The sequence below is a fragment of the Podarcis raffonei genome, chromosome 5 (genome assembly GCF_027172205.1).
Source record: "Podarcis raffonei isolate rPodRaf1 chromosome 5, rPodRaf1.pri, whole genome shotgun sequence".
NCBI lineage: Eukaryota > Metazoa > Chordata > Lepidosauria > Squamata > Lacertidae > Podarcis > Podarcis raffonei.
Genome location: NC_070606.1, coordinates 93,950,954 through 94,094,724, shown reverse-complemented (window position 1 = coordinate 94,094,724; position 143,771 = coordinate 93,950,954). Strand labels below are relative to the sequence as shown.

At 48.9% G+C, this 143,771-nt stretch overlaps 1 protein-coding gene across 2 annotated transcripts; it reads right to left on the bottom strand.

The window, feature by feature from the left end:
- Positions 1 to 26,257: 26,257 nt before the first annotated feature.
- EPHB3 (EPH receptor B3) lies at positions 26,258 to 108,719 on the bottom strand. Of its 2 annotated transcripts, none has more exons than XM_053390680.1 (16): positions 108,474 to 108,719; positions 73,547 to 73,611; positions 69,028 to 69,700; positions 39,622 to 39,777; positions 38,441 to 38,776; positions 36,007 to 36,131; positions 34,604 to 34,772; positions 34,382 to 34,487; positions 32,855 to 32,907; positions 31,743 to 31,865; positions 31,367 to 31,614; positions 30,800 to 31,015; positions 30,169 to 30,333; positions 29,889 to 30,082; positions 29,405 to 29,560; positions 26,258 to 26,553 (listed from the first exon to the last, which is right to left on the bottom strand). In XM_053390680.1, the coding sequence occupies exons 1-16, from the start codon at positions 108,559 to 108,561 to the stop codon at positions 26,445 to 26,447; spliced, it is 2,982 nt and encodes a 993-aa protein (XP_053246655.1). In that variant the 5' UTR covers positions 108,562 to 108,719; the 3' UTR covers positions 26,258 to 26,444. The 2 variants fall into 2 exon arrangements, with proteins under 2 accessions (XP_053246655.1, XP_053246656.1); XM_053390681.1 differs by having other exon boundaries at positions 30,169 to 30,318.
- Positions 108,720 to 143,771: the final 35,052 nt, after the last annotated feature.

Here is a 143,771-nt window from a genome sequence, read left to right as displayed (position 1 = left end):
CCAGAAGAGAAAGAAGGAAGCTAATGGGTTTTTTTCCTCTCTTCTTCTTCTTTCAAAGCCCCAACCCAGAACTTCTCTAACATGCTTGAAGAGGCAGAACCGCACAGGGACAATGTAAAAAGATAAAAGGCAGACTCTCTCTCCAAACGAACCCCCATAGTGTGAAGGAGGGCAGAAGAGATGCCAGGATTTTATTTTTAAAAAATAAAAAGCAGTCTGATTGGAAAGCAGAAAAGGATGTAGAAGCCAAGCAGGTATCTGTCGCCCCGTATAAATCCATCTTTGAAGGCTGATAACAAGAGTTATAAAATGATGGCAGTTATTGATAAGTGATTATCAGTGGGCTTAACTAGCCAATGGCAAAATAGAATCCCAAGGCACCAGTGCTTGCCACTGATTGCAGGCTTGGGAGGAGATCCAGCAGCAAAACCCGTCTTTGAGTTTCACATGCACAGAGGAGGGCCAAGGTTTTCAGCCCTGCCTGCCTCTCGGAGGTGACTGTAGGGCAAGCAGGGACTCAAAGGTGGTGGTGTCCTTCTTACCGCCATGACACTTGGTAGTTGCATTGAGTTGCTGTCATGTGCCTAGCCCTGAATGATGGAAGCTCCAGAGTCTGGAGAAGCTGTTGCGTTCAGATCTTCCTTGTTGGTTTCCCATGGGCATCTGGTTGGTCAACTCTGAGAACAGGATCCCAGGCTAGATGGGCTTTGGCCAGATCCAGCAGGCCTTCTCTGTTTTGGGTGCTGTCATTATTAATTCATTTAATTTATATCCAGCCTTTCCTCCAAGCTTAACATCTATGTGTCAACATGGATGTTTCGATGTTGGTTAGAGCATGATGCTGATAACACCAAGACTGCAGGTTCAGTCCCCGTATGGGACAGCTGCAGATTCCTGCATTGCAGAAGTTTGGACCAGATGATCCTCAGAGTCCCTTCCAACTCAACAATTCTATGATTTCATTCCCACAACAACCCTGTGAGGTAGGTTAGGTCAAAAGCCAGCGATTGGTCCAAGGTCACACTTCATGGCTGCATGGCAAGTTGAACCTTGGCCTCCCAGGTCGTTGTCCAACGCTCTAACCATTACACCACACAGCTTTCTTAAACCTATGCTGCCCAGTATTCCCAGATGGTCTCCCATCCAAGTACTAGCCTCACTGACTTCATGTGAAATCAAGTGATGTGTTCAAGTGCTCCAGGGAACAACCTTAGCATGAGAAGGGGGCATTGCACATTCATCTCTTTATTCATCAGTGAACATGGTCGGGTATGAAACAGTCTGGGGGTTCAGCGGAGGAGGAGCCTGGTCACTTCTCACTGCAACTGGCTGCTTCCATTGAAGTGAGTCCACATATTCAGAAGATATAGCTTCTATACTGTGGTGCACATAAGAATGGAGGGTTCTCTCTCACCTGATTCCCCAAATTGGGAAGGTTCCAATCTATTCAGTTTGTTAGTGCTCCATAGGGTTCTCTCACCCAGTGAGTTAATGCCTAATGTAAGACTTCTCCAGAGTAGGGAGGGGGGGAAATCATAGATTTGGAAAGGACCACAAGGGTCATTAAGTCCAACCCAAGCACTGCTGGAATCTTTTGCCCAACATGGAGTTCAAACTCACAACCTTGAGAGTCACAGTCTCACACTCTACTGACTGAGCTAACTGAGTCTCAAACTTGTCCATCCAGACATGGTTGGACTCCAGCAACTATCAGCCAGCATAGCCAGCGGTCCACAATGATGTGAGTTGTAGTTCAGCCACATCTGGAGGGCAGCAGTTTCCTCAACCTTGCCCTAGAAGCATCCTGGGACACAGGTTGCTTTCTTGGCCACGGCAGTGCATCACACCCGGCCAGATGTTTTCAGGGAGAGAGCATGTGCAGTGAAGCAGAAGCCGCTTTTCCTGTTGCATGTCTCCATACAGATGCAGCATGCCTCTGGATATCAGAAGTGGCTGATGTTGTGGGCTCCCCACCAGCACACATCAGCCAATAACCACCCCTTTCCCAGCTGGGAAAATGTTTGGATGCATAAACCCCAAAGGACTGACCCACCCACATGCTTCTGAGACTCACCCACATTTTGCAGCGCTGTGACATTGAACTGCGGGGAAATGTATGTGTGCATGTGCAGTGGGGACCTATGTCACACCGATGAACAGGGCAACTGGCTTTTTCCAGGGAGCAAACCCCACCTGGAGAAATGTAAAGCCACTTCTATAGGGGCAACCGTTACCTTTGCTCTAGCCACAAGCTATCTGCACTGTCAGCTTCCTGGTCCCAGGTAGAAGGGAGGGCTGTTTTGAAAGCTACCACTTTGTTTAAAAGAGCAGGCAAATAAACAAAGGATGTTTTCCCACATTTCTGAGTTGGCGTTAAAGCACTTCAGTGAGGATGTGAATAGGTTCCTCACATCAATTGGGAGCAGGAAGTACTCCAGGTAATTGTCTGGTCCTTGAGGTGATCAAAGTGTAAACAAAACAATTACATTGAGGAATCTAAACATCTTCCTTCCCTTTTCTGTTCTCCTTTCCTCGCTGCTGGAGACCCTGAAGAGAAGCAGGCTCTTGTCAGGTAATTAAAACTGGAGGGATTGTCCTTGGCTGAGGTGTCAAAGAGGAAGTCCTCAACAGAGTGTGAAAGAGCTCATTCCCGTCTCCTCGGTTTAAGGGATGGAGTGCAAACAAATAAATGACTGGGACTCTTCTGTTGTCCCCAAAATCTTTTATTCACCCCATTGCCTTTAATGCCTGAGATGCCACGCTGGAAAACTCAGGTTGTGTGTGTGCAATTGGGCAAGGAGGGGATGGAATGTGGGGGTTTTTTATGACTCTCTCTTATAGAATCATAGAGGACAAGGGTGGCACTGTGGGTTAAACCACACAGCCTAGGGCTTGCTGATCAGGACGGGGTGAGCTCCCATTGCTCGGTCCCTGCTCCTGCCAACCTAGCAGTTCAAAAGCACGTCAAAGTGCAAGTAGATAAATAGGTACCGCTCTGGCGGAAAGGTAAATGGCATTTCCGTGCGCTGCTCTGGTTCGCCAGAAGCAGCTTAGTCATGCTGGCCACATGACCCGGAAGCTGTATGCCGGCTTCCTTGGCCAGTAAAGCGAGATGAGCGCCGCAACCCCAGAGTTGTCCGCGACTGGACCTAACGGTCAGGGGTCCCTTTACCTTTTACTTATAGAATCACAGAACTGTAGAAGTCAGAAGGTACCCCGGGGTCATCTAGTCCAACCCCCCAGCAATGCAGGAATCAGAGCTAAACCCTCCATGACAGATGGCGCTCCAACCTGTGCTTATAAAAACCTCCGCTCTTGGAAGATGTGATAAATAAAAAAGGATCAGACAAATGTGTGGAAGATAAGACTATCCATAGGCGTCTTCACAGATCATACTTTCACACAAATGCTTGTAGATATGTAGAGAAAGCTTGCACCTGTGTAGAGTGTAATGTGTGAACAATCCCAATGGCTATGAGCCTTGATGATTATGGTCCTGCTGGACTAGCTGGGCCGTTGGCCCAATCCTGAAGGGCTCTTAGCTGCCGATCATCCAAAAACTGTCAGAATTTGATGTTTCGAAAACGGACCCCACAAGGTGGGAGGAAGCTGCGGCGGGAGGGCTAATGATGGAGTGACAGTGTCAGGTGGGGAAAGGGGTTGAGCGCGTCTCCCTTTGTTGCATCTCTGCTTGAAAACTGGCCCCTCCTAATTGAATCTTTTCAAAAACAAAAACAGGAAAAGGTTTCATGGCACAAGTTTTTGTGTAGGTTGTAGTTAAAGTTTGAATTTAGATTATAACAGTGTAAACACTTTTGAGGTAATAATTAGGAAGGGAGGAAGGGAGGAAGATATGAACATCTTCAGAGGAGACCTTAAGACAGAAACCAGGGGATTTGGTTTAACAAGGAACCTTAAGCCTGATTCTGTGTAGGGAAAGGGCTTGTGTCCATGTAACACTCTTAAGAAACTGCTGCTAAGTATCCTTGTTTTGCATTTCCAAGTCTTAGTAAGCGTGGTGGGGAACAAGCAAGCAGGAAGGAAGAACACCAGAGGCATGTGTGAGCCTAAAAGCTGAGGTGAGAAGCCTTCAGTTGGATGAAACAAATGGAAACCCAAACAGCTCCATGCAAGTCAACAAGTAGTCCTGGAACACTTGAAAAATAAAATAAAGTCATCACACAGCAAAACTGGCCCTTGATGTGAGGAGAACAATCCAAACTCATAGCTGAGGAATGCCGTTGTGGGCGCACTCAGGTTTGCACAGGTGCACAGTGGTGATGACGCCAAACGTGGGGGGGCAGGAGGGGGCGAGTACACACTCTGCCCGTCTGGCTCCGTAGAGCGTGTGCCAAACATGCAAGCAGCCCTCTTTTCTGAAGTGGTTTCTCGTCTACTCAGGGTGGCGAAGAGGCAGATTAAGACACTCCAGTAAAGGATTACTCAGGTTTTGTTTAACAATCCCAAGGACTCTTGGGCTAACCCCTTTTTCAACTCGCGCCTGAGGATGCCGGAACCATGATTCAAGACTGATGCATTGGCAGCGAACCTTCTTGCCCTCCTGGGGGGCTGCCAGGGACATTCTCAGCTCCAAACCATGTTCTGATGAGGGACATGTCCTCTGCGCATGAGGTGGGAGGCGTGGCTCGCTTGGCGGAGCGCACACTCAACTCAGCACACATGACTGAATCACAGAATTGTAGAGTCGGAAGAGACCCCGAGGGTCGTCCAGTCTAACCCCCTGCAATGCAGGAATCTTTTGTCCAGCGTGGGGCTCAAACCCACGACCCTGAGATTAAGAGCCTCATGCTCTACCAACTGAGCTATCCCAATAGCCTGAGCCTGGTTCGCCCCATCTGCAGTGGAAAAGATGTCAAGGTGCAGGTTGCAGGCACACAATAACATCCAAAGCTACCTTCAACCAAGGAAGGCTTTTGGTCCATCTCACTTAACTCTGCCCACACTTACCGGCAGCCGCTCTGCAGGATTTTCAGACAGGATACTTATCAGCCCTTCCGGGAGATCGGTGGTGGCTGAAGGAGCAGACAGAGCAGAAGGCAGGGAGGTGGAGGCAGAACCAATGGATTAAAATCTAGTACCTTCTGAATGCCAAGCAGATGTTCTGCTGCTGAGCTAAGGTTATTTATCATCATCATATTATTATTGTTGCTGTTTTTATTGTTTAAAAGAGATTAGAACTGAATAACAAACAAAACACAGACCCACTGGCCATCTGTCAACAATTCTGTTGCATATTGGAGGTGCCCCCACGCGGAAGGCACTTTCCCTTATTTTGTTTGGTGGGAGCAGTCAGAGGAGGACCTCTGAAGATCTCAAATGCTCCGGCAGATACAACTGTGTGGACAAGCTCTCAAAGCAGAGAACTCAACTGACGGGGCTGCATTTTCAGCGACCTTATAAATGCTCTGATTTCAGCTTGCATTCTCCACCCTCACCCTCCGGGTTTGATCGCAGAACAGCCATTTTGGGTGAATGGAGCTGCTTTCAAATGCTTCCCGGGGTTTCATTATGATCAACTGCCTTCCCCACTTTCCAAATCTGTAAGAAAAGATCTCAGAATGGCCTCCCTCCAGTACTCAACAGGGCAAACCTTTTCTTTTAATGCTTTTTTACTGCTCACCCCAACACCGTCTTTGTACCCAATAAATCTGCAGACCTGGCTGAGAAACTAAAAAGAGAGAGGCCAATTCTATTAAAGGCACATCAGTAATTTGTTCCTGCCAGTCAGAAAAGACTCGTTTCTGTACGTTGCAAATGGTTTTTGTGTGTGAATCCCAGGAAGATTTAAAACTCTATTCTTGGATATATTCAAGATCAGATAGTAGAAAAACATGGAATTTAATAGCATTTTTCCCCAGGCTACTTTTTATACCGCATCATAGAGACATTGTCCAGGGGTGGACAGGCTTCAGGCTTACATTAGAACCTAAGAAGAACCTGTTGGATCACACCAATGGCCCATCTGGTCTGGCATCTTGTTCTCACAGTGACCAACCAGATTCCCTAATGGGATGTCCACAAGCAAGACCTGAGCAGAAGAGAACTCTCCTCTACTGTGCAGTGACGTAGCATGGGGGGGGGGTGGCCCACAGGGGCGGTTACCTTGGGTGCAAAATTGTTAGCGGTGCAACATTTCAACACCCAGTGCTGCCTCAATACAGCTGTGCCCTTCCATCACTGGGCTCCATTGAAAACGGCTTCTCCATGCAACAATGGAGCGACTCTTCTTATTTCTGCATTTGCGATCTCCTGGGTGATGGGGATGCCGTTAGGCAGTTGAATGTGCATGCATACTTTGGCCATTTCCCTCCCTCCCACCCTCTCCATGCAGCCCCGGGCATTGGCAACCCACGCTACAGCACTGCTCATGTGGCTTCCACCGACTGGTGTTGGCAAGCCTTGTTGCCTCCAGCTGTGGAGGCAGAGCAGAGCCATCAAGGCTAGCAGGATCAGTCTCTTTCAGAGAAACTCCTAGATGATTCTCAGGGAGGGCTCTTCAAGGAGAAGACCTGTAATGAGGGTCAAGCGTTGCTGAAAAACAGATTGCTTGCCCACTACTCAGGGTTGTCCCTGGGGTGTCCCTGGGGTGTGGGTCTGTTCATGTGATGAGAGCTCTGTGCTTGGGGGTACCGGTGCCTGACAGACAATCTGGTGAGCCCTGCTGCTTCCTGCCCTTCTGCTGAGGCTTTTCACCTCTTCCCTTCCTAGAGCAAAGCATAGAGAAAGGAGGTGGTGGCCCAAAAACAGCTGCAAAAGAAACAATTCAAGTGGGAAGGGGTGGGGAAAAGAGAGGAGCCTCCATCGCTGCCATCAGGATAGAGTATGTACAGCACAAGGGATGGCAGAGGCAGGGTGGGAAGATTAAGTGTGTGTGTGTTTTGAGGGTGCCGGCTGGGGCTGATAGAAGTTGCAGTCCAAAGCAGCTGGAGGGCACCAGCTTGGCAAAGGCTGCAGCGCAGAACACAAAGTGCGACCTGAAAGCGTGACCCCTGGGAAACTCTGGCTTATGACAATAGTTCCACAGTTCGTACAACGAGTGATCTGGTGAGAAATAGCGGAATAATGCCCCCCACACACACACACTAGTAACCATAAAACAGGCACTAGGGAGAGGTTGCTTTTGCACATAACTGGAGGAATGGGACAACTCCTTCCCGTCCCCAAATATTATGATCAGTCAGGCCGGGGGAGCGCGAGTCTTTTCCCAAATGGAAATTTAATTGGGCGCATCTCCATCCTGCAGATTCTTATTTTAGGCTTTCCAAAAGCCTTTAAAAGCCGCAAGGCCAGTGATAAATAAAGTCATGTGTGGCGTCTCCATCTGTTGCCAAGATGAGCTCTCCTTGTGCAAGCAATAACCAAACAGGGTGGCAGGCGGGTGGGGGGAGAAGGGTCTGACCTTTCTAACAGAGATTTGGTGTGAGGCCTGGGTGGCTTCGGAAGAAGAAATGGGAAGAGGGAAACAATCCGAAATGTCCTCTGAGCCTGTGACTGGGGACTTACTCACCTTCTGCACTGCCACACTGCTCAACTATCCTGATTTGAACCCCAGAATTACATCCTGGCTTCTGATTGGATCCTTGAATGTCCCGGGTTTTGGTCTGGTGCTCTGAAGTGAGTCAGCTAGCTCATTCCAGGGCACTGGACCAAAAGATGCTCAATTTTTGGTCTTGCGCTCACAGGCAAATGAGGGCCAGAAAAAAACTAGCATTCTTATTTTGATCAGCAGGATGTTGTAGGATATGCCCTTCTGTTTTGAGGCACGGGTCCATGCTTTAAAGCTCAACTTTTTTTTTACTTTCCTGCAAAAACCCACTCTTTAAATCTGAAGTGCAACAAACAGCAGTTTGGGTTTCCCATGGATTGCCATTTGCTCCAATTCTGCTTGAAAGAGCAGGTTTTCATGGGGATAGCTCTGGAGCAAGAGAGAGAGCGCTTGGACGCAGAGCTTTACAGTATGCACCATGTCTGGAAAGCGTGGAAGAAAGGTAAATTTGGATAAGCACTGAATGGGATGCTGGGGCAGAAGGCTCAGAGGTCATGGATGCTCTGTGGGAGATGCCATGGCAATGTAAGAAACTCGAGTGAAAATCAAAGCCACGGTGGAGTCGGGCCTCAGGTGGTAGAAGAAGGAATGGCTTCTCCTCTCCAGCAATGTCCAGCCTTGGCAAGCTTTTGACGGGAGGCTAGGAGAAGCCAGCTCTGTTGGACTGCTCCCTCCATCAGCTGTCTCTTAGCAATAGCCACTCCACCAGGCTGCAGCAGAGCAAGCATTGCAGTAAAATAAACTTGTGTGAAGAAAGGGCTCTGCCATACATTAAAAGAGTCCACTGCAGGAGGGTGACCTCTGATACCAGACAGAAACACCAGGCTCTTCCCTCGCTCATTTAGCCTCATAGTGACCCTGTGACATAGATTATTTGATGAGACACAGTGACTGACCCCAGGTCACCTGATAAGTGGTCACTTTGCTTCCTGGCTGAGCACGGATTTGAACTCAGGTCTCCCAGGTCCTTGTATGACCCTCTAACCACTACACCATACCTCTATGTCTTTGTCCACCCTCTCCATCTCTCTGCCCATATCCTGACACATCCCTGCCTGTGACCTTTGCTCAAACGGTTCAGCAATCCTTGCCAGCCGCAACTCTGCACTTTCTCTCTTATTGCCCCCTCGTGATTAGAATTCCCTCTTCAAGCACCTGTTGCCTTAAAAATTAATTACTACAGATACAAAAATTACAGATGCAAATACATATGCAAAACCATGCAAGATTTAATCTTCTTCAACAAAGAGAAGTGCAAAATTGTAAAAGCACAGAGTTAAAGAAAAATGGGTAATTACCATAATGCTGTCACAATGTTCCTGATAGGATCTGCAGTTCAGCATTGCCCTGCATTTTATGACACTTGCACACCATAAAAGGACTCCATGGGTGTGCACGCACCATACGCAGCACATTCAAAGCACATTCGCTTCCCCACAAAGAACCTTGGGAATTGTAGTTCACCCGCCCAGTGCTACAGTTCCCAGCACCCTTAGCAAAGGACAGTTCCAAAGGTTATTTGGGAACGTGCTTTGGCTGAGCTTTCGAGGTATGGTCTGTGCACGCAGACCATCTCTGAACCAAAAAATGTATCTATCTCCTACCTTTATGGTTCAGGACCTCAATGTCTTCTGGAATGGGTCTCCTGATATGAACCTATCCAGACCCTTAGGTCTTCATTTTAGGCCTTCAGCAGAGGCTTGGGGGATGATTACAAGGGAAAGGGCCCTTTCAGGGCCTTCCTCAGTGAAGTCTGCTTGGCACCTTCATTGGCATCTTTTTGGTAGCAGGTAAAAATGTACCTTTCCCTCCAAGCTTTCGGTGGATGTTGATGGTGTTATTTGCTGTTAGTTTTGCTGCTGAAGCACTCTGCTAGTTATATTGCGAAGGTTGCTTTACATGCATGTGTATTTTAACCCAATTGCATGTACTTTTGTGTAAATGTGTTTTATTTTATGTTACAATGTGTTGTTGTTGTTGTTGTTGTTGTTGTTGTTGTTGTTGTTGTTGTTGTTTTTACTTATGCTGATGCTCTCAAATATGCTGCACATTGCTTGGAGATGGAGAACAAGTGACTAACAAGTTCAGCAATGAACTAACTACAGTAATATGTAGAGCACACATTTAGCAGATGGTGAGTAGCTAACCAGTACACCTACTTGAGTCTGTTGTTCGGGTGCTAATTGTTGGACAAGGGTCACATAAAGACCTCTGCTGCTCTTCTCCTCTTAGGGTCCTTAAACCAGAATTGACCAGGCAACATTTTAAGCTGAGGATGTCTTCGAATATAGGGTTGTCCTCTACCATGCCTTCAAATGGAAGGCTGTCCTGTACATAGTAGGTCATCTTCCCCCCTTCCCAATACCCCCCCCCAATATAACAACAATAACTGTGTTAACTCCATTCTAGTTAGAGAATACAATTTCCACCAAAAACATTACATTGCCTTTGTAGTTTCGTTTCAAGGATTTTCTTGAGACATTAACGGTGACTATCCAAGGACAAATTTGAGTGGTTGGTGGGAGAGAATGGTTATCTACTTCCTTTGCACAGTGGTGTAGCGTGGGGCCAGGGGGGCTGTGGCCCTGGGCACAAATTTATGAGGGGGAGCAACCAGGTGCCCCTATGACAGGCTCCATCACTGAGGCCAGAGCCATGGGAAGGCAAGCCATGCCAGGGTTGGGCCTTTGGGGCTGGGGAGGCAGTGGTGCCTCTTTCTCCTGGTGGCTGGCAAAGGGACATCTGCCCATGCCCCCTCCCCGGGCCAGCCAAGAGGGAGGGAGGAGGAGGGCAGTGGTGCCCACTGAGGAGAGAGGGCGGAAGAGGAAAGTTAGAAAGTGCTTCCAGAGCCATGGGCACTGCCCAGAGCACATTGCTGCAAGGACAGGAGGGTGAGGCAACACAGCAACAATCCTTCATGTTTCTCTGCCTTATATCTGCTCCCAAGTTGGGACTCGTTTGCAAGGAGAGATTCCCTTGATTAAGTGCTGGCCAGCGAAGGGACCAACCGTTGCCTGGTCCACCAGGGGGCACAACACTTGCCCTGCCCCGGGTGCCAGCAACCCATGCTACGTCCCTGCTTACATATGAAAAAAAAAAAGGAGAATGGGTTTCTACAAATCTATCTCCCTTTGGAACACCTTTAGCTGCCCTACTAAGACCAGTTATTCACTTTGTTCAAAGGCAGTCTATCTTGGAGTGTTGGATTCCGGGGTAAACTATCAGGGACCTCCTCACTGTGAGCACCTGGAGGCATCTATTGGAGAGCTTGCTGAAAGGTTGGTCCGATTGTGGGAAGCCCTTCAGATCCCCTTCCAGATGTTGTTGATCAAGGTGGGGGTCTTGTGTTTTTCCTCCTGCCTCTGCTTGCAGTTGCTTGCCCTCCTTCCCTGGACTCAGATGTTTTGGGTTTGGCTCCCTCCCCCCAACCCGCCTCCTGCTCTTTCAAACCCCTGCTCCCCCATCTCATCTCCTGGGTTGGGGTGTTTGCAAGGCCAACTCCTGATTCTTTCCAGCTGTGCTCGGCCTAAGCGGCTGACACAGTTCCTGAAGACTCTCCCTGCTAAGAAACAGGAATGTCAGCCAAGAGTTAGCAGCGAGTGCACGGAGAAAGCCAAAACCCCTCCGCCAATTAATCCCAAATCTTCCTCTTCTTGTCAGGGGGAAGAGACTGCAGGGAGAGGTACGTGTTTGCGTTCCCAGCTAAGACCTGGTCTCTCAGGAACCAGAGGCCAGTTCGGCCAAAGCACACAGTGTGGGAACTGGGAACGGCTGAGCTCGATGCTCTTCCCAAACCAGAGGGGAAAGCTACCTCAGGTCAAGGAAAGCCCTGTTTATTCTCTGGACGGACACCTGTGTTGATAGAAGGAGTCCAGGCAGGATGGGAGGGTCTCTTCCCACTGGCTGCTTTCTCTTGAAAATGGTCAAGGTCTCTATCTAACGCCAAAGGCAAATGGTCTTTCCAAACCATCACTAGAGACAAATGCAAGGAAGGACATCACACAGCCTCCAATTTTGGGCTCTGTCTTGAGGGCAACAAAAGTGGAGCTTCGGATCATCTATGGCTCATACCCTCCTGGTGTCCTGATTTCCAGTCCTGGAATTAAGGAAGTCACCCTAGCTTCTGATTTGATCCCGGAGTGTCCCTGTTTCCCCCACCAGTGCTGCTGCCACCGAGCTCAGGGAGGAGGATGAGCTGACATTTGTCCTGAGTGGCTGTAGTGGTGCAGGAGGATCCCATTGCCACTGCCGACCTTCTCCCTTGGGCAGCTCATAGCAGGGAGGAGGAGGAGGAGGAGGAGGAGGAGGAGGAGAGGCTGCTGCCGCTGAGGCCCAGCCCTGTGTGATGTGCTATCTCTGTGATGCACGCAAGAGCGGGACCACCCTGGGCAAGAAGAAAGGGGGAGGGGAGGGAGCGCAAGGAGTTATTATTATTATTAGTAGTAGTAGTAGTAGTAGTAGTATTTTAAACTGCTTTGTGTGGCTGCATCTAATCTGTCCCTTTTCTAAAATTTATTTATTGGCATATATTTTCATTTCATTTCATTCAGCTAATTCTCCCCTGGCCTCCTCGCTGGCCCAAGTAGGACCAATTCAGCCAGCTAGCTCTGGGGATTATCTAATTGATTTTTGATTTTTGAATTTTATTGTTAATCATGTTTTTATACTGTATTTTATGCTGCTTTTACAATTAAGTGTTTTAAATTGGTTGTTAGCTGCCCTGAGCCCGGTTTTTGAAGCGGGAAGGGCCGGGCATAAATAAAAAATTATTATTATTATTATTATTATTATTGTAAATCTACCAAAGCAGGATTAAGGGTTTTTCTCAGAAGGGTGGAGGGCTTGCGTGCTACATCCCATTGGTGTAGTAGTGGGGGCACTTGCCCTTCTTCTGATAGGTAATAAGAGGTAATAATAGGTAATGCTTTGGGGGGGGGGAATGACACATTAAATGGAGGGCCAAGGAGGGTCAATCGGGGTGGGGATGAGAAATGCCCCTATTTTCATCTGAGGAATGTTGGATGGTATGACGGCAAAGGTGTTCGCTGGGTACAGATCTTTGGGTAGCCCAAACAGCCGCATGCGTACAGAAGAAAGAGGTGTCATCAGGGGTAAAAGAACTCCAAAGTCTGCAGATGTACAAAACTCAAAAGAAACTATGAAAAACACACACACACAGCAGCTGAATGGGAATGGAAAATGAAGCAATGAAATGGAATATCTGGGAAGAAGACAGGGCTAAGAAAGCAGAATGATGTGCGGACGTTCCAGTATAAACCCGCAAGACAATGCACTATTATTGCATCAATGGCACCTTGCAGAACAGCCCTGCAAACAAGCACCCATCTGGAGGGGCCCAAACTGCTTGTTCATCTGTGCTCTGTGGCTTTCGTGCAGCGCCTAGTGCGCGGCACCGACTCATCTCAGCGCACATGGAAACGGCCCGAGCCGAACTTCCGGCGACGGGACTGTTAACAGCGACGCTGGTCTTTCTGCTTGCTAATCACTTGGCGCAGCCTTTTCGGGATGCAACGCGCTTGAGAACCTTATCTCTGGCGCGGCGCCTGAGCCAGCCAGCCCTGCAAAGGTGGTTTGGGGAGGAAGGACCAGCCGAACCGGTTGCCAGTGACCCAGTTCCAGGCTGTCTGCTCCCACAGCAGAAGAAGTCAGGGCGCAGGAGATCTGGGGCTGAGCCAAATTGCCAGCAGGTGGGTTGGGTGGCTCAAGCTCACTTATTCTGAGCCGTGGCGCAGAAGGTCTCATTATGGATGAAAGCAGGCCAGGTGGTGTGACCCACAAGATGCCTTGGGGGGCAGCGTTGGCCTCAGGCAGTTCCCATGCTCCTCATGGCAGAGGGTGGAAAGTATGTCAGTGGAGAGCTGCTCTTGAAGAAGACAACAACAACCCGAGTGGCAAAACAAACAAACAACCCCTCGCTGGATTAGAGAAAACAGCACCCAAGTAGCTTAGAGGCCTTGAGGAACATGTTCAAACAGCCCCAGCTGTTGCTGCTGCCCTTGCCAGCTGCCGGAGGCCCATTTAACCATGTGGTGTCCAAATTATGAGAGGCAGAAGTCTGCTCTTTGGAGGCACGTTGGATATTGTAGATGTGATTCCCAGCAACTGGGAACATAGCCGTCATGGCCACTGGCCATTGATGGTCCTCTTCTCCATTCAAGTTGGTGGCCATCACTGCCTCATGTGGGAGTGAGTTCCATAATCTAACTGTGTGCTTCATGAAGAAGTCCTTCCTTTTGATTATCCTAAATCTTCCAACATTGGGTGTCCCCATGTTCTAGTTTTATGAAAGAGACTTTCTTCAGGACAGATAAAAAGACAGGATGCTGGACTAGATGGGCCACTGGCCAGATCCAGCAGACAATTCTGATTTTCCTATGTTATTGTGCCTGCGGGATAGCACAGTCGGTAGAGCAAGAGGCTCTTAATCTCAAGGTCGTGGGTTCGAGACCCACCTTGAGCAAAAAGATACAGTGGTACCTCGGGTTAAGAACTTAATTTGTTCTGGAGGCCTGTTCTTAACCTGAAACTGTTCTTAACCCGAGGTACTATTTTTGGGTTAGTGGAGTCCGTAACCTGAAGTGTATGTAACCTGAAGCATCTGTAACCCGAGGTACCACTGTACCTGCATTGCAGGTAGGGGCTGGACTAGATGACTCTTGTGGTCCCTTCCAGCTATGATTCTACTCTCCACACTGTGCCCCCTTTGATAGACTGGTTGACTTATCTGCATTCCCCCAATCCCTGGGCTATTTTAAACAGAACAAGTTCCCAGACCTCATAGATGGGGGGTAGTCACTGGCAAAGGGGGCAGTTTCTGTGTTCTGTAAGCTACAGCTGAAACGAATGTGCGGCCAGGTTTCGGACAGGGCAGTGCGACGCAGGAGAAGAGGAAATCGCTCCATGACAAATCCTCCAACATCAAACCTACGGGCACCAATGTATACTACAAATCTAGAGGGTTTCAGTTCAAATGTAGAGGTGAGGGAGTAGCATTCACAACGGCAGATGTTTCTTCGATGTGTAAACGAATGACAATAATTCAGGGTGACTGTCAAGCCGCTAATTACTGAATGTCAGCATGTTAAGACATCCTCGCAAGCCTGCCAACTCTGCTGCTGACAGTTGTTCTCCTACTGCGCCACAAGGCAGGGGGAATGGAAAGACGGGAGCCTGCCTTTGGCTGCCCGCTCTGCCGCTGAAAGCTGAGGTCCTATGGAAGCCGCAGGGATGCAAAATATGCAGAATTGTAGAGCAGGGAGGGACCCCTGGGGTCATCTAGTCCCTCCCCCTGCAGGGCAGGAATCTCAATGTTTACTATCTCAGATTCAATCCCTGGCATCTCCAGGCAGGGCTGGTAGAGAAAACTTTCTCAAACTCTGGAGAGTCACTGCTAGTAACTGAAGGAAACATGGGGTTAGACAGACGAGTGGTCTGACTCAGGAGAAGGCTAAGAAGGAGAAGTTAAGAACATAAGAAGAGCCAGTGCTGGTTTTGACCTATAAAACCTTTTTTTTAAAAAATAAAAAATTATTGAGCAAATTTAACAAATCAAATTATGAATCCATATAACCAGTTACATCCCCCCTTCCCTCCCTCTGCTGCCCTCCAAAGACTTCCGTCCCCTCCCCTCTCTGATTTGTTTATACATATTATTCTCCGCATGTTGTAAAGTTGTACATATCACTGCCTTATCTGTCATATGTTTTACCAATAAATTTGTGGGTGTTTATTCAAAACTTGCTAAGGAGTCCAAATCCTTTTGTTGTCTTTTTAAATAGTTTGTAAACAATTCCCATTCTTCCTTAATGTCACGATTGTCCTTCTCACACAGTTTATGTGTTAACTTTGCCAACTCCGCATAACTCAGGTTTTGACCTATAAAACCTTAAATATTTCAGGACCGCAATACCTTAAGGACCACCTCGGACTTTACCCAGAGAGCCCTTCTTCGTGTGCCTCCTCTGCGAGAGGTCCAGAGTGCAGAAACATGTGGCATGCTCTCCCCAGGGAGGTTTGCTTGGCACCATCATTACATACCTTTAGGCGCCAGGCAAAAACATTTCTCGATAACTAGGCCTTTGGCGTTTAAGTATCTGTGGCCTTTTAGAGGTCCAACTTTCTGTCTCCTGGCCTGCGCATAGTTCCCATAACTGTTTTTGAAAGACTCTGTGCTGCGAGGAGGGACAGGGGCTATCAATGTCTTTGGAGCCCCACCTTTTGAGATTCTCTCTTTCTTTTTCCAGCAGCTCCCGAGAGAGCTTTGCAGAAACTCAAACAATCCCATCCTTTGTTTTCCCCTCCTTAAGCCCTAAACAGGAGATTAAGGGGGAAACCAGCAGCACTAATAACTCCTTTGCTGGGGGGTGAAGAAAAAGGGAGAGCAAGCAGAGAAAGTGAGTGAACATGGATCCCTTGGAGACGGGGCCTAGAGGGAAACAAACACATCCCAATCTCTTCTCTCACATCACCTCTCTGTCTCCTCTTCTCCAGGTTAAACGTACCCAACTCCCTTAACCGTTTCTCGGTAGGCTTGCGTTTCCAAACACAGTTCTGTGCTGCACACACACACATAACTTCTGCTGAATCCAGGCTACTGTTGTCAGTTCCGGTGCTTAGCTATGGAGCAAAATAATACAGAAACAAGTGCCTCTGATCACGTGAAAAGGATCTAGGGGTCTTAGTAGACCACAAGCTTAACATGAGTCAACAGTGTGAGGCGCAGCAAAAAAGAGTCAACGCTGTTCTAGGCTGCATCAACAGAAGTCTAGTGTCCAGGTCAAGGGAAGTCATGGTACCACTCTATTCTGCCTTGGTCGGACCACACCTGGAATACTGTGTCCAATTCTGGGCACCAAGATTTAAAGAAGGATATTGACGAGCTGGAAAGTGCGCAGAGGAGGGCAACCAAGATGATCAAGGGTCAGGAAACCAAGCCGTATGAGGAATGGTTGAAGGAGCTGGGTATATTTAGCCTGGAAAAGAGGAGGCTGAGAGGAAGTATGATGACCATCTTCAATATCTGACCATCTTCAAATATTTCAAGGGCCGTCACGTGGAAGAGGGAGCAAGATTGTTTTCTCCTGCTCTGGAGGGTAGGACTCAAGAAAGGAGATTCATTGGGAAGAACTTTGTGACAGTCAGAGATGTTTGATAGTAGAAAGGACTGCAGGGGGTTAGACTAGATGACCCCCAGGGTCCCTTCCATCTCTATATTTCTACGATTCTATGTTTCCTTAGCCACCAAGCACCCATGCTCCAATCAGCCAACTGCCAGGACAACTGACATTTTGACACGTCAGAGGCACGAACCTCCAGGATGCAGTTCACCTCACCCCAAGTTTCCCTGGAGAAATCTTTCCCCTGTACATCTATCAGATTCAAGTCCTCTCCCACCCCTCTGTTTCAATAAACACACACTTGCTCCAGAGCTCCGCAAATTTCTTAAATAATTTAATTGAAAAAAGCATTTCTTTAAAAAATATTTCTACAAATGCAACTGCACCTTTTCTTTTGTCCCCCCCCCTTCTTCAACATTAAATACATCTCAATATATATACTTAGATATATATATATGTATATGTATATGTACCTATATATAAAAGTTGCAGATACAGTACACGAGAACCAGCAAGGGTGCGACACCTCTGCACAGACAACTTCCAATAGTCACTGAAGCCAAACTCGGTGCAAGCCAAGCTATTGCAGCTGGTGGGGGCAGTGAGGAGGGCAGAACCATCTTGGGATGGGGAGAGGGGAGGAGGGGAGGGCAGTGAGCAGGTGGCCTGCAAAAAGCGTGTGAGAGCCCTCATAATGCAACAGGAGCAGCGCACGAGTAGACGGCACAGGCCAGCTCACCTGCTGACCTCCATCCCTGTCCACTGCACCTTGGAGGGCTGCAGGTAAGCCTCTGATAGTATCAGTCAGGGATCCACGGGTACTACAAGTATCCTGGTTGGATGCCTATCCTGAGAAGTAACAGGAAGCGGAAATAGGTGCTGGCGAGACAAATGGAAGGATCAGGTGTTAACAAGGCACACCCCTTGCCCGCTGTAATAAAAACCTGATTTTAGCACCAATCTGCAAAATGGATAGTGACCTTGTGCTGCATTGCCTCTTATGTTTTTTGCTATTAAGAAATAATGTACATGAGAGAGAAGGAAAAATTTGGCCTTGGAGAATTACCAAAGATGGAAATGAGGCACGATAAAATGATAGTGGCAAAACGTTGCGGGAGGTGCATGGAGCGGCTGGAAAGTTGTGCCGCTAAGTATTAAAGTAGCTCCTTTTGCTCCCATCCCTCCCCCAAGTTTCCGAGACTCTTAGCAAAAAATTAAAAATGAAGCCCTTGCATGTCTCTGCAGTCCAGGAGGGTTTGACACTTGCGTTCCTTTTCTTTTTAAAGCAAAGCAACCAAACCACTTTCCGTGACTCACAGCGTTGTTGCTTGATTGTCACAATGTGGAGTTTCCCCATCTTTTCCTCCTGTGTCTCAGGTTACCAAAAACAAAATCCAGGCTGCCCCCAGAGACCCATGCCACATAGATTCCTGCCTTGGATGTTCTCAGAAGCCCTTAGAGAGAGAACTACTTAAGGGAGAACCAGCACAAGAGTAGCTGCCTGTGGAAGAGGCGTCTGAAAGACAGACAAGAGGAGATGGAGGAGGGAAAGCCGGCAGGCAACTTGGGATGCCTCAGAGGCAGCGGAAGAAGGGACACCAGAACATATATACTGAGTCACGACTGGTCCATCAAACTCAGTATTGTCAACACTGGCTGGCAGCAGCTTTCTCCAGGGTTTCAGGAAGGGGTTCTCTCCCAGTCCAATCCAGAGGTGTTGCCAGGACTTGAACCCTGGACATTCTGCATGCAAGGCAGCTGCTCTAGCTTTGAGCTACGGCCCTTTCCCAAGGCCAAAGGGGAAACTCAGTTTACTCTGCCATGTAGCAGTTGCCAGAGACAGGATGAGGCTACTTCCGAGGTTTATTATCACTTTTATATATTATTTATACCCCACCTTTTCCCCAACAGGGACTCAAGGCGGCTTACAGATAAAATAAGAACAGCTAAGCAGATTTGGGACTGAAGATCTGGGATCAGTCAACGTGGAAGGAAGCACCGGCAGGCTCACGCAAGCAGCCCTTTGACTCAGGAGCAATTGATGGGCAGGCTTAGACAGCAGTGCTTCCTCAAGGGAGGAAATGAGGTTATTGGCACTCTGTCTCACCCTGACACCAAACCAAGGCTGTGCTCCAGCACTGGAGTGGGAAACCCATTTTTGTCAGGGTGGGGTGGATGGCCTACAGCAGAATCAGAACAGGCAGGAACTGTCCCCCTTGCTCCTTCATTTTCTGCCAGCTTCTCTCTCTCTGCCACCCGCTTCTCTGCCTTCCTTGCTGCTCGCATGAAATTAGACTGAGGGCTGACCATCCCCGCTCCAGGAGCTGAGGCACACCACAAACTGAGATGCCCAGCGGCTCGGCAAAGCACCAAATAAAGGCACCATGTGGAGGAAAGAGGTGGGGACAGGAAGCCCAGAAGAACCTGCAGAAGTTCAGATGTTTAATATCCATGGGGAAAACTCCCACTGGCCTTAGCCAGGACATTTAAAGCCCTATGATTGAAATCAGCTTAGCACATGGATGGAGACCCTGTAGTCCTCCAGACTTAACCAAATGACAACCCCCAGCATCCCTGACCATTGGCTCTTTGGCTGGCGTGGATGGGAACCAGAGTCCAACAACATCTTAAGGACTACAAGTTCCCCATCCCTGGCCTAGAACTTGCTGAACTCCCACTCTGGGGCCTGCAAGTTATATTTGGTTTATGCAACCAGAATATCCCTGGAGAACTGCCCAAGCGAAGCCCTCACCTTCCTGCGTTGAGACAAAGCCACGTTCTCAGGGGGCTTCAGTGTTTCCCCATCACACTCTCTTCTTCTCTGCCCTTTCTCAAACTTTCCTTTGCAAGCACAAGGACTAGGGGGTATTATTCCTGAGCTGTGGTTTGTTCAAGGGATACGCGAAGGAACATGACGCATGCAAGCTTCTGTATTAATGGAAGATGCTGTCGATGGGTCTTTGCAAGATGGGCAGGCATGAGAGAGAACAGAAGGGGTAAAATGTGTGTCACATGCTTGCCTCTTCTATCTCAGGTAGAGCTGAAAGTTGTCTGCTTCAGGTAGTCAAGTTTGCAAATTCCTGACCTCAGAAACGGGGGTGGAGGGCTGGCTCAGGAAGTGTTGATGCCTGAGGTGGAATGGTGGTATTGCTGGTGCACAAAAATCTGTTTGTTGTGACAGAGTTCAAGCCAAAGGTTCAGGTTGCAATCCCCATACATCATCTTAACACACAAGAAACCAGCATTATAACCTAAAATCGGCACACTTTATGGAACAGAGAGTGAAGGCACAGCTACAAGACCATTTCAAGAACTTTGTGCTTCAGTGTTAAGATAGGCTCCCCACCTTTTTCATGCAAGCAGAAGACAGGGTCCCATATTCTGGGAAGAGGAAAGCATTAGTTGTTTAAAAAGATCATATTCTACACCCAGGTAACCCACATTCCTGCACGGTTCTGTGACCTGATGCACACATTTGCTTTTATTCTATAGCACAGATAATGCTTCTCCTAATCATTCGTAGACAAGGCCTGCCCTAAAAAAATTGAAGAGTAGAAGCCCTTGCCTGACTTCTGAGGTTTTTGAATGGCACAAACCTTCTGCTAGCAAGTCCACCTCCACAGCCTTGAGGATTAGAAACTAAACAACAACAAATGCAAAACAAAACAAACAGAAATGCAGGCTGTTGAATTCAACACGATTCCAAATTACAATGTTTGTGCAACGGCAGAAAATAAGAGTCTGGTCTATAGCTCTCTCTCCCTCTCTCTCCCTGGGAGCAAGAGAAAGAAGGTATCTTTAATAAAGAAAACATGTTCACTAAACCATACAATGAAAAACAGGTACGCAAGTTGTGTGCGAGTTTCACTCTTCTTGGTAACTATGCCTGCATGCCAAGAGTGGAGACCTCCAGATGTTGTTGGACTCCAACTCCCATCAGCCCATCCTGCACAGCACATGGTCAGGGATGATGGGAGTTGTAGTCCAACACCAATTGGAGGACCACAGGTTTCTCCATCCCGGCTGTATGCGGATGTCTTAGTTTCATTTTAAGGTCCCTGCCCTATATAGCAAACCATACTGTTAAGAATAGGGTAGAGAACATCTTTGCGATTCTTGAACCTTTCCTTGAAGGGGGACTCATTGTTGTGGCAGCAGGTCTTTGTCCAGCGGGCCATTTTGCAAGATGGAGGGACTGATGGGGAAACCATGTCACAGACCTAGGCAATGGCAGGACTTGCCAGGCAGTTGCCACTGGCTTGTCCACACTTCTCCTTGTCGTGCTTGCCACCCGCGACCCTTCTGAATATGGCTGCATTTACACACGAAAAATCCTATGCGCGTGTGCCAAAAGGGAACAACCGCTTCTCAGATAAGCTCTGAGAACCGATCACACATTTCTGAACTATGTACATAGGACTAACTTCCTGCATGTAAGACATAATGTACAGTAATTTGGACAGGCTGTTCCCACACACAGGCATGAAGAAGCATGATAGACCAGATCGGCATTGTCTATGCTGACCCTTGAAGGCAGAGGCCAATGTCTTGTGGTTGCCTAGCAACAGCAAAGTGCTTCCTTCTAGGCCTTATGACTCACCAAGCTGAACAGGGCCTACCTACTATATATAGTTGCCAGGAATTTGATAACTCTTGCCTTCCATCTTTTTGCCTTATCGAGGGTCTAGTAGGTTGGTTGCAATATATGGCTGCACAGCATTTAGTGTGTCTCAAACTAATAGGGGCCTGCTTCCTTCTGTCCCTAGCAAAGTAAGAGGCTGGACCTGAGGTGGAGACAAAGGAGTCCACGTGGCAAGGTGGCAAAGATATTGTAGGAGAAAACCAAGACAAGCTTTTCCCAAACAAACCTCAAGGAAGTTTTGCCTCCATGTTGGATTTAAGGAAATGAGGAACCAGGCCCAAAGTGGAAGAAATTGTGGGCAAGGAAGACCTGTTGCTAAGTAGCCCTGAGCTCCCCAAGGATGGGCCATGATGTTCCTCAAGTTATCTTCAAGCCACTTAACCATCCTTCTTCAGGCGAGTTTCCCAAACTTAAATCTCCAGCTGTCTTTGGACTACATCTCCCATCATCACTAGCTAGCAGGACCAGTGGTGAGCGATGAGAGTCCATAAACAGCTGGAGATCCGTTTGAGAAAGCCTGTTCTTCAGGGAGGCCGTACCCAGAAAGGAGGTTGTAAAAGGTTGGGGGGGGGAGATATTGTTTCAAAGCTGGGCTGGGTCCCGGAAAACTGTGGTGATGGAAGGAATCCTAGAGACTCCAGTGAGGAGACAAGATTATGAGCAGGCTTAATTGGCTAATTAGTGGAAAATTAAAAACAGGGCTGCATCTGGAAACTACACAAAGCATACTCAAGCTCCACTGAAGCATGTTTAGGTCGGCAAGTATGTGCACTCGTGGTGCCAGAGGCACCTCAGCTTTCATTTTTCAAAAGGGCCACTAGTCTTCCTGGCTGCAGAAAAGCGTTTGCAAATGGGCATCGTCTGCTGATGAAGGCTCAGATGGCAGCAGGAAGCCTTTCAGAGACCAGGAGATGGCACTTTGATGATCTTTAGCTGGACCCCATGAATCTTCCTCCTAATCACCTAAGTGCTTCTGCTATCCCTGCAGGACTCTGCATCGTTATATCAGAGCACAGCAAAGGGTATTTGCATACGAAGAAGGGCGGGGAGATGCAAACCTGTAACTTCTGCCTTCTGATTTTGGTGGAGTCATGGCCAGCTTTAAAGTGGAGGTTGCCTTCCTTCCCCACAGGGGGGAAAAATGGGTGGGGAGGGCTTGAGTGGAAAGTCCAGCAGCCCCTACAGGACCGTCTCTTTCTGCCGAATGGGTAGTCTAAGGCAGGTTGATCAGAATGAACCAAAACACAGCCAAGCAATGTGAACTAAATGCAGATTATTAGGGTAATGTTAGGGTTGCCATACGTCTGGAATTTCCTGGATACAGCCTGAAAACTGCAGTCGGAAGCAGTTTCTGGCTGAAAATCACTAAAATATCCAGGAAAATCTGGATGTATGGCAAGCCGTGTTGGCAGTGCTGTTTTGGGTGGTTTTCCTTAAAAAATAGCTCAATAACTTCTGGGTGGGTTTTTTTTTTTTTTTTTTGGCAACCCTAGGTAATGTGTGTGGTAAAAATGCATCTTAGTGGATATAGCAGACAAAAATACATATTAGGGAAAGATGGTTGGCAAAAATGTGCCTGTTAAGGAAACATTGCATAGGGGGGGAAATGTGCTTATTGGGAGAAATTTGCACTGAAATCCTGCTGATGAATTCTCATGAGGATTTTCGTTTTTAAGAGAATGCAAAACCAATGCAAACCAATGAAGAAATGTGGAGATCTGCGAAACTGAAATGACCATCCCTGCTGCGGAGGCTGTGGATTGTTCTGGATGTGCTCTAGTTGTTAACTTCAGCCCTCTCTCACTGACACGCTCAAGTAGTGAGCTCCCTAGTCACACTGGCTGCCTTTTCCAGGAAAGAGAATAGCCACTCAGAGAACAGCTCTGGGCGACTGATGAGCCTGCTCTCTTTCCAGAAGGCCTGACGAAAAAGGTTATATAGCCTGCTCTGAGTTGCTTGGGAGACAAACGTAAGGCTCCATCCTTGTTCCGAGTTACTTGTTGGGGGGGGGGGAGAAACGGGAGGCAAAGCAAATTTCCCTGCTATAAATTTGCAATTGTGCCTGTTTCCCAAGGAAAAGAGAGCGGGAATTAAGCTGCCTCGTCCAAAGCAAAAAGGTGCAGTAATGGCCAAATTTGGCCCTCCAGCAGTTTTGGGACTACAATTCCCATCATCCTTGATCACTGGTCCTGTTAGCTAGGGATGATGGGAGTTGTAGTCCCAAAACAGCTGGAGGGCTGAGTTTGGCCATCACTGGGTTACAGCTTTGGAGAAGCATCCTGAAGAAAGAGAGAGTGGAGTGGGGGAAAAGGAATTAGACTCATCACCTTTGCAAAACAAACAAGCTCTGGAAGCACACTTTGGGTGAGCTCTGGTGAATCTCTGCTTCCTACAGGATTAGGTGGGCAAACCGAAAGGAGTCGCTCTCTTCATAGAATCATGTAGTTGGAAGGGATTCTGGGGGACATCTGGTCAGTGCTGGAGCTTCACGCTCCTGCACGGGTGGGGGGGCGGAGAGCAGGTGGGGGTGTTGCACACCGCCTGCAGGGGCGTGCCGTGAATCCTGGGGGTGGGGAAGCCACGATGGCACCTTGGGGATCGCGCTGCTGGCGGCGGTGCACTCCCCCCGCACTCCTCTTCCTCCGCCAGTGCATCTGGTCCAATGCCCTGCAATGAAGGTACGGGAGAAGAAGGAACAGCCATTGGCAAGCCACCTGCCACTGGTCTCCTCTCAAGGCTACGTTTTGGTGGGAGAATGTTCAGAAACTGCAAGAGTGAAGTGTGTGCCTCTGCGTATGGGTGTGAGTGCACATTTACCTGACAATGCATCTATGGGATGGCCTCCTCCAACTCAAAGGGGTATGGAAATTGTGAGAATGGGCTTGTATCTCAAGGGCAACCTCCCTCACTCCTCAACTGTTGGGCCCCCTTCTCCACAGGAAGCCATGGGGGGAATTGCAAAGGGACCCTCCCATCAGTTTTTTCCCCCAAGCCAAGAAGGATGTTGCTGCACTGGAGGCCTCTGATGGAGGCGGGATATTAGATTCTATTAGCTAAGCTATGCTGTCAACCATCGCGCTCAAGGTCCTTTCTGTATCTTAAGGTTTTGCAGCAAACAGCCAGGAAATGAAGCAGCGAAGAAGCATTTTGGGCAGGGATTGGGGGACACACACACACACACCCTATGAGCGCTCATGAGGATGCTGAGCTATGACTCCCATCATCCCTGGCCATTGGTGGGGCCACTTGTGGGATTCCAAAAACGTGGGGGGCCACTCCAACGAGTACAGGTCTGTTTTTAGCTTTCACAGTTTCTACCCAAGGTCGTCCTTGTACAAAGGAGAATGGGGCAGTGACAAGAGAGATTTGGGCCTCGCCTTGCAGCCACAACAGCTCCCATTCCTACCCAGAGCGCCCTCCTCTGTGTTTGCTCCTTGCAGTCCAGAGCAGATGAGGTTCACCCCTTTCCCCTGCCCGCCCTCTGCCCTCGCTACCTCCAGGTCCAAAACCAGGGACCACTGTGGCTGGGCAAAGCTGCGCAGGAAGAAGAGAGGCATTGTGGAGACAATGGTAAGCTGGACACACACGCACAAAGCAACTCTGTGATACCAGCAGGGTGGGAGGAGGTGGGGCCGCACTCTGCAGTTGCCTCTGCCACCCCACTTGCAAGGTCCTCCCAACGTCTCATTGCTTGTAGCCTGCGGCTGGAAGGAAAGCGTTGCCTGCTTCCTTCTGGAGGCAAAGGGAGGAAGAAAAACTCTGTAATAGAGGAAGGTAGGAAGGGCAGGTGCCTGGCATTTTGTGTGTGTTGCGGTTTCTGTACAGTGGAGAAAGGGAGAGGGGAGAGAGGGAGGGATCGATCGAAGGAAACTCAAGTAAAATTGTTATTGCCTTTATTCGGCCCATGCCTTCTTGCACGGTCCAGACGGCCAGTACACGCACTCGTACACATGCAAGCTCGCCACCTCCGCGAGGGAGCCTCCTGCCCCTCGGCTCAGGGCTGCAGAGGCTTTTGGAAGAAAGCAAAACAAAACGGGGGGCGATGGGTGGGTGGGAAATAGAGGGAAGTGTTCCAGTCTTTTTGGCAGCGATCATAGCGTGTGTCAAGAAAAGGATCCGCAGAGATGGGCGTGCGGCTGACAGGGCCTGCTCCTTCCTGCATAAAACATGAGGTGGGGAGGAAGTCGTGGCGGGGGGGGGGTGGAGTGGGGGGGGTGTCTGAGATTGCCAGGCTCCTCTGCGCCGCTTAGCCTCCCCTTTCTCTCGAATCCTGCTGCCTTTCAACGTCCGCCTGTCCGTGTGATCTCTGTGCAAACTCGCGCTGACGGGTCTCTGGAAACACCCAAGGCTGCGATTGCAAGACGCGGAGCCGGGTCGCCCAACTCCTTTGTGTAGAAAACTCACCGGCGCTGCCACCGGCTTTGTAGTTCCAGCGTTCAGGGTCCCAAATGGACCGGCTGCCATCTCTCCCTGCAGACGCCCCCTGCCGGCCCCGGGGAGCAGAGCTGGCCCTGGCGCAATCATCTCTGGGCGTGCGGGGAAAACGCCCAGCTGGATGCCCCTTTCCTGGGGAGGAGAGCGGCTCTGGCAGGTGCCTTTTCCATTTGTTTGTTGGCTGGGGATTCCTTTTCCTCTTGGGCAGCGTGGAGTTGGAGGAATCTTCCGCAGCGAGGGCTGAGATGCCCAAAGGACAACGATGGCACCATTGGAGGGCAGTGGGGGGAGAGCCTCAGTGAGAGAGGAGAGCTGGTGCCTCCATCCCCGCCCCATCCATAATGCGCCTTCAATATGAAGACTCCGCGTTGCTGGCACGCCATTGCGAGCACGCAACAGCGAAATAAAAAAAGGGGAAAAGGGGGGAAAGAAGAAAAGGCAGGGTTTCCTTCAGGCCTCTCCCCCCGCGTGCCACGTCCGTCCCGCCAGAGGTCTGTTGACAAGCCAATAGGCTCCACGCAAAAATATGGGGGTGGAGGATTGTGGGGTGGAGAGAGAACGACACCTCTCCCCGCCCCACACTCAGGAAGCTGGGCAGCACCACAAACTAGAATCCCAGGGAGGTTCCCCCGTCGGGTCCATTCCAAGCCAGAGTCCTCAGCCGTCAAACCTGAACTGGCAACGTCTGGTTCATTTGTAACCTCATGTCCTGTATGCTGCTCAGGATCTTCTTCTGGTGTCCTGCTAGCGTCACTCCTATCCTGAGCAAGTCCCTGGAAAGACACAGGGAGCAAAGGAGTTAGCAACGCACGGAAAGGGGAACTCAGCTTTTGGGGGGTGTCAGTAAGCGCAGGAAAGGGAGTAAGTGCAGCTGACCCATGGAACTCCCTGCCACCAGATGCATCAATGGGAGGGCTGGTGGAGAGCAGTGTGTTTTTGCTCAGAGGCGTGAGTTGCGTTCAGATCTCTCCCTGGCCACGAACTCACTAGGTGCCCTCCAAAATGATGCAACGTGGAGGGTAATAATAATGACCTATATTAAAACACTGTGGTCAGAATCGCTAACACACAAGGTGATCAGTGTTCTCAAATGCAATACAATTTTTAAGGCAGAAGTTCCACTCTGCAATTGTAAATCTTTGTCCTGATGGATCCACTGCGCTGGATGGAAACGACTCTATTTTTAGTGGTGTGAACTTACTTCCATTTTATGAATTGACTTTTTCAGCCACAGTCCTGCCCACCCCCTTCAGATGACCTTCCTCCTCTCCACTTGACACTTGGGTAGGACTGTGGTTAGTGTCCCTGGACCTTAAGAATACAGAGTCCATGTTTAAGCAGCCAGCTGGGGATTTTTTATTTATTTTTTTGCTGGGTGGGGAGGTTCTGTGAACAGTCCACACATAGAGGACACCTCCCTGCCCTGGACAGGACCATTCCTGAGCAGCGGTGCCATCAAAGAAGGTCTCTGGGTCAGGCGTCCAGAGGCCCCCACCTAGCAGAACAGAAAGGCGATGCAGCGGGGCTGGCTTGGCACATTCCGGAGAGAGTGACTCAATGTACATGGCCCTCTGCAGAACCCACCCCCACCCCTGCAATAAGACATTTAAATCCAGAGCACCACTGTTCTCAAGCGAAGGAACGGGGGGATTCTGAGCCCCTGGCCTAACAAAGGGCCAATTCAAAGTCTTTCTTTGCTTTTTTTTGGCAGTGCTGAAGTCAGTACAAGAGGATTGACTTGATGGAATGCATGTCCCATGAAGGTCTCAGCAAATACTCAAGTGCCGGCTCGCCACATTTGGCAGCAACAAGGATCTTTCGACTAGGGGCTGGCACCAGGAGATGGCGAGTTGTGACCCCGGACGATGAATCGTCTACAAAAGACTGTCATCTCCCCACCCACCCACCCCTGCCCGGTAGGGTGGTGAGAATTTCATTCCACAGTCCAAATGCAAGGAATGAAGAGAAGCTCTCTGGACACAGAAGACAGCATGATGGAGGTCAGGTGTGGATGATCAAAACCCAAAAATGTTGAAGGGAAATGTAGGGTTAGGCAAAGGCTCTACCTGGGGCAACACTCACATTTAAAGGAGTCGCGACTTCCCCGAAAGAATCCTGGGAAGTGTAGTTTGTTAAGGTCATTGAGGGTTGCTAGGAGGCCCCTGTTCCTCTCACAGGACTACAATTCCCAGAGTTCCCTGTGCAGAAGGACTGCCTGTTAAACCACTCTGGGAATTGTGGTTCTGGGAAGTGAACGGGGTTTTTCTAACTGTTCTCAGAACCCTTTAAAAACTCCTGGAATTCTTTTAGGGGAAGCCCTGGCTGTTTAAAGGGGTCTTACGGTGCTTTAAATATATGGTGTGAATGTGGCCATAGTCCAGTGTCGGACAGTGGCCAGGCAGTTACTGGCGCTTAAAAGCTGCAAACACAGGGTACAAAATAAATTGGACAATTCCGGGAGTCTAATGTCAAAAGTGGAGCCAGATTTTCAGAGCGCAAGGGAGTGGGCTTCAGAGCCCCACACTGTCTCCACCCTTGCATAGGACTGGAAGAGCAATGTGTAATAAACAGACATATTAAAATGGGCATGATTTTGAGAGGTCACAGAATCAAGGAGCTGGGAGGGGTCTTAGAGACCACATAGTCCCTGGCAGGAGGCTATCATGCTTCTGCAGGCCCAGCAAAGGAGAGACCACGCCCGCTTCCCAAGGTTGTCAGTCCCCTTCTTAAGGTGCCATAACCATTGGGGTGTTTCTCCTAAAGTTTCACCCAAATCCACTTCCTTGCCATTTCCCACCCCTGGAAAGATGTCTGTTTCCCATGATGCAGAGCTTTTAAAGAGGAGAAGAATACTCAGCCTACTGCAAGAACTTTAGTCGAGTGCAGTCCGCTTTTGAATTTTTTATTATTATTATTATTATTATTATTATTATTATTATTATTATTATTATTATATACAGTGCTACCTCTGGATGCGAATGGGATCCGTTCCAGAGCCCTGTACGCACCCTGAAGCGAACGCAACCCGTGTCTGCGTGAGTCGCGATTCACCGCATCTGTGCATGCGCGTGACGTCATTTTGAGCACCTGTGCATGTGCGGGCGGCGAAACCTGGAAGTAACACGTTCCGTTACTTCCGGGTCACCGCAGAGCGCAACCCGAAAATGCTCAACCCGGAGCTACTTTAACCCGAGGTATGACTGTAGTTGACTCCTTGCTGTCCACCAATGTGTCTCACACAAACCACGGCTGCATATTCAGGGACGTTTAACAGCTCCGTCCTCTGTGTTCAGGGGCCCTGGGTAGGCACTCTCTTGCTTAACAGCATCAAGAAATCTCAACTGTATACCGTGTCCAGCACACTCTGAACACATCCTAGCCAAAAGCAGGCGTTAGGTTGCCCACCACAAATGAACCAGGGAACTGCAAGCCCATCTCTGTTCCCCTGTGGCTTGTAGCATCCCTGGTGAGGATGCTCCAGTCATCACCTGGCCCCCGGCCCCAGGTGACATAATGTGCCAATCTCGGCCTTCCCCTGCAACGTTGTCTGGCTTAACCGGAAACAGCCTGGTCTCCTGGGGCTGCTGCATGCTTTGCCCCGCCGCCCCGCCCCCTCGTACTTACTCGGCTGTCATTTGGGCGACCAGGTCAAAGGAGGCGAATCCGGCGTTGACGAAGTTCTCCTTGTACCGCCCCATTTTGATGGCGTCGAGCCAGTCACCCACAGTGGTGAAGGTGGTGTAATCCGGAACGGTGCGGTCCAGGAGGGGCTGGGAAACGCTGCGAAGGATGAGAGAGCCCAGAGGTCAGGCAAGGCTCAGGAGGGGGAGAGCGGGCTGCGTGTAGGGCTGAGCCGCAGGGGGGCAGTCCTGGCAGTCCTGTGGCGCGTGAGGAGGCTAAAGGCGGCTGTGAGCTTCCCTGTCCACCCTCTTTGCTCGTCGCTCCAGCCCCGGTTGCTGCCCGACTCCAGCCCCCAAGGCCATAGATAGATATATCCGAGGTTTGCTTATTTATTTTTCCTCCATGAGAGCTAGAAACTTGGCACAGTTAGTCCAGACACAGCAGGTTGCCTGTGCTTGGAGAGGGTGAGGGGGCGAACGGCACTGACCCAGATTGCACGCTGGCGATGACCTTCAGGCTGGCCGCGTTGCGGATCAGCTTGTCGAGCGTGTTCACGATCTGCGAGAACTTGGGCCGGAGGTTGCGGTCGCGTACCCAGCAGTCCAGCATGAGCTGGTGCAGCGCCGTGGGGCAGTCCATGGGCGGTGGAAGGCGGTAGTCTTGCTCCACAGCGTTGATCACCTAGTGAGAAACAGGCAAGGGGTCACGTAGGGGCGCTTTTGCTCCTGCACCCCTCCTTCTCCTACACGGGAGGAGGCCGTACTTACATCCTGGTTGGACATATCCCAGTAAGGTCTTTCGCCGTAGGACATCACCTCCCACATGACGATCCCGTAGCTCCACACGTCGCTGGCAGACGTGAACTTGCGGTAGGCGATGGCTTCCGGGGCCGTCCACCGGATCGGGATCTTGCCGCCCTGTGGGAAGAGACACTTGACACCGTTAATTAGCGCCAACCCCTCCAGGAGGGAGATGGGGTCAGCCTGATTATGCTGGTTATGCTGGGCTAATGAGAGTTGTATTCCAATTTATTTATTTTTAAACTGTAATGCATCAGGCTCTCCCAAGTTTACAGACAAAGGGTCTCTACCTGGAGACACCATTGGGATTGAACCTGGAAGCCAAGCAGCGGCTCTAACCACTGGGCTATGGTCTCTCCCCAAAGCTGTGGACCTCCCACTAGTTCTTCCCTTGGCATATTTTTTTGCGCTCTTCTTAATTCTAGTTCTGGCCTCATCGGGGTAACTCTTCTTTCCCCGCAGGGTTTCCTTGTAGCGTGCATGTGACCCTAGATATCTCTGGGTGGAGAGACCAGTCCTTGGACAGGGCTTCTGCAACCTTCTCTGCCAGGCCTCTGAGAGGGGAGGGACAGGGCATGGCGGCGAGGGTGTCACATACCAGTGAGCTGGTGTAGGTGGGGTCCGCGGGGTCATCCTCCAAGAAGCGCGAGAGCCCAAAGTCGGACACTTTGCACACCAGGTTGCTGTTGACCAAGATGTTGCGGGCTGCCAGGTCCCGGTGCACGTAGTTCATCTCGGACAGGTACTTCATGCCAGCAGCGATGCCGCGAAGCATGCCAACCAGCTGGATCACCGTGAACTGCCCGTCATTCAGCTGTTGGTGGAACAAGCAGAGAGGGGTCAGAAAGAATTGCTCAGGTTTGAAAAGATCAGCTCTCCATGTGCACCCGCCCTGTGGAACGGTAGTGACACCCTTCAGATGTCAAAGAGATAAACAACTACCAAACTTTTAGAAGACATCTGAAGGCAGCCCTGTTTAGGGAAGCTTTCAATGTTTAATAAACTATTGTATTTTAATATTCTGTTGAAAGCTGCCCAGAGTGGCTGGGGAAGGGGTATGAATAAATTATTATTATTATTATTATTATTATTATTATTATTATTATTATTATCTGCTTGAAAAGAGCCCAGGAAGCTCTTGCCAAGACCAGGGAGTCCTGCTCACCCGCAGGAAGGAGTCGAGGGCACAGTTCTCCATGAACTCCGTGACTATCATGACGGGTCGGCTCTTGGTGACCACCCCCTCCAGGTGAATGATGTTTGGGTGGTCAAACTGCCCCATGATGCTGGCTTCACTCAGGAAGTCTCGCCTCTGCCGGTCCGTGTAGCCCACTTTCAGTGTTTTGATGGCCACAAAGATCTCCCTCCTGCCCGGAAGCTTGAGGCGACCACGGCAGACTTCTCCGAATTCACCTGCGGGAGGTCAAGACGGTCACATGACGGAAGTGAGTGGCCACACCCACCGAGAGCACGGTCAGACCCCCGCCCCCTCCTCTTCCCTCGGTGGAAGGGAGGAGCTGGGCTGCCATCAGGTGACTTGCCTGCTCCAATCACCTCCTCAATTTTCACGCACGAAATGTCGATTTCCTTGGCAAACTCCCGGACGGCTTCATTGGGGTCCTCATAAGTGAAAGGGTCGATATAAACCTTCATCCCTGGAGTGACTGCAAGGACAGAGAAGCGATGGATAAGGACACATGCTTTTATCACAATAGATACACATATCTGGGGCTCATTTAAGTTTGACTCGCCTAGGTTCTTGATTATCCCTGAGATTAAAGGTAAAGGTAAAGGTACCCCTGCCCGTACGGGCCAGTCTTGACAGACTCTAGGGTTGTGCACTCATCTCACTCTATAGGCCGGGAGCCAGCGCTGTCCGCAGACATTTCTGGGTCACGTGGCCAGCATGACAAGCTGCATCTGGCGAGCCAGCGCAGCACACGGAATGCCGTTTACCTTCCCGCTGGTAAGCGGTCCCTATTTATCTACTTGCACCCGGGGGTGCTTTCGAACTGCTAGGTTGGCAGGCGCTGGGACCGAACGACGGGAGCGCACCCCACCGCGGGGATTCGAACCGCCGACCATGTGATCAGCAAGTCCTAGGCGCTGAGATTAGAATCATATAATTATAGAATTGTGGAGTTGGAAGGGACCAAGAGGGTCATCTAGTCCAACCCCCTGCAAGGCGGGATTCTTTTTGCCCAATGTAGGTCTAGTGGCAAATTATGCAATTATTTTTCTTTTTAAACTAAAAAGGCGGTTTTTACATGCCTTCAATTCAGTGACACCCGTAAAGGAAAATCCTGTTCTGAATACTATGGACAGTTTTTCCTTATTACAATGAGGGCTGGAAACTTGTAATCTCTTTTGTCAAAACAGAATGCAAAGGTTCTTGGGGTTGGAAGAATGCCGCCAGGAATTGCCATAAGGAAGCACAGTTGTGAGGATACATGATCCTCACCGCTATGTACCACCTTTCCATGGGAGAAAGAGGATGAAGAGGTTTACATGCAGCTGCAACAAGGGTGACTGCCTCCTTTGGGGCTGCTGAGCACACACAGGCATGCAGGCATCTCTGGGAAATAAATGCAAGCTTGAGAAAGCAGAACCCACAAAAACAATGTGCTCATGCCACCCCTGGCTTGCTACTCACTGTATTGCTGCAGCTTCTCCGTATACTCCGAGTCTGTGTTGTTTTGTTGCTTCCTGCCCAAAGAGAAAAGAAGGCATCAAACAGTCTGCAACATTACCCGCCTCCTGGTCATCTTTCCACCAAAACCTGGGCACTGGAACACTGAACACCATTGCACACAGAGAGCCGAATTCTACACCCATCCTCTTGGTCTGTTATCCATGCACAGGTAATAGCTGGATCCCCAATCAGCCCTGGGGATACCATGAAGGCAGGGTGCTATAAAGGGCTTCTGTGCTTAAGTTGTATTCATTGCACCTCTAACCGAAGGGCCACAGTCTGCACTTTCCGCATTCTGTTTCCCTCTGACCTCGCAGCTTATAATTCCCCTTCGCCTCCGTGGATATACAGATATCTATACAGACATGGACAACTGAGAATTGCACACCATGCATCTGATGAAGTGGAATCAAGTCCACGAAAGTTGGTGAGATGGGGGAACCTGCGGTTCTTCTAGAAGCCGTCAAACTGCAACGACTATCGACCCTAACCAGCATGATCCCTGCAGTGTTAGAAACTCATATACAGTGGAACCTCGACTTACATACGCCTCGTCTCGCAGACGTTCCAAGTTGCATTCACGGCAAACCCAGAAGTAAACACTGGGTTTGCCACGATTCGCACATGCGGCTTCTGCCACCTGCGCGTGTGCAGAAGCGCACTACCACCGAATGCGCACATGCACAAGATGCCTCTTCTAGCATCCCGTTTTGACCAGCGGATGGACCTCCGGAATGGATGATGTCCGTAAGTAGAGGTTCCACTGTATATATATAAGGTGATCACCAAATAGCACCTTAAGCCATGGTTGAGGTCGCTACAATGGAATGTCTAGGCACCTCCCCCCACCCCTGATGAGATCTTTAGTGTTGTTGGTTTCATTTCTATACCACTTTATATTTTAAAGAACAAATCTCAAAGCAGTTTACAATACATCAAAGCATCAAATAAAACAATCCAGAATAAAGCAAATGCAAGCTTCGGGGAAAATACTTCAAATCTTTCCATAAGTGACGTTTTGCTTTGCCCATCTGCCAACCTGGCATTCAGAGATCTCCATGCAGTCGCAATGGGACTCGCACCAGTCGCAAAATGCGCCTTGCGACTGGCTAATTTCTAGCACTGGATCCATGCTCAGGGACAATGCGAAATGGGAGTCCAACAACTTCTAGAAAGGCGAAGTCTCCCTGTCCCCAACTTAAGTCATAATCAATCAGTCTTGGAGGTGCCGCAAGACTTTTGCTTGTTCATGCAAGCCAGGGATAGCCAACGTGGTGCCCTCCGGACCCTGTGGATTACCACCCCTGACCACTGGCCATGCTGGGAGTTGAGTGTCTAGCAACATCTGGAGGAATGGGGGCCATAGTCCAAAACATCTGGACAGCACCACAAATTGGCTACCACCAATATAGGCAGATCCAATCCTTGACAGAATGAATAGTCACGCCCCTCCCTGGAGCCCAGGCTCTCCCTCGTCCCTGCCAGTACCTGAAGCAGACAATGGCTATCACCACGACCGCGATCACGAAGACGAGGCCTGCGGTAGCCGAGCCCACGATAAGAGGCAGCTCCTGGAAGCTCTTGCTACTGGAGCCTGTTAGGAGAGGAAGAAGAGGGAGGAAGAGTGTTGGAAGGTGGGAGAGGAGAAGGAAGGGGTGCTTGGATGGCAGAAGCCTGTGGGGAAGGGAGGGGAAGGTGAAGAGCTCATACCATCCTCCACTGGTGTCCGAAACTCCATGGGGAGGCTGTACATCCCATAGCCAGCCACCGTGCGAGCCCGGACCTGCACCATGTAGGCAGAGTTGGACTTCAGCCCTTCCAAGCGCACGTTGTTCTTCTGGCTGGTGACAGTGTTGGCGATGCCGTCGCTCTGCTCCTGCTGCAGGGAAAAATAAAAGGGGCATCTCAGGGTCACATCCAACCCTTCCGGCATCTCAGGGTCACATCCAACCCTTCCCCGACTTGGATGGTTTTAAAAGAGGAGTAGACATGGAGGAACGCCAGTCAAAGACTACTAGCCCTGATGGCTGTCTTCTGCTTCCACAGTTGGAGGCAACCATGCTTCTGAAGACCAGTCACTGGAAACAGCAGGAGGGGAGAGTTGCTCTTGCGCTCGAATCCTGCTTGCTGGTTTCCCACAGGCATCTGGTTGGCCACTGTGAGAACAGGATGCTGGACTAGATGGGCCATTGGCCTGATCCAACAAGCTCTTCTTATGTTCCTAACGCCTAGAGGGCCAAAGGTTCCCCACACCTGCTTTAGGCATCTCTACAAGAAGGGACAGGGCGCGGGTGGCACTGTGGGTTAAACCACAGAGCCTAGGACTTGCCAATCAGAAGGTTGGCAGTTCGAATCCCCGCGACGGGGTGAGCTCCTGTTGCTCGGTCCCTGCTCCTGCCAACCTAGCAGTTCAAAAGCATGTCAAAGTGCAAGTAGGTAAATAGGTACTGCTCGGGCGGGAAGGTAAATGGCGTTTCCGTGCGCTGCTCTGGTTCACCAGAAGCGGCTTAGTCATGCTGGCCACAAGACCCGGAAGCTGTAAGCCGGCTCCCTCGGCCGATAAAGCGAGATGAGCACCGCAACCCCAGAGCCGGCCACTACTATACCTAATGGTTAGGGGTCCCTTTACCTTTTACCTTTATAAGAAAGGGACATGCAGAGCAAAGGCATTCAAGGTCACCCCAGAATTCTGCTTTGCACAACTTTCTAGTGGTTTTCTCTAGAGTAAAGAAAGGCAGCCTGGGAAGGCCGTGCATTAATAAGATAAATAACCTGCATTCTCTGCTCCTTATCATAGCTAATCGTCATTATTTGTTGCTGCTGTTATTAACCGTTGCTCTGTACAGCACCTCTCGTTGCTAAAGTGTTTAGTTATATATGGAATATAATCCAGCACCCTCCAGATGCTGCTGTTCCCCACCTTGCAGACAGGGCAGCGGCACAAATGGTGAGATTTGAACGGAGGTCTTCCTGTTTGGCTGGCTCACCGGCTTGGCTACCGCAGTAGAATTCAGCACACTACCTAATTCCCCTCTCAGCGGGAAAAGAAGTGTGCCGAGTGTTTGTCAAGCTGAAGTGTGCCCCTCCCGTCCCTGCCAGAGGATTAGCTTTACCTTCTCAAAGTACTTTATCTCGTAGTCCAGGATGATCCCATTGGGCTGTTTTGGAGGCTCCCAGGAAAGAGTCATGCTGCTTCCCGTGCTGCCGTGCAGGTGCATTGTGGGAACTGCTGAAGGAGCTGTGGAGGGGGGTGAGAAGAAGCATCAGCCTCCCTCCTTATCAGCAGAAATAACACTGATTCGGCTCCCTTGACAGACAACTTGAGGGATGAACATGTGAGTCGCTGAGGTCCTCAATGCAGCACCCAAAGACACCTTGGTGCCTCTGTCCCCCCCCCCCATATTTCTCTTGGGGTCCATCAGGGCTCCCCATCACTCCTGATTTTCAAAATGCTTTTCACAAAGATTGTTATTGTCTCTTTCTCTTTTTAAGAAGCCAGCAGCAGCTGGGCTGGCAGGAAAGAGAAGTGCAGGCTTCCAGCTTCCTTTCCTTTCTCTAGGACAGCGGTTCTCAACCTGTGGGTCCCCAGATGTTGTTGGACTACAACTCCCATCATCCCTGAGCTCTGGCCTTGCTAGCTAGGGGTGATGGGAGTTGTAGCTCAACAACATCTGGGGACCCACAGGTTGAGAAAGGCTGCTCTAGGATCTTCTGGGCCTGATTTGGGTGCTCAAAGGAAAGAAAGCAGCCTGGTCTTCCAGCTCCCATCCAAAACATTCAAGTAAGGGGGGGGAAAGGCAAACCTGCAGGTGCTTTGTAAGTTTGAGGAATAGCCATTTCCTTGGGTGCATTATTGTTTCTGAAGATGGGGGCCACCCTGGTGCTTTTGGGGTGCTTTCCCTGTATTTTGGGCAGCTGTGTTTTTTTGGAAGCCAGGGGTTCACCTGCAATTTTCTTGTTAGGTTGTGTGTGTTTGCGCTGCCTGTTTTGGGGGTGAATTTTGCCTGTCTATTTCACCTGTGTTTTGCTTGTTTTGTGGGGTTACATGTCGGTGTTTTGCAAGTCTGAGAATCACCAGTATTTCTTATGTGAATTGTTTTCTCCAGCATGAATGTTAGATTTTCCAAATGTGTTCCTTGGCCCCAAAAAGGGTGGGGCTCCTTGGCCAGATTTCTACTGCCATTTTCTAAGATTTCCAGGACTCAAATAAAGCTGGAGGCACAACGAAGCATTCGCAAGACCACTAAAAATGGCTCAAATCCACTGGAGAGCCAACTGGCGTTCCATTCGCTGTGTTAAACAGGTCACTGTGAAAGGCATGATAGGCGCCAACGTGTCTGCTAAGCCACTGGAATGCAGGACCTGAGCTGGAAGATCCAGTCCATCATCCAGAATGGAAACCCTTTTCGCTTCCTCTATTGCATATCCCTACAGTAGCAGCCTTCTGGAAAGGTCGGTAGCCCTTCATCAAGCTCCACCAGCAATTTCCCACTGGTCACATCGGAACAGCTGTCTTTGGGGCAACATGGAATGATGCCCACTATCAGGGCCGGCTCAAGACATTTTGGCACCTGAGGCAAACCACAAAATGGTGCCGCCTTGCCAAGGAAGAAGATGGGAGTGAATATCTACGCCATGAGCAAGCGGGGGTGGGATGAAGATCAACATTGGTAACAGAGGGTGGGAGGAGAGCAGCAGTGCCTTCTATTCACCGAGACGCCGCTGTGGAGGCAGCATTTGGGGAGAGGGTTGCTGAGGAGACAGCAGGTCTAGCAGAAGCAGTGAGCAATGTGTTCTTGGATACCAGATCTGCCATCCCTGGGGGTTTTTCTGCCTGTGGCACTTGCTTCACCTTGTCTCATGGGCTAGCTGGCCCTGGCCATCCTGACTCCACAACAGGAGCCCCCAATCTCTGGAGGTCAGTGGACCCACATTTGTATTTCTGAATGAGTGTTGGAGCCACTCATCTGGACACTTCCCTTCTGCATATCACTCTCCCCTTGTCCCAAGAGACAGGAGAGAAAGAGTGTGTGCTCTCCCATGAGATCTGGGTAAAATCCAGCTCCAGGAGAATCAGTCTGAGCCTGGAAAAGGGCATAGAGATGGAAGAAGAAGTCGGAAAGAACATCTCTCTTCCAAACTTCCTCCTTCAGCTCTAGAAAGGTGTCTGGAAGTCTGGAAGGCCGTCGCACTGGCTCATTTCATCGGAGGGGAAATGTGTACAAACTCATTAAAAGCAAACAAACCTCGGGCAAGATTTTAGAAATAAAGGACGTAGTTACCATAAGGCTCCCTCCTGATTCTTTAAGCAAGAACCACCAACACCATTTATGTTCTCTAGAACAGCAACCTTAAATCCTTGGCTAGATGCACAATCAGACGCCCAACACACTTACAGGAATTCATGGCAGCTCCAGGACTCCAAGTTCAAGGCCTGTTTGGCATGAAAGGGCCTCAATCCCAGAGGTTCCTGCTCCACCGCTGGCTCGGCAGAGATTGCCAGGGAGAGCCTAGGCAGCTGCCCTCCCTTTCCCATGAAGCACTCACCTGCCTGGTTGGTGGTGATGTTGACAGAGGCAAACTGGGGGTTCTGGAGGCTCTTGCTGGAGACCCCGTTGACGGCCTGGATCTCGAAGGTGTACTGCGTGTGAGCCATGAGGTTGCTGATGTAAATGTGCCTCTCGGTCAGGCCGAGTTGGCGGGGGACAAACTCCACGTTGTCGTCACAGCGCATGCACAGCCGGCGCTCCACGCTGCACTTCTTGCAGATGACGTTGTAGAGCAGGTCGTCCCGGCCCCCAGAGTCGCGGGGCTCACTCCACTCCAGCACCAGGGATGTTTCGTTCACATTGGATATAACGTTGCGCGGGGCCGACGGGACACCTGCCATGGGATCAAAAGAGGCTCAAGGCCCCGAAAGAATCCCCAAAACCTTACCCTCAAAGCTGGGCTTTCCCCAGAGCCTTTCGCCACCCCCTCTCCAAAAATAAAATAAAATGTTGCTCAGCATTTACACAAAGGCACATGAGTCTTTGACGAGTTTTGCATACAAGTTTCTCTAGTCATCTTTACAACCACCTTGTATTGGAGGAAGCAGAGGTAACGCTTTTAGGTGTGGCGGTTTGAGTGGGTACAATGCAAATGTACCCTTTTCTCTCCCGAACCAAGCTCTGAAAAAAGAAGACTGGTTCTGCAAGTCTGCAGCATGGTTTAGTCTGATCCAGGGTAAAGCTGGCTGCAGAGGGCACCGATTGGCTAGTACCTGTGACATCAGAAACCACTGGCTGGGTAGAGCGGAGGTTCCTGGCAGGAAGGTTGCCATTGCTCATGAGGAGGGAGATGGGGAAGGAAATTGGTGTGGGGCAGAAGCACAGGATTGGTTCTGCCAGTGCGTTTACACCATGCCAACCTCCCGGCTACCTTTCCTTCCTGTAAGCAACAGCATCCCAAAGCTAGCGTAGAGGCTTCACCCCACCCCAAAAGCCATTTCTGTGTGGCGTCACCAGCATTCCTCTTCTCCCATCTTCCCAATTCCCCAAGCAGCTTTGCAAAACTTTTGTAAACTGTTAGTTTCGTCAACAAAGCAATGGGCGGAAGTATAGATGCATTCATGTGCTATCTTAGAGGATCATCTCACTGGCCTTGGTACCCTCAAGCTAGAATGGAATAATAAGCCCAAAATAAACACATTTTGAAGTGGAACCGAAACGGCAGAAGGGCAGACTTACTGGTGCAGGCACTGTCGGGTGGATCGGTGTCTGACCGGAAATAGTTGTTCTGGCACATGCAGAGAGTAGCTGCCCCGGAGCTTGTCCGACTGTTGGGAGGGCAAGGGGTGCACCGACTTTCCCCCTGCTTTGACTTGAAGGTGCCCGGTCCACAGGCTAGAAAGGGGGTGGGGAGGAGAGAGAGGAGGTCTCAGTTACTGGCACACAACAAGAGATCCAATTTAGCCCCATTACACGCAAACACAGAGCTGGTACACATACGCAAAAAACCAAATTGCTTCATATTTCAGCCTACTTTTTTGTTGCAACACCTCACCCAAACGAATGCCCTCGCCAGGCTGGGCAATAACAAGCAAATCCTAAAATTAACAATCACTGTGGCATGTTGGCCACAGCATGGAGCGATGGCTTGCATATTATTAATCATTATTATTGTCATCCCAGGACAGGCTGCAACAACATGAAAACACAAGGCTGGGATCAGTTAAAGCAATTTATATGCAGAAGAATATGGTGTTGTGAGACACAGACAAGCACACCCTGATCTTTATCTAGATAAATGAACCATCACAGAGCAAACTCTGGTGGCGCAAATTCTGGGTTGCCTGCAGCACCTGAAGTCAGGTTCCTAATGGTGGCTGGAAAAGGGCCTTGGTGGTGATGGTGGCGGCCTGTATCTTCCTCTTACCTTTTTAGCTGCGATCTGAATCACAGTCCTAATGGTGGCAACAATTGAAACTCTACTGCTGGGTACCATCCTCCCCACCCCCCAAGTGAGAACATGAAGACCTTGCCCTCGTTCTGAACTAGCTTTGGCCACAGCCAAATCTAACTGGCTACGTAGCGTCATAGTAAAGCCAAATCAGAGCGAGGGCAGTGCTTTCTGTCCACAGCATCATCCCAGCTAGGAGAACCAATGGTGAACGATACTGGGAGTTGCGGTCCAACAACATCTAGAGAGCCACAGGTTCCCCATCTCTGTTTTAGGCTCTCCTGCCTAGCATTCAAGGCTGCTCCATTCCCCTCGCCCACAGATCTCCCAGAGTCCCCTTCCTTCTTCCTTTTATTTCCAATCACTTCCGATGTCTATGAATGGAGGACGGTGTTGATGTGGATGAAGATGCCAGCTCCGAGACAGGTTCAATGAGGGAGGGCTGTGGCCCTGGGCAAAGTTTGCTTCTCTCTCTCTCATTCTTTCAGATCCAAGTTTCCTGCCGCTTAAATGGGAGCTAGGAAACAGCCTACCTCACAGGCATGTGTGAACCCAAAACGGGGGGGGGGGGGGAATTGCAAAGCACTTTCCAAATTTACATTGTCAGCAGGCCAACCTAACCAAGCTCTTTCTCTTCCACAGTGATTTGAACAGTACAGTGGTAGCTCGGGTTAAGTACTTAATTCGTTCTGGAGGTCCGTTCTTAACCTGAAACAGTTCTTAACCTGAAGCACCACTTTAGCTAATGGGGCCTCCTGCTGCCAGAGCACGATTTCTGTTCTCATCCTGAAGCAAAGTTCTTAACCTGAAGCATTATTTCTGGATTAGCGGAGTCTGTAACCTGAAGCGTATGTAACCTGAGGTAACACTGTATTGCATTTTTTTTAATAAACCACCAACTCGGAGGGAGAAATCCATGGCAGTGTACAATAAAAACATTAAAATGTCATAAAGTAATAATTCGACTTGGTGGGCGGCTTATGGTGGAATCTGTGCCCTGAGGGCTTTGGAACTCCCCCCAGGCCATGTGGGAACATTTCCCCCCATCTTTTCTTCCCAGAGCCCCAGAGGCGGTGCTGCCAGGAGGCTCCTGCCTGCTGAGTTTTCCCCCACGTCTTCTCAAACTACCGCAGGAATCCCGGGAGAAGAGCGAGAAGCATCTCGCTCTGGGATTCCTGCTGACCTCGGAGCTGCCTCCGTGGACCAGACTGACAGTTGCTGAGCCGTCGGGTTGCGAGAGCCAAGACATTTTTTCCTTTCCACCCTCCAATCCCCGGGGGCCTGGAACAACCGACCACGTCCCAGGCCGTCTTTGCCTGGAGGGCTGACTGAGCCGTTTTCCACACAGCTCCATTCTTTCCTCTCTCCTGCTCCTGGATTTGGTATTTATTATTGATTATGGTTATTATTACTACTTCAAATAAATACAGGGAAGAAAGAAAAATATGCAAGAGATGGCGAGAACGGGGGAAAAAAGGAGAGGGACAGGCCAAAAACACGAACCTTTTGATCTAATAACTTCATGGCTGCCAGCTTTGATTGATTCCCAGCCATACGCACCAGCTTCTAGCAACTGAAGCAGTTTCAGGCCCCCCATTTTTAAAAATATATATACATATTTTTAGTGAGCCAGGCCCCCTCAATGTTCAGATGGTGTTCAGTTCTGTCCCCTGGCTCCTCACAACGTCACATGTGACATCATGAAATTGCACTGGGGCCCCTCAATCAACTTGATTGGGGAAACCCACCCAGATGGATAGGGTATAAATAAATTATTATTATTATTATTATCATCATCATCATCATCATCATCATCATCATCATCATCATCATCATCATCATAGAAGGGAGTTGGAAGGGACCATGAGCACCATCTAGTCCAACCCCCTGCAATACAGGAATACGCAGCTGCCCCATGCAGGAATCGAACCTGCGACCTTGGCGTTATCAGCATTGCGCTCTAACCAACCAAGCTATCCACATGGCTCCTCTGTTCTCAACAAAAAACATTGAATGCAGGTTAAAAAATTGGTCCCAATGAATCAATGGAACTGAGACTGGAGAACAAATGGTCATTGCAGAAAGAGGCTCCCCGTGATATACGTACACACACACAGAGAGAGAGAGTCCCAGATTTGAAATGCACAGAGCTGATCAGAAAACGAGTTGCCAGAATCCTGGACTGCACATCCAAGGGGAGAAGAGAGGACTGGAGTCTTTATTTGATGCTTTCCAACCCACCCAACGCCACATCTAAAACAATTTCATTGATGGAGTGAACTAGCACACCCGGCTAGATCTGAGATAAAAACAGCCGAGTTTGGGATTTTGGAAATGTTTCTGAGTGCATGGGAGTGAATTCACTGCCTTGTTTTACCTTCGGTAGTGAAGGCTGGTGGACACTGAACCAGACCACCAGTCCAACACACACAGTACTGCCTTTTTATTAGTATTAGTAGTATACTGCCCTTTACCCACAGATCTCAGGGCAGCTCTCAACATAAAATTTCAATATAAAAAACACAAAATACATAACAAAAATATGCCTTCCCTATCTGGCACCAGCTCCTAGTTTGGTTCATATCAAAATAGGAAGTACCTGGGTACTTTATTAAATACTGGGGACAGGGAAAGGAAAGTTATTGTTGACGGAAAGAGGTGCAGGGTGGGAAGATGAGAGCTGCAAGGACTAAGCCTTCCCTCTCCCCAAGATGGGCTCATTCTCCCCTTGAGTCTATTTGCAGGCTCTCCCTCTCTGCCGCCCTGAGGACGAGATGCTTTCCCCTTGTTTTCCTAAACGTTTAAGCTTCTGCAAAGATGCAGCAGATCCTGCGCTGCAAGTTCCGATTTCAAAACCTGTCGTGCTTTTAAGTGCAGGCTTCCCAGACTCCCATCCTGTGGCCAGAGCAAAAAATCCAACCCACCCAGGGCAGGACATGAGTACACAGCAGTAAACAGGAGGGGCGGAGGAATCCTCCCCACGCGTGGTCAGGCTCAGGGGCCCAGCCCTAGTGCGCCGACCCCGGCAATGATTGCCGAGGCAAAGCCCTCTTCATCCTGCCTAACCACAGAGAAGTGCCACAGGAATTTGGAGTGCGACAGGAAACTGCCAGGACTGCACCGAAACCGGAGTGGGTGGAATCCAGAGGCAGCAAACGCCGTCCTTGCCCTCTTGCCAAGCTCAAATCAGATGAATAATTTCCATATCCCCCTACCCTGCCAGATTTCTGGCAAATATTTAACAGAGCCTTTTGACTTTTCCACGTTCCCTTTCCAGTTGTTTGGTGAGGAAGGAAGGAAAGTGATTAGACCCACAATCCATCATCTCTTCCCAGGCTCCCCTAGACCTCAGCCCCGCTCTAGCTTCGAGGTGCATGAATCCTATTTCAATGAATAACATTGTAAGACCCCAGGCTCTATGTGCAACCTCCTCGCTTCAGAAATTTATGCCTGCAGCATCGCACCATCCTGTAGTGGCCTGTGCTGCTATCATGTATCTTGCATTTTCATGCCTGGATAGCTCAGTTGGTTAGAGCGTGGCTCTGATAATGCCAAGGTTGCAGGTTCAATCCCCGAATGGGACACCTGCATATTCCTGCATCGCGGAGGGTTGGACTAGATGTTCCTCAGAATCCCTTCCAACTTTACAATTCTGTCATTTCATGATTCTGTAGATCTGAGATCTACAGATGAAGGGCGGTATACAAACAATGACAACAACAACCATCTTGGCTAGTCTGTGCTAGAGAGGTATCCCTTTCTAGAGTTGCACCTTATTAACCCGGGGCTGGGCCCGAATCCCGGAAACGTCTTAATGTGTCAACTTGTATTTGTTTATTTCTTCTTGCTTCCGGGGCACATGATGTCTGCTGAATGTGAGGAAAAGCATTCATGGCATTGACTCACCCTGGATGTGCAAATCGTGGCTTTTCGCCGCATGGTTATTACCCCATTGCAGCTACTACATCTCCCAAAGTGGGTTAGCCAATTACGGCGCAGTAAATGTGGGACAACCTTCAATCTGGAGGAAACAGGGAATTCTTCGTCACAGTGGTGTGGCTGTCAAGGTGCCTTCCTTCCAGATCTGGGCTCCACTGCCCCGAGAAGCCGTGGGCTGAGAGGGTCCCCAGAGCATATGATGGCCTCACGGCATCCAGAGGACCTCAGCACCAAAACACCCCTTTCCGGAAGCCCATTGGTTTCTCTTGACCTTGAAAAGATGCTGGCCCAGACCTTCTGGATCAGGTCTGGGATCTGCTTGGGCAACAACCAATGCTGACCTTGTCTCCTCTGACCGTCTGCCCAACTTCCCTCAGGCTCTGTTCCCAGCCATCCGTGTTTCCTTCTTCCCACCTTGCTGGCATTCCAGACTATTTACAGCCCAGGCTGTCAGCAATAATTAACTTCTGGAATCCATTGCCACAAGATGCAGTCAAGGCCCTGGTGGCTCAGCCGGCTTTTTTTTTTAATTTAAAGGATTAGGCAAATTGATGGAGGGCCGTTATGAGTCACAACAATGGAAGAGCCAGCTGCGAGCCAATGGCCAACTGGAGTAGCCAACCAGAGGCTTGTGGGAAAACTGTAGGCAGGCTCAGAGCACAAGAGAGCTCTCCCACCTGTGGTTTCTACCAACTGGTATTCCGTTGCTGCTTCCAACCGTGGAGGCAGGACATAGTAATCATGGCTTGGAACCATCCATAGCCTTGCCCTTCGTGTTATCTTCTTTTGAAGTCATCCAAGAGGATGGCAATCTCTGCCTCCTGTAGGATAAGGTTACCAGACATCCCCGTTTCCCAGATTAACAAATCAGTTCCCTGACAAAATCCATCTATTTAGTAGGAAGTTGAGAAGTGTCCCCGGATTCATTGAAAAAAATCTGGTAACCTTACTGTAGGAGCGAGTTCCATACTTTAAACTATGCACTGTGTAAAGAAGGACTTTCTAGCTGGGAATGGAACTTCGATGCTCAAAGGCCTTTTGATCACCAGACCAGAAGCCAGAGGATGGGGAAGGCTCTCTCTCTCTCTCCACCAGTTCCCAACTGGCCACTACTGGAGACTGTGTGCACTGGGAGGCAACGGGTCTTTGAAATGAAACAGGAAGGCAATGCTTATGTTTTTAATGCCAGGGTGATTCAGCATTAAAAGACTAACTGAATTGGGCTTAAGAGTGCTGCCAATGTGTTCCTGAGGACAGTATATAATAGAATAATAGAAGTTGGGAGGGTCATCTAGCCCAATCCCTTGCAATGCAGGAATATCAACTAAGGCATCTATGACAGATGGCCATCTAACCTCTGCTTAAAAAAACTCCAATGAAGGAGACTCCACAGATCTTATTGTCAGACAGTACTTCCTGATGCTTAGTCAGAATCTCTTTTATTGTAACTTGAAGCAATTGGTTTGGGTCCTACCCTCTGGATCAGGAAAAAAACCCCAAGCTTGTTGCATCTTCCATGTGACAGCTCTTGAGATATCTGAAGATCATACCTCCTCTCAGTCTCCTCTTTTCCAGGCTAAACATACGCAGCCCCTTAAACCATTCATCATAAGGCTTGGTTTCCAGACCCTTGATCATCTTGGTTGCCATCCTCTGCACACCTTCCAGCTTGTCAACACCCTTCTTTAACTCATGCTGCCCAGAACTGGACACAGTATTCCAGGTGTGGTCTGACCAGGGCAGAATAGAGTGCTACTCTTACTTCCCTTGATCTGGACACTAGACTTCTGTAGATGCAGCCTAGAATAGCATTGGCTTTCTTTGCTGCTGCTGCGTCACATTGTGGACTCATGTTTAACTTTTGGTCTACTAGGACTCCTAGATCTTTTTCACATGTGCTACTGGTACTGTGCTACTGTGAGCCAGTGCTACTGTGAGCCAGTGTGGTGCAGTGGTTAAGAGCGGTAGTCTCGTAATCTGGGAAACCGGGTTCGCGTCTTCGCTCCTCCACATGCAGCTGCTGGGTGACCTTGGGCAAGTCACACTTCTTTGAAGTCTTTCAGCCCCACTCACCTCACAGAGTGTTTGTTGTGGGGGAGGAAGGGAAAGGAGAATGTTTCACTCCTTAAAGGGAGTGAAAGGCGGGATATCAAATCCAAACTCCTCTTCTTCTTCTTCTTCTTCTTCTTCTTCTTCTTCTTCTTCTACTACTACTACTGGTAAGCCAGGTGTCCCCCATCGTATATCTGTGTAGTTTTTCCCCTATTGAAATTCATTTTGTTAATTTGGGCCCAGTTTTCAAGTCTGTTGAAGTCATTCTGAATCCAGATTCCGCCTTCTGAAGCATTAGCCACCCCTCCCAGTTTGGTGTCATCTGCAAGTTGGATGGACACCCCCTCAATTCCTCCGCCCAAGTCATTTATAAAGACGTTGAACAACAATGGGCCCAGGCAGAACCCCACAGCACCCCACTTGTCACTTTTTCCCATAAGACTTGGCGAGCCAAGTAAATCCTTGCCAGAGCCTTAATACCCAACACAATGTTCTCCAGATGCTGTAGGAATCCAAGTTCCATTGGCTCCAGCCAGCATAGCCAATGATGAAGGATTATGGGAGTTGTAGTACAACAACATCTGCAGGGCACCACACTGGCCACCCTGGAGCTAAAGGGCAATGAAAATAACTTGATGATGGCACATAAACTAACAAACCACACCCTTTCCTCATTTTCAGTTCATCTGCTTAATGGCTTTGGCCCGGTTTCAGCTAAACACTTGCCCACGGGTAAAATGGATCCATCCTGGGGACCCAGAAGGTCCACAGATAATTATATTCTGCCCTCTCAGTTCCCAAATCATCACCAAGTACTTAAAATTTTGGTACAGTTTGCACATTTTCTAATGAACCTGCGAGGGGGTGGGTTCTCCAGAATTCAGAATATTTTGATAAGCAGTTCTGGGTTTACTGGGAATTCAAAAGAAGAAGATGTGCCACAGGAGTCATCTGTGAGGAGCTGACGTTGCTCCATGAAACCAATGGCTGTTGTAAACAGAGTGGGGGCACAATCAGTCACGGGACAGTGGTGGTAGATGAGACCCTTTTGTTTCCACAATAAAACCAAGAGAAGGAAACGATATTACATTCCTGGAAGCACCAGTGTTTCCACAGATTTTATATGACAGACTCTACACATGAACCTGTGCTTTCCAATTTTTAATGTTAGAAATTTCAATAAATATGTTTTGAAGGGGAACATTGACAGAAACCAGCTTCACTATCACCAGCCAAGGCTACAGGTGTCCTGCCTGATTCGTTTTGCTGAGCTGTTGCTTTTTGCTACAAATCTCTCCCTCTCTTTTTGGGTGTGTGTGTGTGTGTGTGTTCCTCAGTACCTTCTCTAAGCAAAACAATTTGCACATGCATTTTATTAAACTGCTTGCAGTTTTGGCAGAAACTGCCTCTGTGTTCTCTTCATATAAGGAGCTGCCTTAATCTTGAGCCAGACCCACCTAGCGGACCTGCAGCTTCCTCCTCCAAATGGCCACGATTCGCCCCAGCTGGGGTCTTGGCCTCCCCAAATCCTAGCACACTGGAAACACTGAAAAATGAATGTGGAACATCACGCCTGCTCAGTTGGCGGAGAATGAGAACTTTAATCTCAGGGTTGTGGGTTCGCATTTATGCAAGGCAAGAGAGGCATTTCACACACAGGCTCAGTTATCAGTACAACACCCCTGCAAAGTAGGCTAGCATTTCCACTCCCTTACGAGAGACTAATGGCTTACTAGCACCCCCTGCCTTCGCCTCCCATTCCCCGAGAGACTAGGCACACACCCCCCGCCATCCCTCCTTGCTTCGCTCACCGGCAGATGACACCAAGTGCCCCTTCTGACTGCAGCCTGTCAGCCCTGTGGGCGACACCCAGCAGAAGCCCCCCCCACCGTGCGGGCAGCCCCCTAGCCCCCAACCCCTCAAAGCCGCTGCCTGCTCCGTTGGTTGGAACAAGGCGTCTTGTGTGACCCTCTTTTCTGGGGGGTTGATAAATGCCAGGAGGCCACAGCTGTGAGTAGCTGGATCCAAACCCTCAAACAGACTTCCATTCACATCATAATCAACCCCTTTGTTGCAGGCATGGCTGCAAGGATGGGGAGGAGGGAAAGGCTCTATATCTCTCCCCCCCAAAAAAAGATTCAAAGTAGATGAATTAATCACAGGCTTTGGGGGCATACGGCTGGTTCCATCACTTTTTTTTTTGTAAGAAGGATTCACAACAGCCGTTCCAAGCTGAGGTAGAATTGTTTTTCAGGCTCAATCGGTACAGCATGAGACTCTTGATCCCAGGGTTATGGGTTCAAGCCCCATGTTGGTCAAAAGGTTCCTGTATTGTAGGGGGTTGGACTAAATGACCCTCAGGGTCCCATCCAACTCTACAAGTCTGTGATTCTAGGTGTGATATTATCTTGCAGCCCTGCTCACGGTGAAGAGGTCAGGAGTGCTTTGGCTCCCCAGGTAAGCCTTATAGCAGTGCTGCAGTTAACGACAGCTAATGACAACCAGAGTTGCCTCAGGATCATTTCAAAGCCATGCTTAGAGCAGGAATGGGGGACCTTATACAGCTTGGGGGCCACATGGAAAGGGTGGGTGGGGCAAGAGGAAAAAGCAGGCAGAGCAAAAAGCCGGTTGGAGGATGGATGGCGGCTAATGGATTGAGGTTGAATCCTGACAAAACAGAAGTACTGTTCTCGGGGGACAGGGGGTGGGTGGGTGTGGGGGACTCCCTGGTCCTGAATGGGGTAACTGTGCCCCCCGAAGGATCAGGTGCGCAGCCTGGGAGTCATTTTGGACTCACAGCTGTCCATGGAGGCACAGGTCAATTCTGTGTCCAGGGCAGCTGTTTACCAGCTCCACCTGGTATGCAGGATGAGACCCTACCTGCCCACGGACTGTCTCGCCAGAGTGGTGCATGCTCTGGTTATCTCCCGCTTGGACTACTGCAATGTGCTCTATGTGGGGCTACCTTTGAAGGTGACCCAGAAACTACAACTAATCCAGAATGCGGCAGCTAGACTGGTGACTGGGAGTGGCTGCCGAGACCACATAACACTGGTCCTGAAAGACCTACATTGGCTCCCAGTACATTTCCGAGCACAATTCAAAGTGTTGGTGTTGACCTTTAAAGCCCTAAATGGCCTCGGCCCAGTATACCTGAAAGAGCGTCTCCACCCCCATCATTCTGCCAGGACGCTGAGATCCAGCACCGAGGGCCTTCTGGCGGTTTCTTCACTGTGAGAAGCCAAATTACAGGGAACCAGGCAGAGGGCCTTCTCGGTAGTGGCGCCCGCCCTGTGGAACGCCCTCCCACCAGATGTCAAAGAGATAAATAACTACCTGACATTCAAAAGACATCTGAAGGCAGCCCTGTTCAGGGAAGTTTTTAATGTGTGACATTTTAGTGAATTTTTGGTCTTCGTTGGAAGCCGCGCAGAGTGGCTGGGGAAACCCAGCCAGATGGGCGGGGTACAAATAATAAATTATTATTATTATTATTATTATTATTATTATTATTATTATTATTATTATTATTCATCTCTGTGCAGTATGCTAGCTTCTATGCCTCCCTCTCTCCCCCAGGTATTCTTCAGCCAAGCAAGCAAGAGGCATTATCAGAGTTCAAGGAGCCAGACAAAAAACATTCAAGGAGGGTGCAAAGCAGGGCTGGTAGTTTATTATTATTATTATTATTAGTAGTAGTAGTAGTAGTAGTAGTAGTAGTAGTAGTAGTAGTTGATTTTATTTATATTTTGATTTTTTCTAAAAAGCTTATTTTAAATTCTACTTTTGTTATCTATCTATCTAATCTATATATCATCTATATCTATCAAATTGTAAACCTCTTAGAGCTTTTATTTACAATTAAGCAGCATACAACAACTTCTCTTAACAGAAATTAAAATTAACAAGGCAAAGGGAAGAGTCCCGGGGGGGGGGGGGGAAGAGGCCTGGAAGGGCTGCCTTTGCTCCCTGGATGGAAGGTTCCCCAACCCTCCTGAGGAGGGAAGGCTGGCCAGCCATAATTCAAGCTCGCCACTCAGCCATAAGCCCACCTTGGGCCAGTCACCAACCCTTAGCCTAACCTACCTCGCATGGTTGTTGTGATAATGAAATGGGGAGGAGAACCATATACACCACCTTGAGCTCCCGGGAAGATAAAGCTGGTGTATAAATGTAATAAATAATAATAAGAGTCTGTAACCGGCAGAGAGAGTCAGCTATATTAACAAGCATGGCCAACCTTGCACCTGCACCATCCCTGGAGAGCGCTGTCCAAAGGAAGCCAAACCAAACCAAGCACATTACAGTGCCTTAGACTTCCACATAGTGCACAGACAGGGAACTGGTGGTCCTGCAGATGTTCCTGGGACGCCGGCTCCCAACAGCTCCAGCCAGCACATCTGGGAGGGCCACCATCCCTGATACAGCAGACACGGAGACAATATTCCACGCACGGAGCGGCCGCGCCAGGAAAGAGGGAGCCAATCCATTAGAATGCTTTGCTAATGCTGCAATTCTCTGGAAAAATCCCACCGGATGACCTAAGTGTTTTATTAGCAAATGTTCCTCGCTGATACGAACCCCTTTCCGCCCATCTCCCAAGTCCCCTGCTGAGTAAGAAATCTGGAACATGAAGCATCCAAACAGCAATGTGCGCTCAGCCGCGAACCGAAGGGACCTGGCCTCTGCAAAGGAAGAGGTCCATCTAAGCAGCGCATGAGCCAAGCGCTGGGAGATGAAACCCACAGCTCAGGATATTTCACTCATTGCTGCAATCCTCATAGGGCTGTCTCAGCACAGAGGCAGCTCTCTTAAGGCTGCCTTGCCCAACCAGTTACCCCGAGAAAGCCACTCCCTGGATTGCTTCAGCCTTCAGCTCGTTTTGATCAAAGAGCGATGGGATGAGCTGGCCTGATCTCAAGGCAGGGCCCTCGGAGGTTGGCTTCTGAGGCCCAGGCCTGGTTCTCTCTTAGGCGGAAAGTCTCCCTGCAGCTTCAGGCAGCCCAGAGATGCTAAAAGGATGGAGAACTCCTCATCCGCATGCAACACACACACAAATCCCAGAACGGAGAAAATGAATGTGCTGGGGACTCCCATTCCTCCTTGCTTCTTAAGGCACTTGGGTAAGAAGCAACGATCAACTTAGAGCTGAGGATGAAGAACCCGAGGACTACAGTTGGCTATGCTGCTAGATGGGAACTGAAGTCCCAACAACACCTGACTAGTAGGGCTGGGCGATAGCAGCTTTTCAACCTCGTGATGTATCACCAGCTGAACATCATGATATAGTAAGGTAAAGGTAAAGGGACCCCTGACCCTTAGGTCCAGTCGTGGCTGACTCTGGGGTTGCGGCGCTCATCCCGCTTTATTGGCCGAGGGAGCTGGCGTACAGCTTCCGGGTCATGTGGCCAGCATGACTAAGCCGCTTCTGGCGAACCAGAGCAGCGCACGGAAACGCTGTTTACCTTCCCACCAGAGTGGTACCTATTTATCTACTTGCACGTTGACATGCTTTCAAACTGCTAGGTTGGCAGGAGCAGGGACAGAGCAACGGGAGCTCACCCCGTCGCAGGGATTTGAACCGCTGACTATACTATGATATAGTAGGGTTGCCTTATTTGAACAACTTTTGGGCCAAGATTGTTGAGCTATTTTTATGGAAATTTGACATCCAAGGATTTGCCAAAAAAACACTTCTGACGTGGATTGCCATAAACCTGGGAGGGACGAGTTGCATCAGCCTAGGCCCCGTGAGGCGCTACAGGACTCTAGCCCTCAAACCAGTCCAGGGCGACATATCGGTAAATCACCCAGGCCTACTGACAAGCTACAGGTTCCCACATCCCTTGTTCACAGCATCAGTGTGTATATATTGCCTGAGATGTGGCACTGCAACCCACAATGGTAGTAACTGCTAATGGAGTGTTCTCAGTTGACTCTTCCCATAGGACCATGCTGAGCTTTTGTTGATAAATCTGTTTGTTTACCAGAGGCCCAAAGATGGCGTTTGCCTTCCTGGGGTTATAAATTAACCCTTGCCCAGCTGTCAAGTACATTCATGGAAGTGCAGGTTCTCGTTGGTCCAGTTTTGTCAAAGAGTGGTAAATCTGTGTGTGGGCTCTAGTCAGCAGGTTCAGGGTCACCTGGCAGAATGCTCCACCTCCCCCCCCCCCCCAAAAAAAGATGTCAAGGAGATGACTGGCAGCTTTGCCTTCTCGCTCTTCTCCCTGACTGATTGGTTTTCTGCATGCAGGGGATTTGTGTGCACAGAGGAGCAGTCAACTGTATGTAATCTCTATCTGCCCTACTGCTGGCTGCTCAGCTGAACAGGGAGAATATTATTATGCATCAAAGGTCCCCCCCCCTACCCCTAAGTAGAGCTGAGCTTGGACATGACTGCTGTTTGGGAAAAGCAAGTTCTGCATGTAACTGTAAGTTCAGGGTTGCAAACACCCACCTAGTCACTTGTGTTAAGTCTTTCTCCAGGCAATGAGAGGTGCTTTGATAAAATCTGGGTTCCTTCCCTTTATCCCAAAACAGATATATAATAATAATAATAATAATAATAATAATAATAATAATAATAATTTATTTGTACCCCGCCCATCTGGCTGGGTTTCCCCAACCACTCTGGGCGGCTTCCAACAAGGCTTAAAAATATATCAAAATGTCACACATTAAAAACTTCCCTGAACAGGCAGATATACAGGCAGGCAGGGAATGTTTGCTGCAGATTTGCTTGCAGGCTCTGGTTCCTATGTGCCTTGCAGCAGACAACCCTACTAGGAGCCATGGAGAGCTGGACACCTTAGGAGGGGTGATGCTGGGTGGAGATAAGGGGCAGCAGAGTTGGAGATAGAGAGGTCCGATCTAAGGCACACACTCCAGTGGGAAGTTCTGGTGCGCAAACTTCATTGAAACGAACGAGAGCTGCACTTTCTCTCTCGTACAGCTTCTGTTATTTCCCCCGTGAGGTAGGAACAGGAGAATTTTACTAGTGGGTTGAGCAGTGTATTTATCCACAGGGAAGTACCACTTGGGTCGAGTGCCAAAGTGTTTGGGGCTAGCTCTGCCTTGCAGAGGAGGAGGGGGGTGTAGAATCAAAGCCTCAACCCAGAGAGGAAAGATTGCTATCTTCCAGGGAGCTGGAAGCTGATGTGAAACAGCCTTATTTTCTTGGGCAGCCTCCCTGCCCCTGAAGCAGAGGCCAGGAAAACAAGATAAGTCTCACGCAGCTGAACGCGGCTTGGGCTTCCCAAATGGCACTAACCAAGGATCTACTGGGGGAAAGGAATGTCTCCAGCTTCAGCACGTATTTTCCCAAACAGTTGTGTCAACGCTCTCCACCCGGAGAGGCGGGCTGGAGAGCATGGCCCGTCCATCTGGTGGCTAGAATGGGCTCCAAAACTTTTTGGCAGTCAAGACTTCCCTGCTGGGGTATGACACCTGCCCTGCATCGCTTTGAACCGAAATAGACTGACCTTTGGGGCCTCCCCTCGAAACCCACAAAACAGCCTTATACATATTTATGGGCTGAGCCCCGTCCAAGAAGCAGACACCCTTTCGCCACGAATGTTCCAAGTTGCACAGCCTGGTTTGTTTTCAGGCTGCAGAGCACACACGCCAAAGTTTCGCCTATGAACTGAACAGCAAAGTGTGAAGGTGACTAGATCTGTGCTGTGAGTGGTTTTTTAAAAATTTACTTATAATCGGTGTTTGAGACCTTGTACTTGGCTATTCATCTCCTGGGCACTTTCTCAAGTGAACAATGCAGGTGTGATTTTCCTGATTCTGCTAACCACCCATTTCCATGTTCTGGGATCAATCAACTATTAAGAAAGAGGATCTCAGCTGCAGCAGAGCTAGGGAAGGCCTAGTTAGGAACAAGGAGAGCTGTTCTCATCCTGGGGGAAAACTGGGCAATTAGATGGACCAAGGATTGGTGGGTGGGGAACCTGTGCTCCTGCAGATGTTTATATTTATTGCACAATATTTATAGACTGTTCCTCATATGAAATCCCAGAGATAAAATGCCACTAAAAATACTACGGAATGATCATAAGATGAGCCTGTTGGCCAATTGCCCATCTAGTCTAGCATCCTGTTCTCACAGTGGCTAACCATATGCTGGTGGAAAACAGGTCCTTAAAATGACTGGCTCATCTTAAAAGCTGAAACCGTGGAAAGGTGCCTGTCGACACAAAGTGGAATTCCCCATCAGCCCCAACCAATATGGCCAGTGGTGAGGGATGATGGGAGATGTAGTCCAGTAACATGTGGAGGGCCACAGGTGCCACCATTCCTGATTTACAGAATCTTTAGCTCAGCTGGTAGATCTCAGGGCTGTGGGTTCAGGCCCCGCGGTGGGCAAAAGATTTTGTCATGGTCCGTTCCAACCCTACAATTATCTATGATTCTATGTTAAGTGCCCGTCGCCAGCTGTTATAATGACGCTGGGCTCTAACAGCAGAGGAAGAGACCTCCTTGCCAACACCAGCACAGTGCCAGCCAGCTTGCCTGTGATTCCGCTAACTCGGCTGCGTTTGTTTTATTGTGACAGAATGTGTGGGTGAGCCAGGGCTGTCCCAGTTTGTGCTCAGCAGCGCCCAATTCCATCTGGATGACCTGCCCACGCAGTGATGCAACGTTGCCAGGCAGGCCTATTGGCAAGAGTGGACCTGGCTGTGCGCAGCTGACGGAGGCCCCGCAACATCTGGCAGCATGGCCTGCCCCGAGGTGCAGGTGTTCAAAAGTAAAAATACAACAACTTAATGTCGTACCTGCAGGCCGACAGCTACCTGTCTGCGCCTGGCTTTTCTCAGGATGTTTCCATGCAGACATGATTGACAATGTACAACCCTAGAAGGCTGCCTTAGATGTTGCCTAACATTGACATCAGAACACAAGAGAATCCTGCTGGATCAGGCCTGTGACCTATCTTGTCCGGCCTCCTGCTCTCGCAGGTGCCAACTCGATGCCCGTGGAAAACCTGCAATCAGGATTTGAGCAGAAAAACACACTCCTCTCCTGTGACTTCCAGAAACGGGTCTTCAGAAGGTCTACTGTCTACAGCTGTGGAGGCAGACCATAGCCCTGATGGCTAGTACCCATCGACAGTCCTCTCCTAGGTCAGCATTGCCCACACTGAGTGGCCGTAGCTCTCCAAGAGTCTCTCTCAGCTCTGCTTGGACTGAAGCTGGGTCATTCTGAATGCAAAGCAGCTGTTCTACCACTGAGCTACTGCCCTTGAGACACCCATCCTCTGCCATCGTTATTGTACTGGGATCCAGTATGCTGAGATTTCAAAGAAAGTGGGAAGAGAAGGGAATACCTTGAGAAAAAAGCACTTCCTCCATCTCTAGTTGTCTGCAAATTGCAGGTCCCTTGATTAAAGGCAAATATTTGTTCTCTGACCTTTTTGCATTGTGCAAGAGTTCTGTAACATACTATGTGCAAGGAGATAAAGAACTACACAACTTTTAAAAGACATCTGAAGGCTGCATCAGGAAGTTTATAATGCTTGATATTTTATTATGTATTTATATTTTGCTGGAAGCTGTCCAGAGTTGTCCTTGTTGTTGTTGCTATTTTTTATTATTAATTATCATCATCATTATTATTAACCAGAAATGAAAAAAACAGCTGTGTACAACTGCAAGAACTTCAGGAACAAGGCTCCTATTGAGTCCAGAACACCCACCGGCAGATGCAATTGCCACAGCTCCTCTGTACAACCCATTGCAGAATATATTAGCCTTACTTGCTCTGAACACCATCTCATGCAGAAAGCAGCAATCAGCTCGTACTCTTGCACATGTTCTAGACGTCAGCTGCAAGAGTGAAGCGGGTCCCTCAACTATCAGAAAGCAACACAGGTTTGGTTTTTATTTATTGGATTTCTATCTTGCCCTTGCTCCCAAAGGAGCCCCCGAGGCCAGATCATTCCAGTCTATTTAACGAGGTTGCAGCAGGCCAAGAGATAGCCGCTTCAACACCTCTGAATCAGAGCACCTACCGAGTGAAAGCCCACGGAAATGGTTATTCTTCGAGTGTCATCTCAAAAAGGGAGCACTGAAAACAAAAGAAATTGCCACATCTTGCGGTGAACTGAGCTCTCCTTGATCCCCACGTTGCATGCCTAGTGTTGACCCAACCCAACTTGCTCAGGCAACCTGACGGGACCCACAGCACACGGTGGTCTGGCTTGGGGAAGAAACCTCTCTTGCAAAATCTAGACCTTGCCCATGTGACTAAGGGCCAACAAGGGTGGGAGCTTGGCTTCTTTCAAAAACACACACACACAACCACCCTGAAATCGCACACAAAAGTGACTCACATATGGCTCGTCGTTACCGCACAGAACACTTGGCAGGGAGAGGCAGGAGTTATCCAAAGCCCTGAGCAATCCCTGAAGTGCAAGCTCGGCCAAAATGTCGGGGTCCCCTCCTTCCAGCTGGGAGGAGCATATCCCAAGAGTTCAGGCTGTTTCATCTGCCACATCATTAGCAAAGCTCTTTGCCCTAGCCAGCTCAAACCTCTCTCCTGCACCCCCATCCCGAAGAAGAAGAAGAAGAAGAAGAAGAAGAAGAAGAAGAAGAAGAAGAAACCCACCCCCGTTTTAAATTTTTTTTGGTTCCAGTTACCAATAAGACAAGAATAATATCTGGGATGCCATCCCGTTTTATGGGCCTGGCCAGCTTTCCAGCCAACGCACCATCGTTTTGTATGCCTCAGCAGTGCCTTTTCCAAATCCTCCAGGACTTCTCTCCCAGCACGGAGGGGAGAGAGAGAGAGCGAGTCCTGGAGATAAATTGAAGCCATCACATCCCTTTGTCCAGAAACCATGCAATTTCGTTAAAGGCAGCAATCAGGTTCGACTGGCAAAAAGCTGTGCTTTATGAACCCTCCAATCCTTCTCCCCTAAGTGCTTGCAGATGGTGTGGAGATGTGTGGCTGAGGTGGCACCTCTCATTCTAAGCTGCTGTTCTGGGTCCCCCCCTCTTCCAAGGTGCTTTTGATTTGTGGAGGCATTATCCCGTAGGTTGAAGAGTCTAATTCAGTTCCATAGTGGATTCCCCCCCCCTTTTTTTCCCTCGAGAGAGAAAGGAAGGACTTGAGGAGCGGAGCTGAGTGTTTGGAGGAACTGGAGAACTGAATTGAGGTCGAGAAGGCAGTCAATTGACACCGTCGTTTTGCCAGAACCAAATCCAAAGGCACCCCTCTAAAAAAATTCACTTAAAACACAAGCCAGGCCCAAATTGCCCTCATTTTAAGCCCCACACGAGGTTTTCACTACGGATAGTTATTTGCCTCTCGCTGCCTCAGAAACCCAAAAACATTGCAAAGGGCTTAATTAGAAATGGGCTTTCGGCGGGGCCCAGCCCCAGAGCCTGGGTTCAACGCCAGGAGGCTCAGCCCAGGCTGAGGCAGAACTGACAACAGCACATCTTCTGAGCATGTAATTTCCAAACCTTGTGAAATCCCAGGAGGCCATTGCTGGTGTTTTGTTTAGGGTAGGGCTGTTCCTACAAGATCCACAGATCCCCAAGAGCACAGCCCTGAGTGCCAAAGACCCATGGGTGTGTAATAAACACGAGAAAGCCACACATAATAAATAATTATCTGGAGCAAGGACGATGAGAAGAACGTGAAACAGGGGGATATGGGGGTGAGTAGGGAGGGAGCTGAGTCACCGGAGATCAAACCCCTTCATCCCGGCAGAGGTCAGCTTGAAAGGTTTTGCACAGTTTCCGAAAAAGTCAACAAAGCAGGATTCAGATGGATGAGTGTAGATAAGGCAGTCCAAAAGACCATCAATCTTTCTCTCTCACATGCATGCAAGGAATACAATTGGTTACGGGGTCTTTGCGCCTTGACCTGCGTCCAGTCAATATGGCCTTTGTTTTCTGAAATAACATTTTTACTCCAACCTTCCTCCAAGGAGCTGGGGGGGGGGGCGATTGGCCTACTCCTCCCCCACCTTTTATCCTCCTGAAAAGGCTGTGAGGTAGGTTAGGTGGGGGAAGAGAGAGAGAGAGAGAGAGAGAGAGAGAGAGAGAGAGAGAGAGAGAAAGAAAGAAAGAAAGAAGAGAGAGAGACCCCAATTCGAATCCATGGGGCTTCAGCCAAGCCCCATCACTTGTGGGTATTAAACTGGCGTTGTAGAGCTACCTCTTTACCACTGCCTTTAGCAGCTAATTTGATCTGAGTTGCACCACTCCCCCAGTTTTCACCCAATTTTGATTATTTTGCATTATGCCGGATTTGGGTTGGACCTCTTGGCTTTCAGTAAATGTTTTGAGGCTTTTTTGGGTGGGTGTGATGAAACCATTTGCGTAGTCTGCCCTACCCACTGCCCCCACCATGCCCTCTTGGCTGCCCACTTTCTCCCCCCCCTTCCACTTTGCCGGGCCCACCTGCCCCCATTAATAAACTGCCCCACTTTCCCCCACCAGCACTTGCTTCCCAGGCCTAGTAGAGAACACCAAAGTCTGGGCCAGGCACCATTTGTATGTGGAGAGCTCCCCTATGTTGCTCTCACGAGAACTCTCACAGAGGTCAGGTCCAAAATACAGAGACTGGCACACAGTCAGCCACTGATCTGCCAATAATTACGATTATTAAAAGGCTGCACATGGGAACCTGTGGATTACAGCCAGAGCAAAATCTCACCAAAATTCCTCCTCTCGGTTACAGACAGCTGCAGTGCCAAGTTTTGCTTGCCCCGGGATTTTTTCCCTAGCTGGAAACATTGATACCTGCTGCTCTTTTTCTCCACCCACATCTCATCTCTTTCTCGGAGGGCGGCGGAGGCTGCAACGCAGAACCTTGGCAAATGTCGGGAGTGAGGCTCCACCTGCCTCTGAATCTTCCTCCACCTTGCTCCAGGTGTCCCACATCATTCCTCCCAACCCAGGCCAGCATCCCAGCCTGAGTCTCAAATGGGTAGTTTTGATTACAGATTCTTTTGCAGCTCTGCCATCTTTGCTTGTACTCCCCCCGGTTTTATTTTTATTTTTAATAGCATTTTAAAGTATATGTTCTCGGTCCTGCTCTCACCAGTTAATTTTTGCACGCATCCTTGAACACTGATTAGTATTTTCCTTCTATCCTAATCCCTTCTGGCTCCTTCGTCTCTTCTAGTTCTTAAGGACAAAACAAAAACCATCAAAACTTTAAAATCCTCCACTCTGAGTTCTGTAGTTTTGCATTCATTAAACTTAGGTTTTTAGATAGCAGGCCGGCAAATGGGGAGCAGCCATTGTCTCCTGCCCATTGTACAACTCCTACACCTTTAAGGGACGCTGTCAGAGGGCTGCAACCTGCTGTTTGTTCTTATCACCTGTGCTGAGCCAGAATTATCTCCCAAGCGAGCAAGTTCTTTTAAATTAACCAAATTGTATATAACCAATTTCTGTCTGCTATCTCAGTAGCAGTATCTCAGTAATCTCAGACCTATTTGGAAAAACTGGTGTGTTTGGGAAAGCATGGTAGTAAACCAAAATTTTCAGCGCTAGCGAGTTCTGAATGCTTACTTGCAAGGTTGCATTATTTTAGGCGCTGCTCCCCCACCACACCTAATATCAAGCACATGCCTCATTAGGCGTATTTTACTTTTGCATTCCAAAGTCATATTTGCATGAATTAGTCACGTTTGATACACAGCATGCAATGCGCGTCAACCCGTCAACTAAATAAAACTTTGAGAGCACTTAGCTTAGTAATTTCCAAGCTGTGAGCCAAGCCACACCAACAGGCCACAAGGGAGAACTGCTTGCAGTCGGTGACAATTTTTCTAAAAAAATAAACGCTCCAGTGAGCGCAAGCACGCTCACCCAGCCAGCCCCATAGAAGAAGTAGCCTAATGTGTCTCTGCATGGCTCAATTCTTCAGCTTTAGTTCCTTCTCAATTACCCACCAGGAGGAGGCTAATTCTGGCCCATCTCTGCTTCTGGTGTGCTTGGTGCATCTGATCTATCCAGTAGGTAATTTTGCCCCATTTCTGCACCTGGTGAGTTTGGAGCAAACACAGAATTACCTGCTCAAGGAAGAGGCTACTTGTGGTCTTTCTGCACGCCCCAGGCCTGCTTCTTTTCAATCAGGCAAAAAGACTCATACAGAAACACAGAACGATTAATTCCTCCAAGGAACACATTTCAGTGGACTTTAGAAGCAAATCCGTTCGCTTGCAGGAGTAAATGGTAAGGCAACGAGCAGACGTTTTGGAATCTGGCTACTTCAGGTACTTGCCTTGCTACCTGACAACCCCGCTTCCCCAATCATCCCATAGTTGCCCACACCAGTAAAAAAAAAGGGGGGGGTTATACATCTTCAGACATCATCTGTCATGATACTGTGTTCGCCCGGTGATTAAAAAGGTTTGCACAAATGAACCCAGTGGAGAGAGCCTTACGTGGAGGTGAAGGGGAGCCTGGAAAAACCACTTCTGCTTGCTTTCTACCTCGATAAAAGCCCCATTGACGGCCACGGGCAGGAAGCACAAACATAAACCGTCCACATTCGGTGCATTATCTTCCTTGGTATGATTTATTTAACATTTAACATTTATATGGCATCAAGGCATGCACACAACACAGGCCCACACACTATGGAAACATCAACACTGAAGCCTTATCGCGGCGGTAATGAGACGGCAATGATTTCGGAAGGCACAGAGGCCAGGAAAGCTCTCTGGAAGTGCACATCCAGTTTAAACAGCTCTGTCTTGTACCACGCTCACGTGGAACAAAGGCAAATGAGGGTTGGGGAAGGGTGGAAAACTTCTGTAAATGCACACACAGGCCATTTAGCGATTAGCTTATATACCTGAGTTCCTAACAGGGACTGGGGGTGAGGGGAGTTGTATAATCTAACACATATCCAAGAGGGCGCCAGGTTTTATGGATTGATGGATTCAAGCAAGGCTAGGGAACTTCAGGCTGAGAGACTGAGTGTGGCCCTCCAAGCCTTTAATTGGCCCTTGGGACTCTGCACCCAGGCCAGGAGGGTAGAGAGGACCATGGAAGTGTGCACAGAAGCTAGCCTACGCAAAATTCATGTCGCTGCACCCATTTATGCCTCAGATTTCAAACATTTCTGGCATGTGGCCCCCTGAAACCTGTGCAGAAAGGAATACGGCCCCTGGTCTCAAAAGGGTTCCCCAACCCTGCAGGACAAGTCAGACCACAGTTATCTGTAGGCGCTGACAGCCACCTCCATCTCCCATCTGAGGGTCTGTCTCTCCGGTTCCCTCACCTGAAGAACCAAGCCGGGTCCCAGAGGGAAAGCCTTGTGCTAATTAAATAAATGCAAACGAGGCTTGAATGGTGCCAGCACCAGCTCTCCATGCCCAGGTGGCTCCATTGGGCACCAAAGAGCAAAATCCTCCGTCCGCTTGGGAGTGGGATTTCCAGTTACATATTGTTAACAGTTCAGAATGCAGGATCAGGGAAGATGAAAGAGATGCGGGAGATCTTCAAAAGACCAGGAAGTTTAGAAAGGAGTGGAGAAGACCTTGCTGTAAATCCATCTGAGCTGCAATTCAGTTTTATTGTTATTTACTGTGAGGCAGGAGCAACCCCTCTCAGAACTGCCGGCTGAGAGAGAGGAGGGGAGAAGGGAGAATGGCCAAAACCATAAACCTCCCCTCAAGGACTGGGAACAAAGCCTGGGCCAGTCCATAGCCTTCATAATCCCTGCAAATCACAGGGGTCTAGGATGCAAATGCCATTTTCTTCAGCATCTTCCACAGCACACCTGGCTAGGCCTCAGCCTAAAGTTACCGGTCCAAGCATAAAAGTCCCTGATACAGCCGATTGGCTGCTGTTCGCTGTGGAGCGTGCACTTGGTGGCAAACCTGGGTTTTTGAGTGTCTGTGTAACGTGTAAAATAATAACAGGCAATTCATTTCAACACAGAAATAGAAGTTTGAAACTAGTATGTGTATGATGCATGGGGAACTTCTGGCCATCCAAATTTGCTGAATTGCAACTCCTCTCAGCCCTGGCCACGTTTGCTGGGGATGATGCAAGTTGTGCGCAGGAACATTTGGAAAGCCATGGGTTTCCCAAGTCTCACACCTTGGAAGCTGCAGCAAATCAAACCCTCACAACCAGCTTTAACTGCCACAGGTTAACTATAAGTGAAGTAAAAGTTGTCAGAATTCTCTATGGGAAGCAGCCAGGATTATGCCTTTTCCATGCAGAACATTGTGGGGCACAGTGCCTTTCTTGCAAAGATAGCCTTCTGAACAAGGCCAGAGAGGCGTTCCATGGGTGGGGAGGAAAGGGGGTTGGACTAGATGGCGCTCGTGATCCCTTCCAACTCTACAATCTATGATTTTAACTGGTACTCATAAGAATTCTGCCTCCAACAGTGGTGGCAGAATATAGACACTATGGATTGTAGCCACCGATCGCCTGATCTGTCCCATGAGAATTTGTCTGATCCTCTTTCGAAGCCACCCAAAAGGGTTTGAACCCAGGACTCGACAGTTCTGGGTGCTAAGCACACACATTACTCCCCCAGAGACTCCCCAGAAAGCTCAGCAGTCATGGGACTCAGGATCAGCAACTGTCTGAAGAACCGGAAGCAGAGAATGGGAACAAATGGGCAGGGCGCTCCAACTCCCATTTCACCCACTTTCTGCTTCCTGAGCCTCTCCGTCTCCCGTCCCCCAGGCTCAGCACCCGGTTTTAAAGACAGCCTGCCATTCTCCCTTCAGCCCCTCTGCTTCTGGGTGCCTCACCCCTCAAGCCCCCTCTCCCTTCCAATGTGCTTCCCTGCCCACCCCGCTTTCTGCTAACAGAGCAACAACCCCTCTTTTCCGAGAACCAGTCAGAAGGCTTTCCAAGCCAAGCTGGCGTTTTAACTTACTTGACAGAAGCTGCGGTGTTTATTAACGTTCTATCGCTGATAGCTTTTCTGTGGGCAGAAAAAAACCCAAAGCTGCTGACTCCAGGAAGCATGCTATGCACACACCGTTTGCTCAGATGTGGCAACTGAAACCTGCGACTCCACAGTATCATAGCCTGGGGTATTTCATTCTTAACCACACAACACTTCTGCATCTTCTCCTGTCCCCTGACTTCAGTGCTATTTAAGGAGAGGCTTGTCAGTGGCCAAGTACCTGGCTGCATCTGGCTAGAGAGAACTGCCTCCCGATTGCCAGGCAGGACAGATTTTGCGCACAGGAATACAGTCATACCTCGGGTTACAGCTGCTTCAGGTTGCGTTTTTTTGGGTTATGGACTGCCGAAAGCCAGAAGTACCGGAACGGGCTACTTCCGGGTTTTGGTGGTCGCGCATGGACAGAAGCGCTAAATTGCACTTTGCGCATGCGCAGAAGCGCTGAATCACAACCCCCGCATGCGCAGACACGGGTTGTGAACACTGCGGGTTGCAAACGTGCATCCCGCACGGATCACGTTCGCAGCCCGAGTGTCCGCTGTAGTTTGCTCTCCCTGCATACAGTGGTGCCTCGCAAGACGAAAAGAATCCGTTCCGCGAGTCTCTTCGCCTTGCGGTTTTTTCGTCTTGCGAAGCAAGCCCATTAGCGGCTTAGCGGATTAGTGCTATTAGCAGCTTAGCGGGCTTAGCGGATCAGCTGATAAGCGGCTTAGCGGCTTAGCTGATAAGCGGCTTAGCGGCTTGGGGAAAAATGGGGGGGGGGGAACCCCGCAGACATTTTCGTCTTGCGAAGCAAGCCCATAGGAAATTCGTTTTGCGAAGCACCTCCAAAACGGAAAACCCTTTCGTCTAGCGGGTTTTCCGTCTTGCGAGGCATTCGTCTTGCGGGGCACCACTGTACTTGCAGTGGCAAGCGAAGGGGTGGGGTTGGTGGCCCTCCCCATGCTACTGACCTCCAACTCACACCATCCCCAGCCAGCCTGCAAGGGTCAGGGCTAATGGAAGTTGCAAGTCCACCACCTGGAGGACCACAGGGACGGTCCATTTGGAGTTAAGGGTACTGCACCAGACAATGCTTTCCTTCAGCCTACCTTACAGGGCTGTTGTAAAGGAGACAGGATTGCCATGTACAGTGAACTGATCCTGTTGGAGGAATCTCTTTTATAATAATGAATGGCAAAGTTAACTATCTGGGGTAGTACTCCATCCAGTAGGGCTGTGCGATTTATTCTTCGCAGCGCTGAATTAAAAACCACTGATATTTTACGGTGTGCGGCTAAGAAGACCGCTGGTATCCTCTCCCCCAGGAGTGAACGTTAGGCTTGCGAATTACGATTTCACACGCAAGCCTTTTATGGGAGGATTTTTCGGGACTGCATATAAGCAGAAGATTCCCGAATCCCTCTCTTAAAAGAGAGTGGGAAGGAAGCGTGAGTGGAGAGTCAGGTCTATTTCATATTTGCCCAAGGAATATGTGAAAATTTTCAAAGTCCCATCACAACTTACAGGAAATCTGGCAAACTTCAAGGCCCTGCAAATCCTTAAAATCTGTTTCCATTTACGGACATGAAACCTTCATATGGAAGATCTCCAGCTTTAAAGGCACAAGAAGACACACACATGTACACGCATCTCTCTCTTTTTTTCTTTTTCTGTTAAATTGCCCAGCGCACAAAGTAGCAAATGAAGATTTGTACTGGATCTGCGCCAAGAACCTGCCTAGATGATGAACTGGATATCGTAGCAAAGTCTACACCTGTCAAAACTTTAGCAGGCGTCCAAAAGGGGCTGAGAGCATGCTGCTGAATCGTTTCTTGCCTTGTCCGACAAAATGGCTGAACACAGCAAGGCAAGATGGCAGAACGCATGGACCCGAACTTGGAAATACTGGTATGGGTGGTAATATCTGCCTGGGGCAGGGCCACAAGATCCCTAAGATACAGGGAGGTAGAAAACAGGAGCAAAAGTCAGACAAACCGTAGGGAAGATAGCTTGGCCTGTTTTGATCAATCAGACAAAAATGTTAAGACCCAGGCACAGAGCTGTGGGTGGTGCCACCAAACCAGCCAGATTTTTACTCACCAGTAAAAAAATAACATCACAGCAACTAGTATTATGGTGCTTTTACCCATCTCACAACCAGCAACTTGCTTTGTAGTTTCAAATATTCACACATTTTACACCAACGGTGGGTAACCCTTTCCCTGCCAAAGGTCCACGTTGCCTTGGGATTAATAATATATGTTAGGGGTCTCATACCAGCAGCAAGCAGGGATGGAGTCTGAAGTGGGTAAGGACACCCTCACCCCACCATCTCCTTGCCTCGCACCCCATTTCCCACCTTACTTGCCACCTGCATGACATTATGGCTGCAAGATACATGGGCCACAGATTGCCCATCTGTGTTTTGTACGAACAGTATCAAATCTAACAGGAGGTTGGGGTGGAATCACTTAGGAGGATGAACTCATGGTCCGCTTATGGAATTCATTCCCAAAAGATGGAGAACAAACAGCAACATCTGCATGGGGAATTCGTCCATCAGCCATGACGGCTAAACTGAATCTCCCTACACAGATGCAGTAAACCTATGTATACCAGATTCTGAAGGGAAACAGAAAAGAAAGCCATTACCTTCAAGTGGGCTGGTTTCCACACACACAAATCACACGCCCAACACACCAATCAGGCAAACGAGTCACTATTAGAGTCCAAAGACACATTCCAGCCAGGCAAGAACACTCAAGGAGGTTGTGAATCTTAGAATCAAAGAATTGCAGAGTTGGAAGGGACCCCAAGGATCATCTAGTCCAACCCCCTGCAATGCAGGTCTCTTTCAGCCAACATGGGGCTCGAACCCCCAACCCTGAGATTAAGCTACGGAGCGAAGGCTGGTAAGGAGAGTGGCCTGGAGAAAGAGGATGTGGCTGGGGCGGGTGTGTGGCCTAAGCAGAGTTCCAAGGGCCTAACAGAGAGGTCTAGAGGGCCACATCTGGCCCCTGAGCCTGAGGTTCTCCGCCTCCCCTACGCGTGACATGACCCGGCGGGATCACACCCCACGAAGCTCAGGTTTTGCAGAAGCTCTCTCCCTGAGAATAACCCGCCAGAGGTAAATCTTGGCAGCCACCAGTGCCAAATATTCAACAGTTGTTGTTGTCGCTGCAGTCTCCCCTGCAGGCACCCTGATTCCCCTCCCCTTGCCTACGCAGGTTCTCTTGACTGATTGATTTAGGAGTCCCAGTTTGCTCACTCCTGAAGGCTTGGAGAAGTCAGAGCAAGTTAAGAACAGACATAAAATACCTGGTTGGGTTTTCTTGTTTTGTTTTGTTTTTGCAGGGGGGAAGGAGCACAATGAAGAGCGCAATCTGACGCCTGTCTACTCAGAAGAAAGTCCAATTGACTTGAAAGGAGCTTACTCCCTGGAACGTGAGTGTGGGATCACGGCCTAAACTCTACTGCTCTTTCAGGGGCCTTTCAGGATCAATTTCTTCATTTATTGCATTTTTTATCCCACCTTTTTCTCCGAATAGCTCAAGGCAGCAGACACGGTTCTCCCTGTTCAGCTCCTCATTTGATTCCCAACAACAGCCCTCTGAGGTTGTGAGTGGCTTAAGCCTAATTCTCATGTCAACAAGTCCCCTTGGCTGCCTTGGACACTACACAGAACCAGCCACTGTTTCCCATTCGCAGAAACAAAATAGTAATCATCTACCGTTCCAAAAATTACCCTAAAGGTGATTAAGTGGGAGTGGAGAGTTAATGGACTGAAACAAAACATAGCGCACAGGAGAATTAGTTCTCCTTCCCAACCACCAAAAGAATCAGAAAGAGACTTTGATACTGCCAAAGGGCATGCTATGCTCTGCAAATCCAGGGGCAATTGCTCCTGGTCCATTGCTGACCTTTCCTGGGCATGACAGCCCTCTCCCTCCTTTTGAGAAGGGCTGTTGGTCAGGGAGTTCTTGGTTTGTCTGCAGGAGGTCCCAGGATCACTTCCCAGCATCTCTGGGTACCTGATGGGAAAGTCCTACGCCTGAAATCCTGAACAGTTGCTGCCAGTCAGTGTCTGCAGTCAGGAGCTAGCCAGTATAAGGCAGATTCCTGCCGATCTTCCCTTTTGCAGTGGTCACTTGTACCGCCCTGAGCTCTAGAGCAGGTAGATGCAGCTCAGGCGGCTTCTCCTTGTTCAAGAATTCAGAGCAATGTGAGGCAAACACTCAGACGCATGCAGGGACTTCCCAAAGAAAGGTGTCTTGCATTGTTGGCTGGGCTCTGGAGCAGGCAGAATTCACACTCTGGCAGCCTGAGCCAAGGAGCAGCACAATAGAAGAGACCTCTTCTCTCTCTCTCTCTCTCTCTCTCTCTCTCTCTCTCTCTCTCTCTCTCTCCCCCATTTTCCCTGCCCTCCAAGTACCCAGATCTTTTGCAGCTGTGATTAAGTGTTAACGTGATGATATACTTTGCATTCCCTACAAAAGCACTAAGACACACACACACACACACACACACACACACCCCAGAGCATGAGTCAATGTCCTAGTGCAGGTGCCATGTTTTACAGACATGTTTTTCGAAAGAACAGGTTTTACAAGAAAAGAGATTCCGACTAAACGCGAGGAAGAACTTCCTGAGAGCGAATCTACCTGAGAAACTGGTGGGCTCTCCTTCCTTGGAGGTTTCTAAATGGAGGTCAGGCGGCCATCTGTCAGGGATTCTTTAGCTGCGACTCCTTCAATGCAGCGGGCTGGACTAGATGACCCCTGGGGTCCCTTTTCAAACTCTACGGTTCTACAATTCCAGGTTCGCAGCCTCAAAGCTGGCAGCAGGCAGTGCTCACTCTTTTGCTTCTCTGGCTACCCCTCCAAGCCACGGACGGCTGCTCCTCAGTGCCCCAGCACCGCCTCACAGTGACAATACCACAAGTCTTTGTTTGATTCAGAGTCAATTGGATTTACACTTCGGGAGATAACCTCCAGACACTGAAATAAGCACTCTATGACCAGAGGAATTGGGGGAAAGAGTGCTAAGGAAGAAAGCAGAGATAAGCTGCTTCCTATAGCATCTCTGGCTACCTGCTAGACTTTCAAACACCCACCAGGCATTCGCCATGGCAGAAGGTATTAGCGAGACGAGGCCAGTATAAACCTCAGAGGCTTTAATGTGCCCAGGCTCTGACCCAGAAACAGAGACCTTTTAATTTTAAAGCTAAGATGTCAGGAGGTCAGGCTCAGAGGAGAGTGGTGTGTGTGCACACTTCTGGCATTTGTGAGCTGTCAGTTGCATAAAGAGAGAGCAGGAACCTGGGATGGTGGCATCGTTCCAGAGCGGAGGACAAGGTGCTGCTTTTGATCATATAAAGCCCTGAAAAACAGTACGGACTCTAGAGACCTTAAAAGGCTCTTGCCTCTGCTGCCTTCCAACCAGTCCATGACATGCTGCCTTTGCCCCACTCTTGACCACTGTTGGCGGCTGCCAGTGCTGCAGCCTCAAGATTCTTGCACAGTTTTGTATACGAAGACAAAAGCTAAGACTTCCATGATGGTGTACACCATTAACAATGAGCCGGCTCTACTATGAGTCAGGTGAGACATCTGGTTTAGCTGGCGGAAATCGTAATCTAATTAATTTTTTGACCCTTGGGGATGGAGGCGGCGGGAATGAGAGAGTTAAGATTTTCTCCCCCGAGTATCAAAATGTCTACACCAGCAGCATACATTGGGCAAACCAGCCAGGAACTAAAACAACAGTCTCAACACATGCAACCAAGGAATGCCAGGAGGGAAGCCACCACTTACCTAGGCACTGAGTCTCCTTCATAGCCGGTTCATACCCAGCAGCACAGGTGCAAGCTCCCACGGGTACCATCCACTCCCCGTCGCCATTACAGTAGAGTTTCAAGGGCACGGACACTTCCACCGCATTGGGGATGCAGGTGCCCAGAGCAATGACCAAGGAGGTCGGCTCCGCTCCAGTCAAGGTCTCGGGGAAAACGGCAAAGCCAGCAATGGTGCTGGAGCACTTTTTGTAGAAGGCACGGACGGAGATGAGCGACATGCAAGCTCCCAGGTCCTGGAAAGCCAAGTAGAAGCCATTCTTGGAAAGGGGCCCGAAGCTGCGGACTTTGGTGTTCATCCGGCCGGATTCCAGCTTCGAGAAACTCTCGTCGGGGGCAATTGTATCCACTTTGACGTAAGGGTTTTCCATCCAGAAGGGGCTGGAGGCAGAGGCAGAGTCCGTGTCCGACTCATAGTAGAAAAGGTTGAAGGTCTCTTTGCAAGAGCCGGGGATGTTGGGGATGCTGTTGCAGTCGCGCACCGTGAATTTCAGCTCCACGTAGACGCGCTGGACGTCGTGGCGCTCGATGAACTGGGTGCGCAGCCAGTTGTTCTGGTTCATTTCTTGCACGTTGCACACCTGATATGTCCGGATGGGGTTCATGGCCTCGTCATAGCCGCTGACTTCTTCCCACTGCACAAAATTAAATGACACCGGTCCATTATTATTTCTTTATTTTTAATGAGAGAAAGGGGAGGCATGGCTAAGTACGGTGTGTCTTTTTAAGGGGGAGAGGAGAAACTTACTTTTTTGCAAAAAAATTCTCCTAGAAAAAATGTTTTTGGGTGCAAGGAATTCAAATCTGCTATTATTTTTGTAATTGGATAACTTTTGGCTTGGCAGGTCTACATCTGATTAAGAAGTTTAACAGCTTTTGGAAAACCAGAGCATTTTAATTCGACCTTATGAAACTGTCAGGTAATGCTGAATAATAGTAATTATAAATACTAATAATAGTAATATGTAATATAACTGCAAGTATTGGCAGTTTTAACGACTTCTGTGCAATTTCACACACATTCCACCTATCAAGCAAAGCAAAATCATAATAATTTAACCAAAAACGCTATTTGATTTCCTGAGTCATGCTTCAACTTTTTAGTACCCCTCATTTTTGAAAATCGAAAAATTCAAGCCACTCTAAGAAGGGCAAAGCAAACTAGGCATATCACTGAGATTCTTCCAAACGTAAGCTATTTGCTACTGAAAAGTTTGGATGCAAGGACATAAAGGTTGCCGCCATAAATCATGGGGAAGGACTGTAGCTCAGTGGTACAGTATTTGCTTTGAATGAGGTCCCATGCTCAGTCCCTGGCATCTCCAGGTATGGCAAGGAAAGACCTCCACCCAAGATCCCTGGAGAGCCACTGTCGATCAGAATAGACTGAGCTAGACCAATGATCTGACTCAGTGCAAGGCAGCCCCCCTGGGCTCCTAAATCCCACTGTGGCCAACCAGTTGCCTCTGGGAAGCCCACAAGCCCACTTGACATCAGGGCACAGAGCCCTTTGCCTCACCCGCAGCTGGTTTCAGTCCTGGGTTGCCTTCATTGGCAGAGAGACACCCCAAGGTCTCCCAAGCTTAAGCCTTTTCCCAGCCCGTCAAGTGCAACATCCTCAGAGCGCAGGTGCCAGGACTGAACCTGGGATGTGCTACTTGCAAAATTCTGCTCCCTCCTGTTAAATCGGCACTAATACCCGTTGCACATGGGATTAGCTGCAGAGGCAGGAGCACACAAGCCATGGGTGAAATTAAAAAAAACAAATCTGCATGGGCATCATCCGTTAGCAATCTTGGCTCCATCTCAAAGCCCAAACTGGAAGTTATGTGAAGGCAGGTTACTCTAGGCAGTTGATCTGTGCCGTTTTCGTACTAGAATATAAAAATCTGGTTTTGCACGGCTGGAATGTAGCTGACCGTAGAGAGTCCCAATTCACTGATTCACCCAGTTTTGCCTCTGGCCACACCCAACACTGACATGCAGCCCGCGGAAAATGTTCCAGGAGGAAATGCAAACCTTGGCCTGGAACAGAGCTCTCATCCCTGGCTCCCAAACCCCGGCCCCATAATGCAATTGGCGGGGAAGCTGGAGGGTGAGGAAGATTTGCTGAAAACTTGCCTGGAGAGAAGAACATTCCTCACCCCCTCACCCCAGAATGCACAGCTTTCATTGCTTGGGGGAGTGGGGGGATGATATATTGGGGGGAGGGATCAAGTTTCTAGTTCTCATGGGTGGTAGTGAAAACCCCACGAAAGCGCAGAAACAAAAGGGAAAGCCGTGGGAAGAGATGAAGTCATGCAGCGTCTGCCTGCAACAACTTGCAACAGGCTTTTGTTGTGGTCATGAAGTCAATGATGCTATTAATGAGCAGAACCATTCAGCAATATTGGTTGATGAACAAACAGGAGGTCAGTGGCCCCAGGACACGTTTGGATGTTACGAGAAAAGGAGCAAACCAAGATCGCCCATTTTTGTTGCCATTTCATTATTTGCTAGCAAATTTCTGGTTATGGCAAGTGTTCTGTGTGTGCTCGTATCTGCATCTACTACAGATGTATATACTCTGCATTTCTGCATTTCTGCATATACTGCATTGCACACAGGCATGTGTGTACACACTTATGTGCAAATACACGAGAGGGGAATCCCCGGAAGAGCGGACTAGGCCAGCCTGTGCAACGGGGGAAGCTGCAGTTTAATTTGCCCCATAGAACTGAATGGAGAGACCATCCAACCACAGTGATACATCGGTTTACGAACAGTCCTGTTAACAAACTATTCAGTTTATGAACTCCGCAAAACCGGATGTAGTGTTCCGGTTTGTGAACTTTACCTCGGTCTATGAACGGAAGCCGAATGGTGGAAGGGCACTGGCAGCGGGAGGCCTCATTAGGGAAAGCGTGCCTCGGTTTAAGAATGGATTTGGTATAAGAACGGACTTCAGGAATGGATTAAGTTCGTAAACCGAGGTACCACTGTATATGGGACAAAATAAAAGAGTGTACCGAGGTGGCTAAACTCTCTCTCTGGCCCGGGTGACCCCAGTCATTAAATCTGCTCCTTATGAACATTCCTATTCTAGGTCCTGCTCTTTGGTCACACTAGAGTTTGACAGAATGATGACAGCTGACATCTATCAGTCTCTGAAACTCCCCCAAGGCTTCTTATAATTCTATACACCCAATATTTTCTGCAGAAGCAGGACAAGGCTAATGGCACAAAACCGTCTCCCTTTAAAAATCAAATCAAATAATTAGAGGGCTTTTTTTTTTTACTGCTTGCAGAAATATCTGCATGGTTCACACGTTAAACTATGGTTTAATGTAACTATAGTTTAATCTGAACCAACAGCATGCCGGAGAACGCTGTTCACTCTTACCACACTCCTGGCTGCATCAAGAACAACAAACCTCATGAATCGACTTGCTGTGCTAGTTTGAACCTGGGCTAATGGTTTGCTTCTTTCCCAACAAACCACGAGCTGGAGCCAAGGTTTGTTCTTCGGCTTGTTGCTTGTGGGATCTCTGGAGAAAACAAACCATGAGCTCAGGTTCAGACGACACAACGAGTGAAGACCTGTGGTTTGTTGTGATTTGCTGTTCCAGAAGCAAGCAGGGGAAGATCAAAGCAGAGCTTTTTTAAAGCAGAATGCACTATGGCACAGCTCATTCACATTACACCATAGTTAAACAATAACTATGGTTTTTAACATGACACGGGAGCACAAACTTTAAGAAATCACCTATGATTATTCTGCACGTGACTACAGTTCCCCAAAGAATCAATCTTTCGGTTCCCTGTTACGGTGACCTCTGTCTTTTCCCTTCACAGGCTCTAGACACAGCTCATCCCTACACACAACCTACTGCCCACTTCCTCCTTTACCAGCCACTGCTACACAAATCTATGAAATGTTTTTTTAAGAACTCTGCTTTTTAAAAAATCATTTGGGTTACAGTAAGACTGAAGCAGACGTTCTTATAACATTTTATGATTTTTTTTTTAAGTCTGCACTGACATGTCACATTAAACCATAGTTATTGTTTAACTATGGTTTGATGTGAATAAGCACTGCCCTAGTGCATATTGCTCAAAAGGCAAATTCTGCAAATGATTGATTTCCATGGTTTTTATAGGTCTAAGTGGCCTTTTTGGGCTACCCTCATTGCAATTGCTAGGAATTCACATGGGTGGCTGAAACAATATTTGGGAATAGCAGGTGAATCCACGAATTACAGAACTATAGAGTAGGAAGGGACTACGAGGGTCATTTAGTCCAATCTCCTGCAATGCAGGGATATTTTGCCCAGTGCAGGATTCGAACCCACGACCATGAGATCAAGAGTCTCATGCTCTATTGATTAAGCTAAACCTAAGTTTAGCACAGGAGAGCAAAGGCAGACAAAAGCAGTGTGGCTCATAATTCTGCCCATATTCTGGTTCCAACCCGGGCCCCTTTGGAGAACAGAACATCTTACCCCAGTCTCGGGATGAGCCGTCCACGCCAGCTCAGACGTCACCCACTTCGTATCCATCAGAGTTTCTAGAGGGTGGGAGAGAGAAACACACAACTTGGAGGTCACTGTTGCACAAAGTTATTTATTTTATTTCTACACTGCTTGATTGTAAAGGTAAAAAATAAAAACCACAAGCAGGTTTTACCCAAGGAGTTACACAATTAAATTATGGGCAAAAAAAAACAGTTTAAAAGAACCATTTAAAAGATTAAGATCAGCAATAGACTGAAAACTCTCATTAACATCATTGGGTTATTGGTTTGTTTTCGTTCTTGCACTTATTATGTATTTTGTGTTTTTATGCTGTGAACAGCCCCAAGATCTACGGAGGAAGGGCGGTATACAAATTTAATACAAATAAAATAAAACGTGTTACAGCAACACGTGTGTCAAATTACACCAAAAGAGACCATTCCGCTTCTGGAAAACAGCAAAGGGACCTTCAGCTTGGCACAACCCCTGGCATGGAAAAACGAAGCAGGAGATAGATTACAGCCAACTGGGTCTCCCACAGAATGCATTTTCACCTGCAGCCAGTTACGGGGATGCTGCCTGTGTTGGCCCAGCGGATGGCACTTTGTACATGTTCTGTGACATGCCATTGCTGCCTTCGACAGGTTCCAGAGCTAAGCCCTGGCACTTGAAGGAGGAGAGGAAGAAACAAGAGCATCAGAAACCTACACATAACACAAGCCCCTAGAGATCATTTCTTATTTTTTTAAAAATAGAAAACTTAACTCTGGGATGGAATGGGATGTGGGAAGATTGCAGGACAACAAGGGTCCTTGTTACGGCTGAACTTTAGGGCTGTTTTGCCTTCAGGAAGGAGATTTCCCTGGAGTTACACGCTTGGTCTACCCTAATGACTGCCCTCCCTCCACCCTTTTGACCTCTCCCATTCCTCACTTCTGCGCAGACCTGGCAGAAGAGGCAGGAAAAGCTCCCCTCCAACTTCTCCCAGACTTTGGCAGTGCTGGCATGTATTAACCACAGCGCTGGTAGAAGGAGTGCTTCCCCCGTGACGAGGGCGGCGAAGGCTGAAGCAGGTTTATCTAACAAGAGAAGAGCAGGGAGGCAGCTTCCCATGCGCCGCTCACTCGTGCCGTTTCAAAAAATAGGGGGGGAAGAATTTGACCGTCTGGCCAACATTCCAGCAGCAGATTAACAGCCAAAACCTCCCTGTCAGCATTCCCCAAAGAGCCTCCCAAGTCCCAGCCTCAGCCTTGGGGGTGAACAGAGAGAGAGAGAGAGAGAGAGAGAGAGAGAGAGAGAGAGAGAGAGAATGAACAACAGCGCATTTGGGATTTTTGTCGGGGCCGTAACCAAAGACGGTTGACCCCGAGTAGTGCTAGGCCATTCTGCAGCTTGCCAGCATCCGTGACAAGAGAAAGATGGGCATTTGACATGGAGGACTAAACACTAGCAGGTTGATAACATCAGCTGAGAGAGAGGGGGGGAGGGAGGGAGGATCTGGGGCAAAATAAGATGCGTGGCAAAAACAGTTGTGCGGCCGCAAGAGTTTATAACACAGCTGCGTTCCAGCAGCATAGCAAGCACACATCACAAAACTAGACCCCAGTTCATGACTGGTTGTCTTATTAAAAAGGTTTTGAGTACCTGTCCTTGCAAAGAGGTATCATGAGAGACCGGGCAGTACGGGAAAATGACTCGAGGAAGCCAGCCACAAGGGATTAATTACCCTGTAGGGCGCAGTTAGTTCGGTTCGGTTCACATTTTGATGCAAATCTCCCTAGTTTGGACTTCCTGAAACAATGTGCAAACTGAGACACAGCTGCCCTTCAAAACCTGCCATTTCTCTGAATTTTGCAAGGCAGTCCTTCAGTCCTAAAAACGTATACAAAATGCGTACATGCGTTAGGGAAGCATGCACATATAAAAGCACACATGGTCGTTGTTTTTTTGTCAACGTACAGAAAAGTGTTATAGTAGGGGAAATTGCTTGCAAAGAAATGTGTGCACGAGGCAAAACTGCCTTGGAAATGTGTAGATGAGCAGTAAAGTGTGCTAAACTGCTGTTGAGTTTTCTCGAGGCCTTTTCCCTTAAAAAATGAAATGGCAAACTGATGCACAAACGTGGCAAACTTGAGGCTGGGAATAATGAGAATTGGATGGGAAGTGGAATGGACAAATTTGTTTGTCGCTGCAACCTTGGCACCCTTCTGTGGAACAAAACTTCTCCATCACAGTCACCCAAAGTAGCTGGGACCTTCCTGCTCACAATGAAAGAGTCAAAGCTAGACATTATGACTTTATGCAACTCCTGTCCTAATTACCTTGTCTCCAAGGCCCACAGAGTAGCAGTTAGCATCCTTTTATTACTTTTGCACATTTGAGAAAGAGAGAGAGAGAGAGATACAGCCAGAAAACACCATCTAACTGGTGGCTGTTTTCAGGAATACTCATAGTACTACCAGCTCAGTTTTATTCTGAATCACACCCAAAACACAGAATCACATCTCCCATCATCCCTGACCCCTGTGACTAGCTGCAGATGATGGGAATTGTAGTCCAACAACATCTGGAGAATTGCCGGTTTCCCGCCTTTGCTACAAGCAAAGGCTTGCACAAATTTTTCACTTGTCGAGATTTAAAGTAACTCCTGCCTTACAAAACAAACAAGCCACGCTAAACAAAGGAGGACATGGTGGCGGGTGTTTTTCCCCTGGTCCTTACAGAACTGGTTGGACACGTGCAGTGCCAACGAAGAGTGGGTGGGAGCAAACCCCAAAAAGCACCTCGCACATGTGCTCCGCCACTGAGATACCATCTCTGCTTTGTGGAGGGGAGGCCAGATATGCACCGTGCCAGGAAACCGTCATGCCGCTCTCAAAAGTGAGGAATTTATGGCCTGTCAACCGAGTGATCTATCTCCCATCAAAAGGCATGATTGATGGGCTTCCGCGTTTATTGAAAGGAAACTTGCGCATGCTGGAAGTGGTTTGCATACCACCCATGCTTTGCCCTGAAAACAAGTGCCGCGGAATGCAGCACATGGACGTCCAAAACACTCCCCACAGTGCGCCAGAATGCTGAATCTTGTCTTAAATCTAGAAATGGTTCCTGTCTCTCTCTCCCTCTCTCTTGCCTGGGACTTCCTTCCAGATCACTTAAGCCAGGGGTGGGAAACTAAAAGTTCTTGAACACCCAACAGCACCAGCAAACATGGTCAGGGACAATGGGAGTTGCAGTCTGCAGAGGCAGAGGTCCCCCCCCCCCCCACAAGCATATAAGCATATAAGGGATGTCAACTTTCTTCAGAGTCCTCCTCAAAGCCCACCTCTTCCACAGTCTTGGTTTTAGCCTCCATCCCAATCCCTCGCCCCAAACTAAGGCACACTTTGGATTACATTCGAGTGTCTTAGCCTACATCTGCCACACGTCACTGTCCGCTGCTGGGCGGCAGTGCGCTTCCGCTAAACACCCCTTGCTGGAAACGGCAGGAGGGGAGAGGCCTGTTGTGCCTCCAAGGTCCTCCTCGCACGCTCCCCACAAACATCTGGTTGGCCAATGCGAAAACAGGATGCTGGACCAGATAGACCGCTGGCCTGATCCAGCAGGGCTCTTTTATGCCATCAGCTGGATAGCTCAGCTGGTTAGAGTATTCTGATTATAACGCCAAAGTTGCAGGTTTGGTCCCTGTAAGAGAATATTTCTGCATCGTAGAGGGTTGGACGAGATGATTATCGGGGTCCCTTCCAAATATGATTCTATGTTGTCCTTCCTTTCCTCCATTGCCTGTTCTCGGGCAAAAGTTTGGTTTGCAGGCTTTTCTTTCTTTGTTTTTAGCTGGTGATTATTGACCATGTTTCCAAGTAAACCATAAACCTCTTCCAGAGGCTCGGATCTGAATCAATGAATTCAAGAAAGGAGATTCTGACTCAACATCAGGAAGAACTTTCTGACAGTAAGAGCTGTTTGACAGTGGGAAAGACTCCCACTGGACTCTCCTTCCTTGGAGGTTTTTAAGCAGAGGTTGTGATGGCCATCTGTCATGGATGCTGTAGCTGACGTTCCTGCATTGCAGGGGGTTGGACTAGATGACCCTTGGGGTCCCATAGAATTGTATTCTATGATTCTATGAAAAACCAAAGGGAAAACATTTTGGGAACCTTAATGAACAAAAAGGAAAGGTGCTGGTTATGTGCAGTTTCACATTTTATTTTAAACTCACTTCTCGTAGTTTTTGCTTACTTCTCAGCCTGACCTCCCTCACATTGTGTTGTGAAGATATAGAAGGTGACATAAAACAGATGGAAAGCAGGACTTGTTGACTATATCAGAGGCATCATATCTGGGTTCTGTCAGGGATGCTTTAGCTGAGATTCCTGCATCGCAGGGGGTTGGACTAGATGGCTCTACAATTCTTTAGTTCTATGGGCATTCTCTAGGACGCAGGTGGTGCTGTGGGTTAAACCACAGAGCCTAGGGCTTGCCGATCAGAAGGTCAGTGGTTCGAATCCCCGCGATGGAGTGAGGTCCTGTTGTTCGGTCCCTGCTCCTGCCAACCTAGCAGTTCAAAACCACGTCAAAGTGCAAGTAGATAAATAGGTACCACTCCGGCGGGAAGGTAAACGGTGTTTCCGTGCACTGCTCTGGTTTGCCAGAAGCGGCTTAGTCATGCTGGCCACAGGACCCGGAAGCTGTACGCCGGCTCCCTCGGCCAATAAAGCGAGATGAGTGGCAAAACCCCAGAGTCGGTCATGAATGGATCTTACGGTCAGGGGTCCCTTTACCTTTTATGGGCATTCTCTAAACTAAAAAGTCCTGTGTACACTGATGGTGCTGCGTAAACAAAATGAGAATAATGGATTAGCCGAAACTGTTTTTGTACAGGTCCATGGCAATATGGAACTATCAAATCTAAGTAAGGATACCAAAGTAGAAGTGGAATTTTGGAGCAACAAAAAAGAAAATTAAAACCATGTGCCGCCAACGCAGGTGGCAATGCTATATGGGCCGCCTTTTTGCAGTCTCCCACTCCCACCCCATCGCCCTTCAGCACCCTCTTGGTGAGATAGAAATTACCGTAGTTTTCCAGTTTGGTTTTGCAAGGAGTTTACACCGCATCCTGGGATTTTAGGAATCCAAGTGCTACCCCTCCGGAACAGAGATGGGGCTGTGATGGAACAGCTGCTCCAAAAGGGGAGGAAGCAGACTGGAGCCTGATCAAAGCTCAAGGATCGCACTGGAAGATGGATGGTTTCCATCTCATGCCAAGGCACCACTCAGACCTGGTCTGTGCAGAAAGCAGATCTTGCCGTAAAACTGTTCCTGGACTATATCAGTTCAGACTGCAAAGTGGGGGACTGCAAGGCTAAATGTTCCCCCAGATGAGGGGGGAAATCCCCCAATAAAACCAAATGTAAGGAACAAAGTGTCTCCTAGCTTAGGCTAACTTGTCTTTTGGCAGGTATTATTTTTGCAGGGAAGCATTCGAACACACAATGCTCAGAAACGACACGGTCCCCAAGAACAGTTTTGCAAATCAGCTGTTCGCACAGTCCGCGATTCAGAGCCAATTCAGGCCCTCACAAAGCGCCCGAGCACCAATGACAAACTACACATGTGACATGGTAAATGGTGGGCTTTTAAAGGACTGGCTTCCCTGTGTTAAAACAAAGAAGGAGTATCACAAAATGACCAGGCTCCCAATTCTGTATTTATGCAAAGAACCCTGGGCACCCAGAAATCCATGTAACACCCTTTGCTATGGAGGAACTTGCACGTGTATTTTAAAAATCAATTTAAACAAGGAAGATTTTACACCTTGGTTCAAACTGTAAGGCCTAAATTACAGGTGTGTTAGAAGCATATCAGTTCCTGGTGTGTTCCTGAAGCCAGCACCCCCAAAAAGGTACTGAGACCGATGCTGGGGACGCGCCTTCCCCTTTGAAAAAGCTCAGCAGCAGCAACAACCCACGGAGGACAAAAGAATTGGGAGAACCCCTGGGGAACCAATTTAGCCAAGGCAAACAAAAAGCTGGACATTTGTAATGGAGGCTTGTAAATAGCTAATCATCTGGTCTCCTATGGTGAATCAGAACCGTTTCCAGGCAACCACACAGGGTAGCTTCTATTAAGTGGGAAATATCCCCCCCACACACACACTCCTTGCAGTGTCAGAAACCGCTAGCACAGAGGCAGGGAAGGCTAGCAAAAGTTTTCCTGGGCTAATAACGCCGGTGAACTTATTTGCAAAGCTGAAGTAACGCGAGCACCGCCGCAAAACGGTGGTATTTGCAGGCCTGTGCCTGCCCATCTTCATCTTGCTTGAAGTGGAAAGCGACTACGGCTAGATTTGTGGCTGCAGTTTTGGGGGTTATTTGCTTCATCTGCTCTGCAAGGAGACCCATGCGCTGGGATAAAGAGCCGGAAGAAAGCAGCGGAAACTTCTAGACCTGCTGTCAACCTTGCCTCCCTGTTCAGCGCATGTCCAAAAGGTAAAGCCAACACACACACACACACATACACACGGCCCACACCCCCTCACGAAATGCCCTTCTCGGAGGTATGTTCCGCCAGAGTGTGCTGATCCATGACAGATGCTGTGTTCTGACAGGAGACGTGCCATTTGCATCCTGATTTTGTCAGGATCCACGAGCTCACCTGAAAGACGGGCGCCGAACAAGGAGGCACAAGAAGAGGCTAAAAATTAAAAAAAGAACTATCACTGCACTAATTAGAAATCTCGGTGAGCAGTCAACCACAAAAAAGCAAAGAAAGGCAGGGAAGAGGCTCGAGAAGACAGAGAAGGAAAAGCCAGAAAGCATCTTTTCAGCAGCTGAAAGAAAAGGGAAGGGGCTGTGAGAGACATCAAGGCAAATGGACATAAGGCTGCCCCTTTGCCCCTTCCCAGAATTCCTCTGTTTATAACACTGCAGGCTAAAATTCAACAGATACAGACTTTTTCTAACGCAGAGATACCTGAGCGAAACAAGGTGCTACTTACAGTTTTAATGAATCTTGCCCCCCCCCCAAATTCAGTACGTTTGGTTTCCTGCCCAAAATTGTACAAAGGTGCCACCAGTAAACAGCACTCCATTCAAAGCAGCAACAATATCCCCCCCCCCGTTACACCTTGCAGAGGCAAACACTTTTGACCCTGTTCTCAGCGCCCACCCCAAAACAGTGCGGAAAGGAGGGGTGCTTTTTTTCGGAGGGCAACTTCATTTCCCAAATCCTCCTCTGATTCACTGTCAGCTTAGGCCTACTGAAACTAATATACTGTCGAGCCCCGAGGGCAGAGTACAACTTGCTTCTCCCAACAGTGATTTAACTGCTTTGCAGAGCAGTATATGCTTGTTATATGTGAACGATGGCACAAGTGTCTGTTTTGCTGTGACTAATTATTACATTAGACAGTTTACTTCATATACACACACACCTCAGCCAGGAAGCCTACGTAATTTGCATCCCCTAGCAGACTCCGGCTAAGTTTTAGGCAGACACTGATGAATTTTTCGAGTTGCATGTTCCCGTTGCATCTTTTGTGCGCCACGTGAAGCATTTTTTAATTGGAAGGCAGTTGCATTTTACAAAGCCATTAGCAAAACGCATCCTCCGCAATGGTCTCAAAAAACAGTGGAGAAAACACACATGCACAAAGGAAGCAGACGTCGGTGTGTGTGTGTGTGTGTGTGTGTGTGTGTGTGTGTGTGTACACATATGCATTTGGACCAATATATTGGGGGGGAAATGGATGCAGGAATTCCTAGACTTTTTGAGCCTGTGGGCACATTTCAGAATTTGAGAAACTGCCATGGCTATACCACAAAATGTCTGCCGTGGCAAGAGGTGGCAAGTCATAAAACGGCTGCCGCAAGAAGCCTGGCTTCCCAAAGAAAATGAGTGCAAGGGAGAGGTTGCGTCTGAGATCCAAACGTCAAATGACGTTATCTGATCCCTCCCCAGAACAAAATACCTGTTTCACAGGAGGAAAACGGGTGGTGCTTGAAGACACCCCCCTCCCTCGACACCAAGGAAAAGCAACACCACACAGACAAAACAGATTGTACCCTCAACATTAAGAGGGTTTTTTGGCCTTCCAGTCAGAACAATATTATAGAAACGATACAACTTTATCTGTATCATAAACTCTGCCATCTCTAGCCTGTCTAATAACACAATACGAGGACATGAGGCCACCATCTTGCTGCAACTAAGCAGGTCTGGGTCTGGTCAATCAATGCCTGGGTGGAACCACGTTGGCTGGAAGGAAGGCAGGATATAAATGAAAGATTTTGATATAGCACAATGTCTGAAACAAGGATGGAGCTATTTGGGGCATTGGCTGGCTTCATGGTTTTTCCTGCCTTGTGATTTTTGCATAGCACATCATTATCATTTGCTAGATATTGCCAGGTCAACAATTACGGTGTCAAAACGGTTTTGGGCGATATATCGCTATATCACCCAGCTCTACTGAAGACACCATTGGGAAGGGTCATAGGTCAATGGTAGAGGATTTGCTTTCCATGCAGAAGGTCCAGGCTCAATCCTGAACATCTCAAGGTGGGGCTGGGAGAAGAAGCTGCCTGCAATCCTGGAGATTCACAATAGTGAGTTGGATGGGCCAATGGAGCTTCCAAGGTTCCTATCATCTCCATCTGAACCACAAAGCTTGGAAGCTCTGAAACGGCATGCCCAAAGCTCCAGGTCAGGGATGTCTGGAAGCATCCTTTGCCAGCTGCAGAATATCCTTAAGACAGGCAGAAAAGGAGTACCGAGGAATGAAAGATTAACCACAGCAAAGGGAGAAAGTAGAAAGTGGGGGGGGGGGGCGGGAGGCAGATGATATCGTAGAACAAAGGGTGCGGCTGAGCCAACCGATTCTCCCGGGATACGTGCCGAGTCATAAGGGGCAAAATGCAACCTGTAGCTTGTTTCAGGTGCTCTGCTCCTCGCTGAGACTCCCGGTTCCAAGTTTTACTGCGGGCAAGTCAGAACCTCATTAAGAGATACTAACTGTTTGGACCGACATCACAGGCCATTGCAACGTTCTTGGCTGCTGAAAGAGCAGGCTGGGGCCTGGCACCGCAGGGTAATGCCTTTTATGAGGGGCGGGGGGGGGGAGAGAAGCTCCAGCCTGCCACCTCCGCCAGCAGGTCGGCACTCCTCCTTCCAAGAAACTATCCGATTGCGAGGATAGATTTCAGGCAGAGACTAGGTCCAAAGTAGACTGGCAAGCATATTCAAGAGCAATGGCGAGGAGGCTACAGGAACTCAATGGCAGAAGCAAGTACCAGGACAGGGATGGAACCATTTGCTTGTTCTCTCACAGAGACGTTTTCCTCACATCTCTTTCCTATGGGGGGCTTCCCAGGACAAGCAGCAGTGTACTAAGTTGTCGCATAAAACGACTCAACGGTGGCACAATGGGTTAATGCGCCTGGCTGTTAACCAGAAGGTTGGTGGTTCGAGCCCAGCCAGGGATAGACGTGGGCAGGACCATTATTAAAAACTCATAGATAGATATATTGGCCAAATGGCACCTTCTCCCCCAATGTGGTTTATTATTAAAATTAAAATTATTATTACTATTATTATTTTCATTTCTATACCGCTTTATATTTTAAAGGAAAAAAATCTCTAAGCAGCTTGCAAGACATTAAAACATCAAATAAAACAATCCAGAATAAAACAAATTCAGGCTTCAAGGAATTTTTTTCAGATCCTTCACCCAGTGATAGTTTGCTTTCTCCAATACAGTGGTACCTTGGGATGTGAATGGGATCCATTCCAGAGCACTGTTCGCATTCTGAACAGAACGTAAGGCGTGACAGCGCGTCTGCATGTGTGCGGGTCGCATTTCGCCACTTCTGCGCATGCGCGTGACGTCATTTTGATCGTCTGCGCATGCGCAAGCGGTGAAACCCGGAAGTAACGTGCTCCGTTACTTCTGGGTCACCATGGAGCGCAACCTGAAAATACTTATCCTGAAGTGTATTTATCCTGAGGTATGACTGTATTTACCTAGTCAATTTATATAGCTGCCCTATAGAGAAGTACTGTAGGAAGTACTGTGGGGTAGTGCTTAAGAGTGTCGGACTAGGACCTGGGAGATCGGGGTTCAAATCCCCACTCAGTCCTGAAGCTGACTGGGTGACCTTGGAGTCAGTCACAGCCCCCTAACCTACCTCACAGGGTCATCGTAGAGATTAACTGAGGAAGTGAGTGACCCATGGACTCGGTGGAGAAAATGGTGGTATATAAATTGCAATAAATAAGCTATTCTGCTTAGCTGCTGGAGAAAGCTGGAGGGGCCAGCCAGATGGAGATCTCCATTTGGCCACAATCGGTCTTGCTCCAGTTGCAAAACACATCTGGCTAATTTTGACCACTGTTCCTGCATTGCCGGGGGTTGGAGGAGATGGCCCTGGGGATTCCTTCCCACTCTATAATGCTAGCATTGTAGCATCATTTCACAAGGTATGGTTGTGAATTTCTGTACCCATGCCTCCTGCTATAAAGGTAACCCAAACAGCAGTTATGACCCCTGAAACTGTGTCGCGCTTCTGCCCACATACAAGGAAGTAAGCCTAAGAGTCATTTCATCACCCCTGCAGCGGGAGCCCCAAGGCCGGCAATCCAACTGGTAGTGCTGACCCCAAAGAGGGGGAACCTCCCCTGCCCAAGCTTTGACTCCCTGCCCAGCTCAGGAGGTAATTGTGGCCGCAGCAAGCAACCTTGTGCTCCCTGCATTCAGGCACCTATTGGCACAATTAATCCCAGTGACATTCTGAACAGCATCACAAAGGCCTCTGGAGAGAGTGCCTTTGTCCAGGACAAAAAACCGCCTGTGGCAGAGAACATGAGGTTGCACTTTTCCCGCTGACATGCGGGTTTTTTTGCAAATGCAAAAGCATCAGCCACACAGAGCGACAGCATAGTTGGGGGGTCAGCCCCTGTGTGCTTCCCTGCCCTGCAAAGCTTTCAAATTCTCGCCAATCTTCTTGCCTTTTGGAAAGAACCTTCATCGTCCCCAATCTCCAAAAAAGTTGCACACTCTGGGGCAGGGAAGGCAGCTCTCCTGGTAAGAAGTTATCGCTGTTTGTTGACGAAGGGCCCATCTCCGATCCATACACTGCCAGGATGTTTCATGCACAAAACTGCAAGCTGTTGCGCTTTTTTGCGGGGGATCTAGACGATTTATCCTGAGATAACTCTCCTGTTGCAGAGCAGGGACCGGGAGTGTCATTTGTCTCTGCAGTCGGAACCACAAAAATGTCGTCGTGAAAATGAGATTCCTCACTCACTGCTACTTACTGACAGCGCTATGCAGAAAAACTTGTTGTGTAAGCGTCGCAGGAACCAATTGGACAGTGCCCATGGCAGCACCAGTATTAAGTCTCCTCCAACCAGCCTTCACCAATGGAGCCTTCACCAGTTATGTTCTAATAGCTCTTTTAAGAAGGTTTTGAAAAGAGTAAGAGAGAGAAAAGATCATTTTCCAGAGGTGGAGTGCTCATCTAGCTCCACTTTATTTTTGAGAAAAGGGAAGGCACATTTGCCCTCTCACGAAGTTACACAGAGACTGGCACCGCCTCTGCCAACCTGGTGCATTACAGCCGATTTGGATTACAATTTTCACATCCTCCACTGATGGGAGATACAATCCAGAAGAGCAAAATTTTGGCCAAGACTGGCTGGACACGGCCCCCGCTGCCTTTGAAACCAGCCGTTCTCCCTCCGTTTTCCTACTTTTGTTAAAAAAAAAAAAGCTGAACAAAGATGGTGTTTGCACTGATGGGTGCAACCATCTTTTGGCTACAAACACAACTCAGGTGTGTGTCTCCCCCTCACCTGGCTGAGGCGAGTTTGTGCCTTCAATCTACAAGGCCGCCAAAGAAACATCACAGAGCCTCCCTAATTAAAAAGAGAGAGACAGAGACCAAAGTTTGGGAGTGTATACTTCATTATCACCATTCCAGTTCTGCCAAAAGGAAAACTCACGGCCAGGTCAACCCCACCTTTGTGCACTTCAAAGCCCAAACACGCTTGCTTGATAATGGCCTCAAAAAACAGCTTTGAAACGAAGCAGCAGAGAAAATGGGACTTTTTATCTCTCCCGCCCCCTCACCTCCAGCTGGCCACCTGCCCCACCTCAACCGCTGGCAAGAGGAATGAGCCCCTGTGCCTCTCAGCTTAATAGGAGAACCCCTCGCCTCTGACAAAGCACATCTCATGAAAGATTCAGAAGGGCTGCGCGCTGCGGAAGCGGCCATGACAGGTTTGGGGGGGGGGGAGAGAAAGGCAGCGAAAGAGAAGGTCTGAGCACCAAGCCATAGGACCCGTTGCAAGATGCAAGCAAAGCCCTTCATGTCGGGGTGGAGAAGGAAGGGGACAAGAGAAAGCGCTGAGAGCTCAGGATGTGCACACTTCATGCGCTCCCGCCTGGCACTCCCCAGAGGACAGGAGCTGTCAGGGCAAAGCTATTCCAGGCCCACGAAAGGCCGTGACCCATGAACGCCTTCTCTCTGCAACGTTTCGGAAAAGAGGGGTCCTGGGAAACCCATCCGCTTGCCACTTTTAATGCGTCGGCAGAAGCTATGTGCCAGCTCCCCCTGCAGGAGATCAGAGGCTGCTGCAAGTCAGGCTGCAAAGTGGGCAGTTTGGTTCCATGCGTCTTCTTTTTGGCTTCCTCCCTTCGCTCACCGCTCCCCCCCCCCCCAAAAAAAAGGAATTGGCCTACAATTTCATAACTCACTCAGGATAATTTTCTTTTTTAAAAAAAACAGCAGCAGCAGCTAGCATTTCATACCCTCACGTTACACACCTTAAAAAAGAAAAGAAATAAGATTATTGGTTTCTTCGCCGTATAAAATATACTTCTGCAGAAAGAAGCAGCGCTGAAGGTCGTAAGTGAGCTGTCGGAGGGAGACAGGTAGCTTGTCAAAGCAATGCGTTTGTCAATACAGAAAACCTGTCTGCTAATACGCCTCACTTAATATTGTGGTGTGGAGCTAACACACACCCTTCTCCTAAGCCAGACTTTAAAAAGAGGGCTTGGCTATTCCTAACTAAAGCAGCTGATAAAATTTTGATTCCCGCCCACCCACCCCCATTTGTAATTGTCATTTCTCTCTTTTTTAAACAAACAACAACCCAACAACACAGTTTGGTTAACATTAAATCTGAATGCCCTGTTAAGGCTACACAATCTCTTAACACTGGACTAATTACTTTCTATCAAAAACATTGCAACTGAACTCTTTTAATGTAAACAAGGGGGTTTTTTGGGGGCGGGGGGAGGATCAGGGAAATCATCTCTTTTGAGACCAGCCGCTTCATTAGATTTGTACAGCGCTGAATGAGCATCGCCGCCGTGAACGAAAATAAAAAACAGAAACACAACAACTCTTGCTTATGCGCTATGACACATAAGCCTCTGTGACACAATAAGCAGGCGGCTGTATTATTATGATGGGCTGGAGATTTTGGGCTAAAGACAGACAAGTCATCACAGGCACTGGAAGCCAGGGAGCAGGAGCCAGCTGCTGCCTTCAGGAGATGAGGAGGAAAAGGATGTCCACTAGGCCACACCTGGGTGGTCCTGTATATTCAGGTTTGCATCCTCTCTGCTTGAGCTCTGCAATTATCTCCTCCTTAATTTGTATGCGCTCAGCTGGGACCGAGTCAATGGGACTTAGAATCATAGAAATCTCAACCAACGTCCTGCAATGCTGGAATCTGTTTTTGCCCTGTGGGGGGCTCAAACCCACAGCCCTGGAACTGAGAGCTTCATGCTCTACCAACCGAACTTTGGTTCTTTCTTTTCCTTTAAAAAAACCCAACAATTACTGAAACCTTTAAACATAAAATACAATCAGGATCAAAGTAGTCTACAAGACAGGAATATTTAAAAGAACCAAAATATATAAGAGTAAGAGAGAAAAAGGCAAAAAATGGGAAAATGTACCCATAAGGCCCTTCACCATATTTATATTGTATGCATCCTGTCATCTAGCCACATACATTTTTGCCAAAAATGGGGCTTGAACCCATAACCCCAAAACAGAGTCTCATGCTCTACCAACTGAGTTTTCTTTCTTTCTTTTGCAAGTAGACATGCATATTGTACTCCTACAGAGTCCAGAAGTCTTCCCCAACCAGGTGCCCTCCAGACATTTTGGACTACAATTCCCAACCTCCCTAGGAACTACAGATGAAGGACGGTATACAAATTTAATTAGCTAATAATAATAATAATAATAATCTATAAACACAAGATCATTGCTTTTTCTTTTTTTCACCTGTCGTGGCGCCCTGTATCCCTAGTACCATCTCTTCTGAGTTGCCTCTAAAAGCACAGAGACTAGAATAGTAATCTTCAACCTTTTTAGACCCAGGAACCCAGTTTTTCTGCATTGGGGGGACCCACTGCATAATCTCAGAGCCTGCATTTGCTCCTGTGCTGCAACCCACCTTTGGGGCAGCCCCAACCCACCAGCTGAAGACCAGTGGATGAGAATAAGGAAAACCTTTGGACTATTAGCCGATTTGTGTGGCTGGGGTGGCGAGAGCCACAGAGAGTGATGTAATACGAGAGAAACAACCCGGCACACAGCCACCCAGAAATAACATTGTGAAAGGTTTGGGTTGATCAATAAAGGGTGATGTGCTGCGTTGTGTGTGTGGAGTCACTTCCAGTTAGCATCCTTATAAGGCTCAGTAGCTTAAAAGGGTGAGCAGTTATCCAATAAATAAGTACTGTGTTTTTGGATGCATCCTAAAAGTTGGTAAAAAAACAACAACTTCCAGATTCTATACACAAAATTATACAGAGCAATACTCTCCTACATGGAACAAAATGCTCTATTAAGTTTTGACATAACATGCTCTCTTCTGGTCAGATTAACCAATTACTCTGCCCCACTGTGTAGGAAACACAAGTGGGAAAAGGAACAAGCATTTAAAACAGGCTTTTTTCTCTTGAGAATTAAACCCATCCACACCAAGTCTGAGCTAGTCTCCTGTCTGCTTATCCCTAACATAGAATGCTAGAGGATGCACAGAGCCCAGGTAGGGCACAAATCTGACCCATAAGGAAGACTCTGGGGTAAAAATTTCAGACAAGAGACAAGGGACCTTTTATATGCAGAACACAAGCTCTGCCGCTGAGTTATGGCCCCAAACGTTCTTGATAGCTGGCCTCCCCTAAGTTATTTTTTATTCTTTTATTCTTTATTAAATTTGTATAGCACCCTATATGTAGATGTCAGGGCGGTTCACAAAATAAAATTGCAATCCCAAAAACACAAAATGCATGATAAAATTAAGAACAGAAACAAACCAATAATCCACAACACATTTCAAAAGGGCATTGTATGTCAATCACATACCCTCCAACATTTATCCGATGAAAATAGCCCATTCCATAATGATAATTTTACTATTTATACCCCACACATCTTACTGGGTTGCCCAGCCACTCTGGGCAGCTTCCAACATATATAAAAACATTTTAAAAAATGTTCCATATACAAGATTGCCTTCAGAAGGCTTGGGGGTCGGAGAACTCCATACCCTCCAACATTTCTCCAATGAACAGATGGACTTCCTAAGGAAAAGTGGAACATTCCGGGATCAAATCAGGGACGTTCCTGGAAAATAGGGGCATTTGGAGGGTCTGCAATCAGCCAACGGCCTGGAGGAAGAAGAACGTTTTTGCCTGGCGCCTAAAGGTATGTAATGAAACCGCCAGTTGAATGTTCCACAAAGGAGGAGCCACTGCAGAAAAGGCCCGTTCCTCTCGTGGAGGAGGCACACAAAGAAGGACCTCAGAGGATGACCCCTGGGTCCAGGTTGGTTCATATGTGAGAGAGGTGGTCCTTGAGGTATTGTCCACTCTCTCCATATTCTCCTCTTCTGGTAATATAAAGCCCAATTTCCAAAATAAAACTCTGAGTGATCCCTATCACAGCTTCATTGCTGAGTGAGTTCCTTCCTCCCTCCGCATTTCGGGTATCCCTCCGTGCAGGACCGCCAGGGAAAAGTCGCAGAGTCCCAGGCTGCATCCTCACCACCGACTTGGCTCATGTCCCGAGCCAAGCACATGCAAAATAGGCCCCAACTTGCACTCACAGCCTCAGCGCATGGGTAGGTGGTGTTTATCCAGACTGCAGAGCAGCATCACTCAGCAAGGAAGGCGTGAGGCCTCCCTCCCTTCTCGACAACACATACCATCAGACAGGTACTTGTTATACTGCAGAGCAACTTTTGCAAAAACAACCGGAGTGGGGGGAAAGAATCCATGCTGCTTGGGAGTCCTGAGCCACTCCTTGGAGAGGGAGGAGGAGCAGGAAGGACACCTCTCTCAGAGCATTCGCTTGCAAACCTTGTTAACTGTGGCAGACAAGCTGAGCCAGTGCTGGTTGGGAGAGCCTAGAGAAAATACCTCCTCTTGCATTTCTTAGAGAAGCCCCTGTTTGGGGGAAGGAGTGGCAGAGATTCATAAGCATGGCTCCTCCAGCAGGGCTAGGGAAGACCCCTCTCTGAAACCCTGGGGCCTGAAGCGGAACTGCCAGACAGAGTTGGCACTACTGAGCTTGACAGGCTAACCTATTGCCAACCCCAGAAGGCGACTAGCTAGCCCAAGCAATGACTGAAGGAAACAAAAAGACATAGAAAGCTCCAGAGTAGGGCTGTCTGTCATCTTCTTCAAGTCCATGGGGTTTCACAATGGATTTTCTCCCCACCCGCCCAATCTTCTTAAAAAGGACAAGCTGTTAGTCCTCAGTAGTAAGGCAGGTAAAGCAAGAGGACTCCATGTAAGCCTGCACTGATTTGTAGGGAAAGCAGACATTCGCCCACACTTCTCCTTTAGCCTCCTCCCTGTCCTTTGTTCCTGCCTGCATTTTTTCCTCAAAATCAGGATTCTGCAGAAACCCAAACTTTGCAGAGTGTGTGCATGCAGAAAACAAGCCGAGCCTGCACAACATTCCTCGTTTATTTGCACCATCTCGTTTTCAAACCAGAACACACACACACGCCCTGTTCGTCGCATGCCCATCCTGCTCTTCCACCAGAGAGCTCGGGGCAGTTTATGTGGGGTTGTCCCTGTTCTATCCATGCAGCTGCTCTGTGGGGCAGGTTGGGTTGAGTGTGAGCAACTGTCCCAAGGCCACCCAGTATGCAACACATCTGAATGCAGATCAGAACCCAAGTTTCTCTGGTTGGTGGTTCCAACGCTCTAGGACAAGGATGGGGAATCTGGAAAGGCCACAACTCTCTTCCACCACAGCTAGCTCTGGGATGATGGGTGCCACAGATTAGATGAAATCCTTAAAATTAAGCCCTTGCTAGCTCCCAGCAGCATTGCTGCCCAGATGTTTATGTTCAGTTACACACACTGTGCTATTTGTCTGCACGCAACTGGTGGATTCTCAGGGACGCAGTGCACAAACCATCGTTTCACTTGCATGTCCCACCTGGCTGGAGACATGTGCATGTTTAAGCATGTTCCTCCTAATCATGTACCACAGTGGAGATGAGGCAGGCAGAAGGCATTCAGTCAGCGCACACTGCAAAATGCAAATGGATCAACATTTGATGAGTAGGCAAATGGCACAACTCTGTGTTGCTTCAATACCCGGATCATTTCGCACACGGGTAAGCAAGTCTCAACTGTTCGCACAACCCTATGCATAGAAAGAATCCTAGAATTTTATAGTTGGAAGCATAATCTAGTCCAACTCCTTGCAATGCAGGAATCTCAGCTAAAGCATCCATTAACAGATGACCATCCAACCTCTGCTTAAAAACCTCCAAGGAAGGAGAGTCCACAACCTCCTGAGGGGGTTTGTTCCACTTTCTAACAACTCTTACTATCAGAAAGTTCTTCCTGATGTTGAGCCGGAATCTCCTTTCTTGTAACCTGAAGCCATTGGTTCGAGTCCTGCCCTCCAGAGCAGGAGAAAGCAGGCTTGTTCCATCTTCCATGTGGCAGCCCTCAAGATATTTGAAGAGAGATGGCTGTCAGATCTCCTCTCAGTCTCAAACAGATGTGCCTTCTCAACCCCAGATTTACCCAGGTTCTCTCATGTGTGCATACTTTAGACACAAATGCATGTGCCTTCATTCTCAAAGCAACATGTGTGCCCAGATGGCATGGCTGGCATGAAGACTCCAACATCTGTGCAGGGCTGGTGCCACACCTGCAAGCAAGCCAGGGGTGAGGAACCTGCAGCTCTTCAGGTGTTGCTGAACTAGACGTTTCCACAGCATCTTCAGGTAAAATAGGGAATGTCCCTTGTCTGAAATCCTGAATAGCCCCTGCAGTCAGCTAGCTGTGCCAATGGGCTGATTCAGCTCAAGGCAGCTTCCTACAGTGACGAGGCAACTCAGTCGGTAGACTGTGAGACTCTTAATCTCAGGGTTGTGGGTTCGAGCTCCACATTGGGCAAAAGATTCCTGCATTGCAGGGGGTTGGACTAGATGACCCTCAGGGTCCCTTCCAACTCGACCATCTATGATACTATGTATAGAGTCGTGCCTCGGAGGTTTAATGTCTTGGCTCCCAAACAAATCGGTTCCTGGATGATCGAAACCCGGAAGTGAGTGTTCTGGTTTTCGAATGTTCTTTTGGAAGCCTGACGGCTTTTGATTGGCTGCAGGAGCTTCCTGCAGCCAATCAGAAGCCATACTTTGGTTTCCGAACGTCTTGGAAGTCGAACCGACTTCCGGAACGGATTCCATTCAACTTCCAAGGTACGACTGTATGTCCCAACAGCCCCAGCCAGCAGGGCCATTACTCAAGCAAGGATGATGGCACTTGAGAATCCAGCAACACCTGGAGCACCACAGATCAGCTGCCCCCTGACCTAAGCAGAGCAGCCACGTGTCCCTGACGCAAGTTGCATCCTTGTCCCATTTTCAGATTTTTGCTGACCCGCATCCGACTCAAATGCTCCACCTGCAGCATGGGAAGATTGCGGCTTCATTTAGAGTCCCAAACAAAGCCAGCGTTTCAAAGCAGCCTCTCTCTCTCTCTCTCTCTCTCTCTCTCTCTCTCTCTCTCTCTCTCTCATCATTGCTTCTCATATTACAGCAGCGCCTAAAGGCCCCAGCTCAGGCAGAGCCCCATTATAGGCAGACAATGAGCGCTGGTCCTTGCATCCAACTCTTTTAATTACAGGACAATAGGCAGAGGGAAGAAAGGGAAGGTGGATTAGTAGCTGCTTTGTGAGAGGGACAAAAAAAAAAAGGAACTATGTTACTTGTCCCAGGCCATGCTAGGAGCAAAATGGGAAGAGCTGGCTGCTAGAGCAAGCATAATAAAAAGATGAACAGGTGAACCACCTCTTCGCTTGGATCCTCAGCATCAGGACCAGAGGCTTTTTCAGCCAGGGACACTCACACTTCCCCAGGCATTTTCCAGATGTTTTAGGCTACAACTCTCATCAGCCCCCAGGTGGGAACTGTGGTCCAATATCTGGAAGGCAACAGGTTGGAGAAGGTTGATCTGATTTTGGATAGTTCTTAACTTATGCTGAAGTTCAACCAACCAATGCACCTTTTGCTTAGACAGGCTTACACAGGCAAGTAAAGTCTACCTGCTGCTCAATATCTCATGCACATATATTTGCACTAACTTGTATTTCGACTCTTTTACCGAGAATTCTAATGCATATTTTCATTTCACGTAAACTGCTTTTATGATCTGACAAATTCCATCACATAAATAAATAAAACAGAGGGCAAAATGATACGTTACACCTGGGATCATGTGACTGGCACCCACAATCTAACACTTCTTTCTCCAAAAAGCAACCAGTAGAACAACTCAATTTGGATGCAGGCTACAGCACCAGTCTGGAGTTTAACACTTTACCAACATCAGGTATGGGGCAACCTTTGGCTCCCAGCTGTTGCTGAACTAAAACTCAAATCAGTCATAGAATTGTAGAGTTGGAAGGCACCCCATGCAGGAATCTCAACAAGCGGTCCCCCATCCAAACTGAAACCATACTGGACACTGCTTTGCTTTGCAAATGTGCCGGCAGATTTATTGCTGCACCACTTGTTGCTCCAAGGTCAATAATGATAGAAGCTGTAGTTCCAACAATGCTTTGAGGGCAACAGGTTCCCCAAAGCTGGCCTTACCTGCTGACTTCCCCAAATGGACCACCCAAATATATGGGCAGAAATATATAATGGCATCAGGACGGGAGAGGTACATTTGCTTGAGCAAGAAATGGTTGCCTCCCTCTCCTTTGCAAGGAAGCCTTGCTCCAGTACACCCACACTCATGATTGCAGCTGCTTTTGGGAGAAGAAAATTACATCAGAAGTTCCTATCGCAAAACTCCAGCATAACATGTAACTTCGCCCTTTACTCTGGTTGTAGGGTGCAGCACGGCTGTTAGGTAGAATGAACGAGCCATGAGCCAGGACACATCCTGATCCAAATTCATGGTAGACACAAACTCACTCGCTCATGGGGAGGGAGGGAGGAGGGAGAGAGAAAGAGCTGCTTGCCTGTCAGTAACACAGGGATAATTGTGGGTTGCCTTTCAGGGTTGCTGTATTGATTTCCGAGATAAAACCAAGCACACATACATAAGAGCCTTGCTATATCCTACCGAAGGCCCGAACGGTCCAGCATCTGCTTTCTACAAGGACTGGCCTGATGGTGCCCAGCAGAAGCTTGAAAGCAGGACCTGAGCACAACAGCAGTCTCCCTCATTTGCTCCCCAGCAGCTGGTTTCCAGAGGCATGCTGCCTTTGGATCCTGGAGGTAAGAGTACAGCCATCGTGGGACTAGTAGCCGCTGCCTGTCGGAAGCGAGCCAGCAATAAATCACACAAAGTACATGAAGTTAACTCTGTATTGGAAGAAACAAGGTCTGCTTGGAAGGGCCTAATGAAACCAGCAACTCTTCTTCTTCGGTGGGTCTTGCCCACAGCTGCCAAAGTCTCCTCCTCTCTTGGGTCTTTCCCAAGCAATCTGAGACTGCGTTGGTGTGCCTGCCTTTGCTCCTCCCGCTTCATACCTCTCCTGGTCCTGGGAGACCAGGGGGCAGGGGAGCTGGTTGCAGGAGATGAGGAGACACCCTGGGTTCTTCACCAGCCTGACTCATCTCTGTCTCTTGACCGCCCTCCCCTTCTGCTTCTGGACTGCTGTCTGCCACAGTGTCCCCCTGCTCACTAAACCCTGTTACCTCTTCAGCTTCCAACACCTCCTCCTCCCAGGCGTCTCCCTCTGACCACTCATCATCATCCCACCACCACTTCCTGGGCTCTGAGCCTTCTTCCCTTGGGGGTTCCCCAGCTGGTTCCCCTGACCATTCTTCTGTGTCCAGCCAACGCGTGACATCATTGATAGCTTTAGCCTCCATAAATTTGCCTAACTCTCTTTTAAAGTCACCTACATTGGTGGCCTTCTTCACGTCTTGTGACAGGGAATTCCAGGATCTAACAGTGCCCTATGCAAAGCAGTATTTCCTTGTTCATCAGTACCCCTTACCCGCTTGCAACCCACTACACCCTCTGAAAGCCATTTTTTAATGAAATGGGATGCTTTCTGCAGGAAAACGCAGGTACAAGAGAGGTGCAAGGGAAAGGGCTATGGGAGAAAATTGTGGTATCATAGGAAGTATTATTGTTGCTGTCAGTGTCAAGGCAAAAACAATTGCTGCTGTAAAGAAGCAATTTCTGCCACATAAGCACAGGGTCTCTAGTGTGCATCACCTTGAAAGTTTGAGAGGGGCACAGTTCATATATTTTGTATCAGCTAAAAGCTGGCCCCAACACGGCTCCCATCAGCTCCAGCTGTGTCGTGTCATGGAACATCCACAAACAGTCTAACTTTGGAGTGGGAAGGCCTGTTCAAAAATGCTGCAAAAATAGTGGACAGATGTGGGGAGACTCATACATGGGGCATGGCAACAGAGTGTGCACACACTGCTGGTAGCCAGAAGGTGGGAAAAGCAGAGCGCAACCCAAGCGACAAGGGGTCTAGGGCAATGAAATGTGAGGGGCATCACAGCTGAGAGATGGGGGATATAAAGTAGGCAAAGTGATAATAGCAGGGATTTGAGGGAAGAGTAGATGGCTGCAGATGTCAGAGGGGTGTGGGTACTTGAAAGAAATACCAATGAAGAAAGTTCCACATAGGTCTTATCTTAGGACAGAGGAGGGAAAGGAACATTTATTTGAGTTAGCCAACCTGCTCCCTGGGAACAGGCATGTCATGCTGTGACTTTTAGGGTAGTTTTCCATTAAAAACGACCCTGAGAAGAAATCCAACATGGGAACACTACCAGCTCCAGAAAGCCAGCGTGAAACCAGAAGGTCTCGCAGGGCTTTGAAGCCCAAAATATTGTGCCGCCCTCCTGGGAAGTGACCCAGGTTGGATGCTGTGCCAATGGCAGAACCAGTAAAGAGAAAGGGAGCCCATCTCACTTTCTCATGTCAGGATTTTCTTGGGGTTGGGGTGAAAAATAACTTCTAGCGGAAAACTGTGCGTTAATAATGTCAGAAAGCTTCAAGCACAGCAGGCTCCTGGAAAATCAACGCCTGTTTGGAGGGCCCCAATTGGTACCTTGGAAACCACAAATTAGCAGGATGCCGGGTACAGTATTTGGTTCTCGGCAGATCCAAGACCCCAGCATGCGTCAACTCGAAGCCGTCCAACTCCTCTCCTCACAGCAGAGAGCCACGCCTGCGCAGACACGGTGCGGCACTCTCTGGCTGCCATTATCCATTTTGCTCAAGGAGCGCCGCGGCCGCCATTTTGGGCTCCTTCGACAGCTCCGGCTAGAATTCGAGAGGACCCAAAACTCACAGCTCTGTGGTGGCTTCCTTAAGGCAAATAACTTTCAGGTGGCTTAGCCGTGCGTGGACCCCAGAATCTGCACCGAGAAAGTCTTATGAAGAATGTTTTCTGTGCGCACAAAATGTCCAGGAGCAGGCACACCTGCCTCGTGGCCACTCGCTTCCCCACAAGCTCCTCCTCAGTGCTGAGGGAAACATGAAGCCCGGTTCTCGCTCACCTGCCAGGGCCTGCACACTTTGAGAGAGAGTCGGGTTCCAGAGGACGCTGTCTCCCCTGCCATTCCCTTCTTACTGACCCGTGGCTCTCCCTGCTTGACCTCCCCACCACCTCCGGCTCATCAATCACAGACTTCCCTCCGCTCGGCGGGGAAGGAGGGAGGGGAGATGTACATTCGCCTTGGTTCCCGGTTCCCCCTCCTCGCCAAGCAGCAGAGGGCCTCCCGGGCTCCAGCAGGCAAGCCGAGGGAACAGAGCGGCTTGCAGTTCTCCTCATATCAGGAATATCCGTCCAGCCCTGCCGCCTCCTCTCCTGCCCCATCTGCTGAAACCGTGCAGCAAAATGTCTGCAGCGAGGGACAAAAAGCCGCCGTTTGGATTCTACTTTGTCACAAAGCGGACAAAAACACAGCGCTCGGCAGCTCCAAGCCACAGGTCTTCCTCGCCAATTTAAATCGGCGCAGGGTTTTTTGCGGCCCACCCTCAGTTTCTTGGCCTCCCCGCCTGCCGCGTGGAACCCGGACACGCCGTACCCAAACTCCCACACTGTTCTTGCCAACAACACTCAGCTCTCTGCTGCCTTTGGGCTGGCGCATGGATTTTGTCCCAGCCAAACCAAACTTTCAGTTTCAATCACAGCAACGGCACCAGCAGCCTGCATTCCGCCACTCTCTGAATGGCAAGGGCAGCAAACATGCTGTGACGCCACAGCAGTTCAGCCAATGGCTTTGGAGAGGGGGGTCGTGAGACTGTGTCTGTTTCTCGAGAGAAGGGGGTAGCTGATGTCTCCCAGATAACTCCCGTCATCTTCAACCATCGCCCAGGAGGGCTGAATATGTTGGGAATTGTAGTCCCAAACCCCTGAAAGGCACCCAGTTGGGGAAGGTTGTTCCAGAGGCAGTGAGAAACCACCCCTGTTCCTCACATACAACAAGCACGTTTTTCTTCCCTCTGCAAGACAGTGACAAGAGCTCAGCAAAGAATGGGGAGAAGGGCCTCATTCTGATCTGGTGGCAACACACAGGTCATTGGACTGGGATTTCTTGCTCTTTCTCTCATTTTAGAAGAAATGTGTGGCCTCCTCTTTTCAAAGCTTCGAAAAAGAATATCGGAAGGTATTTAAGTGAGCTGCTTGCCGTATTTATAGCTATTTTTAGCTTTTTATAATCTTTGCCGGCAGTCGTGTCTTTGTACGGAATAGTTATCCTCATTAATGGTTCCCATTGTTAAATCTAGATTTGTTTCTGTTACCTTTGTTCCCAATTCTTGTAAAATATTTATTTCTTTTGCTTTCTTTTGAGTTACCTTGAGAACCCAACTTGGCGGGGGTGGAAGGATATGAAGAAAAAAAAATCCTATAGGAGGGTTTGTGTTTTAGGAGGGAGGGAGCCCAGGCCGAAGATTCGTCACCACTGATCTATGAGCATTACCCAAGAAGGAGCTAGATAACGGCAACCAAGTGACCTAAAGACGGAGGATTTGTGGGGATTTTCCTCTCCTAAGCTAAGGAGGTTGGGGGGAAGTCATGGCAGAGGGTCATAAAAAGTTATTGATTGATTGATTGATTGATTGATTAAATTTGTATGCCGCCCTATATCCATAAATCTCAGGGCGGCTCACAACATTTAAATAACAATATAAAAAGCCCACAAAACACATTGCCATAATAAAAACAGAAACAAACCAATAACTCCCGCCTCCATTTAAAAGGGTGATGCAGAGAATACGAGAAAAAAGAAATGCCTCTCATATCACCCTTGACCTCAAGGAAGCTTTGTCCAAAGATAACATCTGGCAGTGCAACCAGGACGGGCGAAAGGAAACTCTGCAAAATAACCGAGAGCTGGCACAGTCCGTAAGCCTCACCAGTCTTCCTCAACCTGGTATCTTCCAGATGTTTTGGGCTACAATTCCCATCAGCCCCAGCCTAAAACATCTGGAGAACACCAGGTTTAAGAAGGCTGAGCTACGTTAAGAGTGAGGTGCACAGATTTTTAATGCATAGGCAAGTCCTGCAAAGTGCTGCCCCACATTCACAAATATGTCTATCGGAGGTTTATTTGGCCATGGTAGCTAACATGGAACCTTTAGATACAAAGTGAGAATATTTCTAAATACTGGCAAGCATGTGCAGAGAATGCATTGTCTTTGTGCCCTGTTTGTAGCATTCCCAGCGATATCTGGTCAGTCAGTGTTGGAATCAGGATCCCAGACTAAGTGGACCTTTGGCTTGACCCAGCGGAGCTCTTTGCGAGTGGCATCGCTCAAATCATTCGCACATAGTCCTCATTCACATCAAAACATTTAAAGCACTTTTATGCCACTTTAAACCATCATGGCTGCCCCCCTCCCGCCAAAGATTTCTGGGAGCTGTAGTTTGCTAGACCATCCCTATTCCCTCACTGAGCTACAGGTTGCACAGTTCCCTGTGAAGAGGAATTGACTGTGAAACCACTCCGGGAATCACAGTCCTATGAGGGGATTAGGGGCCTAATAGCAGTAGGAGTCTCAAAAAGAGATGGAAAAATTCTGGAAATTTTGAAGCACTTCCCCCTAGCCTTTCTAAGGAGGAAAACCAGAAAATTTGATGTAAAGTTGAAACATGCAATACTTTCCTTCTTCACCAAACCTGAATTTATAATGCATAAAGATCTTCATAGGATGAATTTTGAGCATGTAGAACGACATTTTTAAAAGACACGTCACTCCTTACAAAGCCACATTCAAAACTCCTGGCTTTCCCCAAAGAAGCCCAAGAACAGTAATTTTCCAGGAGTTCTGGGAGCTGTAGCTCTATGATGGGAAACTACAGTTCCCACAGTTATTTTTGTGGGGTGGGGGGCAGCGAGGATGTGCTTCAAATGTACACACACCCAGGGTCCTGATGAACACCGAAATTGCCAGCAGCTTCACAAACTAATTTAGGCTGTGTTCACACACAAAACAGCCAGGCAAAATGAAGTTCTCTCCCGCCCTGCCAACCTCGCAGCAGCGCCCGAAGTTGCGGGTGGGAGAACCACCTTTTCCAGTTCCTTTTGCAGGTTCTTCTCCTGGGAGGGGAGGAAGAAAACAAGCGGGGGGTGGGAAAGTAAGCGAGAGAGATGTGCCGGGAGAAGACGACGACTTTTACCGGAAAGACTTAGCCCCACAGACGGAGCGGCTCTGAAAGTCAACAAATTTAGCTGGCAAGCACATGGCCCCCCAAAACGGCCCTTTGCCAAAATTTCCCTCCCCGTCCCGTGCCTGGGGCAGTTACCCGAATCTCTGAATGGCCCTCCGCTCACTTCCTCCCGACGTGCGAATGCTAAACGCATCTGGAACTGTTTAAACCTAAATATCCTCCCCCCCCAATAAACTCTCCAGTCCAAACTCTAGATTCCTCCGAAGTTAAAACAAGCAGAGAGAGGCAGGCAGAGGGAGAAGGGGCAACGAGAGAAAAGTGCCAGGCCTGGCTCGATGGCGCTTTCTCTCTCCCTCTCTCCCCCACTTTTCATTTTCAGTTTAATTTCTGCGGGACTAGGATAAATCTGTCCCTGGAAATTGGTCAAACCCGACACGTTTTTCTCGTTAATAAGTAAAGAGGGGGCCTCGGGTTCCTCGCCGTCGGTGCGTGCGGAAGACGCACGGCGCTGCCACCCCTTCGACACCTCCTCTGCCTGCGCTGCCAAGCAGAACCAGAGTCTTTTCCTTTCTCTGGTTCTCCAGGGGTCCGAGAGGCAACGAAGCCCCTTCCCCTCTTGCCAGAGCAGGCAAGGGCTTCCCCCAGAAGTCTCAGCCAGAGCAAATGCTGTAGAAAGAGGCGGCTTTGGGACGGGACTTCTGCAGCGACCAGGGGCCTCTGTCCAGCCCTTTTTGAAGCGGCGAAGGAGAGAAAAAGCTGCTCAGGATCATAAAGATAACCCTCTTAGTCCTCGGGCGAATCCATGCAACTTCAGTGTCAAATGCAGCCTTCCCACACACAAACACACGCCAAAAAAAACCCAAAACCCCAGAGCTGGCATGCATGCTGTCGATTATAAACCCAGCCAAAGTTCCTACATGTTTCCTACATTTCACATTCCAAGGTGGGGGCTTGGGGAGGGGGAACAGGTGCAGGGGAAAGCTGCAGGCTCCTAGAGACACAAGAGGAAGAAAAACACACACAAACAAAAACAAAAAGCCCATCACACACACCAGAGCAACAAGAGGGTTCCTATGTGCTGGGCAAACAGGTGACACGGTGGCCTTAAGGAAGCCATGGGGCCTGGGCTGACTTTCACAGCAACGGGGAAAGGGTCCAAATATTGCGCTGTTGCTGATATTTCCCTTGCACGGAATCACACTTCCAGGTCCTTGCAAACCTATCCATCTTTTCTTTCCCCTGCAAAAGTGAGAATTTGAAATGTCCTATGCGTCTCCAATAGCCATTTACATTTTTCTGTTGTGAACCGTTCTGGGATCTTTGAATGAAGGGTAGGATACATGTTTAAATTAATAATAATAATAATAATAATAATAATAATAATAATAATAATAAATGCTCGTTCTTTCTTGTATCTCCACTGCCCGTCTGAAATGCAGCTTTTTTAACAAAGGAGAAGATAAACCCTACTAGACGGCAGCGCTCGCTGCTAAGATGTATCCAACACAATCCCTCGAGTTACAAAATTTCAGTGGCATGTCTGTGCAGGGAGCTCATGTCACTCCAAAAACATTGCTCAAAGGGGCCTTGCTCAGCCAGGCCCAGATTTAAGACCCATTTTCATCTTACGCACCACCCAAACAAAGCCATGGCATCAAATACGAACACACAAATTCCGGCTGAATTTAGCAGAGGGGTTTGAGAAGGATCTACTTAGGCCAAGCTCCATGGCTGGCAGATCTCACATGCTGAAATGGAAGATAGTTCACAGAAGCTGTGGGGCTATGGCACTAGCTCCATCTTCTCCAACCTGGTGCTCCCTCCAGATGTTCTGGACTACAATTCCCATCATCCCCTGCCATCATGGCACAGGTGATGGGAGGGGTGGCAGGCTGAGGAAGGAAGCTCTAGCGTTCTTCCATGGTGCCAATGTGCTGCCCACAAAAGAACAGACCCAGATTCCATCTGAAATGTGCACATGCAGCTGCCATGGCCAACACTTCTTCTCAAACCCGCCAGAGACATGCAACTTCTCTCAGACGGCAGCCAGGCACAAGGCTACAAGAAACTACTCCTTTCACCCAAAGTTGCTGTCTGTCTCTATTCCACAACCATGTAGCAGGCCCCCTTCTGCTGCAAGACATGCCCCACCCCAAAGGATGCAGGAGAGCAGGACCTTGAGGACGGCGAACAGATTCTGCTTTCCAGCCACACGCTGTGCAGTATTAATTATGGCAGTCAATCTAGCCGCCATTTTGACTCCTCCACCTGCCAATAGCCTCTAATGAGAGGCCCAATCGTTACACTATCTTTTGTTCCCCAGATGCGATCTTTGTGGAGTCACAACAACCTGCTCCCTCATTAAGGCTGCATCTCCACATAGTGCCTTTGTGGAAACAAGAAAGCTCAAGCGAGGGTGGGCCGCCATATTTGCAAGCGGAGACGCCCCGTAACATGGAGCAATATGGTTTGGGGATTCCGGTTTTACGGATGGGAATCCCTCAAGTTCTGGAAACCCTGTGCAGTGGGACAGCTTGGCCTTAAGTGGAAAAAACTGGACATCTGACCAGCCAGTCTATTTGGCAAAGAGGGAAGAATCCCAAAATGGGGGTCCGGGGGTGGGCAAAGCAACACAAGCGCCTATGTGACGTGGCTCCAGAACCCTCTATTCCATGCTCCCAGCTGGAGAGAACATGGTTCCCCGCACATGCGCACTGATGCCTGCCTGCCCCCTTCCCTCATGCTTGGCACCACAAGGAGAAGCTGAACCTGGAAAAACCAGTTTGTGTCGGCACCGCAGGTAAGTAAAAGCGGGCCTGGAAGAAAAACACAACACAGAAAACAACACGTGAGCCCGTGATTCAGGTTCCTTGGGATGTTTAATTAAAACCTGCCGAGTACCCAGTCGCCAGCAACCGCCAAAACCAGCCTGCGGGAAGAAAGGGGGAAACGCAACCGAATATTTCATGCACGATGCCAGCCTTGACAAGAACTTTAAAAAGGAGGAAGAGGAGGGGAAAGCCCCAAATGCCACCACAAAGGGTGCTTGGGCGCGAATCGTCCGGCACCAGGGATTCCCCACCATTAAGGGAAATGGAGGGAACATAGATCATTTTAGCCCAAGAGAGTCAGCATCATGATCAGCCTAGCGCTTGCCTGTGTAGCTCGAGGTGAAGCTCAGTTAGGCGCCGAGAAAAGAAGAAGATGAGAGCAAGGAAAGTATAGAAAGTACAGAGAACACCGTCCCGGGAGGGGGGACCCTCAGAAGTCCACGCAGCTCGTCTTGTAAGCTTGCCCTCGTCGCCAATTAGCCGGCTGCTCTTCTGGGCACAAAGGAACAGCCTCTCTCTCCCCCCAGACGGATGAGCCAGCTTGCAAGGAATGGGAGATTTAATGAGCTCGGCCAGAGCTTCCCGAGTTCTGTGACCAGATTCCCCTCAGCCTTATCCTAAAGCATCAACAAAACAGCAGGCCGAGCGTCCCCGCCGAGAGAGGAGGCAGTTCAGTGAACTGTAATTAAAAGAAAGCAAATCTCGCTCCGTCAGGGAAATACCTGGCAGCGCATCTCTAGAATCGGGAGGGGAGGAAACGCGACGTTGCACGAGGACGCAGCACGCACATCGCGCTACGTCAAAACATGTGCCTAAATACGTGCATTGTGCTACACTAGACTGGGAGCCCACTGCCACAGAAACAAATGCACTATAGAATTCAGCCAGGCTTTATAGAGCTAAAATGCGCCTCCCAAACCAGCCTCCATCTTCGCTCAACTCAAGCAAAACTTCGGAGAGGATGAGCAAGCTTCCCTCCTGACCCACTTAATGCCACAAGCACCTCCGCGCTCCACATTAAACTAACCTGAAACAATCTCTCCCACCACCCAGTTCTGTATTTACATTCACCTGCATGGGCTTCACCCACAAAGAGATGGTGATGGTGGGAAAATCCACTTTTTAAACCGCACCTTTAATCGCTAGCGTAGTGGTTAAAGGGTCTTATGGGATAACTTCTGGGCATTTAGTGATCTTATGTAGCTGCTCTGCAGAATAGGGAGTTGAGCGTAAACCGAAATGTGGCCCCCTCGCTTTCCATTTGTCCCCAATATCCTCCTCCTCCTCCCAAAGTCTCAGCAAAGAGTAATTCATTTACCCAGTCATGGGAATACAGGGGGCAAAGGAGCCCTTTGCAAAAGTGGAGAGGTAAATTGTGCCCCGAATCCCTCGGTGCAGTGTCCGGGTGCAAGCTGGCCAGGACAAAGGAAAAGGAAACCCTCGAGGTTTTGCAAGGACAGGAGCTGCTCTCGTCCCTCTTGCCCCTCCAGAGCTTGTGCCTCTTTGTGCGCAGGTGAGCAGGCAGGAAGAAGAAAAAGAACCTGTCCTTTGCCATTGTTCCCAAACCAGTATTATTAATTCCTTCCCTTGCGCTCAGCCCTGGGGGGGGGGGGGGAGAGAAGCACAGGGCATCAGAAGCACTAAGAGGTATAGAAAATGTGATTTAATGCAGTTTAAATTAACGGCGTATCGTTTTTCTCTCTCTTTCCAGCAGAACAGGAGTGGGATGGTCCCAAGCAAGGGAAGAAGCAAAAACTGAGCAAAAGGGAAAGAAGAGGAAGCTTGCATTTTCCAAAAGCGCTCCTCCTTCCCCTCCTGCGCTCTTCGGCCGAGCAAGGGAAACCTATTCCCGCGGGGCCTCGGCTCCCCAGCCCAGCTCGCCTCTCTTCGCGTTCAAGTGCCTTTGCCAGAGAAAGCCGCCGCCGTTGCTTCTGGGCCAGAGCATTCCTGCTCCGGCAGGCTGAGGCGCTGCTGAACCAGAGAAGAAAAACACACTCTAACTTCAAACAGACCCAGCACGCTTGCACAGAAATCTGGGGGAAGGAACCATTTTCTTCCCAGCCCTTACAAAGCCCTCTGTGACTCGCTGCTGAAAAGCAGGCTTCTCCACACACACACACACACACCGCTCTCCTCCTCGGCCCCTCGACGTCTCCCCTTCTGCGCTCCCTTGCAAAGAAACTGGACTCTCCACCAGGCTCCCGATAGGTCAAGCCAAGTGGAGCAGCGGGGAGGAGAGGGGAGAAGGAGCACAATTGAACAGAGTCGTGTTGCATTAAAAAAAAAAAGCCCAGACACAAGTCTAAAAATGTGCACGCTCACACCCCAGCCGACCGCAAAATCCCAACTCTCACGGGTCAGGACGCAGAGGTAACAAAACTAGCTGGGAGTTACACATTTCTGGCACCGAAACCTGACAGGGCAGCGCGAGGTGGCAGAATCCCCGGTTACTAGCAGCTGCGGTTTATATAGAGTGTGCGCATATGGATTTATTGCTGCTATGGATTTATTATTAGCACTAAAGTAATGCATACACTAGATTTACAGTAACTGCTCAAAAACGGCACAGTCTGGATCAGGAAGCAGCTTTTTTAAACAGCATGGGGGGGGGGACCCACAACACAATGTACGCATTATTTTTATTTTTAAGTGCGAGCCCCCGCCCCACAAAAAGGGAATGTAAGAGCGCATTCCTGGTGATCTTAAGGGTCAAGCGACCCTGATTCGCAGAGTTAAGTCACAACATATGCCGCACACGCCACTGCTCGGTTTACACGCAGCCCAGCTGGAACAAAAGGCAGAGCAGGAAAAGTGCAGGTTGAGAAGCCAACTCTCGAACCCACCCAAGAACACGCCCCGGAGACCCCAAGCGAGCGCCTCGCGGAGAGAGCCTGGCACGAAGCTGAGACGCAAACTCCTCCGTCTGCAAGGTGGTGCTCTTTTTAAATACACACACACATAAGGGAAACAGTTAAAAAAGGAAAAGGGAAAAAGTGTTGCCATTCCTGAGCAAGCCTTTCTATAGCCTCCGATTTGCTCTTCGTTTAGGAGGTTAACGGGGACCTGATCTCGATGACAAGCTGGCACCCCATTTTCTCAAAGCAGGACAGGACAAAGAAGCATTGATCTACACAGGCCTGACAATCTCAACGGGAGAGAACGGAAGAAACTTAAGGGAAACACCTGAAGTGTGGAGCGTGGCAGACACTGTACCCATGAAGTCAGGGAAATCAGAACACCAAGACGACAAAGAGAAGGTAGGCAGACTTGCAGAACGCACAACACTGGTTTTAAGTCTTGTGATGTGTCCCCTTCACAAAGCCAAGAGATCTTTGTGGGTTTGGCGTGGTTTCTGATACAATTTGGTGACATGCCTGGGCTGTCCCCATCTGGACAAATGGAGCTGCATATATGGAACAGGGGAAAAAATCTATCCCTCTGCAGGAATTTCCAATTCAGTGTAAAAGGCCCTTGCTCTCCAGGAGTTAAATTATCTTGGAGAAAGGGAGATATTCCACGAAGTGGCTGCCTGCCTGTGTTGATGCCTCGCCTTCCAGCTGAGGCAGTTCCCAAAAAGGCGGAAAAGCTCCAACCTTGTTCTGCACAAAAGGAGCCAAGGTAATTTGGAAGGAGGCATGTTTCTTGAAAATCTCAGAAGGAGCCAAAAAGGGTTCCTTACACACACACACACACACACACACACACACACACACACCCTCCCACCCCTTCTCTTTCTCTCTCTCATTTCACCACAAACCCAGCGCCTTTGCCATCCCAGCGAAAGAATGTGCCTGTGAAGGAAAACTTGAAGCCAGCGTCAAACAGGGGAGAAGAAGAAAGGAAGTCAAAAGCATGTTTTGTATCCTAGAGAAGCGATGCTGAAGCTGGCAGGTTTTAAGATCTGATGTATTTGGGGAAATTCACAGGAGCTACTTTTAAAGACACAACTTCCATATTTGTGTGAAGGGGAGGCTGGGAGGTAGCTGAAGAAATGAGGCTGCCTATTAAGAAAATTCCCCAGCACTGATTTTTGAGAATGTGTCACATATGTCTGCATTCCAGCTTCTGTGCTGTTCTTCTTGTGCATGCTGAAAACATGTCCCCCTCCTCCTCATTTTGACAAACACAAAGGGCAAGATGAACCAAAAATTTCCCTGAGCTTGCTCAAAGGCCCAACACCTTTTCTCTGGTGGGACAAAAGCTCGTGATTCCCACGCATTTGGCAAAATGACTAAAGTTAAAACTTCTACCAGAACTGGAAAACAACCAGTTTTCTCTCCTCTGGTCTTGCAATTCAACTGAGTTGCAAGCCTTTCGTCCTGGTTCTTGAACGCTCAACCTTTCGGCGGGGCTAAAGAGCACCATTTCTGGCCTTCAGGACTGAGGGGTTGTGGAAAAGCAAACTTGAAATCTGCCTACACCCAAAAGGAACATTAATGTCTACTGTTCTTTTGCTGAAGATAGGAAGTATATGGGGGGAGATTCCACTAGAATACAAACCTCTCCATTTCTGCTAAAATTGTGCTTTATACTAAACAGAAGTATCATTTGGGCTTAGGGCAGGAATAGGATACTCAGGCTATCTTCAGGTGGCTCCAACAATTTCTGCAGACTCGGAACTTTTCAGTGAGACATCTATGCTGTGGAATGCAACAATTAAGTAAGCCACTACTCTTACGTGTGAGGCTCTCTTACAGAAGGAACTAATTTTAAAACAAACTCTGAACTTGGCTTTTTTATTTTTAAAGTCTACCATGAACTGCTTCATTTCACAGCTTTGCTTTTCTGTTTAATGCAGGCCAAGTGACAGAAGTGCCTTCTCTGCCTCCCCGTTCCCAATCTGAAGAAAACAACGTCCTGCTCCCACAGCCAGAAGAAAGCAGTCCAAAGAGCTGAGAAAAGAATGCAAACCCACATTCTGAGCTGCAAAGGTCTAAAACTCACCCGCAGTCAAAAGCATGGCGAACTTAGCAACTTTATGGATAGCACTTGACAGGTCTGAGGATCTCTTCTCTCTCATCTGCCACTTACAACACAACCGCCCTCCAAAATTTAGCTTAGCCAACTCTCAGTAACCCACAGAACGGGGAGCAAGGCCAAGGCAGGCCAGTTGGCCACCAGCTTCCTTCGTTTGCCCCCCAATTTCGAAGCTGCTGGTGTCATAACACAGGACCTCGACGTTAAGCAAGGGTGGTGGCCCTATCTAACACCACGGTTCAGAAAGTGGGGGGCGGAGGATCTAAGCTAGAAGACCCTGGAAAGACCAGATGATGATGATGATGATGATAATAATAATAATAATAATAATAATAATAATAATAATAATAATAAATTTTATTTATATCCCGCCCTCCCCAGCTGAAGCCGGGCTCAGGGCGGCTAACAACACTAAATAGTGAGACTGGATCTCAGGCCAAGAGGGCATGCTTCAGACTTGATTATTTTCATAGAGGCTGCCACAGATTTGTGAAACAGAGGCTGGAGAGCAGAAGAAGTGTTTGAATGGAGGGGGGGGTAGGGCGGAGGTGGAACAATTGCCCATCCCAAACAGACAGGGACAATGGCTTCTCTCCAGGCACCCATCCAAGGCAATGGAAGCACGTTCTTGGGCGTGTATGTGGACTCAGGACAGCAGACACCTCTGAAGGCTGCCTCTCCATCTGATGTCCGATATATTGATAAAGGTTGAAAGGGTTCATGACTCTGGAAAAGGGTGGGGTTCGTAAGGACCCCCCAGTACCCCCAAAACGCAAATATTATTTAGTGTGTGCGCATCCGCAAAATTCAATGTGCACGTGCAAAGGTGAGTGCCAAGCTGAGGTGTTCACCATTTCGCTCCCTCGGAATGGGGATCCCCCGACGGAAAGGCCGATCCCCGCGGGAAATCCCCCCCCACTGCCTCCCAAGGGATCCGCGGGGCCTCACCTTCCAATGCGCGGCAGCCGCCCGGCAGCAGAAGCAGCAGCACCACCGGGAGCAGCGGCTGGGGCGCCCCCGGGCGGGCCGCGGCCATCGCGGGGCCGGAGCCCGGCGGGGCGGCTACACAATCCCGAACCCCCGGGGCGGGCGCAGACCTCCGGCGCGTCGCTGCCGCTGCTCCTTGGCGGGGAGGCACGGTCCGCCCCCGGCGTCGGTTCGGCGTCCGGCGGGCTGATCTTTGCACCCAAAAAACCTCCCGAAATTAAACTCCTCCAGGCTCCAGCGGGTCGATCCGGTAGTCCCGGGCGATCCCGAAAGGCGCTGTCCGCCCAAGGCGCCTCGTACTCCGCCAAAGAGAGACAACAGTCCTGCCCTCCCTTCCGACCCCGCAGCCCGGGCGGAGGTGGCTTTGGACGGGCGCCCCCGGGAACCTCTCGCCGGAGCGGGTCTTCCGACGGCACCAGAGTTCCGCGCGCCTCTCCAAGGACGCCGCTCTCCGCAGCAGCACCGGGGGGCTTCCTTGCTCGGGTCCGGGGGACTTGGAGCGGGTCAGAACCGGCCGGGGCTTCTCCAGACAACCGCTCCGCTCCGCGATGCGGACAGCGGATCCCCGCTCGGCTTGCTAAGCTCCGCTTTCTCTTGCGCTGCTGCTGGGTCGGAACCGAAGCGGGCTCGTCCAGGCCCTTGCGGACGGTCCGGTGCTGAAGCGCGGCAGGGCTGGAGTGCCAGGATTTCTCCCGCCCCACACTCGGTTTTCTCTTGGGTCCGCGCCGGGCTGGGGATTCCCCGGCGTCGGGGATCCGCAGAGGGTCCTCCTCCCCGGCTGGAGAGACCCGGGAGGCTCGGTGCGCGGCAGGCTGCAAGCGACTCGCGGGCTCCGCACGCAGCCAGCGCCGCCCCTCGCTCGGGGATCCTCTCTCGGCCGCTCACGCTCTCGCTCTGGGCGCTCCTGCAAAGCCGCCGCGGCTCAGACCCAGGGGGAGGAGCCCGGCTGCCAATCGCGCCCAGGGCCGCGCCCCCGGCAACCAGGCGCCCGCTCAGCGCGGGCCAGGCGCGGCGGGAACGCCCCTAGCAACGCCAAGCCTCGCGCTGATTGGGCGGCCGGCGTCCTCTGGGTTGCCGCCTCCCGAAGCGGGGAGGCGGGGCTCCGAGGGAAGATGAATTGGAAAGGGCGGGCGCTCCGAGACCACCTCTCAAGGCTCACTGGCCGGGCGGGAGGCACGCGAGGAGGGTGCTCCACCTAGTGGCCGAGTGGGGGATTGCCAGCTATTAAAGTGCTGCGGTGGGAGGTGGGGGGCTCCCATTCATGAATGGGCAGGATGACATGGGAGGCGGGGGGAGGGGAAGCCTGAGAGTTAACAAAAGATAGGAATAAAGAACTCCGCGGCGGCAGCAGCATGGAGATAGCGGCAGATTTCGCAGATATGGCATGGTCAGGATTTGCCCAGATACTCATGCAAGCAGGTAAAGGAGCCATGTGCTGACATAAAGCCTTCTGCTAAGTATAGACCCTATACTTTTGATGTTGCAAAATGTGTCCTGCAACAAGCCAGTGAGATACTAGAACTGCCTTAGTGGGGGAAGCACACTGCCTTGCCCACACGTCATTTCACTTCATTAGTTGTTCTGTGACACTTCTCCCAATGTCACCACAATATTGCCATCTGGAGAGGCACTCTTGAGCTACAGCTCTTAACATGCGACAACAGCAACAATGTCCATTTGTGGTATAAAAAGTTATGGGTTTTCAGCAGGAAGTTATGGAGCCTGCACAAATTGGAAAGGAGGCAGTGTGCTTGGCACGTATAACCAACTCATGTGCACATGGCATCGTTGTTGTTGGCCTCCGTCTGTCTCGAGAGACAATGGAGTGCGCCTCCGGGGGTGAAGTCAAACTGCTGCACTAGCAGCACTGAAGTGACCTCCCTGGGGTGCAAGCCTGGGCAGTGTGTATGGAGCTCCTGGGTTGCCCAGACGACAAGACCCTCCTCCTGGCCTCACTGATGGGGTCCACAGGAGCCAGCTGGGTTGGAGGAGTTGCCAGAAGGAGGTGCACAAGGTGCCACTGAACCATCTTAGGAACTCCTCTCCAGATTTGTGTAAGGTTTACTCCATTGTCATTTCTTCTCCTGAAGACATCCCACAAGGCAGTGGAAGTTTAGGACCAGCGTTTTCCTTCCCCTAGGTGGGCTCCCTTCCCATGTGGACGCAGAGGTGGAGCAACCTGTTCCGGTACCTGGAGCATTGTTCGTCCCAGGGGGTGTGATGCGCTCCTGAGGGGGGGTGACACACCGCTCATGGGGGCATGGCATGCGTCCCGAGGGCGTGGTGTGCATCCCAGGGGCATGGCACGCATACCGGGGGTGCACGACGAGCAGCACATGCCCCGGGAGGTGCCACAGATAGGGAGTCGGCATTTTGTCTCACCCCCTTTGGAATGGCACCCAGGGTGGCCCACCCCCTGCCCCCACCTCAGAACGCCCCTGTGTGGATGAGCCCTATCTACCCCTCACTTCCCTCTACAGTGGTACCTCTGGTTGCGAACGGGATCCATTCCGGAGGCCCGTTCGCAACATGAAAAGAGCGCAGCCCGCAGAGGCGCGTCTGCACACGCGCCGGTTGCGATTCGGTACTTCTCCGCATGATGTCATTTTGCACTTCTGCGCATGCTTGAGTGGTGAAACCCGGAAGTAAACCTTTCCAGTACTTCCGGGTCGCCGCGGGATGTAACCTGAAAGAACGTAACATGAAGTGAACGTAACATGAGGTATGACTGCACAGTGCAGAAACTGCCTTCTTCACCATTGGACCCCCTATTGGTCTGGTCTGCTCAATCCACCTAAGGATTTCTTCACATGCAGGGGAACTCTCTAACTCCCCGAGGGTTTGAAACCCATTGGCTACTCTCATGTGGTTTAGCTGGCCAGTCGAAGTCGTTTCCTAGGGTGTGGCCAATGCCTCATTCTGGCAGCTTCTAGGAGCCCCAGGTGAGAGCTGAGTGCAGGGTAGGGTCCAAAGGTCCAGAAGGAGCGTGACATGTCCCCACCAGAGGTATTTCCCCTCCCCTAACACCCCACCCCACCCCGAAATGCAAGTGCTCTAACAATAGCTGGATGGAGAATTTGAGATCCAGGGCTCCATAATAATAACAATAATAATAATAACAACAATAATAATAACAACATATTTAAACCCCGCCCATCTGGCTGGGCTTCCCCAGCCACTCTGGGCGGCTTCCAACAGAATATTAAAATACAATAACCTATTAAACATTAAAAGCTTCCCTAAACAGGGCTGCCTTCAGATGTCTTCTAAAAGTCTGGTAGTTGTTTTTCTCTTTGATATCTGGTGTGAGGGCGTTCCACAGGGTGGGTGCCACTACCGAGAAGACTCTCTGGCTGGTTCCCTGTAACTTGGCTTCTCGCAGTGAGGGAACCGCCAGAAGGCCCTCAGCGCTGGACCTCAGTGTCTGGGCAGAACGATGGGGGTGGAGACGCTCCTTCAGATATACTGGACTGAGGCCGTTTAGGGCTTTAAAGGTCAGCACCAACACTTTGAATTGTGCTCAGAAACATACATATTAGTCAAGAATTTGCCGAGGTGAAGGGAAGAAGGTGACAAAACACCCCCATTTTCACACAGGGTGTGGGGAGACTCACAATTCCACACGAAACTGGGCTGCTGAGCCTGTGCTTTCCCCCTGACCTCACTAAATCAGAATGCACAGGTTTCTAAAGGTGAGCCTCTTCAAGCACACCCGAGCCTACCCAGATTCCAAGCTAGTGACCACAAAGCAATGCTCTGGATTTGTGTACATCTCAGAGGAGTCGTTGAGCAATCACCATGACAAATAAGATACTGAAACAGCTGAGAAAGTCACCAGCAGTGCATCAGTGTTCCAAATATGAGGAAGTACATGGGAACTGCTTCCTCAAGACCTCAGCCTGCGCTTGCGGTGGGAGGAGTCACCAATGGTGAAAGCTACAGCTGCTTAATTTGGCCTTCTGCCTATGCCACCATGAATGGGACTTCTCTGTGGTTACTCTGTGCGGAACTACTCACCATCCAAATCTCTTTCCAGAATGCCTAACCCAGTGGTGGAGAAAGCCAGAGCAGGAGCGACCCTCAAATCCTTTCCATCTGGCCTCTCATGAGACGACACTCAGCCCCAGGACATTCTCCCTCTCTGATCCTGCTCCTCAAGGGCCTTCCCCTAGCTAGAAAGGATTCCCCTTGAGCCGTAAAGATGCCTCTCACTTGGGTGTGTACAAACCCTGACTTGTGTGTGCCTGAAATACACACAGATACGGGTAACGTCTGGAAACCCAGCCAGATGGATGGGGTATAAAATCATCATCATCATCTGCCGCACATCCAACTTTGACCCAGCTACTTCTTGCCCCTGGCCCTGCCCACTGCAGGCTTGCGGCCCCCCGAATGTTGCCTGTGAGGGAACGTGGCCCTGAAAAGGTTTCCCCACCCCGGCCTAACAGAAGCTGGTACATGATGTGGCATCATCTCAATTGATGTCCCTCCACCACCTGAATTCAGCAGCCACCAGAGAGGTCCATGAGAGGGAAATGTTAGGCTGATGTCAGAAGGTTACCAAGCGTTTTCAGGTGGATGCCACCAGGTAATGCGGAGAAGGGATGCAGTAAGCACAGCGATGTTGCCTTTAAGACAGGGCTTCCTCTACCTGGTGCCCTTCCAATGATCTGGCCTCCAGCTCCCATCAGCCCCTGCTGATGGAGATTGGGGTTGTAGTCCAGCAAGACACCAGGGTGGGACAGGCTGGCTCTAACCTGGCCCTTATTTGCGAGTGAAATATACTCTGCCTGCTCAGAGGCACTGTTGCTTACTTTCATAGGTCCCAAGGACCGAAGGCATTAAAAACCTTGCTTGGAAGGCAAGCATTCTGCCACTACATCCTGGCCCCTTATAACGTATAGTTGCTTATTATTTACAAAAAGCCACCATTGTGCCCGGTGCTTCGCAGGGCGACGTAAGCAAAAGATAGATCTCTGCCCTGAGCAGCATACAGTATAAATACGCAGACAGTGGAAGGGTGGAGAGGAAATGTAACAGAGGGAATGTCAGGAGGCCCCTCCAGACCGATACCCTTTGTGGGTGTATTTTGCAAGATGTCACAGACGTAACAATACTGCATAGGAGATAAAGAACTACACAACTTTTGGAAGACATTTGAAGGCAGCCTTATATCGGGAAGTTTGTAATGTTTGACGTTTTATTGAATTTTTATATGTACTAGAAGCCACTGGGGAGAAACCCAGCCAGATAGGCCAAGTATAAATAAAAAAGAAGTTGTTGTTGTTGTTTCTGCTCCCAAACTTTTGCAGGTTCAAATAGCTTCGGAAGTGGGATCACATATAACTGCCCCAATACCACCATGAGCACAAATAGTCATGAATGCACAATAAACAGGACGTTGGGTGGGGGGCTTTAGGAGGGCTCATGTTAGTCCTCAACTAGGGACAGAGAGGCCCACTGGCTTAAATCTGAGTTCAGGTGGGCTGCAGTTCTGCAATAGTGGGGGCAAAGCAGCCTGGGTATGCTCAGAGGCACTGGTCGTTTCTTCACCCGCAGCTGACGATGCTCTTTCAGTGCAACCAAGCGGAGGTGCAGGTTTCAAAGCAAGCCCAGGAAACACCCGGGTTGCAAGTTGCCGCTCAGCCAGGGTGATAAGGAGGCTGCGGGTGGAGGAAACGAAACTCCATTCAAAGATGTGATCTGCTTCTCTTCTGGCCCAGCTCCACCTGCCAGCTCGGCAGATACTGGCAGGGTCCGCTCCTCTCTTCCTTCTTTGGCAACACCTGTCGGACTCGCCCTGCCGGTGTGAGCTGGCATGATCTGAGTGCTGGATTTTGCCATGTGCATCAGCAAGATAAACAGGGCTGTCGCTCTGATTCAGCCAGGGCAGCCTGACAGCTGATGATCAGGTGGATAAGATCTCCCTCTCTTCTGATCTCAGACACCAAAGGTGTCTGTAGGTCCCAAGCAAATCACTGCTGATGACTCTACCTCCAGAAACTCCTTAATAATAACAACAATAACATTGCAAGGAACCTGCCCTCGTCTATTGCTTCACTGGCCAGGTAGGGATAGCAGCAGTGGATCTTTTGCAACATAGAGTTGTAGCATTGGAAGGGACCTAGAGAATCACCTGGTCCACAAACCATCCCTGATGCAGCCTATTGCCAGCTGTCAGAGGAAATGCTCTGCCATCGCTCTAAACTAAATGAGCCAACTTCCAGTCACACCCAGGATGGTGGGGAGTCCAGACGCCGAGTCCTATGAAAGCTCTGCGGGGTTTTGTAGCCCAAAGAAGAGTTGGTCAGCGCAAGATGGATAGCGGCCTTCTTCTTTTCTTTTCTTTAATATTTTTATGAACAATTTCAACAAACATTCATACCTCGAGTTGAATGTGCTTCGGGTTGAGCACGTTTGAGTTGCGCTCCGCGGCAACCCGGAAGTAACGGAGTGCATTATTTCCGGGTTTCGCCACTCGCGTATGTGCAGACACTCAAAATGACATCACGCGCATGCACGGAAGCAGCAAAACGCAACCCGCGCACGCGCAGATGCGCCGTTGCGTCTTGCGTTCCGTTCAGGATGCGAACGGGGCTCTGGAACAGATCCCATTTGCATCCCGAGGTACCACTGTACAAACTATCAAAACATATCATAGTCATTACTATTTCCCCCCCTTTCTCCCACCCCCCTTCAAACCCTCCCTCCCCCCCAAGACTTCCCTCAGCTCCTCTCTCTGAAGTCTCAGCACATATTGTTCTCTGCATGTTATAAAATTATACATATCCTTACGTTATCTATCTATCTATCATGTCGTCAACCAATAAATTTGTGTATGTTTATTCAAAACCTGCCAAGGACTCCAGTTCATTTTGTTGTCTTTTTAGATAATTTGTAAAAAGCTCCCACTCTTCATTAAAGTCACGGTTGTCCTTGTCCCGCAGTTTGTATGTCAATTTAGCCAGTTCTGCATAGCTCATCAATTTTTCTTGCCACTGTTCTTTTGTTGGGATTTCCTCATTCTTCCATCCTTGTGCTATCAAGACTCTTGCCGCTGTGGTAGCATACATAAATAAGTTCTTTATTTTTCTTGGCCGGTCTTGTCCTAGAATCCCTAATAGAAATGCTTCTGGGGTTTTTTTTACAAATGTCATTTTAAACATTTTTTTTTTTCAGTTCACTGTATATCATTTCCCAAATTTTTTTCACTTCTTTACATTCCCACCATATATGATAAAAAGTTCCTTCTTTTTCTTTACATTTCCAACATTTGTTTGACCCGGTTTTGTACATTTTTGCTATCTGTACTGGTGGTAATATACCATCTATACATCATTTTCATGTAACTTTCTTTCAAAAGAGAACAATCTGTACATTTCAAATTTACTTTCCACAATTTTCCCCAATCCTCAAATTGTATATTACATCCTATATCTTTTGCCCATTTAATCATAACCGATTTGACCACCTCATCTTTTGTTTCCCATTCTAGCAAAATACTATATGCTTTCTACAACAGCTTTACTTCTTCTTCTATAACTTCCTTTTGAAATCTAGAAGTTGTATAACTAAACCCTTTCTTGTTGTCTTCCTTGTACATCTCATGTAGTTGTCTGTAATGTAACTAAGATGTTGTTGTTGTTTAGTCGTTTAGTCGTGTCCGACTCTTCGTGACCCCATGGACCAGAGCACGCCAGGCACCTCTGTCCTCCACTGCCTCCCGCAGTTCGGTCAAACTCATGCTGGTAACTTCGAAAACACTGTCCAACCATCTCGTCCTCTGTCGTCCCTTTCTCCTTGTGCCCTCCATCTTTCCCAACATCAGGGTCTTCTCCAGGGAGTCTTCTCTTCTCATGAGGTGGCCAAAGTACTGGAGCCTCAGTTTCACGATCTGTCCTTCCAGTGAGCACTCAGGGCTGATTTCCTTAAGAATGGATAGATTTGATCTTCTTGCAGTCCATGGGACTCTCAAGAGTCTCCTCCAGCACCATAATTCAAAAGCATCAATTCTTCGGTGATCAGCCTTCTTTATGGTCCAGCTCTCACTTCCATACATCACTACTGGGGTAACTAAGATAGCAGCCTTCAAATATCTGAAGAGCTGTTGTGCAGAAGACAGAGGAGACTTGCTCTCTGTTGCCTCAGAGGGCAGGAATTGGAATCAAAGGGGTGGAAATTGCAGGGAAGCGGATTTTGGCTAAACGTTAGGAGACACTTCCTAGTGCAAGAGTTGTTTGACTGTGGAACTCTATGCCTCAGGAGGCAGCGGTCTCTCCTTCGATGGAGGTATTTCAACAGAATTGTCACACTTTCAGGGGTGCTGCAGTAGTTGAATTGTCCATGCAGATGCCACCTTAAGCACACAGGTTGAGCTATATGCCTTTCAAGGTCCCGTCCGATGTCCTCCAAGCTCAGTGATTCTACGATCCTTCTGAGGCTTTGATGAGGCTGATGAAGTTTGTGCTATTAGCGCTGTGTTCCATTTACAGGCTTTTGCCTTTGTGACAGTCCTTCTCCCCTTGTTCTGCACGGGTGAAATCAGCCGAAAGTCCCTCCTGAAGGTACGATGGACCACAAGTCTGGCTGCTTTTCCCCGGCAAATGTCAAATTGTGGTGCATTTCTTTGGGGAATTGTGCACGGATCCCACGCAGCAATCTGCTTCGCTGCTTATTCGTGGTGAGGAGGCCCCTCTGGCTTCTCCCAGACTGACGGAAGAGAAGGAGAGTGGTCTGGCCGTGACCTCGGGCCGAAGAGAAATGACCCCCAGGCCGCTGATGTTCCTGGAAAGCTTGCCCTTTGCAGGCTCCAGCCGGTGAATCTGGAGAGAGAGAGGCCGGAAGGCTTTCTGTATTTGAGGGCAGAAGGAAACCTGACCTGCTGCCGCTCCCTCATCATCCATCTGCCAAGTGCCCAAGACGAGGCTTGCCGCTCTCAGAGCCCAGGGAGAAGGAAGTTATTGACACTTCCTTCCCCTCCAGCCCACAGGTGTCAAGCACGTTCCAAAGGGGAGAGGCCCGGCTGAAGGTTTTGTGTTCCTGAGCAGGCAGGAGGGAGAGAGAGAGAGAGGCTTGCAGGCTCCTTAGATGGCAGCTTTTCTCTACAGGCAGCACTTGGACTGTTTAGGGAAGCTTTAAATGTTTGATGCATTACTGTATTTTAATGTTTTGTTTGTCGAAAGCCACCCAGAGTGGCTGGGGAAGCCAAGCCGGATGGGCAAAGTATAAATAATAAATTATTATTATTATTGGACTGGCATCATATGCATAGCCAAACACTGGTATTTTGAAAGCCAGGGTGGCGTGGCTGTAAGGATAGCTTCCTGGGACTGGAAAAACCCCAGGTGGTTACGAGAGGAATATAGGAAACTGTCGTGTACTGAGTCAGACCACTGCCACACCTACCTGGCTTAAAAGAAATGTTGCTTAACAGAAAGTGGAAAAGATATATGTTATCGTGGACTGAATGTCTTGATTTCTTTCTCTTTTTTTATGTAACCAGCAGGTGAAAAATTGGATGTCCTTCCTTCCTTCCTTCCTTCCTTCCTTCCTTCCTTCCTTCCTTCCTTCCTTCCTTCTTCCTTCCTTCCTTCCTTCCTTCCTTCCTTCCTTCCTTCTTCCTTCCTTCCTTCCTTCCTTCCTTCCTTCCTTCCTTCCTTCCTTCCTTTCTGCTCTCCTTCATTTTCTCCTATTATTTCTTTGGCTTCCTCTGCTCTGGGCCTTTAGTAAGGTCCAGGGATTATATGCCCATGGCGGTGGTAGATGGTTGATGGAGGATCCTGGGTGAGAGACAGGGAAATGGTGGTCTCCCAGGGTGAGAGGGTGGGAGGAATGTTTTTAATACAGTGGTACCTCGGGTTACATACACTTCAGGTTACAGACACTTCAGGTTACGGACTCCACTAACCCAGAAATTGTAGCTTGGGTTAAGAACTTTGCTTTAGGATGAGAACAGAAATCGTGCTCCAGCGGCGCGGTGGGAGCAGGAGGCCCCATTAGCTAAAGTGGTGCTTCAGGTTAAGAACTGTTTCAGGTTAAGAACAGACCTCCGGAACAAATTAAGTTCTTAACCTGAGGTACCATTGTATTCTGTTGGGAGCCACTCAGAGTGGCTGCAGAAACCCAGAAAAAGGTATTTAAATATACCTTCCTGAAGAAACCAGAGGCCTTTCTCCTGGGCATAGTCGGCCAATTGGTGCCAAAGAAGGATAGAACTTTCTTTATGTATGCAACAACAGCAGCAAGAATACTTATTGCAAAGTATTGGAAGACACAAGAGTTACCCACCCTGGAAGAGTGGCAGATGAAGGTGATGGAGTATATGGAATTGGCGGAAATGACTGGCAGAATCCGAGACCTGGGAGAAGAGTTGGTGGAAGAAGACTGGAAGAAATTTAAAGACTATCTTCAGAAACATTGTAAAATTAATGAATGTTAAAATGATGTTGGATTGAAAATAAGTGGCAATAGCAACAAAGTTAATAAGAATATGCAAAAATGAATTGATAAGGGATGAAAAAATAGAGTTATAATATGTTAAGATATAGAGCTAAGATAAACGAAAGAGGGTAAGGATTTGCTGATTTGATTATTTAAATGGGAATACAAAAAGGGGAGGTGTGAGGAGGCCAAGGAAACAAGCTAATGAGTATAAAGATACCAAAAACGGATTTGTTTTTAATTCTTTGTTATCTATTTGTTTTTTGTATTTTGTATTTTTATTCTTCTTTTTTCTTTTTTATGTATTTTTCTATGTCTTCTTTTTTGTATCTTTTTCTTTCTATATGATTTTTTTCTATTTTGTAAACTTACGTTTTTGTAAAATCTTAATAAATATCTTTAAAAAAAAAAAGAAACCCAGATGGGCGAGGTATAATTAAGTTGTTGTTGTTGTTGTTAAGTTCCCAGGTGAGAGCTGGGAGGGGCTACTGCTTTCTGTGGGCAGTAAGAGTTAAAACCTACCTTTAAGAGAGGACTCTGTATTCTACTTATTCTATTTGTATTTCTTGCAGCTCCTTTTAAATTTAGATTAGTTCTCTATCTCATTCTTTTAATAAAAATCTTACACTCCTGAGATCACTGATACACTCAGCTCAATCTGCTTTCTAGGGCAGGGGTCAGCAAACTTTTTCAGCAGGGGGCCGGTCAGCTGTCCCTCAGACCTTGTGGGGGGCCGGTCTATATTTTGAAGGGAAAAAATGAACGAATTCCTATGCCCCACAAATAACCCAGAGATGCATTTTAAATAAAAATACACATTCTACTCATGTAAAAACACGCTGATTCCCGGATCGTCCGCGGGCCGGATTTAGAAGGCGATTGGGCTGGATCTGGCCCCCGGGCCTTAGTTTGCCTACCCATGCTCTAGGGTTTCAGACTGGACATTCCTAATCCTGCCTGTAGATGCCCAGGATTTGAACCTGGTACTTTCTGTATAAATAGCAGATGCACTGGAAACATAGGGAACTGCTTTAAACGGAGGGGTAGAATGCCTTCTCCAAAGATGCTGGCCTGGTGCCTTTTTACAGCTCTGCCACAGACCTACGGCCCTTTCCCCAGGGCTCCTGCAAGGATCTTGAACAGCCTCCCCCCCCCCCCCAGCCTTGAGGCCCCAAATGTTGTTGGACTACAGTTCCCATCATCCGCCGCCAAGAGTTATGGATGATGGGAGTTGTAGTCCAGCAAGATCCAGGGACCCAAGGTTGGGGAAGGCTGGATTGCAGTATCCTCGTGAACTTGTGAATGCTGCAAAGTGCCATAAATATGCCAAGTATAGATGTCCTCATTTGCAGCCGTTTCCCGTATTCTGATGTAAATACAATAAGCACTAGATCTCACCAAACAGAAAAAAAGAGTTTGGGGGGAGGGAGGGAAACCGCAGAGAAATGAAGGCAATTTTCGGTGAGAGACGCAAACCCATCTCACGGCAGCAAGAATGTAAAACTGACAAAACCGGGTATCATTAGGAAGAGGAGGATGCTGAACAGGCACAGCTTTGCTTGCAATCTGCAATTAGCCAGAGATAAAAGAGCCCCTCCCAGGCTATTCAGATGCAAAAATCTCTTGACTGCAGGAGAAATCCAATACAATTTGAGAAGTGGCAAAATAATCAAGGAAGCCTTATAGCAAAAATAAATTCCTGTGGTTCATACAATTCTCCCTTTAATTAATTAAAAAAGAGAGAAAGAGAATGGGAAAGAAAGAGTAAAGCATTTGGCCGTGCTGCCAGGAAAAAAAAGTTATTGAAGTCTTCCAGGATGTGGCCCTCGAAGGTTTTGCAACTGGGCTGCCTGGTGATGCTCCTTTCTGCATAAATGCCTTCCTGGAAGTGACCTTTAATGTATCGTAAGGAATAATTGCTGCTGGAGAAGGATTTTTTTTCTTCTGATGGGGTGGGGGACACACACCACATATGTCTCCATGTGCAAGAGACTCTTTGGGAAAGGGAGCTCTTGGATCAGAGAATCTCTTGGTGTCTCAGCCCATTGTCAGGATCCAACCAAGTACCTACATTAAACTTCCACTGCAGCAACTAACAGCCACTAATGACACTTACTTCCAGTTGTTGCTGGCATCCGTCTGTCTGGGGAGACAATGGAAGAGTGCGCCTTTGGGAGTAAAGTGAAAACGTCGCAGAGTTGCAGTGCCTGCTGTGGCTGTAGAGACCGATACAGGAGAGACATGTTTTGTTGCAGCTGGGGCAGATGGAGGCGTCCACCTGTGCTGCTGCAGATGCACCAGGGCGTTTCTTCTGTCTGCATTCCTCCCAGCGGTTATTTCTCCTCTGATCACTGCTGTGGATATACAACTTGACTGCCTGTCTCCAGGCACTGCAGTCCTCTGCAAGGGTTTCCCACACAACGGGGTTGTTGTTGCTGCTGCTGTTGAGATTTCCGTTCCACCTTAAGGAACAGACATGGGATTGTTACGTGTCACATGCCTGTTTACATTCCAGCACAGATTGCTGGGAACTTCCATTGTGTATAACTTTTGCTTTTCCCTGTTTTCTCTCTGAGACGACATGAGAGAGAGACGACATGTTTCTTTGTCCTGATTTATGATTAATAAATCTGTAGTTATAGTATGCTTCCACAAGCCTCACGCCTATTCTGTGTCCGCAGTTCTCTCTGCTGATAGTGTGCCCTGGCTTTGAAGCCTGGGCCACTGATTTACGTTGGAACACAGGCCGATGGAAGGAGACATCCGAGCTGGGGCTTGCCAGCTGGCCTCCTGGCCCTCTGCATGTTGACAGTTGCCAGCCTTTATGTCACGTTTGAAGACATCTTTGTAACATGGGGCTGGTCTACCAATAGGCTCAGTGCCTGAAGCCAGCAGCACCCTGTAGAGCACTTCCAGATAGTGACTGTTTTGCAGGCGAACTTCTATCACATACTGAGAAAATTCAGGGTGCTTCCATACAGAGCTTCCATGGCCAACCCAATCCCCTTGGTCGTCTGCAAAATAGGGCTGGGTGATACATAGATATATGGTCCAAAACCGGTGTGAAGTCCATATCGTGATATCGGTTTCTTAATTTTTGACCTGGCAATATATCAGGAATCATGATATGTGTGTGTGTGTGCACGCCATGCAGAAATCATGATGTGGGGAAAACCGTGAAGCCAGCCAATGCCTCCACATAGCTCCATCCTTAGTTCAGATATCGTGATATATCAGTATATCGGGGTGTTTAGCTGGTGATATATCACAAACCAGATATCGCCCAGCCCTACTGTAAACAGGACCTGAGCACAGCAACACTCTCCCTGCCTTCTCTGCAAAGGGCATTCAAAGGCATGTTACATCCTCTGTTGAAGGCAACTTTCCAGCTGCTGCAGATGTTCTCACCCGTGCAGCTCTATGGGGTCACCAGCCAAACCTGCCAAAATGCCATGGGAAGGCACAGGGGCACCCCAATGAAGTCACCTTAAGCCCTGCAAACCTCTCGCCAGAAACTGTCGCATTCCGAGAGGTTATAGCAGGGGTCAGTAAACTTTTTCAGCAGGGGGCCGGTCCGCTGTCCCTCAATCCTTGTGGGGGGCCAGACTATATTTTTTTTTGGGGGGGGGTGAAATGAACAAATTCCTATGCCCCATAAATAACCCAGAGATGCATTTTAAATAAAAGGACACATTCTACTCATGTAAAAACATGCTGATTCCCAGACCATCTGTGGGCCGGATTTAGAAGGTGATTGGGCTGGATCCGGCCCCCGGGCCTTAGGTTGCCTACCCATGGGCTATGGTGTCTGAAAATAACTGCTTGTGGCAACCTGCCCCGAACAACAGAACAGACCTAAGCAGAGGTTGTTGTTTTTTCTCCCCAGTGATTTGTTACATTTAATTTGAAGAGCTTTTAAAATGTACGGTCTTCTTATTTATGCCGTCTCAATTCTTTTTAATGGGTTGCTTCAATTAAATTGTCGCATGAATCTAATTTCGTAAACAAAGAAAGAAATGTGAAGTTTGACGACAATATTGCGTCTGGGTGTGGTGCTGAGGGTGCGTGTGTGCTCACATACTTGTGTGCACCAGACAATTTGCCTCCAGGAGGAGGAGCAGCAGCACCAATGGCCTCCTTTGCTTCTTTCTCATGAGTAGATCCTTTGGCAGATAAGACTCTGTAACTTCCCACTTGAAATTGAGTCCAAAGATGCAATTGCCTGCAAGAGATCTGTCAGTTGGAAAGGGCCCTCCCAAAACAAGGAGATCTGATCTGGTGTCTGTTCAAAATGACATTAGTGGGAACATTGCAAGAAAGTGATGATATTTCCCTCTTGGAAGAACAGCTCACTTCCTCTCCAACAGATCTGCAAGAGAAGCACTAACTCCACCAGGGCTGGACCAGCTTTTCCTGGGACATAGCCCAGTGGGAAAAGTTGGTGCAAAATGAATTCTAGGTTGAGTACAAACGAAACATGATATAAGCAGCAGAGCCACTCGGGAAGCACGCTCTGTTCAAACAAGCCCTTTCCCCTCCGGGCGTAACTTGTTCTGCAGAGCTTCCATGCACAGCTCTGATTGGCTGGTGCCTGTGAAATTACCAACCCGCTTTCCCCCTTCTCTTCCAGAGCAAGTTGTGCGAGGAAATTTTAATCATTAGGGCTTTTTAAATCAAATAAACAGCAAGGTGGCAAATGAACAGTTCAATAGCTAAACATCCATGAGTGCATTAAACGGTTAAGGAGCAGGCACTGTGGGTTAAACCACAGAGCCTAGGGCTTGCCGATCAGAAGGTCGGCAGTTTGAATCCCTGCGAGAGGGTGAGTTCCTGTTGTTTGGTCCCAGCTCCTGCCAACCTAGCAGTTCGAAAGCACGTCAAAGTGCAAGTAGATAAATAGGTACCACTCCAGTGGGAAGGTAAATGGCCTTTCCATGCGCTGCTCTGCTTCGCCAGAAGCGGCTTAGTCATGCTGGCCACATGACCCAGAAGCTGTACGCCGGCTCCCTCGGCCAGTAAAGCAAGATGAGCACCGCAACCCCAGAGTCATCTGCGACTGGACCTAACGGTCAGGGGTCCCTTTACCTTTTAGCCCACTCGATGCACGAACGCAGAGGGAAGCCTGGTGATCAGCGTTTGAAACCACTGCAATTCACAACAGCAGGAGGGAACCAGACTCCAGTCCAAATGTTGGGTTACTTCTCGGCCCTGATCTGCAAAGAACTTTCCTGCCTGCATGACTCAACTCCAGTCTTATTCTGTGTCGGTTTGCTCTGCACAGCGCCTTGTGTATGATGTGCATTTATAAAGCTAACAAGCCCCCCTCCCCCTCCCTCTATTTCTTAAGGGTTTGTTTGCCCTTTGATTGAGCTGCCTCTATTGAATTTTGCCTGCTTATTACAATCACGCCAGCAGCGGAGCTACAGAGGTTAAATTGACTTGGCCAAGTCATGGGAAAGGACAGGTAGGTTTGAGAAGAGCAGGGATCCATCCTGGGATTTGGGCGTCTGGCTGCTTTGCTTTGCGTTCTCTGGGAAACGGTGCCCTTATCATCCACAGGAATCCGTGTGTGCACCCTGCATTGGGATGTTTGGACCTGGCCCAGAGCTGTTTGGGTGCCCGATAGATTGGATATATGAATCTGCCTTCTTGCAACTGTTTGTCCACTGGGTCTAGGGGTGGGGAAGCTCAGGCCTCTCTATCTGGCCTGTGGGACTCTCCCCAGGCCACACCCCTCCCAGGCCACACCCTCTTTTCCCAAGCCACGCCTCCTCACACCTTCAGGTGCTTTTGCCTGGCTGGCATGTGTCCTCAAACTCGGATAACACTTCATTTCCATGTGGCCCTTGGGAGGTTGGTTGTAAGGGGATGCGGCCCTTTTTGAACGGAGAAAGCTTCCCCATCCCTGATTTTGGGATTTAAAGGTCAAAGCTGGCACTTCTATTCACAGGAACCAATTCCTAGGGAATGAAGTCCCTTCGCCTCCCCCCATAAAATATTGGCAGGGGCATCACTACCTCCACCCAAGTTGATGGGCATTGCCATTCAAATGGTGTGCATGCACCACATCGTGTGATCGATTACAGTTGCAATCGAAATTATTCAACCCCTCCATTGAAAATCAGGTTTATTATCAAAATTTTCAGTGAGCAAATCAAACAAAAGCAATCAAAATAGCTCAACACAACAGAGCTATTTCCCTGTATGCAGCTGAAAATTGTTTGATTTGCTTGCTGCAAGCAGCTGAAAATCTGTAAATTTTGATAATGAACCCGATTTGCAATGGGGGTTGAATAATTTTGATTGCAACTGTAGGTGGCACAGGGCTTACCTGCCCCCTCTGTATTTTATTCAAGTTGGGCCCCCTGCTTCAATTTGTGCCCCAAAATGCGCCAGTAACCCATGCAACTGGTGTCAATGTGTTCTCAGCATCCTGCCGCCCTGAGCACACAAGCAGCTCCACACCATCCCACCTGAGGCTTCCAGGTCATCATAAAAGGCAGCTCCATGCAGATCTCATTTCAGTAGTCTAGTCCTGGTGCAAGGGAGAGCCAGTGACATAGGCGGTGGACCTGGAGGCTGATCCCGTGCCCAATCCCAGCCACCAGAAGCCCACGGAGACAGAGAACCCTACACTCCAGGGTGAGATCCCCAAAGGCTGCAACCCTCCCAGACTCCACCAAGGGGGCAGCATCCTGACACATGGCCTCAGGCTCCACTTGCCAAGGCAGGACACATCCCTAGAGAGAAACAGGGGACTGATGAATGGGTAGTTCTCAGACCTGAAGCCTGGGGTTCTCCACCCCTCAGCAAGCAGGTGGAGCCTGGCAAAGGCAGCCGAGGTCTAGGGAGTACATAAGGACTCGGCAGAAAGTGCTTTCGAAAATGTTTTCAGCAGCCCTTAAAAGCACCTCTATTTTCAGCAATTGTTAGGGGACTACGAGTGTCTGTCTGTTCACTCAAGAGTAAGGGCGATTGGTGAACCCATGCGTGCCGGTGCTTCCAACCATCCGTTTGCAGAGCATTGTCAGCTCTCTCTGTCGTCTTTGTTTGCCTTCAGTGATTGGATGCTCAGCGCTGTGACAGCGCCGCTGATTATTTGGGATCGTGGCGGGATGAGGCGGTACTGGCACCGTTGCTGCCATCTCCCTCACCACACATTTAAAGCACACGGCATCCCACAAAGAACCCTGGCAACTGTTGTTTGTTCAGGGTGCTGGGAACTGTAGCTCTGCGTGCGGGAAAACTACAGTTCCCAGTGGTCTTTGGAGCGAGGAGTGTGCTTTGAATACACAGTGGGCACATTGGCTCAGTGACCTTTCTTGGCTATCGCTGATTGTCCATCCAGCCCTGTGACAACATTATTCTGGGATCCCTGATTAGTTGGGACTATTCATGTTGTGAAGGGGACAGAATTCCTTATTATAGGTGGCAGGCACTGAATCAGCAGCCAATGAGCAAAACAGTGGTGTATCCCCCATTCTCATTGATTTCAGGGCGCCCCCTACTTCCACCCTGAAATGGGCAAACGTTTGGTAAAGATATAACAACATTTTGCATGCATATGATACTTCAGAGCAGGCACAGTTGCTGCATATTGTTGCATGCCACCCCAATCTATGAGCAGTGTGAGATTCCAGGGTTTTCAGGCATTTACACAGGGTTCGTGTTTCCTTTTGGGCACGAGACACAGCGGAGACTGTGGTGTCTTTATGGTATATGGCTTATTTTCACCCGTATACAGCCTGAGCCTACGATTGAGGGGCTCCTCCCATTGCTGCAGCCTTGGATTCAAACAGAACCCAGCCATGGTTCTGACTCTCTGCTGACTTTTACAGACTGCAACCTTTCTCCTCCAGGTCACCTCACAACCAACTCTGAAACTCTACTTTTAAATTCTGCTTTGTCTTCCAAACTAAACTCTGAGTTGAGGGAGCAGCCTTCCCTCCCATTTGCTCTCTTTGGCTTTCCCAATGGCTCATTACCCTCCCGTTATCTTTTTTAATGGCTCATCTCCAAGACGATTTCCTGTCATGGAAAGCTAGACTGGCTTATATTTTAATTTGTGCTAAACCCAGTGTCTGACATCCAGTTTCAGCATTCCAAGCAGCAACTGAATTCTAACACTTACAGAATCCAGAAATTTAGGGTGCCCAGCACCCACAAACTCATAGCACTATATTAAAAAAGGCAGAATGGGGTAGATAAGCAGGTTGCGCTTTTCAGGCAGGGAGACATAGTGAGAACAATTACTTCATATGTTGAATTTCTACCTAGCAGAGGCACAGTCCTGCCACAACAAAGTACTGTCTGTGTCGGATCATGCAGTTCCAGTCCACTCCCCAGCCTGCCATGATTTCATATTCCTTTTCCCTTTTCTGAAAGGGCCATGGTTCTAGAGAAAAGGTGATAAATAGCACTGCATTTACAGTAGAAGTGGGAGCCTAGTGTGAAGCACTGCTTCTTTCCTTTAGAGCTGGGTTGTTCTTTGCACATCCAGAACTGCTGGAATAGCTTGACTCCTACTTTTCCATCTGTGAAATGGGTCCAACAGCAGTACCCTGTTTTATCTAACATACTGTGATTTTGTGAAGATGAATGATGCCAGGATTAGAGAGTGCTGGGGGGTGGGGAATGGCAAGCATCCTTATTCTTAAGCTATCATCCTCATCCTCATATAAATAATAATAATAATAGCAATCCGAGTTTCATACCTCTAGTCCATATGATTTTTTATGACCGACAAAATATTCAAAATTAAAGGGAGAAAACCAATTGCTTGGTGCTACGTTTTCCTTGATTTTTTAAAATAAAAAATGTACTTTTTCAAAGCCATTCCTTTGACCTCCCCCTCCCAAGGCGCAGTCTGCTTCCCAGAGGTTTCAGAATGCCCTGCCAGTGAGGGTGTACTTGCGATCCAAGGCGATGCTGTTTGATTTCAAGGGATGTCAATACACGCGGATCAAATGCCAGCCAATTTTCTTTGTGTGCATTTCTCTCTTGTCACAACCTCCCCAACCTTCTCTCTGGCCCCGTTGTTGTGACATATTTTTTCCTTTTGCCGTGTCGATTTCCAAAGAGGGAAATCAAAAGCCCGAAGGGAGTGCGGGGGGCGGGGGGGGGGTGAGGGGAGAACACACTTGGGAGCTGTCAGGCCAGCAAATTCAGCTCAGTTCAGCGATACTTTGTTGTCCTGACAAGCCGCACAGGTTTTTAATCCATGCATTGGGGGGAATAAAGGGAGAATTTCACAGGGCTTGCCAATCTTTTAGGCCTACGGGCACATCTGGATTTATCCCTGCGTCTTGTGGGTACCACCCCCTTCCATCATTTCCCTCCTCCGTCCTCCTGCACAGAGATGCAAGATCACGTTATGTTCCTGGGAATCGGGTACGTTTGCCTTTAAATGCGAATCAAATCAAATCTCCCCACCGTCCTTACTTACATCACATTCAGTTTGACCCCAAGACCCTATTAGCAGGAGATGCCAGGATTGAACCTGGAACCTCGCGGAGATGCAAAGCACCGCTCTCCTGCTGAGTTGTAATAAGGCCTCTCGGCCATCTCTTTCATGCTGTTTAGAGGCAACTCGGATATCTGGGAGAAAAAGCTCCAGACACATTTCAGAGCCAAGATGTCAAGCTTCCGTCTGTCAGATGCGATTGTCCCATTTCCAGCCCGTCTCTGTTAGCACCTGCCATTTCCTATATTCTGTGCCGGCCTGAAGAGATAGCTGTGGCATCTTGGCTCGGTTGCGTTCGCAGAGGGGACGATGCCACAGAGAGCGCAAGAACCAGCAAGCCGTGAGTGGAAGGAGAGGGAGATGGCTCCTCATTCCATAAAGCAGCAGTAGCCAATGTGGCTCCCTCCTGGTGTTGTGAACTACAACTCCCATCAGCCTCAGCCGGCATGACCAAGGGTGAGAGATGATGCCCACAGCATCTGGAAGTCACCACATCGCCTATCCCTGCCGTAAAGCAAGAGGGAAACCCAAGAGGGAAACCACAGAAGTGTGGAATGTATCATCCCTGAAGCAGTCAAACACAACATTTCCTGTTGCCTAGAGTGGACACACAGGGGAACGTTGCTCTAGACAAGGAGGACTTCCTGTCATACCTGCTCTGGGGGCTCCTTCCCCTGTGTGTGACCAGGTAGATGGGCGTGACCCTAGCAGACCCTACAAAAGGGCTAGCCAAGCAGCCATCTGGACTTTTGCTCTCTCTCTTTTTTGCGTTTTAATCTTTATTGGTTTTTGGAATACATCACAGTTAACCTTCTCCATCAAAAACAAAAGAATATACCGAAATGTTGGAACTAAAGATATATCATGAAGTGCTGAGACTTGCCTCAGCCCCAACACGGGCCCTCTACTTTTCTAAGTTAACTGCATATTAAATAGTATCTAGTTGATATTTATCCATTATTTCCTTTTTTAAAATACATTTTTATTGGTTTTTTAACATCTCATTTCCAACAATCATTTAACATAAATTCTTATCTTATACAATATTTTAGACGTCCATCAACGTCTAAAATATTGTATAAGATAAGATTTTCCGTTCTTTATCACTTAGTCTGCATTTCTTAATTTCTCTATTACTTTTAATTATCATTAACTAATAGTTCTTTTCATAGTCTTCCTTGCAATATTTCACATAATCCTCCTTACAGAACTTCTTGCAGTCCTACTAGCGTAATCTGTTTATTACAGTTGCTTTTTAAATAATTCAGATATTTACTCCAGTCCTCTAAGAATCTCTGGTCCCACAAGTTTCGAATCCTTCCTGTTAATTTGTCTAATTCTGCATAGTCCATTAATTTCATTTGCCACTCTTCTTTCGTCGGTAATACTTCTTGCTTCCATTTTTGTGCCAGTAGTATTCTTGCTGCCGTTATTGCATATAAAACCAATTTACAATCCTGTCTATTAATGTCCTCCCCTACAATGCCCAGTAAAAATGTTTCTGCTCATTATTTCCATAAGTTATGTCACATCACAGGTGTCGTTCAAGGCCTGCCAAAGATTCCAGGTGTTTACAGTGATCTTTTAGGTATTGTCTATATTTGTCCCACGTTCTGTTAAGTTTTTGGTCGTCATGATCCTTTTGCTGTTTTACCTAGAAAGCAAGGGACAAGCAGAAAACCCTGGAACCCTCAAAGGCCTGGAAACGATGCCTTATGAGGAACAGCTAAGGGAGCTGGGAATGTTTAGCCTGGAGAAGAGGAGGTTAAGGGGTGATATGATAGCCATGTTCAAATATATAAAAGGATGTCACATAGAGGAGGGAGAAAGGTTGTTTTCTGCTGCTCCAGAGAAGCGGACACGGAGCAATGGATCCAAACTACAAGAAAGAAGATTCCACCTAAACATTAGGAAGAACTTCCTGACAGTAAGAGCTGTTTGACAGTGGAATTTGCTGCCAAGGAGTGTGGTGGAGTCTCCTTCTTTGGAGGTCTTTAAGCAGAGGCTTGACAACCATATGTCAGGAGTGCTCTGATGGTGTTTCCTGCTTGGCAGGGGGTTGGACTCGATGGCCCTTGTGGTCTCTTCCAACTCTATGATTCTATGCTAAAACCCTGCTGGACAACCCACCTGCTGAAACTCAGCAACCTTTTACGCCACAGATGTTTGGTTTATTTTGCAGTCCTGCTTTTATTGCTCTATAGCGTTAGAGAGCCCCTCAAGACAGCAATAATGTCACAAGGTTGGGGGAAGCATCAGAGAACAACCCATAAAGAGGAACGATGTGTGGACGGCACAAAATAAATCCACCACTGATGTGCTATTACTGTATCAACAACGTGTCGCAAAAACACACCTGCAAAACAAGCACACACACACACATCGGTCTGGAGGGACCAAATTGCTCTTGCAGCACAGGGCTTAGGAATGGCGGAAATAACTCCACAAACCAGACGATGTTCCTGCAAGGGAGGCCTGGGGCAGAGGCTGGAAGAAAGGAGGTTGTAGTACCGCTGCTTACAGGCATTCATAATTTTTATGGATTGCTCATATTTCAAGAGCTCTCGCCATAATACGAATGCTCTTCCCATCATTACTCTAATAGCGCTGCGCACATTGTCTTGTCTGCTCAAATAAACATGACTCACGGCCTCCCCTTGGAAAAATGCAGGGCTGTGCAGGATAATAAGGGGTTTGCATTTAGGAGTTAGTGATCTATTCTCCAGCTTCTTATTTAATAATTCAAATAAAATGATGCCAGTGGATACTCTTGATTTTTTTATTTTTTATTAGAAAGGATATCGACAAATGAATTTGGTTTCTGTTAGTTGGCGGAGTCTGTCAAATCAAGGTAATGAGGCAATGGTGTTGGAGGGAAGGTTACCCACAACACCCAAGTCAAAATACTTGGCTTACAATGCCATCCTATAACAAATCCTCTGGATACTTCACATTTACAGTACAATCCTCACCATATTTATTCAGAAGCAGTTCTGGACTATAGCTCCAGCTCTGGTCCTTAGTCATGCTGGCTTGGGGCTGATGGGAATCATCACTTACCATATTTTTCACTCCATAAGACGCACCAGACCATAAGACGCATCTAGTTTTTGGAGGAGGAAAACAAGAAAAAAAATATTCTGAATCCCAGAAGCCAGAACAGCAAGAGGGATCTGGCTTCTGGGATAGCCTCTTGCTGTTCTGGCTTCTGGGATAGCCGCGCAAAGCCTCTTCAGGGCAGGGGGAGCATTCTTCCCGCTGCCCTGAAGAGTCTTTGCGTTGCTATCCCAGAAGCCAGAACAGCAAGGTGGATCGCTGCTTATGCTGCACAGCGATCCCTTTTGCTGTTCTGGCTTCTGGGATAGCTGCGCAGCCTGCATTCGCTCCATAAGACGCACACACACTTCCCCTTACTTTTTAGGAGGGAAAAAAGTGCATCTTATAGAACAAAAAATACGGTACTTATTAAATCTGTTAGTCACTTTATCTTGCCCAAGGCAGCCCAAAGGGACTTGGAACCAACCACCCAAATAAACAAACTGCATCTGGAAGGCCAAGGATGTCCCTGAGCCCTGCCCTCAGTGCCATCTTGGATGTGTCCTTGTTGTGAGTTGGCATACCTAGATATTTATTTGCTGCATTTCGTAGAATTGAAGAGTTGGAAGGGACCCCCAAGGGTCATCTAGTCCAACCCAACATTTTTATCCCAACCTTTTCTCCAAGGAGCATAAGGCAGTGTACATGGTTCTCCTCCCTCCCTATTTTATCCTCACAACAGCCCTGTGAGGTAGGTTAGGCTGAGAGGCAGGAACTGGCCCAGGGTCACCCAGTGAGTTTCATGGCCACATGGAGGATTTGAACCCTAGTCTCCCATCTCTTAGTCTGATGCTCTAACCACTACACTACACTGTCTCCTCTCCCTGACTCAGAGGAAGCCGGCAACACTGAACCCCAGTGGGGTTAGGGCTGTGTCAGGGAACTGCCATCTGAGACGCAGGAGGTGAAGGGGCTCACGGAGGGTGAGAGAGACCATTCAGCTGAGGAGGGGACCAGCAGGGGGAGAAGTGGAGTTCCAAGGGAAAGTGAGTCGGAGGGAGGGCTCAGAGACACTTCAAGCGAGAACAGTGGGGAGGTTTCAGGACCTCCTGTAGGGACACCCACTCCTCGCCGGAAACTGTCACGCCGAGAGTCCAGAAGACGCGTTTCCGTTAAGGAGCTTTTATGCTGGAAGAAGTTCCGTAAACGCCCACTGTCCGATTCAACGAGCGACTGATGGAGCCATGCTTAAGGAGCTCCGTCACAGACAGAGGTTTGTGGACTTAGCCAAACTCTGAGGGACTAGGATTTTACGCACAAGCAGCTCACCATCCCATCACAGCAATCGGACAGTCCCTGAAAGCAGCTTGTGCAGAGAGGCATCATGAGCAACCCAGCCGGAGCCGGGGGAGCAGGAGGAGCTGGAGAGGGTCCAAGCCTGGAAGAAAGGTACAGGGTGTTGGAAGTCCAGCTAGCACTGCAAACGGCGAGGCTAGAGGAAAGGAGGGCGCAGGATGCAGAAAAGGCAAAAGGCGCTACACTAGCAAGAAAGATGCCAGGTTTGGTGCAGAAGTTTGGGGGGGACCCCAGGAACTACCAAGCCTTTAGGACAGAGATGCAGTATGCTCTCGAACTGCAGTTTAACGACTTTCCCGACGAGGCATCGCGAGTGGCGTTTGTGATTGGCCATCTCGAAGGGGGGGCGAGAGACTGGGTTAGACCCCTGATGGCAGGGAATAGTGAAATGCTGAAGGACACGAGGAAGTTTTTTCGCGCCATGGATTTGATGTTTTCCAGCGAGATTGAACAGGGACTGGTGCGCAGACAATTGATGGCTTGCAAACAGGGTAGCCGATCGGTTCGTGAGTACTGGACTGAGTTTACAATGTTGATACATAAATTAGGGTGGGACCTATCGGCGGAACCCATTCAAATGCTCTTTGAAGAGGGGCTTTCTTTGGCGGTGAAAGACAAACTTTCCCGAGCGCCCAGGGCGGAGTCTATGGACCAGCTGACCAAATCAGCGCTGACCATTGGAGCGCGCCAGGAGGCAAGAGCCTTGGAGAAGCGGGAGGGGAAAGGAGAGCGTTGGAGGGATTTCCGCATTCCAGAGATTCCAGAGCCGAGTTTCCCGCCAGGAGAGCCGATGGAAGTTGGAACAGCGCGCGCACACACAGTTTCAAATCCCAGTGAAGGGAGGAAGAAGGAGGAAAAGAGCGCCAAGAAATGTTATCTGTGCCAGCAGCCAGGTCACTTTGCCAGAGTCTGCCCGCAAAGAAAGGAATGGCAAGGGATGGCGGGAGCTGTTGGGGGGAAGGAGGAGGGAGTCCAGGAGCCAGTAAAAGCCAACGCCTGGCTGCCACCATCAGGGCACTGCAGCCAGGCCAAGGAGCAGTAAAAGTGCCCACTCCGGAACCTCCAAGACTAGCCCTAGTAATAGAGGTGTTGCTAGAGCTGGCAAACGGATACCCACTAAAGACAAAGGCGCTGTTGGACTCAGGCAGCTCCTGTAATTTTATGAGTAAGGAGTTTGCAGCTGAACACCAGATACAGATACTCCCTTTAAGCAACCCCCTGCAGGTGACCACGATCGATGGGAGGGAGCTGTTGGGAGGAGAAGTTAGCCTACAGACCGTCCCAATGGTTATGAGGGTGGCCAGGCACACCGAAAGGATAGCGTTCAATGTGGCCACCCTGGGAGGGGCTCCCGTCATTTTGGGAATGAGCTGGCTAGCGTTGCATGACCCGCTAGTGGGCTGGCATCAGAGAGTGGTCTCCTTTGGGTCAGCACATTGCCTGGAACACTGCAGAGAAGGAAAGGTGCCAGAAGGGGCAAAAGCCTTTCTAGCAGGGACGGAAGTGGCGGACAAAGGGAAGGTGCCCAAACAATACGCTGACCTGAGCAAGGTCTTCAGCGAAAGGGAAGCAGATAAACTACCACCGCATAGAGACTTTGACTGCCAAATTAACCTGGTCCCTGGGGCCCAGCTCCCCGTGGGCAAGCTGTACGCCATGTCAGACAGGGAAATGCAGGAGTTAAGGGAGTTTATTGATAAAAACCTGAAGAGGGGCTTCATCAGAGAGTCCAGAGCGGTGGGGGGGAGCCCAGTGTTTTTTGTGGACAAAAAAAACACGGATAAACCCAGGCTTGTAGTGGACTACAGGCGGCTAAATGCCGTGTCAGAACCAGTGACTTTCCCCATGCCCAGGATTGATGACATTTTGACCAGGGTGAGGAAGGGAAAGATATTCACGAAACTGGACCTGAGAGGGGCATACAACCTGATACGAATAAGGAAAGGGGATGAATGGAAAACCACCATGTTCACCCCTTTGGGGGCTTTTGAATATCTCGTTATGCCATTCGGATTGCAATCAGGCTCCGCCTGTTTTCAATCGCTCATGAACCATGTCCTGGGACCTTTGCTCTACAAGAATTGCGTGGCCTTCCTCGATGACGTGCTGATATATTCAGAGAATGAGGAGCAGCATGTAAAGGATGTCAGGGAAGTGCTGAGCCAGCTGCAAGCAAACCAGCTGTGGGTGAAATTGGAGAAGTGTCAGTTTCACACCAAGGAGGTGGAATTCCTGGGGTACCGCTTATCAGACAAGGGATTAGCCATGGATCCAGGCAAGGTCCAGGCGGTGCTGGAATGGAAGACACCGAAAACGAAAAAGGATGTGCAAAGGTTCTTAGGGTTTGGGAACTTTTACCGTAAATTCATCAAGAACTTTGCCCACTTAACGGCTCCCATCACGGACTGTCTAAGCAGCAAGAAGAAATTCGTTTGGACGGCGGAGGCGGAGCAAGCATTTGAGGAATTGAAAAGGGCATTCGCTTCGGAAGAACAGCTCCTGCATGTGGATTTACAAAAACCCATGAGAGTGGAAACTGATGCCTCAGACCGGGCGGTGGGGGTGGTGCTGCTTCAGCCAGGGAGCAATAAGTCGGAATGGAGACCGTGTGCCTTCTTTTCGCGTAAGCTGAACAAATCCGAGAGGAACTACACCGTATATGACCGAGAACTACTCGCCATTCACGAAGCGTTCCGGAGATGGAGACATTTACTAATTGGCGCACAGCATAAGGTGCAAGTGTGTACGGACCACAAGAATTTGGAGTATTGGAGAACGGCACGAGTGCTCAACCAACGACAAGTGAGGTGGGCCCAGGAGTTCTCCAAATTCCATTTTGAAATCTGCTATGTGCCAGGTCCAGAAAACATTAGAGCGGACGCTCTCTCACGCAAACCTGAATATTTGGAGGGGGAGGGAGCACCTGAAGAGAGACATATTATCCCAGAGGACCACTGGGTGTGTGGGGCGGCCTGGGTGGGGCAAAGAGAACTGGTAGAGGGAACGGTAAATGATGAATACGCCGAGGATAAGCTCAGAGGTTTAAGGAGAGAGGGAGAAGACCCCGGAGGTTTTGAAGAAAGAAACGGGGCATTGTATTACAAAGGGGCACTATATATACCCGAAGGGGAATTGAGGGGGAGAGTACTCAAACAGCTGCACGACAACCCCACAGCGGGGCATTTTGGGCAACACAAAACCATGTGGTTGGTAACCAGGGAGTTTTGGTGGCCCAAGGTGAGGGAGGATGTACGGGAGTATGTGAGAAGGTGTGACCAATGCCAGAGAGCCAAAGGAGAAAGGCGGGCGCCAGCGGGGTTATTAGAACCGTTACCCACACCAGAACGACCGTGGGAGGCGGTATCGATAGATTTTATGACTGATCTGCCCAAATCCCAGGGGAAAACCGCCATACTAGTCGTAGTAGACCTGTTAACTAAGATGGGTCACTTTGTAGCTTGCTCACATGCAGTCACGGCGGAAGAGACAGCGAAATTGTTTGTAGAACATATTTTTAGGCTGCATGGCGCCCCCTTGAGGGTGGTCTCCGACAGAGGGAAACAGTTCACGTCCAGATTCTGGAGGAAACTTATGAGCTTGTTGCACGTAGAGGTCAACTTTTCGACTGCCAGGCACCCTGAGACAATGGGCAGGCGGAGAGGGCAAACGGTATCCTCCAACAATACCTGAGGTGTTATGTCAATGACAGAGAGAACGATTGGGTCGAAAAGTTGGCGCTAGCGGAATTTGCTTACAATAATGCAGAGAATGTGTCCACCGGAATGAGCCCCTTTTTGGCTAATTATGGGTGCCACCCCAGGGCGTTTCCAGGGGGAGGAGGGGAGAGATGGAGTGTCCCGGCCGCTGAACATTTTGTAGAAGAGATGGAAGCGATCCATCGTCAACTCCAACTCAACTTAGAAAGGGCCAAAGAAGAATATAAGAGGCAGGCAGACAAGAGCAGAAGGGAAGGTGAAACCATTAGGGTGGGGAGTCAGGTCTGGCTATCAACCCAAGGGTTGCCGTTCAAGGGGGGTTGCAAGAAATTGAGACCCAAAAGATTGGGACCATTTGAGGTCATCCAACAGGTCAACCCAGTGGCTTTCAGACTCCGGTTACCGAACCACATGAAACTGCACCCAGTATTCCACAGGTCATTACTGTCACCATATAGGGGGGAAGGTGAAGGGGTATCCACACGGGGGCCAGCCATAGAAGAAAGGGAAAGCAGCAACCATGTGGCGGAAATCATCGACTCCAGGTGGAAGGGTAATCAGGTGGAGTATTTGGTCGCGTGGGAAGGGGAACCGGAGTCGGAAAACACCTGGGTGACGGCAGAGGAGGTCCGTGACGAGATCTTGATCGAAACGTTCCACCAAAGGTTCCCCAGGAAACCTCAGCCAGTAGCGAGGTTCCGGAGGGAGTACTTTGGCACCACCGACGATGAGGAGGAACTGGAAGGATTCAGGGAATCGGAGTTGGAAGAAGGAACAGACTCCGATGAGGAGGAGTACTTGGAAACCGGAAACAGCAACAGGTGGAGGGAAGTGTTCGAAACTTCGGAAGATGAGGGAGGTTCCTTCAGGGGTTTTGCTCCCTCGCCTCCCGCAGAGGAGGGGAGGGAAGGGGGTGAAGGGGGCCCTGGAGGGGAGGTGGATGTCAGGGAACTGCCATCTGAGACGCAGGAGGTGAAGGGGCTCACGGAGGGTGAGAGAGACCATTCAGCTGAGGAGGGGACCAGCAGGGGGAGAAGTGGAGTTCCAAGGGAAAGTGAGTCGGAGGGAGGGCTCAGAGACACTTCAAGCGAGAACAGTGGGGAGGTTTCAGGACCTCCTGTAGGGACACCCACTCCTCGCCGGAAACTGTCACGCCGAGAGTCCAGAAGACGCGTTTCCGTTAAGGAGCTTTTATGCTGGAAGAAGTTCCGTAAACGCCCACTGTCCGATTCAACGAGCGACTGATGGAGCCATGCTTAAGGAGCTCCGTCACAGACAGAGGTTTGTGGACTTAGCCAAACTCTGAGGGACTAGGATTTTACGCACAAGCAGCTCACCATCCCATCACAGGCTGCCATATTTTGAAAAGCAAAAAAGAGGAGGCTATGACGACTCTTGTTTTAAATACCCCTGCTATATGCAGGCTATAGAAGCTGTGATATAATGATGAGGGGGCAGGAGAAGAGAAGAGGAAAGCAAATCTCCAACCACCAGTTATATCTATGTCTCATCCAGAAAGTATAGAGTTATGTACTGAGTTGAATAGGATCCAAAATGCAGCAGTCTGATTGGTCCTAGAACAATAGGATTCAGAATGCAGCAGTCTGATTGGTCCTAGAACAATGCAGCAGTATGATTGGTCTGCAGGAGCCACCCAATCTAGCTGCAGATGGAAGTGAATCCACAACCTGATTGGCCTACAGGAGAATTCCGGAATTAGCCAATCACGTGCAGCCCATGGTGTAAATAATGTATATAAAGCAGATACTTTGGGGGAACTTTCATTCCTCCTCCCACTATGAGCTGAATAAAGAGCAGGCAATCCACTTTCGACTCCAAGTATATTTCATATAGCCAGAGGCATTTTGGCAAATTAAAAAAATCCACCCGGACAGAAATTTTACCTCTAGAAAAGAGGATGTGTCCTGGAAAAAGAGGACATATGGCAACCCTGCTTTAGAACATCTTCCAGCCTTTCCAAGTGAAACACTGGCATTTCTTAACAATATCCAGCTTCAGTGCTGCAGTTGTTTGGCTGACATCATTTCCAACCCGCACCATCTTGCCGCTTCTAGAATAACCATTGGCAACATGCACACACAAACACAGAGAAATAAAATCAATAAGAGAACTGAGAGATGAATCAGCCGGGATAAAGCAGAATCCCAATGAATTAGATGCTGGGATGAGAAACAAAGCCAGGAAGTGTCACGGAAAGGGTTAATTCCCAGACTAGCCCCGGCCAAACCGGGTCAAGACCTTGCTCTGCAGGAAGGGCTCGCCATAAACACATCCCATCCACACCATTCGGAAGGCGAAGATGCCAAAGGCTAATTTATTCCCGTCCTGCTTGGTGAAATACAAGCTCAAATCCATTAGCGGCTGAGGATCATGACCGTGGCAGGAATTTTTGCACAGTTGGGGGGGGCAGGAAGGCCTTTCATGCTTAGCACTGGCACAGGTCAGTTGAAACTCATTGACAAAGCACCATCCATGCAGCCGGCGCTTTGGAAAAGTAACATAAGCAAAAGGGGCAGGTCTCTGCCCCAAGGAGCTTCCAATCTAAATTTCAGAAGAGGGAGGAAGGGAGGAAAAAGGGAGGAGGCAGGGGGTGGATATATGCAAAAACTGTTCTGTGAGGGGCACATCATCCACGACTAGTGGTTATTAAAAGGCAAGGGATGGTATGCCCCTGGTACACTCCACAGAGGACCTTAAGGTCCACAAATGACAACACTTTGGAGGTCCCAAGTCGCAAGGTGGTTAGATTGGTCTCAACTAGGGCCAGGGCCTTTTCAGCACTGGCCCCGACTTGGTGGAACGTTCTGTCACAAGAGACTAGGGCTCTGCAGGACTTGACATCTTTCCGCAGGGCCTGCAAGACAGAGCTGTTCCGCCTGGCCTTTGGTTTGGACTCAGCCTGACCCTTATGTTTCCCTCCCCGTATGGTTTTGATCCATGGGCTACTATTAAAATGAGGCTGCATTTTAAATTGTATTTTAACCTGTATAGTGGTACCTCGGGTTACATACGCTTCAGGTTACATACGCTTCAGGTTACAGACTCCACTAACCCAAAAATAGTGCTTCAGGTTAAGAACTTTGCTTCAGGATGAGAACAGAAATCGTGCTCCGGCGGCACGGCAGCAGCAGGAGGCCCCATTAGCTAAAGTGGTGCTTCAGGTTAAGAACAGTTTCAGGTTAAGAACGGACCTCCGGAACGAATTAAGTACTTAACCTGAGGTACCACTGTATTTTAAATTGTGTGTCCCCCCCCCATTATGTTTGTATTGTTATTGTACGAGTGTTCTCAAAGCTACCAGCATGAGTTTGACCAAACTGCGGGAGGCAGTGGAAGAAAGGAGTGCCTGGCGTGCTCTGGTCCATGGGGTCACGAACAGTCGGACACGACTAAACGACTAAACAACAACAACAACTGGTTTTAGCCACCCTGAGCCCAGCTCTGACTGGGGAGGGCGGGGTATAAATAAAATTGATTATTATTATTATAGCTCCACAGAAGACAAATCTGCATAACATTTGCATACGCTGACTTTTAGGTAGCGCTTGGCTCCCACCCCTTTCACAGCCTTCACCCTGCAGCAGTCTATTGCCCTCAACTTCTTATTTCTTCCCCTTTGGCAGTCACTCATAGCTGAGTAAGATTGTCTTCCATGAATATGTGTGTCCATAGGTGACTGTGGAGGCCAGTTCTGGATCCACACGTCCTTCCACAGCAGGGACATAGGTTTCCGGACGGGAGCTGATCACAGTGTGGATTTGCCAAGCGTGCCTTCCTCTTAGTGCCTTTCTCCCTTTCGTCCTGAGTTCGAGCATCTTCAAAGCCCATGACACCTTTTCTAAAGGCTGTTTTCCAACTGGAGCGCTCGCAGGCCAGTGATTCCTAGCTGGCGGTGTTTATGCTATATTTCTTAAAGATTTGCCTTGAGAGCATCTTTAAACCTCTTTTGTTGTCCACCAGCATTTTGCTTTCCATTCTTAAGCTGGGAATAGAGTAGTCTTGCTTTGGAAGATGATAATCAGGCATCCGAACAACATGACTGGTCAAACGAAGTGGATGTTGAAGATCATTGCTTCAACATTGGGGATCTTCCCAAGTGATATGTTACATTTTTCGGAGACACCGTAGATGGAATCTTTCGAGGAGCTGCCGACGGCCAAGATACAGCACCAGGCTGACTTTGGAATTCATATCAATTCTGAGTCAGCATTTTAGTTTTCCCAGATCAATTGGATTGGAAGTGGTTGGGAGGAAGTTCTAAAGGGTGGGTGCCACTACCAAGAAGGCCCTGTGCTTTGTTCCTTTTAACTTTACTACTCTCAGTGAGGGAACCACCAGAAGACCTGCAGAGCCAGACCCCAGTGTCCAGGCTACAGGATCAGGGTGGCATGAAAGAGGCATGCTGGGTACGAGGGCATTGGGGCCCCGGCAATTGCCCAGGGATGCCACAGGCTGCTGCCAGGTTTGAACCAAGCAGGGCTGAATCAAGGCGCTCTGGATCTGCTTGACTTATTTCATACCCTCCAAAATTTCTCCGATGAAAATAGGGATGTCCTATTCCATTATTACCTGACGTTTGTTTAGTTACTTATCTCCCTGGCTGAGCAGTCACAAAACCATACCCTCCAACATTTCTCTGATGAAACTAGGGACATCCCAAGGATAAGTGGAAAATTCTGGGCTCAAATCAGAGACCGGGGCGTTCCCTGAAAAATAAAGACACTTGGAGGGTCTGGTATTTCAAGGAAGGAGTAGAAGAGCCTTAAGGAAGTCCAGTTAAGTAAATCAGCTTGATTGGTCTGAAAAAACGGAGAGCTGCTGCCAGCCAATGTAGGCAGTACTGAGCTAAATGGACCAATGACCTGCCTTCATATAGGATAGAGCAAACAAGAGCAGCTTTGACCATCAAACTGATGCCTGAGCAGGTGCATTTATATCGGGTCTCTCCCAAAGTGTCCTGGGACCTGGCTCGGTGCAGACAGGTTTTTTTTATAAAAAAAGAAATATTATTATTATTATTCCGAGATGAAGAATTTAATTTTAGTTTTTACAGCTCCTCCTAGATGGATAAATCCCTTCTTGGTGAGCCCCAACCCTGGAAAAATCTTGCGAGCCGAGCCTTGGCCCCACTCTGGCATCTGCGCCAGCGATGGCTGTTTCTCTCCAGCCGCACTCTGTAAAGTTTTATAGTTTCCTGGTTCGAGCTGGAAAGGCCCGGCAGAGCTGGAGCTGAGGTGGGGAGGGTGGTGGTGGGGTGGGGGGAGCAGCGTGAGCAAGCAGGAAACCTGAGACCAGCAGAGGCAAAGCACAGAAAGGGAGCCAGGTGGGGAGAACCGCTGGTTCAGCATCAGCCACCGCCCCTCTTCCTAGAACAACTGGGAGAGAGGGCAATTTCTGCAGCCCAAACAGGAACCCCCTGGGCATTCCCTGGATGCAAATAAATTTCTTAGGCTCAAGCCCAACCTAAATTAAAAGGCATTCCCCTTGGTCAGTTGTTCTCTTGCAGGTCTGAGAAGGAGGAATGTTGTGCCAGAAAATATGTTGGATTCCCATTCTTGGCTCATTTTCAGAGGAAGGCTTTAAGATGAACCCTCTACCCAATCTGGTGAAACGCACAAGCGCACAAAACACACACACCTCATTGAGCTTTCTCCAGGCCCTTGGCTGAGATGCTGCAGTGGCCTGGAATGTTCACAAACAGTTCAACTTCCCAGGAGTCATGCGGCAAACAGTGCAGGTCCCGAACGCGAGAAACAAATTCAGATTTGAATTCCAAATGTGGTATTTCCCCCTTAAATGTGAAGGACAAGTGAGCACACAAGAAAGGAACGCGTACATGATTTCATTCTCAAAGCTGTAAACATAACATCAACGCAAAGGCAGACTCACAAATATTATATCCATTCCGCTACCGAACACTTACAGCAAAGGATAATCTTAAACCACGAAGGTGTAGACACCGGGTGTGCCCCAGATGCACAAAGTGTGGGGCTGGGTGGGGTGGGGGGCATCCACCTGCAACAACAGAGGAATGCATTAAAGCATATTCCAAACAAGAACAACATTAACTTCCTCCCCAAGCGCACAAATTCACCACAGAGCTAAGCTGCGTACATTACAAGAACCAAAGTGCCTTTCAAATTACTTCTGGCTCTTGTAAGCATTTGTGTGGCTGCAGATAGAGGGGGCAATTTAGTGTAGATATGGTGCAGCCACGGGATCTTGTCCTCTGCCAAATGCCATCCCCTTTTGCCCCCACCTCATTTAACACAGACTTACTCTTCCCATGCCCAGGTTTTCCACCTAAAGTCCAGATTAAATGGGGGGGGGGGGATATGGGACGGCATTTTGATGCGGGTGGCATTATTCTGTGCAAAACCTAGGCTGTGTACACACCATACATTTAAAGGACCTAATACCTACAGTGCTTGGGTTGGCAGGGTCTGATGCAGGAGAAGGAAGAAATAGCTGGGATGGGGGGAATGGTGGGCAGTACAGTCATACCTCATGTTATGTTTGCTTCATGTTACGTTTTTTCAGGTTGTGTCCCACGGTGACCCGGAAGTACCAGAAAGGGTTACTTCCGGGTTTCGCGCTCGCACATGCACAGAAGCTCTAAATTGTGCTTCACGCATGCACACAAGCGCCAAATCGCACCACGCACCTGCACAGATACGGCGCTTCAGGTTGCAGGCTTTTCATGTTGCGAACGGGCCTCCAGAATGGATCCTGTTTGCAAACCGAGGTACCACTGTATATAAATTCAATAAATAATAATAATAATAATAATAATAATAATAATAATAATAATAATTCAGTTTTCAAAAGTTTACATACTTTACAATTAACAATACCTTTAATTTATCCACTGATTCCCCACCCCCATGGTGTTCTACGTTTATCCTTTAATGCTGCATTTTGTAACTTATAATACTCTATATGCACATCCTACATGATTAGCCTTATAATTATTTGTCTGTCTTTCTACTGGTTGCTCATATTTCCAATCCCGCTTGTGTTTTCATGCAATTATAATAGTTCTTTAGCTATTCTACAAAAGGTTGTTTTAATCATCATCATCATCATGAGCATCATCATCACGGGAACAGTAATTTGTTAAGGCTGCTAGGAATTGTAACTCTGTGAACGGCAAACTGCCATTTCTATGATTCTTTGGTGGGAGCTATGCATTTGCAGATTTGCATGCCACAAGAAACTGCCCCGGGG

Bases quoted from the DNA above. Each gene is read 5' to 3' on its own strand.
- EPHB3 (XM_053390680.1), bottom strand. From the start codon at position 108,561: ATGGCCGCGGCCCGCCCGGGGGCGCCCCAGCCGCTGCTCCCGGTGGTG. The intron at 32,908-34,381 runs GTACTGGCAGGG...CTCTTTGGGCAG, and splicing joins ATAGCCATTGTCTGCTTCAG to GAAGCAACAAAACAACACAG. The intron at 29,561-29,888 runs GTCAGTGCCGTT...CATCCTTCGCAG, and splicing joins ATCGCCAGCGTGCAATCTGG to CGTTTCCCAGCCCCTCCTGG.